This window comes from Manacus candei, unplaced genomic scaffold (genome assembly GCF_025592945.1).
Source record: "Manacus candei isolate 608988 ecotype Guabito, Panama unplaced genomic scaffold, ASM2559294v1 h1tg000007l, whole genome shotgun sequence".
In the NCBI taxonomy this organism is placed as follows: Eukaryota; Metazoa; Chordata; class Aves; order Passeriformes; family Pipridae; genus Manacus; species Manacus candei.
The window spans coordinates 7,818,561-7,923,362 of record NW_026138055.1 but is presented as its reverse complement, the minus strand read 5'-3'; the positions used below and the strand labels follow the sequence as shown (position 1 = coordinate 7,923,362).

The window sequence follows — 104,802 nt, the reverse complement described above, 5'->3', positions numbered from 1 at the left end:
CCAAGAGAACAGAATGAGCATAGACCTCCCTGTCTCAGTTATCAGTTTCTCTCTCCCAAAATAATTCCCAGAACTAATGATGCTCATCAACCCCAGTGTGTTTGGTGATATGTCAATACTGTACAATTTTAGCCAGACTGTACTTAAGGATGGTTTACTCTGATGAGTCCAACAGTGGATGACCAACTTCTAGGACGACTATGAAGCCTGGGTGTTGTCAAGACTATCCTGAGCTGGGTGAAGACATCCCTACTCATTGCAGGGGTTGGTCTAGATGACCTTTAAAGGTCCCTTCCAACTCAAATCATTCCATGATCCTATTCTATATATTCTATATATTCTATATATTCTATATATTCTATATATTCTATATATTCTATATATTCTATATATAAGACTATATAAGGAGAGTCTAGAAACTTAGGAAATACAGGTGCAGGCAGATGTCTGTCCTAGGTACAGTATTGAGACTGAATTTATTTCTTGGCCAAATCTCCCTTCCTCACTGAAAACATATCCCACATCAGCATTGCAGGATCACTTGAGAAAGCTCTCTATTTGCTCTGGAGTTTTGTAAAAGTAGAAACACCTGAAAACCAAACAAACCCAAAAACCCTGTCCTGTCCTGAAATTCAGCTGTAAAAATAAATGCATTAAAATATAAGGATAGTAAAAAAAGGGTGGTTGGGCACAGGCTCCCCAGGGAAGTTGTCACAGCCTCAGGGCTGCCAGAGCTCAAGGAGTGTTTGGACAATGCTCTCTGGCACATGGTGGGATTGTTGGGGTGTTCTGGGCAGGGCCAGGGGTTGGACTGGATGATCCTTGTGAGTCCCTTCCAACTCTGGGTGTTCTATGATTCTATAAAGTTACTCAGTTGGTCTCTGCTCATTTTCCTACAAAGGCTCTGGGTTCACACTGCTGGGGGTTGTGGAGGACAACCTGAAGGGATTGTCACTTTATCAATCCAGGACAGGCAGAGAAAAAAAAAATTAAACTGTTAAAAAGGCAGAGGTGAAGTCAAGCACATTGGATGAAGTTTATTACGATGGTGTTGTTACTCCTAAGGCGGGAAACACCTTTCTGAAGTCAGGTCACAGGCAGTGGCTATGCTGCCCAACAAGCACCAGAAAGACCAGACCCATCAAGGTGGAGAGTGGTGAGGCCAAAACAACAGGTCTCAAAACACCAACTGCCTTGGGGGTGTTTGACTGACAGGATGGTGAGATCCCCTTCCTTTGGTCCCTTACAGAGGTCAGAGGTGGCTGTGGGAGGCTCGAGCATCTCCCCAGACCTCACCTTCTGCCTCGGCCCCTCTTTAAGACCAACCCTGTGACCACAGCGGGAGGTCTGAGCAGGACCCTCCAGCAGCAGCAGCAGCTCTTCTGGGTGAACCAAAAAGAGAGCTGGAGCTCTGCCAGGCTTTGCTGTGCTTATCTCAGCTGGAAAGCAGCCTCTGACGTACCTTCTGAGGTTCATCTCGTGGTGCTGAGACACGACCAGCAGATGCACAGGGTGATAGCCAGCCCCCCTGCCCTCACCACGCTCTCTGGGAGGTGGGCTCTGAGATTAGGATCTCATGTTGCTGTTGGGAGGCAGCTGAAGTACCACAAGCCTTGCTGGGCTGAAGGGAAGCTCTCTGGCCTTACAACAGTCGCACCTGCCGTGGTCAGGGTTTTCAGGACTGGGTTTTTTCACCTCTCCAGGATGCAGAAAGCAATGGGTGTGGTGCAGAACAAAAGTATAAGAGATGAGAGACCTTTTGGACTAATCCCCTTGTACCCAAAATCAGTATAAGAGAGAACTAAATGCCTTAGATGCCAAGGCATTATTGTATTAGCACTAAGAGCATTAGGGACTTGATTAGTTCTGCAACCTCACCACCCACCACGTCACCATGGCTTTAAAGGGCTCCATCCTGGCCAGGTCCTGATGCCTTCCAGCAGTCATTCCTCACCTTGTAGAATCATAGAATCATGGAATGGTTTTGTTTGGAAGGGACCTTACAGATCATCTAGTTCCAAACCCCTGCCAGAGGCAGGGACACCTGCCACTATCCCAGGTTGCTCCAAGCCCTGTCCAACCTGGCCTTGGACACTTGCAGGGCTGGGGCAGCCACAACTTCTCCTGGCAACCTGTGCCAGGGCCTCACCACCCTCCCAGGGAAGAATTTCTTCCCAATATCCCATCTAACCCTACCCTCTGGCAGTGGGAAGCCATTCCTCCTTGTCTTGTCCCTCCATCCCTTGTCCCAAGTCCTTCTCCATTTTTCCTGTAGGCTCCCTTCAAGTACTGGAAGGCCTCAATTAGGTCACCCCTAACCTGCAGATATACTAAAGTACAGCCATGTGCCAGGAACAGGCTTGATGTCCCCTCTTCTCCTCAGGTGATACAATCTCTCAGCAGGAAACTTGCTTTGCAAGCAGTTTTGGCTCATTCCTGTAGTCATACCACAATACTTCTACTCTTGAGATCTTGCCTTTAGCCCAGAAGTAGTTTCTGCAAAGCAGAGCTTTCCATGGCTATTTTTTCCCCACATATTCAGCTGCACTGGCTTGAATTCACTCAGCCAAGCTGAGGGTATTTGCAGAGTAAATGCAGATCTTCCTTAGGAAAGATATTTACTGGGAAGAATTCAGGCCATGCAGACTGGGGGAAACTGAGGGGAAAACATCCCCTATGGAAATCTCTGTATTCTTATGAGTGATGAATCTTCCCTAAATCTGAACCTGAAGAGTTGGCCCATCATATCAGTACCCCAGGAAATCTCTCCCCTTCATCCCAGGAGCTGTTTGTTACTTTGAACACTTTAAACTCCAAAACATGGTGAGGGAATTGATGATGCTGAGTAGGACACCAAAACCTCCAGTGCTCTCCTGGCTGTGCCACAGACTCGGGAAGCTCTGGCACATCCTCTGCAACTGGGAGATGGACTTTTATTCCACCTCACCTGGTTGGCAGCTGTGGTTAAATCAGAGGATGTAGGAACTGAACACCAGGCAGCCTTTGGGTGGTTGCTGGAGCATGTCTTGTCACATGAAAGGGATTGTCACACAAAAGACCACAGGAGGAGCTGTCCTGATGAACACAGGGGCTGGGAAGGGAGAGGCACAGAAAGGTGTGTGATAAGCTCAGACTTCAGATAAAACCACCACAGGTTGTTTGGTTTAGAGAGGAGGGGTGATGATAACCAGGATTTGCTCACTCCAACACTTTCATGCATCACTTTTTGGGAAGCAATGCAGGACTGGAAGGTGACAGCTTTACCAGGAAACCAATGCTTCTAGTGATTTTCTGGTCCTGAGGACAATTGTCAGGAAATGTCCACAGTATTAAAGTTCCTCTACAACAAGGTCAGTGCTTCCTAATTGTGTGTGGGACCAGGGATGGCCTTTGGTACCTGTTATCCCCCAGTCTGGGCCAGAATGGGACCATGCTCTCTGGGTAACAGAGTGTACAGACCAGTTACCCCAGTGCCCGTGTCCCACTGCTCATTAATTTGTTCTTCTCAGCATAAACACTTTGTTGGATTCAGAGAGAAGAAAAAGCTGGAGACTTAAAGGGTGGAGAGGGCTGAACCTTGAGGAAGAGGAAATCTGGTTATGGCCAGGATCTCAAGTGCCAGAGGGGATGTGAATCAGGGCAGAGACGCTTCCCCAGGGAAATGACACTGCCTGTAAACTGGAGGTTCCTTGCCTACCCACCACCCAAGTTTGGTCTTCTCGGAAAAACTCTCAGGGGATGAGATTTAATCACAATTCTGAGACTTGGGACACTCGACACCTCCAGGGAAAGTGGTCTGGATTGTTCCTGGCCTTGCTGAAAAGGGAAACGCCCTAAAACTCCCCAACATTGCAGTGTGCACCATATGTCCTTCTGGGATTCAAAATCCACCCTCTCAACTGTTTCACTGAACTTCTGCTCTTCTCAGACCCTCTTTCCTCTTTTTCTTGCATCCATTGTGCTTTCACCTTCAGGGATGAGTTTAATTTCTTTCTCCCTGGAAGTAGCCAACAGTGGGATCCAACAGTTTTCTAATGGGGCACCAGATCTTGGCTCTGGCTTCCCAAAAGCCTCTTGCAGAGCCTAAAGACCCCTCACAACCACAAAAGTAGCTATTGTAGAGGGTTGGGGTGCCAGGTCTTCTGGGATATCCCAGGATGGAAGCCCTGCAAACAAATTTGAGATCTTTAGTGCTGTGCCCACCTGGATGACCTGGAAAACAGTGGTGAGGAAGATGGAGAAGTTTCTCGAGGAAAGGGAGGACTGAGCTTGTGTGGTCCAGAATGAGCTGTTTGGCCACTGTGTCTCCCAAGGTGGGGGGAAGCAGGGAGAGGAGACCAACATCCCAAGACCAGTAGGAGAAAAAATAACCCAGATGGTGGACTTTTGATGCACAGTTTTCATCTGAGCACTCATCTGAGATGTTACACCTACAGCATGATGGCTAATGGAGCACATCCAGACTGTGGGATGGTCTCAGCTCAGATCCCTTTTGGGCCCAGCACCAGCAGTTTCCTCTAGCCCATCATGAGCCCCAGACTTGGGCTCCCTACAACAGCACCATCTGATCTCTGCAGCCTGATCATCCCCAGGTTCATCCCACATATACTTAAGACCTTCCCAAGGGCTCTAAGTAAGGCCTTTCACGACCTCTGGGTCTTCCCTGCAAATTCATTTAATTAAAAATTATACATCACATTGTCCTCTCTGCATCTCCTCCAACAGTTGTTTCTTCACCTTGTGAAAATCAAGCCACCATAAAAAAAAAAATCTGAATTTTAAAAATTAAGTTTCCTCATCGTGATAGAAACTGACAATCAAAACAATTTGAGCAGTACACAGATATTTGTATGTAATTATCTTCTTGTCTTTGTAATAAATATGATCAGAGAAAATAAAGATTCAAAGTCTGGCATTTCTAGGTGGTTTCTGAGCAGCTGGTACTGAGAATTTGGAAGCTGAGCAAAGTTGCTTTAAGTTGATAAACCAGAAAAATCTGGGTCCTACTACTTCCAGAGCAAGGTAACTGTCCCAAAGAGATGAAGTTTAACCTGTATATTTTGAAAGTTGTCATTCTTTTATTTTCTTTTATTTGGAGTTTCATCTTATTCTGCTTGTTTAGATTGAAATTAATCTACTTCAACTGAGATCAAGCCCTTGTGCACAGAAAGGGAATGAGTCTGTACTTACCTGTCAACCTGACACAACCAATTAAACAGGTGCATGCAAAATAAAGGAAAAGATGCCTCCAGAGGGGGTTTATATTAAGAGTGTGGGATGGTTGGCTCAAAATCCAGGCCATGTTAGGTGGATGTCCATGGCAGGGGGGTTGGACTAGATGGTCTTCAAGGTTCCTTCCAACCCATACCATTCTGTGTTGTTTTAGAGAGGGAGTTCAATTTAAATCATGTGTAAACACAGTCAGAAGAGTCCATGGTGTGCTGAGAGTTGCCCCAGGCTGGGAGAAGCCCAGGAGGGAAGGGTTTGTTGGAGCTGTGGTTGCTGGGGACACCGGGAGCAGTCATGCTCTGCTGTGCTCTGGGAGCCCAGCCTGGCAGAACGAGTCTGGTGGGGCTGCTGGTGTGACTGGTATGAAATCATGCCTTCACCCTGCCTCCCAGTGAGCTGCTGAAGAGCTTCCCTGTTTTGTAACAGAGATGACAACATCCTTCTGTCCCCTGCCAAGCAGGGATCCGAGTGCTGCAGGTAAACATACCTGTGGTCCCGAGGCCGGCAGGGAGGAGGGATCTGCCCACAGCTCCTGCTGACGTGGGGTGAGGTGCTGCTCACCCCTGTGGACCTGTGGTTTGCTCTAAGTGGCTCTACTGAACACATACACACTCAGGACATGCAGGTGTGTGAGGATTTGCTCCTGTGTAAGCCTGGCCCAAGGGGCGACTGTTTAGCTCTGGCAACACGGCTTAGACCTCAGGTCCTGGGTTCTGCCCAGACCTTTTCCTTGTGCTGCCTTTGTCCCAACCTTTCCAAGGTATATTTACACCACATCAGAAGCAAAAAGTTAAATAAAAAACTGAGACTTTGGTTCTTTGTATGGCAGCAAAAAAATACTAGTACTGATTTTACTTGTATCTCATATTGCTTTGGGCTTATATATGTTCTTGGGCATCAGGTCTAGATAGAGATTCCTCACCAAAGTGGTAATAATCTAATCAGATTAAACTTGAGAGAGCTACTATGGCTTTACACCATTGGAATGAATTCAAAATTCAACCCCTCACTTGACTCTGATTATTCTATTCATGCTGGGCATGAAAATCTGGTCAGGAGTGAGAAATTGGCTCCACTGAATGGAGTTTGCAGAAACCTGGCTATGCCACTGCTGGAAACACCAATGCAGATGGATTCCTCCCAGTGAACAAGGGGAGCCTTTACATTTTTCCTCTTCTCCATTTGCTAAGCCTCCCCCAGCTGCAGTAGACATGTCAGCTCCTTGTCCAGCTCTGAGTCTTCACTGAAGTGACCCCAATTCTTTAATGAGAAGATTCTTAATGGAGCATTTCCCACCCACTTCCAGTAGTGGAGTCCCCTGAGGATCATCAGGAACACACTGGTAAACGTAAGGAATGAACCAAAGTGTGTCTGAGCCTGTGTATGGATAACCAGAGCACTCCCCTGAGCCACTGGGAACTTTGGCTACTGCAAAACCCAGTGTCAAATCCCTGGCACGGTTTCAGCACGATCTTGCACCACTCTCAGGAACAAACCCCAGGTGTGGATCAGGAGCCAGGACAGGTCTGAATTTGAAGGCTGAATTTGACACTAGGGACACGTCCCAACCTCATCAGGTGAATGAAGCCGCAGAGAACGGACAAGGAAATGTTTAATTTACAGATACAGCAATAAACTTCTTTTATGTTGCCTCTGCTGGTTGTGGCTTTGTTGAATAATAATATCTTAGATACAGACAGACATGAGTACCTCGAGGGCTTCACCCTGCAAGATCCCCAATTTGCATTGTGTTAGTGGTTTCAGAGCAGGTAAAACCCATTCAGTCGTTCGGTACTTTGAAGTATCTGCATTGTTATGGCCATTTATAAACAACATCTTCAGCTGGTTTCTTTCTCTCCTGCACTTACTGCCAAGGCATAAATCAGAGTTAATACTTCCCTTGTTTGCCTATGAGATAACTGTGGCTTCACACTGCTGGGTGTGCCCCTTGTGTACCCAGCAGAGCTCTCCAGGGTGATGGGCAGCCTCCTCTGCCTGGGGAGCTTGGTGGGAACTTCCTTAAAGCTTCCCTTACCTCCAGTGTTGCCTCCAGAACACCAGAAGCTCGAGGCTTGTCCAGGTTCCTCACAGAATCAGGAAGTGAGGCAGCTCAGGAGGGACCTCAGGAGGTCTCTGATCCAACCTCCCCATTCAAAGTTAGATCCAAGTTCAAAGTTATATTGCTCTGGGTCATACTCAGCAATGTTTTGAGTATCTCCAAGGAAAGACCCCAACATCTCTGGGTACCCTCTCCAGATTTTTATTCTCTTCATGGTGGATTTCCCCTGTCCCCGGTCCCCTGATGTCTGACTGGGATTTCTATTCTTCCAATTAAAGTCAATTGTCCCTTTATTTTTCACTTGGAGCACCCAGGGAGATTCTGACTCCACCTTCTCTATACCCTCCCATTAGCCAAAGGCAGCAATAAGATACCCCTTAGGCATCCCAGATCCCTCACCCTCTGCTTCTAAATCCTGAACTTTATCTCCCCAAACACATTGGTGACTTTCTGCCCAACTCCCTCCAGTTTCTCAACCTTCTCCTTGTGGAAAAGCTTAAAACTGAGAAGCCCCAAACCAGATACAGTATTCTGGATGTGTCTCACATGTAGCAAAGGTTTCCATAAAAAGAAAGAAAAGTTTTTTATTACACTACTGCGCTGTTCCATTACACTCTATTGCACTCCAGAAGGTATAATAAGGATTCTTCTCCTCTTGGAGTATTTTACATCCGTCTCCTTGGGATTCTGAAATTCTTTCTTACTTCAATTGATGCATATAAGGCAGGAATCAGATCTAAGCTAAGAGGGAGGTGAGGATGATCCCTTTCTCCTTCGTGTTTTCATTGGAGAATGAGAAGAACAAAGCAAGTGATGAGAGAAACCAGCAGCAAAGCCCCATCAACCCAGTTCAGCAGGAGATGTCCACAAAACAGCTGGGTGAAAAAACATCTCCTGCACTGGATGGAGAGGGAAGGGGGAATTGTATTACAACACCAGGATATTTTGCACGATATGCTTTTGGCTTCACATCTCACTCAACTTTTGGAGGTGGGAGATAAAGGTTTGGGCTGATGCTGGAGTAAACTTGTGCCCACCGTGATTTTTAGGATACCTCTGAAACAAAGTTAAGATGCCACTAATTTATAACTTGAGACAACTGGTGCTTGTATCTAAAAAAGTACTTGGATCCTCTCCCCATCAAACCATCAGACTGAAGGTGCAGAGCAGAGCTGAAGAGAATGTCCCAGACTGGATCATCCCCTGCACAGGGAAACCAGAGAGATTAGATATTTTGGTGCTTACAAAGCTGTTTAATCATGAGATAACACACAGCCTATTCACACAGATTAGGGTGGGTCCCGTTTGCATAATGTTGATTTCAGAGTTGAATTAATCTCACAGACAACTTGTTTCTGCTGCAGGTTTTATCCATTCAGCACATTCGATACGGGATCAGGTCTCAGGCTGATGAAACTGTCACAGGGTGAATTTTGAGAGGGAGGAAAGAGGAAAAGGGAAGAACAACCAGAAAGGTAGATGGGCTTTACCATCATAATTGCTCCTGGATTGCTGGGTTAAGGTAGAATTTAACCAAGGCTTTGTAACTTTATGGGGATCTTTGCTTCTTGCTGACCTTCCTAATCAGATGATGTTTAATAATCATTCATCCCTTATTTGTTTTACAAATAATACCACCTCAGTCATGGATCAAACATCCCCCCCCTCCAACCCTCCTGTGCTTCTTGCCCCCTTGATCTTACAATCCATACAAAAATGTGCCCATTCAGTACTTTCCCAACACTACACTGGAGCAGGGCACCGACTTTCAAGCATTCCCTTTGAAATAAAAATCTATTCAGGACATCCACTGCTTCTTGACAAATTAATTAAATTTTAATTAAACATCACTAAGAAGCTAAATTTCCCTTTGCAGTCAGCTGGGTCAGGAAGGGCCATGGGGCATTCTGACGGAGTTGCAGCTTTTCTCAGCTTTCCAAGGGGAGGGATCTGTGCTGATTCATTCACAATCAGCCCACTGAATAATGCATGACATGCTAATGACAGTCCAAAGTCCTGAGAAGGAGGCAGAATGTACTTCTAAAACTCCTTTCTTCTTGAGAGGAGGTGGGGAGAGGGGAATAATAATAAAAAAAAAAATCATTCAGTTTAGGAAGACAGGATGGAAAGCATGGAAAACACAGCCTTGAGGACTTTGTGATTTCCTGACAAATATCTGGAGGCACTTTTTTTTTTTGGATGTTTCAGAAAGTGCCTTCTGGGCTCTCACTCTGTTACTACATTTTCTCCCATGTCTCCCTGTGGCAGAAGTCCTAACACTTGAAAATAAATCCTGAGGCAGCTTTTGCTGTCATACATTCCCCAAAAAACACAGGGACCAGTCAGGGATGCAATTGGAGATGCGGGTTACTGAGAGAGAGAGAGAGAGAGAGAGAGAGAGAGAGAGAGAGAGAGAACAGAACCTCTGGGGGGTCAGGAGCAAGGAAAATTGGGGTCGGAGGGTTCTGACAGGACTTGTTCTTATATTACCTTTACAAGCCTAGAAATTGTCCCTGATCAGAAAGGTTTTTTAACAGAAACCCTGAGGTTAGTGGCTGTAGCCACAGTGTATGGCTTTGGAATTTTAAGCCATACTAAATTATTTCATATTCAGAGAGCAGGAAGGCTCCTCCTGCCCTGTCCCAGTGCAGGACATCTCCAGTGAGGAGATGGAGAAGCAAAGTCAGGTGAAGCACAAGAAGCACTGAGCTTTCCAGCAGCCAATGTCTGAACTGGGATGAAAAAGCAAATGACTGAGTAGTGGAAACACAATTTTCTGGTTCCTTCCCTGATCTGTATTGTCTTTCTGGAAAGAAAAGGCAGAATGAATTGTCTCTGGGATGGAGCTCATTGAGCTGTGTCTAGTTCTGGGGTCTTCAGCACAGGAAAGACATGGAGCTGTTGGAGTGAGTCCAGAGGAGGCCACGGAGATGCTCCCAGGGCTGGAGCCCCTCTGCTCTGGAGCCAGGCTGGGAGAGCTGGGAGTGTTCACCTGGAGAAGAGAAGGCTCCAGGGAGACCTGAGAGCCCCTTCCAGTGCCTAAAGGGGCTCCAAGAGAGCTGGAGAGGGATTTTGAACAAGGGATGGAGGGACAGGATAAGGGGAAATGGCTTCCCACTGGCAGAGGGCAGGGTTAGATGGGATATTGGGAAGGAATTCCTGGCTGGGAGGGTGGTGAGGTCCTGGCACAGGTTTCCCAGAAAAGCCGTAGCTGCCCCATCCCTGGGAGTGTCCAAGGCCAGATTGGACAGGGCTTGGAGCAACCTGGGCTAGTGGAAGGTGTCCCTGCCCATGGCAGGGGGTGGGGAGAGATAATCTTTACTGTCCGTTCCAACCCAAACCATTCTGGGATTCCGTGATTCTGTGATAGGGCCTCACTCCAACCACATCCTGCTTTCATTGAGTGCAGTTGTTAACTGGGTATTCCAGCTTCCCAGATCCCCTCTTTTTGAAGCGCTTGGGGTGAAGGACTTTTGAGAACAGTCTGATGGGGAGTGGCTGAGGGAGCTGGGGGGGCTCAGCCTGGAGAAAAGGAGGCTCGGGGGGGACCTTCTCACTTTCCACAACTCCCTGAGAGGAGGGTGGAGCCAGGTGGGGATCAATCTCTGCTCCCAGGGAACAAGGGACAGGACAAGAAGAAACAGCCTCAAGTTGCACCAGGGGAGATTTGGTTGGATATTGGGAAAAATGTCTTCACAGAAAGGGTTGTCCGGCCCTGGCTCAGGCTGCCATGCTCTTCATGTATTGTTGGGATTCACTGAACTGTAGGGAACACTCTGGAGCCAGCTAAACCCAAACTCACTGTTCTTGCTTCCCTTTATACCTCCTGGAGAATACAATTCAAGAATGGAAATACAATTCCAGAATGGATTAGAAATGAAAGAAAACTCTTACAAAGGACAAGTTCTCTTATTTTAAAATGCAGGAATAAATGACTCTGACCACATCTGGAGGTTCTCAGTCCTCCTCTTTGTCTAGAGGAAACTTAAATTAACTCAGTCTTGGATTTTTAGGCTATGCTTTTTCTAGCAACTATGGAATTCCAAGGTACCAGTGTTAGGGCATTGTTGTCCACTCTGACAGACAGCAAAGGCACTGGAATGGGTTTTTCTTGGCCAACCAGCATTGACCCAGGTGATCCCTGTGCACATTTTGAGAGTTTGCACTGATTAGGGCGATTCCCAATAAGCATTGTAGGCGTACCATGCTAAAAAGATTAATATTATGGTTATTTGGGCAGGGAATGAACATAGTAATATCATAGAATCATAGACTCATAGACTCATAAAATCATAGAATGCTTTGGGTTGGAAGGGCCTTATAGATCATGCAATTGCAACTCCCCTGCTATGGACAGGGATATACGAGAATATTTAGATAACTAATGGAGATAAAACTCAGAGTGCTTTAATTTAGTTGGGATAAACAGCACCCTACATTTTAGTGCGTGATCACAGAATCCATGGAATATGAAGGTTGGAAAAGACCTCTAAGATCGAGTTCAACCATGATCCTAAGATGGATGCTGAGGTTTATCCTGCCATTTTCACTGCAAGGGCATTCACCAATGCTGCACATAAATTAGAAGCAGTGAGTGGATCTCTGGCCTTCAAACACTCATGAATAATATCACTCCTTGTCTACTGAGGAATGTGTGCAAAGCTGCAGGATTTGAGGACTTACATATTGCCAGTTTTTCCCTGTATAATTGCACAAAGGCTGCAAACTCCACTTTCACATATGAACCTATAATTGCAAAAGGCTGGAGAGTGGTAGTCAGGCACTTTGCACAATAATAACCTGTTCCTCTTCATCTCACAGGATCCCTGGAAGATTTTTCATGCCTAGGCAGGATGAGGCGTACACAGTCAGCTCCTGGTCTCACCCCCTATCCCCATTCCCAAGCCATGACTCATTTTTGGACATCCAGCCTGAAGAAAGTCCGGGAGATGTGGCTCCAAGTGAAATCAGTGGGCATCAGGCTCCACATCCTCATGTAATTAAGCTCTGTCAGATATTCCCCATCAAAAAGTCATCAAGGGAATGTTGTGCTTAATCACCACATCAGTTTATCCAACACTGTTTCTCCTCAGTTCCCCAACGGGCTTGGCTGTGCTTTTGCCATGTGTTTGCATGGATCTTCCCTGCTAGCCAGATAATTCCATGCTAACAGTTTTGTGTCCCAAGGCTCAGCCTATTGCTACAGGCACTTCTCCCTGAAAGACACCAAGCTCTCTCCAACTCATTAATGTCACCTTGGAGGAAACTAAAACCAGCGTGTGATCACCAGCTCTTTAGGAATTTGCAGAGAATAAGGATATTTCTAGATCCCTTAAGAGAGGAATTATCATCCTGGTACTGCTGACAGGTTACACAGAGCTCACTGAGGCAAAGAGACGCCCACACCTGATTTTTAGGAATATTCCCTAATTCTGTAGATGTCATTTTGCAGCTTGGCTGAAAGGGACAGGTAAAACCAGCATCTGAATTGAGAATCTGAATTGTTCTCTCGGTTTAGGGTTTCATCATTCTTTCCTCAACAAAACATTGCCTTTCTGAAAACAAATAATTTCTTATAAAAATCCTAATTCTTTAGAGGGAAAATTTGTTTTCTTTGTTTAGGTTTATCTTTGTTTAACTGAGAATAGTAATCTATCAATCTTAAATATTTTACTTTTAGCCAATAAATATTAAATATTTATTTGTATTTATATTAATAAATTTACTTTCATTTACTTATATTAATAAATATTAAATATTTTACTTTTAGTCAATTAAAGGCATTCACCTGAATATAATTAATGTTGAAGTCAAGGGGGTTTAAATTACAAAATCACAGAATCATTTGAGTGGAAAAGGATCTTCAAAGATCATCCAGTCCAACCACTAAAATTAGTAGGTTTTCAAACTGTTAGAATTTGATGATGATGGTGAAGCTTAACTTGACTAAAAAGCTGTTAACAGAAAAGGAAATGGAATAAATACAAAGTACAGCAAATGGAAAGAAAGAAATACAGAACATGAAAAAAAATCTTGAATCTCCTATTTTCTATGGATGTTTTGGGGGAATCTGGGTATTGCTATGAAAAACACTATTTAAAAAAGAATATGTGTTGTCATTTAAATAAATCAAACAATCTCACTCTTACTGGTCAGTCCTCACTTTTATTTTTCCTTCATTGAATGAAGGGCCATTAAAGAGGAGAGAAAGTTAAAAAGTTGCATAAAATGCCTTTTCTTTTTAAGGGAAACGAAGCTAAACCCAGAGTTCTCTTTGAGTTAATTTTTTTTTTCCCTTAGAAGGATGTTTTCTGCAAGGAAATCATCAATGGAAAATGTTTGACCAGCTGTACTCTTATCTTTCCATCTGGAAACACAGGCAATACATGGAAATCCCCACCTCACTCGAAGTTTCAAGGGGGTGACTGGTTTTTGTGCTCGTGCTTCTTTCGATATGAGTAAGTGCTTCAGCATTTGCTTTTGTTTGCCATCCATCCACTCCAAGTCCAAGGAAAAATACAGGGAAGTTTCACCTTGTGCCATTCCAGGGCAACGATCACGGCACAGGGACCTGTGGAGTCGGTGCCGGGTCAGTTTTGTGCAGTGCCCCGAGCAAGGCTTTGGTCTTGGCTCCTTCTGGAGCCTTCAGGGAATTTTAATCTGGAGATTGACTTCCAGCTTGCAGGAAATAACAGAGACAACCTGGATATATCTCAATATGGGTTGGACATGGGTCATTTGCACTGTTGGCTTGGATTTGGCTGGAGTTTGCTGGCGTGAACCCAAATGATCCCCAGCCGCGGGTCAGGAGTCAGCAGAGTCCACGGGCCACACTTGGTGGGTTGTTTAGATGCAGCCACCTTGTTCTGGAGAGAGTTTAAGTGGATGGACTTTACCAGACCAAGCCCACAGAGATGGGCACAGGTTCTGGTTCATCTAAGAAGCTGTGTCTGTCCCATCCCTGGAAGTGTTCAAGACCAGGAAGGGATGGGACTTGGAGCAACCTGGGATAGTGGAAGGTGTCCCTGCCCATGGCAGGGGGTTGGAATTGAATGATCTTTAAGGTCCTTTCCAACCCAAACCATTCTATGATTCTATGATTCTAAGACTTGTCTTTGATATAAAGAGATCTAATTTTGTCTGCCATCCAGTCCTATCGAGTTTGGAATTCCTTTGTCCCTCTGTTTTGTTTTTTTTTTTTTTTGCCAAGTTTTGAATGTGGGAACTGATCTATCACTGTTTCTCCTGCCTGTGTTTTACAGGGTGACTGTAGATCAAAATCCTGCTAGTCTTCCAGGAGAACAGCAGAGAGAGTTAAAGTTGTTCAGCCTGGAGAAGAGAAGGGTCTGGAGAGTCTCATTCCAGGAGAACAGCAGGGATAGTTAAACTTGTTCAGCCTGGGGAACAGAAGGCACTGGAGAGTCTTATTGCAGGAGAGCAACGCTGTTAGCAGGAGTGGTGGGTGCAGAAAGGCTGTAAAATTTGGCTTTTCTTCCTGCAGTCTGGACTGATTTGCCACCTCTGGTTTTACTTTGTATCCCAGCCATGAAGTGTTGATAACACTTGAGAAAAAAAAAAGAAACCCCAAAAGGACAGACATACACACACACACAGACACACACACGAAGACCTGCCCCAGCTTGCCTTACAGGTTCTCCGCCCGGGAGCAAATCGCTTGGGAAATTTAATTAAACTTTAATGAGGCACTTTGATTGCTGGGCCGTGCGCCGAGTGGAATTAATGTACAGTGAAGGGGCGTCTCGTCATGCTGCTGGCAATGGCTGGCAGGTTCATGTAGAGCAGAGCATGTCATCCTAAATCACCTTTTGAACTCGGGAAAGCAGCAGGGAAGAGCAACCGGGAAGCTCTAATGGGTCATTTAGTACGGCAGGTCCTTTCCCTGTGAATCCCACATCTCGGAGAAATTCCCTCTGAGTCACTTCTGGGACTTCTCAGGAGGTTGGGGGGTGGGTGGCAGGCAGGGTGGTGGTGATGGTGGTTTGGGTCGCCGGGTTTCCTTCTCTTTCCCGTGAGTAGGCAGGGCTGGAGGGAGCGATGGTATGGGAGATCCTGGGAGAGCTGGGTGATGAGCAGGGACTTCCAGGGATCCCCCATGGGACTGGGGTACAGAGAAAGGTACTCTTTTGTTGCCAGTGGAGATGTGGGTTCTGTTTCAAGTGAAGGGCCTTCAGGCCACCAAGGAAAGGCATTTTGTAATGCAATCCTTGTTTGGAGAGGGACATCCAACCTCAGGAGAATCCCACCTCCTTCTGCCTCAAAGCTGGGCCTCCATCTAGGAAAAGATCTGTCATAGATCCCATACAGGATCTCCAGACATCCCTTAGAACATTTCTATGAGAAGCTGCTGCACCAGGCCAGGTTTGACTGTCATCCACATTTGGCTTAGGGGATCCCAAAGGAATTGGGACACTGTGCATTCATCCAAGTAGGTCCCTAATGGAAAGGATCCCTTTATTTTCAGGGACACCCCTCTCCAGGCATCCAGGAAGGTGAGTGCTACATATTGGGAGTGAAGAGAGGACAAATATCAGGAAGGCACTGCCACCCAGATCCTCTGCTTTTTCAGCAGGACACGCAGAGCAAACAGAAAATGAGGCCCAGAGCTGGGCATGGTGTGGAGAAGGAATGAATCCAGCAATTTCTCATTACCAAGGGGCTGTGCTGGAGGTTCAGCCAGTTAAATGATGCCTCTGCTGTGGTGTTCCAGCTGGGAGTTCTGCTACCCTGGGATCAGAGTGGAGACAGCTGGGCACGCCTGGGAAGCAAATCCCACTTTAAATCACTGATCAGACTTGCCCAGTGCAGTCACTGAAAGGGACCTGGCAGGCCCTGCTAAAATTAAATGTTGAGTGGATGCGTCCAAATCTGTCTGTGAGCTGAGAGACCGTGGTCCAAGGGGGGGAAAAGTTCATCTATAATCCTGTAATCACACAATCAGTGCCTTCCAAAGCGCTGTCACATCACAGGATCCCCTGTAACTCCAGCTCTCCTGCACACTCTGGCATCTGGAAGGAGGTTGCACAAACATGCTCCAGCCTGGCATTTCCTAATCCTGAAGTATTTGACTCTGCAACTGCAACATGTCCTCTGTGCACAGGGGAGGGAAGTGGGAATGTCTTCTAAGCTTGTAAAAGCCCAACAGGCAAATCCATGCTCCAGAATTACCCAGAAGCCTCGGTCTGCATTTATATTTATCAAGGAATAAGACCAGGATCAGGGGCACAGACACCTGTGCAATGACCTTGCAGCTACTTGGTGTGATTGTGGCCCAGGTCAAGTGGCAAGGATGCAACCAATGCCCAGGGTAAGGGGCAAGGTGAGCAAAGGCCAGGGGTCATTTACAGGAGGCTGTTTGGGTTCTGTCATATCCTCTTTTGGAAGGCTGGGAGGGATTAGTAGGATGGATGGACCACTTGGGCCCAGAGCTAATCTCTTCATTTTTTTCTGTATAGAGGCATCCATGAGAGCCATCAGAGCCTCTGGAAGCATCAGACCACCAAGGCATAGTAGGAGGCTGTCACCACTCCCAGACCAGCACTGAAGAGAATCAGAACCACAAAATCATGGAATCATGGAATCACAGAATATCCTGAGTTGGAAGGGACCCACAAGGATCATCCAGTCCAACTCCTGGCCCTGCACAGGACAGCCCAACAATGCCACAATGTCCCTGAGAGCGTTGTCCAAACATTCCTTGAGCTCTGGCAGCCCTGGTGCTGTGACCACTGCCCTGGGGAGCCTGTTCAGTGCCCTTCCTCCCTCTGGGAGAAGAACCTTTTCCTGATATCTAACCTAAAAGGACACCTGGGACACGCATTCTGCTGAGACTTTCACCAGTCAGTGCTGACAGTTGTGGAATAGGAGACCACGGGATGTATGTGTGCATATATATATATATATATAATATCACAAAATCATGGAATGGTTTGGATTTGAAGAGACCATAAAGCTCATCTTATTCCAACCCCCTGCCATGAGCAGGGACATCTTCCTCTATCCCAAGTTGCTCCAAGCCCCCTCCAACCTGGCCTTGGACACTTCCAGGGATGGGGCAGCCACAGCTTCTCTGGGCAACCTGTGCCAGGGCCTCAACACCCTCATCACAAAAAGTTTCATCCTGATATCAAGTCTAAATCTACCCTGGTTTAGTTTAAAACCATCACCTTTTTCCTATTGTGACAGGCTCTGCTAAAAAGTTTGAACCCATATTTCACACACACACACACATATATTTACACACACACATATATATACATATATATATACATGTATGTGTCATATCTCCTGTATGTGTGCATATATACTACAGATATCTATCTATCTATCTATATCTACCTATCTATCTATCTAGCTGTCTATCTATATGTATATTTTGTATCTCCAGTAAATAAAAGTGGTAGATTTGGGAATACCAACTACTTCAGAGCAGAGCTCATGGTGTTCCTGGGTTTAGAGACAAATTAAACCTCAGGCCTTTTCTACTCTGGGGGCTCAGAGTGGTGACAATCACAACCTTGTGATGCTCAGGACAAGAAGTGTGGCCCTGACAGGACAAAATCAAACAGCTGGTTCCAGGTCAGGGGTGCTGAGTTTTAAACTAAGGTTTTTGGCATCCTCCCTGAATTTTGGCTGAGGCCCAAAAGGGCAGTGTGGAGACTCTTCACTCGCCAGGGAAGCAGATCCAGCCTTTTCCACTCAAAACTTCATGAAAAAAACCCCACCTGAAAGCAGTGTTTTCTTTATCAAAACAAGAAGATAGGGTGGTGGTTGTGGACGAGGATTTTTGGTGCCCCAGCTGGTCAGGGATCAGTGGGACCTGCCATCCCTTGACAGCCGATCCCTGCTCCCTGGGATGCCAGGAGGGAGCAGCAGGGATTGTGACTCAGCCCCCACGTGAGCTGGTTTCCTTCCTGCACCGCCAGCCTGGCCTTCTGATGTTTTGTTTGCCACTGAAGCTCTGGGGGCCAAGTGGGAGCTCCTGGAAATCAAAGGGAAAGAACAACATCTTGGGCTTGGCAAGGCGGGTCCCGCCTGGCTGGGGCAGGGGGGGGCACTCGGGGTGCTGAGGAAAAGGGCTGGGAGAGACTGGCAGGAGGGCACAGGTCAGGCCTCCAGCATGAACCTTGTTATCCCTAAACTCTCCCTGCATTCAGCAGTGCTCCTTGGATGTCCTTCAGCTGCTGGTGGAACCCTCATGGGCTCCTCAAGCTCTGAGGAGGAGGAAGGAAAGGGGTTCCCCATCTCTCCTTTCTTCTCTGAGTGTCTTCCAGTCCTCTCTCTGACCCACCGGGTGGGAAATGGGACCCTCAGCAGTTCCTTCTGGATTGAAATGGGAGTGGGAGGCAGCTCAAAGATAAACCTAAATAGCTCTTTAGTTAATCACCCTGGGCAGGAGATTCCCAGATTTTCTCTGTTTTCAGACTTCACTCTGTTGACGCCAAAGTCAAAACCCTCAATCAAAAGTTGGTCGATGTTTGGCTCTGATGCCCCTTGGGTTGGTTTGGCCACATTCAAAACAGGTGGACAAATCCAAATCTTCACCTGGAATGTTTTCACTACCCCTGTGCCGGGGTTGGGGCAGGACTTGCTGGCCTGAGCACTGCTGTGCTGGGCACTGGAGGAATTTCAGTGTGGATGGCAGTACTTGAGGGCTGGGGATCTTCTCTGTCCTGGTTTCTTGAGCAGTCTGAGTTTAGTGCAGGTCTCTCCATGTCCCTTCCAGCATCCAAAGATGACCCTGAACATGCACCAGCCCTCAGACAGCTCAGAGGTTTTGGCTTGAGCCTTGTGGATCATCCCAGAAGAGTGTCAGGAGCGCACAAACGGCATTTGAAAGAGGAGGGTCTGGCCAGCACTGGATTCTACTTATTTATTCCAAAAATATGGAGAAAATCCATTTTATCTCATTCCCTCCAAACCCACTGCACAATCCCTCTGTCCTCCCCAGCCAGCTGGGCGCTGCTGGGCTGTTGGACCCAATTCCCCCCCATCCACCCATTTTTAACATCTTTTTTTCCCTGGATAACACAGATGGGCAGGAGCTCACCCTGGACCTGCAGCTGGTGGGGGTGGTCTTGGCTCCTGCCTTGAAGGGGCTCATCTGAGCAAACCCTAACCGGGGGCTGGATCTCCTCCAGGTGGGACATGCTGGGTTTGGCCAAGGTGACTCTGGATTGATGCTGAGCCTGATCCCACAGTGTTGATCCTGCACTGTCCAGCCCCAGGCTCTTCTCCCTGTTTCCCCCTGCCTTTTGCCTTGGCTCCCTCCTGCCCCATCCCAGCGGGCAGGGAGAGACCCCAACCTGCCCATATCCCTCCACCTCCATCCCCTCGCCTCTGTTTTCCCATTCCCAGCATTTACCCTCCCGCACGTAGCCCTGGGGGAGCCAGAAGACTGTACACAGAGAAGTTATTTTTCCTTGACATAAACATCCAAGCCTTTCCTCGGCCCCTTCTCTTGAAACGTGGAGGTAGGACCTGGACTCATAACATCCGGCAGGAGGGGCTGGCCTTATCTGCCAGGAAACACTCAGCTCCGGATACATCCTCCCCTGCTCCCGGCACCCCGAGCAGCTCCCATTGGCAGTGCCGGGCAGGAAACCACTCAGCAGCTTGTCTCATTCCCTCCTCTGGAGAGACGGGAGGGAGGGCCCGGTCCAGCCCTCCCTGCGTGGCTCCCTGCGGGATTTGGAGTTAGGGTGGGATGGGGGGAAAAAAAGGGTTGGAGGGGGGAAGGTGTTTACTCGTGAGCAGAGAGGGGTTGATGGGGGCAAAAGGGGATTTGGGGATTTGCTACTCAGCCAAGTCGCCTCATCCCCCTCTCAGCCTCTGCTTCCCTCCCCTGGTTCCACTTTGAAAAGCAGGGAAAAACATCGTCTTTCAGCTGATTTTGTTGTAGGATTCGTGTCCCTCGCATGGGGTAGGGACCCCTCTGCTAAGGGCAGCACAAGCATTTGGATCTGTTCGAACTCTTGGGAAGAGACAGGTCATGTCCCGACACTGGTCAGAGAAAGATGGAAGGGAAGGATGTTTTATCTCTGTTTGTTTTACAAACAGGGAAACTGAGGCATGGAGCAGCCACGTGGCTGCTTGTCCTCGGGGTCCACCCCTGCCCAGTGGTCGTGGGACAAGACGTGGCAAGGGAGGACAGAGAGGAGCCACCACCTGCTCAAGGAATGCAAAGGAAATCACCCAGGGCATGACACACACCAGAGCTCCAAGCCAGCCCAAATCCCAGTGCTATCCGGGAAGGTGACCTCATCCCTGCTCCTAGTGCCCGGCACCGTGACCTGCACAGCCACAGGGGCCAAGGACTGGCCAGGGCCACCGGACACCAGGGACAGAGGGCTCCCACCCTGGTCACCTCCCGGCAAGGAGACACCCTTGTCCTGGCCCAACCCAACACCCCCAAGCAGGAGCCCAAATGTGGTGTGAGGCCGTTTTATCCCTTCCTGCAGCCCTGATTTGATTTTCCTGCTGGTTCCCAGCCCATCCCAGCCTGGAGAAAGCAGGCCACAAACCACAAGGCTCCTCGGCATGCGTGGAGACAGCCTTGGGCTCCTGGGTTTGGAATGGGGACAGAGGAGAAACATGCCCAGGACTGATGCAGAACGCATCCTGCTTGGGGTGGAGACCCCCACGACATCCATAAACCACCATGGCCATCAGTCTTCTGCTCAGAAGTCCTCTTTCCAAGAAAAACGGCTCCTTCTCACCTCTGTCAGCTGCTTATTTTCCGGCTGGTCCCTGCAGCAATGCCCTGCATCCCAAAAAGCTGCTGTGGGGAGTGGGTTGACCTGTAGCATTGCATTTTCCATCCCACCAGAGAAGGGGTGGATGGTTTTACTCCTGAATTCCATCCCGGTTGCCAGTGTCCTGGAGGTGGGAGCCGGCTGCTCCCGGCGCTGGGCGTGTGCCCGGATCCGGCCTCGGAGCCCTGGCTCCCAGGGAGCCGCACCTCGCCTTGGCTGCAGCTCCCAACGCCCTCGGGGGGCCCCGGCTCCCAGTTGGGGCCTGTAGCTGTTCCTGGCGTGCCGAGAGCACAGGGACACGCTCCCACCTCTCCTCACGTGGCTCCAGGTTGAGCAAGTGGGGACAGGCTCAGCTGGAGGGACTCTCCGTTTATCCCAGGCTCCTCGGGGCTGGGATGCATGGAGAAACTCCTTTTCCTGGGGAAATCAGGCTCTGGGCGCTGCTGGGAGGTCTTGGTGGGGGCTTTACCTCTGCCAACCAGGAATGTGGTGAAGGGAAGGAAGGAGAGGGCTCATGGGGTATTGCAGTTGATCCCATTGTTACTGGGGGAATGGGAATAAAGGGAAGGACAAGTGGGACCAGCCAATGTCCCAGAAGAGGGTCCCACTGGGGGGATGATGCAACAACCTAAATCAAGCTGGTGGCAATGCCCAGAGCTGTTTTTCTTGGGGGGCCAGGATGGCTGAGCCTCCTCCCCCAGGCCGTTTAAAACTCATTGCACTGTTCTCAGCTGCCTCTTGAGGCTGGGACACCTCAGGGATCACAGGTAGAGGTGGAGGAGGGAGAAACAGGACTTCTCCAGCCCCTCTCCTGCTCCTGGCACGGTCCCATGTGAGTCAGTGCTGCTGGGCAGAGAGGCCAGACAGACTCACGGCACCTCCCTCCTTCCAGCCCCATCAGGCTGGCTTACAAATCCTCTTGGAAAAGTCACATTTGGGGTGAGCCACCCCAGCCAGGGAGCCACCACAGTGCCTGGGGCCAGCAGGACACCCAAAGGTATCCACTTCGTTCCCCCTGAAAGGGAAACCAAGTGGCCAAGGGTGAGTTTGGATGCCTGAGTGATGGACGAAGGAAGAGGCTGCGTGTGATGGGAGAGCTGGATCCAGGGGACACTAGTGGGGGACAAAGGAGCACCATAAGCACAGGACAGGGACATATTGGTGTCACCCCAAATACACAGACTCCCACCTTCTGGGATCACGGGCTCCCTGGGGCAGAGATAAGTCATTTATGGGAGGCAAACCAGCCCAGGTGGTTGGGTTGGGTTGGGGTGGGTGAGTGAGCTCTGGAGATCCTTTCCAGCCAACACAGAGATGGGCATCACAAAGTGTGTCAGAAAATTTGCTCCTCCACTTTTTGGGGCCAAGCAGGAGGACACAGCCTGGGAGGACACTGCTTTGGGAGGTGTTTCCCCAGCCTTGGAAGGGAGGTTGGAATAGATGATATCCAGAGGTCCCTTCCAGCCCTAACAATTCTGTGCACATGCTTTCATCTCAAGGTCTGGCAGGAGTAGGCTGGGATGTTTGTCCATAGACAACAAAACAGATGAAGCTTTTCTCTTTGCTTGGCCAGGCCTGAAGGCCATCAATCAACATCCACCTTGACACAGATCCCCAAATTTGACCCACACATTTCTCAGGTCTCATCGCCTTGATCAGCATCTGCACCAAGGACCCTTTATGTGACCCCTCACACCGTGGAGCACCTTAAATGGTGCATCAGCACAAACTGTGCAAGACAGACTTAAATGGGAATAAAAGCCACGTTCCAGGCACCAGCACTTGCTCCATAAATTGGCAATTTTGCTCACCAAGACACCAAAGGCAAAACTCTGCCTTCACTGTAATATTGACATAGGACCTGGTGTTAAAGGGTCATATTTGAGAGATGGCAAAAGCAGGATCAAGACCACCCCAAAACACACCAAAACACACTCATGAAAAGTGAAGGTAGGAACTCTTTGTTCCTCGAGTCATTTTCTTAGAAAGCAATCCACAATTTGTAAAGATAACCACAGATCTTTGTTTTATTTAAAAAAAAAAATGGAAGTAGAAAAACTTGGCTGAAAATATCAACAACAACAACAACAACATAATAATAAAAAAATAGCACTCGCATGGGAAATGTTTCTGTTTTGAAAACTTTTGTCAATAGCGACAGCAATTTAAATCATCGAACAATCATCGTATAAAAACATATTTATTTAAATTAAATATTTTATGCAAACTCGTATCTACACTCATTCAAAATGCATAGAGTCACACAAAAGAGATGGAATGTATTAGCTTAAAAACTGGTGGAGTTGTTTTTTTTTTTTAAGTATTATTTGCAATTATTATTAATACATTTTGGGGACTGAAACCAGGAAATCATAACCACGCTACTAACTAATCATTACCAAGTGCCATACAGTAAACACTAAGATTAATCATGTCATATAACTGATTTAAAATAAAGCTTCGTCTTTATGAAAAGGAAGAGAACTCGAGCAATACAAAAATCCGAGGGAGGGGGAATAATGGAAGGAATAAATCAATGTACAGCTTTATTACAAGCAATAATATGCCGGAGTTAGGACAGGAATTGGGCACTGCGGCTCCAAACGTGGAGCCTGAGCCTTCAAAGGATCTTTGCTAAAAAAAAAGTGTCTGCTACATCATCACCTCTTGGCCAAAATGTTTATCCCAGGACCCGTTCTCAGGGGTGGATGCTGGATGGATCCTGCCTTTCCAAGCCCTGATCTTACCCTTCTCCAGAATGTGCTGAGCACCCTCAGGGCTGGCTGCCCCCTTCCTGGCTGGTGTCCCATCCCCTCTGGGGTTTCCTGAGGGATGAAGCCCCCAGTCCATGATCTGGGGGCAGTGGGAAGGGGGGTTTAATCCCCGCTAATGTGGTTGGGCAGGTCAGGGCGGCTGCAGCAACGCCGACGCTGGAACCCAGGAACAGCTCACAGACCGTGCACCCCTTCCCTAAAACCTTCCCTTTTCCTCCCATCCCTGCCTTCTCCCCTTCCAAGAGGACTTCAAACCTGACATTTCTGGGATGCTGCCACACTGCTGGCTCCAAAACAGAGCTGGGGACGCCTCGAAACGAGGGGCAGCCTTCCTGTGCTCCCGTGAGCATCTCTGCTTTGGAAGAGGGACTTGGCCAAAGGGCTTTGGCTTTGGAAGTGCCCCCCGGCCCCATTCAGAGGCTTTGCACCGGTGGTGACCCAACAACCAAAATCCTTTACCTACGGCACCGAGGAGCCTCCATGGCCCTGGCGGTTCGGACTCGGTCACCCTGAGGGATGGTGAGCGACGGCCCTGGGGGACAATGCCCCGTAACTCTGTGTGGGTCCTTCCAGGTGGCCCCAGCCCGGGCTCTTAGGACACGCTGTAGTTGTTGTAGTAGGTGGCCGTGGCGTCGGCCAGGACGGAGATGAGGCTGTTCTCGGAGGTGTGGGAGCTGCCGGACGCTGGGACTTGCCCATTGACCAAGACCCCGCTGTGGTGGTCGCCGTGGTGGCCGGGGTTGTTGAGATACTGGTCGAACTCGTTGCGGTCCATCTCCCCCAGCAGCTCCGCCTGGCTCAGCTGGTCCAAGGTGTCAAAGCCGTGGTGGTCGGGCGGTGGGGAGAGCTGGCCCAGGTGGGCATGGAGGCTGGGGGCGGGCAGGGAGGGGAAGGCGGGCGTGTAGTAGCTGGGAGGAGGAGGAGGAGGAGGAGGAAGGGCAGGGCAGCTGGAGGCCGGGGAGATCATGCAGGTGGCCGGCTGAGACATGGGGCTGAGCGGGTGGTGGTTGCACGGGAGGGAGTTCCCGTACTCCGGGGAGTAGGTGGCTCCGGCAAGGTGGGAGCGGTGGTGCTCGTCGGGGCAGGGCGAGGAGAAGAAGCTCTGCTCGGGGTCTATGGCATCCAGCGGGGACATCTCCGGGGGGGTGGGCAGCCCGTAGGGATAGGTGTCCACGCTGGCGCTGCTCCCGCTGCCCGGAGCCTCCCGGTAGCCCCGGACCGCCGGGAGCCCTGGGCGAGGCGGGTACTCACTCGGCCCCTCTTTGTCCCCCCCAGCCCTGCTGCAGGTCCTCTTCTCCGGCACCGTGTTCTGGTCCCGTGCCAGGCTGCCCAGCAAAAACCCCGGGTCCACCCTCTTGCCGATGCGCTTGACCTGCTTCTTCCTCCGGGGCCGGTATTTGTAGTTGGGGTAGTCTTGCATGTGCTTCACCCGCAGCCGCTCGGCCTCCTCCACGTAGGGACGCTTCTGAGAGAGGCTCAGTGCCTTCCAGGACTTCCCTGAAATGGAGAACACATTCCCTTAGCACCCAGAGCTGCTCCTCAAAGCTTGCAGGTGCTCAATCCAAGGGCAAGGCGTGGGGTCCCAATATCCGAGCTGGCACACGTGGAGGACACATCCCACAAACCCCACGGGAGGATAAAACAGCAATGGAGAAGGGGGGATTGAAGCCAGTGTAGGTTCTCCAACTCCCTCCATCCCAAGTCCTGAGCCAAGTGGGCTCAGGGTTAGTAAACAGTAAATAGTAAATAAATCCAGGCAGTTAAACTCTCCCAGTTCCATGGCCTGTGGAGCAGGGACAGCCAAAGCCATGCCTGGCTGAGCAGGGGGGTCAGGACATGATGTCCTTTAATGTGCCCCAGCCTGTGCCCTGCCAGGACTTGCACCAGGGCGTAAGAAAACCTGGGCACTATGACACCTGGTCTGAACAACCTGGTCTAGTGGAAGGTGTCCTTGCCTGTGGCAGGGGGGTTGGAATGAGCTGATCTTTAAGGTCTCTTCCCACCCAAACCATTCCATGACTCTGTAATTCTGTGACCTCGCTGCTCCCTGTTTGAGATACACAAAACGTCACCAAAACACAGGAGAGAGAAGCAGCGCTGGGATGGGGGGGTCGTATTCCAAGAAGAGGCTGTCCCAGGCTGCTCCTCAGGGTAAGGGGGAGAAATGAGGATACAGATCAAAGCCTTTGATGCCTTCCCATGGCCTGAGACAGCAGAAATTACACTAACAAGCTGAGATGCTGCCTGGCAAAGCAGCGAGGAGAAAACCCAAACCACCAAAGAAAACACCACAGAACTGTCCAGGGAAACACAAACTTTGGATAAGAGGTTGGGCAGTAAAAAGCTGTGTTGCAATTCGGGCAGCACTTTCTCAGGCTGTCTGGGCTGGTTATTTTGGTTTGCCCTCTTGGTTTCACATCAAAATTGGGGATTGGGAGAAGGGAAAAATGGAGGATGGGGAGTGGGAAACAAATGTGTGCTCAAAATGGGATTTGATCCCCCAGTAAACCAGCAGAAATTCAAAATACACACACACAGCCCGGCTGTGCAACACTGGGTGGGTGAGTGAGGTGGGGACAAAGTGGGACAGCAGAGACAGGTCAGGAAAATTTGGGGGTCCCTCCTGGCACAGCAAGGCAGCACCTGCAGGGTTTGTACCCGAGGGGTGGCAGGGTGTGCACAGGGGTGTCTGTCCCCTGGGGTGCAGGACGCCATCAGGTTTTACTCTCTCCAAGCATCCCAGAGGATATTGTCCCAGGATGCTGGACCTGGGCTGGCTTTGCACCCACAGCAGGGCCAGGTGGGTACAGGGGTGCCCACCTGCTGTGTGCCACACCAGGTCCCCGTCTGGGCAGGGTTTGGACACCCAGGGATGGCCGATGGAGCACAGGGTTCCCAATCCAGGGTACTGGATCTGAATAGGATTTGCACCCCTGAGAATGAGCAGGTGGGTGCCTGGGTTCCTACCCCAGGGCACTGGATTTGGATGGGATTTGCACCCCAGGGATAGCGGGTGGGTGCCTGTGTGCCCACCCCAAGGTACCGAATCTGGACGGGGCTTTCATTCCAGGGAAGGCTGGGTGGGTGCCCGAGTGTCCACCTGGGATACTGAATCCAGACAGGGTTTTCACTCCAGGGCTGGCCGGTGAGTGCCTAAGTGCCCATCCCGGGGCACTGGATCCGGGCAGGATTTGTAGCCTGGGAATGCCCTGGTGGGCGCACGGGTGCCCACTGTAAGGTGCTGAATCCAGGCAGGATTTGCACCCCAGGGATCGCCGGTGGGTGCCTGGAGGCGCCCCGGGGCACTGGGTCCCGAGAGGGTTTGCACCTCGGTGGGCGCCTGAGTGCCCACCCCGGGGTAGTGAATCCGAACGGGATTTGGACTCCATGGGATGCCTGGGAGGGTGCCCACCCCCGGCCACAGGATCCGGGCAGGGTGTGCACCCCATGGAATGCCTGGGAGGGTGCCCACCCCCGGCCACAGGATCCAGGCAGGGTTTGTATCCCATGGGATGACTGGGTGGGTGCCCACCCCGGGACACTGGATCCGGAAGGGATTTGCACCCCATGGGATGCCTGGGTGGGTGCCTAACCCGGCGCACTGAATCCAAACGGGATTTGCACCCCATGGAATGCCTGGGTGGATGCCCACCCCGGGGCACCGGATCCGGGCAGCGTTTGCCCCCCGGGGGATGCCCGAGTGGGTACCCACCCTCCCACTCCCTCCTCTCCCCCAGCCCCCCCCAAAAAACCCGCGCAACCCCCCCCTGCTCACCGAGCATCTTGCTGAGCTCCGCGTTGTGCAGGTCGGGGTTCTGCACCGCCAGCCGCTTCCTCTCGTCCTTCGCCCACACCATGAAGGCGTTCATGGGCCGGCGGATGCGGCTCTCGGAGCCCTTCTCGCCCTGCGGGGCCCGGGGGGGCGGCCCCGGGGACAGCCCCTCGCCCGCGTCCCCCTCCAGCCGCTCCGGCCAGGGGTACGTGCTGAGCAGCGCAGCCATGGCCCCCCCCCGGGCCCCCCCAGCCCCCGCTGCGCTGCCCTCGGGGTCCCCGCGCAGTCCCAGCCTCCCGCCCGGCCTCTCCCGTATTTATGAGCTCCTTGGAAAAAGCCTCCTCCAATGACACCGAAGGGACTCCGCTGCTCCTCCTTGTTTGCAAACTCCTCAGCCCCGGCCGGGATGGTGCGGGGAGGAAAAACTTCTCCCCACCCCTCCGCCCGGCACCCCCCGGGGGAGGGGAGCACAACCCCAAGACCCCCCCCCTTCTCCTTCCCGTCCCCCCTCCCCCCTTTATTATTGTTATTTTTCCTTATTTTGCCCTCTGAAAGGAGTAAGGAGGGAGCTGGAAATGTCCCTGCTGTCCCCCCCGCCCCAACAGCCTCGCTGCCCGCGACACCTCAGAGACCCTCAAACTTTAAAGGCTCGAGGGTAACACAAGAGACAGCAGATGAGGGCACTGAAAACTTGGGAATGAAAGGAAAATGGCCCCAAAAGAAGGTTCCCACAGGGGTGAAAAATGTCCCCCCCAGAGCCCTCCCCAGGATTTGGGAGCTGCAGGGTCCCTCTTTGCCTGGGGAAATCCCACAGTCCCACAGGCAGGGACGCTTTTCCCCGCTCCAGCTTTAACCATCAGTCCAGGCTGTGCTTTGCCACCCCATGTGGGTTTCCCCCCGAATTTCCAAGTCCCCTCCTGCAGGATGGAAACTGGGATGCAGTGAACCTGCTGGTGGGCGCTCGTTCAGCCTGGTTGGGCTCCTGAGAGAGCTTTTCAGGGGCGAACCAGGCAGGAATGGGGCTGGATACAGCCCAGAAGGGCTCCAGCATATCCCAGTCAGTCTCACTTGCCCACCCCTGGACACTGGGAGACAAAGGATCTTTTCCTTTCTGCTGCGTTTTATGGAGTGCTGCCCCATCCTGCAAAGCTGCACCAGCCTGGATGGGATGGAAGCCCCAAAGCCACGCAGTGGCATTTCCCACTGACCCCAGTTTGGTGCTCATGAGGGTGGGAAAGTCATCCAAGCAGCTTTCCCCTCACTAGGACAAAGGATCTCCAGGAAGGCGATGGGACCGAAAATCCCCAGCTGGCTGCCCTTTCCCGGCTCATCCCTGCAAACCTGCCCTGAGGAATATATTTAGTCGCTGGATTCCTTTATGATTCTGACCCCCTGACATGGGCTGCAGGGCTGCAGCGGCTCCACTGTGACTGATGGTGGATTTCCTCTCCCTGCTGCCAGAAAACCAGTGGGACGGGGGTGCGGGATGGGAAGGCGTTTCCTCGGGCTGGGCGCCGCTGCCCCATCCAACCCCAAAGAGGGGGGAAAACCCCGACGCTGATCCCATCCCGGGGTGTTTGTGCAGCTTTCCCACGTGCCTGGGTGTTCCTATTGACTCTTGTGAGATTAGGAATGATGGAGAGAGCGGAGTGTAAATGTGAGCAGGATCCGCCTGGGCTTCCTGGTCTCTCCCTTCCCTTTGCACAGGAGCGGGATGGCTCCGGTTTCTCATGGATTACAGTGATTTTGGGGTCAGGAGAGCTGGGATCTGCCAACTTCTCTTGAAGCAGAAGCAGCAACTGCCCTTTCTGAGCTTTTCCCCGGGACCCAATCAAAACCCTGCAGAAGCAACAACATTTTCCAGAGGAACTGATTAAATCTATTAAGCTATTTACAAGTGGGCTCCATCAGAGCTGCGTTATCTGGGAATACAACAGGAAGGCAACTTCTCTTAAATCTAAAAGGCGCAGGAGATTTCCTGGTCTTGGGACAGATTTATAAACCCTTTACACACACACACACAAGGCCTGCACAGAGCAACTGCCTTTTATCTGGGATTTGGAGCTGGGCACGCTCCTGGGGACAGCTTGTCCTGTCCCAGCAGCTCCAGTTCTCTCCTAAAGTCCTGTCTCACGCCTGGAAGTGCTGGGATGGGGCAGGGAGGGAGGATGCCAAAGCCTCCATCCTGCCCTGAACAGGTCTCCTGGGTGTATTTTGCAACTGGGATTTGCTGCAAAGCTTGGCAATGAGAAGTGGGGAAAAAACCCCTGTAACATCCCTAATCCTTTTGACTTCCCTTAGCTGGAGTTGAAGTGCCCTGAAAAAGAGGCTGTCTGGGGTTGCAAGGTTTTATTATGAATAGGGTGGTATTTTGGATATGGTGAATATGGTGCATGGCTCAGCCCTATTTATGAACCCTCAGGATGCTCCGGGCCTGGATATCATTAATATAAAACCAGCACCTCTGTCGAGGCCCCAGAGGCCAGAAATTTTTAGTAGAACACCTCCCCTCTAGGGAAAAGGATAGGAATGGATGAATTCCACTCAATCTCTTTTACAGGACTGCCTCCACCCTGCCCCCTGTTTCCACATTTTAGAGGATGGGAGGAAAGGTTTAGGGGGGAGGATAAAACCCTGAGCAAGGACAGGACCTGCCTCCACCTCCTGCCTCTGCTGCCCAAGCCTGGAGGCTCTCGGAGCACCTCACTGGGTGTTCCTGGTCCTCACCATTCCCTCCACATCCCAGGGGTGACATTTGATCTCCCACAGGTATTATAAGGGTTAACTTAAGGCTTTTCAAACTTCCCTGAGACACAAACTGGGACTTCTGTGGGGTCAGAGCACAAGGAAATCCAGCAAAATATTTATTGTTTGGATTTTCTCCTTTCCCAGGGCCCCCCTCCAAAATTTTAAGTGCAAACACTACTACTACTACTACTACTACAACTACTACTAATCACCTTTTTTTCCCCTTCTCCCCCTCTCCCACAGCACCTGGCATTCTGATTGCATTAGTAAGAAGGGTTTCATTCTGCACCCTGCCTAAAATGCTGGTTAAACCTGTCCTGGAGGAAGCTCCTGTGTTACATAAAGGGGTGAAAATGCCACCTCTTCATTGCCACCGTATCTGGGTAATTACCACCAGGCTGGAAAAACTCAGCATTACCTTTTCCACGCTCACCTTCCCTGCTCTGGTGAGAGGCTTCACCTGTATCTGGGGCACAGGAAGCAGCAGAGCTCTCCCAGGGCTTTGGGAACAGGGAAATTACGGCTAAAAGCTAAAATAGACGGAGCAGACAAAGGGGGGAAGAAAGCTTTGTTCTCCCCATTTTCACGGCGGGGGAACAGTGGCAGCAACTCCCCTGGGTCAGGCAGAGAATTAGTGGCTGAACCCAGTATGGAACGAGCATCCTCACCCTTTAAAAATATCCCCCTTTTTTTTGGGTGGATCCCACATCTGGCTTTTTACTTGGCTTGCAAAGTGCAGGTTTATTTTCACCACTTCCCCTCCCACCCCCCCCAAAATTCAGGGACATTAAAATGTGTGAGAAAGTGCAAATCCTAAATTAGCTCAATATTCACATGTTCCTTAATTATTGATGAAACTCTCAGGCTCCCAAGGGGAGTTTTTGCACAGACAGCTGGGGGTTCCCAGCAGAAGAGCTGCAGTTCCCAACCCTGCCCACTGCCCATCCTCCCTGATTCCACCAGGTTTTCCCCAGGGATCGCTACCTGCACCATTTATTTTCTAGGAAAAAGAACCAGAGCTTTCCCATTATACAAAAAAATGCAGACAAAAACCTCAAAGATGCTAAAATTTTCAGGAAGCACACATGGTGCTGAATATTTCTATTTTTAAAATGCAGCTTTAAGTTTAAAAAATATGTTAGTGCCTTTAGGTCAAAAGGAACCGTCAGGAGTTTCCCTCTTACAGTTTAAAATTTATAAAAATGGATTAAGATATGAATAAAAAAAACCAAACTCTGAGTGACTCAGAAGCGAATTTTAAGTTCTGACTTGCTGAGAAATGGAGCTTCAATTTGTTTTTGTAACAATATTCCCGCTTCTGCCACCACAAAAATGTATATTTTTCCTCTATTTCCCAGTCTCACATCACTAAAAATTTGCTGATCCAAGAAAAAGTTGGTTTATCCCTGGATGGGACAGGTACAGAGACAAAAGCCTTGGTTGCTGTCCCAAGTTCTCTGAGCTCTGATCCTTCCTGGAGGTTCCTGCCCAGGAATGAGGAATTAAGCAAAGGATGGCTTTGGATGTCCACCTTATGCTGCTCGAGGATACACAATTCCAAGATCTTTTTTTCCAGCTAGGCGTGATGCTGGGCAGTGCTTCCAAGAGACTTTGTGTGGTTTTCCTCTCTTCTTGGAGCTTCCTTCCTCCTCTTAGTGTTGGCAGGTTTGGAGGTTTCGTGACGTAAATGGTGCCTTTTGAAGGTGGATCCTGCAAGAACTCCAGTCCCGTGTGTTTAAACAGGACAAACTCGGTTCATTCCATCGGAGCAAGAGGCTCATTTTTGTTGCTGAGCTGATGATGCGAAGGCAGTGAGAACCAGGGCTGCTTAAAGGGGAATTGCACCAAGGAACGTGATGCTGAGCTGTTCCCAAATGCATTTCAGTCACAGAATCATTTAAGTCGGAAAAGCCCTCAAAGATCACCGAGTACAACCATTCCCCAGCACTGCCAAGGCCACCACTGACTCATGTCCCCAAGTGCCACATCCACACGGCTTTCAAATCCCTCCAGGGATGGGGACTCCACCCCTGCCCTGGGCAGCTGTGCCAGGGCTGGAAAACCCTTTTGGTGAAGAAACTGTTCCCAATATCCAACCTGACCCTCCCCTGGCACAGCTTGATGCCATTTCCTCTCGTCCTGTCCCTTGTTCCCTGGGAGCAGAGCATGACATTCCCCCGACTCTCCTCTCCTGTCAGGGAGTTGCAGAGAGTGAGAAGGTCCCCCCTGAGCCTCCTTTTCTCCAGGTTGAGCCTCCCAGCTGCTCCTGGTGCCCCATCCCCAGCTCCATGCCCTTCCCTGGACACGCTCCAGCCCCTTCAATTCACAACTTCCAGCAGCATCTTGAATACCATCAAATGGACTCAAATTCACTTAAACTCAAGGGTAAGTGGCTCTGAAATATTTAAAAGTGTCTTGCTTTTATGTTTTAAACTCACCCTGGTTGCTACTACAGGGCACCTGGGGACATGGCCCAGTGGTGGCCTTGGCAGTGCTGGGGGAACAGTTGGACTCGATGATCTCAGAGGGCTTTTCCAACCTTAAGGATTCCATGATTCTGATTTACACTGGCTGTGTGTAAAGCACTGGAGCTAGAATATCTTGGAAGGAAATTCCAGGAGTGGTGCCTGTTCCACAGATGGGGGTTGTCACAAGAGTGCACCAGTGTGGAATCCCATCCTTGGCTCCAAGGGAAGCTCCACACTCAGACACACCAAGATCAAAACTCCTAAAGCCCATAAAATTCACGCAGACTTTGGTCTAATGCAGGTACCAGGACTACTTTTCCATGGCCTCTGCTTCCCAGGATAGTTCACTGCTTGCAGGATTTCCAAGCACCTTTGCTACTGCTGCTCTAACATTTCACTTGCAAACCACGTCAGCGGCCGGGGAGCCCACAAGGAATTCCGAGGATCAAAGCAAAGAACAACCCCTAAACCTGCAAAGAATGGAATAACTCACGAGAATCCATCATGTTGGAATGTTGCCAGTGCAAAAAGGAAAATCTTCTTCTCTGTCACTGGTGGCCTGGGGTTACCAAAACTGAACACGTTTCAATATCTGTGCTGCGTGTGCGTCGTCCTCCGCTTGGGCGTGAAAGCAGAGCCCCATTTTGCTCAGTTTCTAGGTAATTCCACTTGGAGGAACATCATTTTGTGCTGCAATGTGGGAGTACAACGGATAAATTAGGGACAATGGAGAAATGTGCAACAAAAGACCCTGTAGTTTAAAAGTACGATTTTCGCGGAAATGAAACCAAGTCGTTCCTTTTGTGCTCACATTCTGCTAATTCCACCACTTGGGCAGTGATGTCATTCTTTTTCTTATGCTTTCTAAAAAAGACCTTCTTGCCAAAACCAGGGTTTGGTTAAAACTGAACTCACAACCCACTACAGACAAAAAAATTAAATATAATTTATTACTTTGAAAAGTGTTCCTGTTGTTCCAATTTCACTGGGCAGTATCTTGTAAGAAGAGCCTTTCATTTGAATAACACAGTGAGGGCTGACCACTAACACAGAGCAGGGCACTTAAACGAATTGCTTGTGTCAAATACAAGCAATTTATGATTTACGATTATTTATTTATTTATTAGGATATTTCCCCCCTACAACCACACGCAGAGCTTGAGGCACATTACAATCCCACATTTCCTGGGATAAAGTGCCATGTATTTCTTGTAGAAAGAGAGAATCTTCCATTTGTAGCTGATACTTCCATCTGAGCCAGATTTAAATTCCTGGGTATACTGCACTTAACTGCAGTGACACCATAAATTTAAAGATTTATTCCTGGTTTTACTCTTTCTGTAACTGGTACTGGAATGTGGCCAAACACCCATAAGAATTAGCACACAGAAACTGGAAGATTAATAGAGGGAACAAACAAACAAGCCCAGCAGGATTTGGAGAAGGAAACCTTATTCCTTGACTAGCACCTTTTGCAATTGAAATCCCAGAGAGGATGTGAAGTTCAGCTGCATAAGAGTTAAAAAAAAAAAAAATTAATTAGACTTTTGGATTCTAATAAACAAAAATTCAAACTGTGAAGTTCAGCTGCTTAAGAGTTAAAAAAAATTGAAAACACTCAGACTTTTGCATTCTACTAATAAATAAAAATTCAAAGAGGTAACATAAAGATTATTTTTTCACCTCAATCATGGAGTTTACTCCCAACTTCAATGCAACCTGATGGCATTAAGTGGTAGTTCATTTAAGGAAGCCAGGAACAAGCAGGATTATATTGGATATTAATTGTATTTCTCCTGAAAAGGAGATGCTTTAAGGGTTAAAAACCACTGGCATGTGACATGAAACACAAAGAAAGGCATCTTGTTCTCCCATACAATAAGTAAAACTACAGTAATTTTGCAGCAGTGAATGAGCATGTCCTGAGGGTAAAAAAAAAAAAGGTGCACTGGAAACCAAGAGATCTTAAAAAAAGGAAGAGTTCAGCTGCAACTCAAACACCCAAAGCCATGTGGTCTGTGCTGCAGATGAAGTTCCTTCCACTGGACAATAAAGGCAGCTGAAGGAAATTTTTTTCATATTAACATCTGCATCTTGACAATGTTTCTCAAACCCTGTTAAGCAACTCCACTGAGCTAAGACAATATAAAAATGTACCCATTTTATTCAGCAGAGCAGCCAATGGGGTGTTTTAGATTTACACTGATGAGACACTGCCAGGCCTTAATGAAACGAGCAGCTAATGGATTTGAATTCTGGATTAGGCCAGGACAACTGGCTGGTTTTCAGGGATGTGCTGTCCATTTGCTGTGGCTGAAGGAATATCAGAGCAGGACACCAGGATGGTGAATCCTTCTTCCCATTCCACCTCTTCCAAGCTCACCCATCTCTCCTGACAGCTCTTAACTAAGAGATATTAACACATCAAAATTCATGCTGACCGTTCAAGATCTCACACAAAACTTCTCCTGGCAGTGCTAAGTTCCAGCATTACTTATTTCCAGGCTCACAATTAGGAACAAGCTCTAATTTGGTTATAAATCTAAACTGCAAGTTTTCAACGTGGAAGTGGCAATACTAATGCATCTGACTGCTTTGAAAATCTACTGGTCTCCTAATTTCAGAAAAAAACCTTGCTCTATCCAACTTTCTGAATGCCAGATGCATCACTGAAGAGACCATGAATATTGCCTGAGAATGACAGATTTAGATATGGTTAATAAATGATATGGTTAATGCACATCTAAATAAGAATATATGGTTAATACACAGTTCCTTTAGCTTTGGTGCAAAGTTACAGCTGTTTCACAACAGTAAAACAACTGGTCTGAAAACACAGGGAGGCATTTTTATTTCATCCTCTAGTACTGAAACTCAGCTGTATACCTTTAATCAGGGTAAATATTTTGTGAAGAAACAACATTCATTTTAGTTGTAAAAGGAGATCAATGAAAAAATTAGACACCACTTTGCAAAAATCAGTGAAAAAACACAAACAGCTTTGCAAACCCCCTCCTGTTTCCAGAAGCAGAGCTGGGCTCTCACAAGTGAAAACAACTTTAATAAAAAAGGCAGTAGTTTGGTGACTTTTTTTTGTTATTTTTTCCTAGATTGGGAAAAACACAGTCAGTGTGAAGCAGCAGAAAGTAGTTCCCTGCCTTTCACAGTCTGAACCATGTGCTGGATCCCTTCTTAATGTGGTACTGAAGCTCATGTTGGCCCATCACCATGTTCTCCTTTGGAAGAGACACTTGAACCCAGGCCGTGGTCCCAGCTGGAGGTGGAGCACCGTGTTCTATCCTGGGACACGACGTGTTTGCTGCTGAGCTTACACAGAGTCCTCCTCTAATTCACCTCAGAGCCCCAGCATGACTCTGAAATGGTCAAATGTGCTTGCAGTGCTTCTTTTTCTTCCTGGGGGCTCCTTCCACACACTCCTCCACCTCCTCCTTTTGCCTTTTGTGTTTCTTCTTATGGCGTTTCTTCTGCTTTTCCTCCTGGTCCCTTACACCGAGATCCTCCTCATCAGCTATTCCCACATAAATTTCTCCACAGCCCATATTTTCATCACAACTGGTGTTTTCTCCTTCACGCTGCTCTTTATGTTTCCTCTTCTTTTTCCCTCTGTGACATTCATTTAATGGAGTATCCAGTTCCTCTCCATCCAAACCACCAGTTTCAGGCTGTTTCTCGCAATGCTCTGTCCTTTCTGCCTCCTCATCTCTCTTCTGCTTCTTCTTTTTCTTCTTCACTTTGGTTTCCAGCTCTTCCACAAAATCCAAAGCTTCATCAGCCGTTCGGCTGGAATTATCCACCTTTGTTTCTGGTTCCTTCTGAGATCCCTTCAGCTTTGCCATGCGCTTGGCAAAATATTCCTGCACAGTGAGAACGCTCTTCACTGTATTGGAACCATCTGCAGGGTCAGAGAGCCAGTCCTTCTCCCTGTCTTCCTGAGACTCAGGATCAGTAATATCCTCCTGCAAATGAACAAAGAGAAGCAGGAGTGAGAGTCAGGAATAATGGCTTTAAATATAAAGCTGATTTTTGCACACTAAGAAGAAAAATACTGAAATGTGGTGCTTTGAAAATTAACTGTAAAAGTTTAGACTTGGGTGGAAGTTAAGCAGCCCTTATGTAAAAGATGCTGTAGGTTTAGAGGTGGAAGGATGAAAGGCAGCAAGAGAATACAAAACAAGACAATTTTCAGTTGACTTGAATTCCTTATTTAACCTACTCCTGTGCAACTCACTGCAGATTGAGTTTACTACCTCCATACTCAGTGCATTACAAAAGCACGTCTCTACAAGACATAAACCAACATAAAAAATAATCCAGCACAATCCCTTGGCCCGTGGCACAAAGGAAATCCCATGCCTGGAATCCCTCTCCAGCATAGGGTTCATGATCCAGGGAGCAATCCAGCACTGAGGCATCTCTTCCATCTTATCTGATCTTCAGAAGTGTTTGTTTCGTAGCTGCTTCACTGTCATTGTGTCCCAGATGTTGTTATTTAAACAGGCTCCATTTGATCACAAGTTATCAGATGGCAAAAACAACATCACAGGTTACATCTTACAAGGCTTCTGCAGACATGAAATGAAGAGCTGCTCAGCGCTGGTTGCAGGTGAGGAGTTATTAAGAGTCTTGTATCTAGAAAGTAAATATACAACGAAAAGCAAAGTATAGCTATGGAGTGGATGTTTTGTATGGCACAAAGAGAAGTGACTCTGAAAAAGCAACAAATGCAACAAGTTGAAAATATATAATTTGCTAAATTGTCTGTGATTTGCAAAATAAACAAGCCAAACAGGCAGCTGAAATTAAGGCATGTTCACATACATAGCAAGGCACCCAAAAAAAAGCCTGTGTGGCTTTTGCTTGGCAAAAGTAATAAATGACTCTTGGAAATGTCCCAGATTTTCAAAGAATCACAGGATCATTAAGGTTGGAAATGACCTCCAAGATCACCAGGTTCAACCTGTGACTGATCCCCACCTTGTCCCCCAGCCCAGAGCACTGAGTGCCACATCCAGTCATTCCTTGGACACCTCCAGGGATGGGGACTCCACCACCTCCCTGGGCAGCCCCTTCCAATGCCTGACAACCCTTTCCACGAAGAAATTCTTCCTGATGTCCAACCTGAACCTCTCCTGGCACAGCTTGAGGCTGTTTGCTCTTGTCCTGTCCCTTGTTCTCTGGGAGCAGAGCCTGACCCCCTCTGGCTCCCCCCTCCTGTCAGGGAGTTGTGGAGAGCAAAAAGCTCCCTCCTGAGCCTCCTTTTCTCAAGGCTGAACCCCCCCAGCTCCCTCAGGTCATTAATTTATTTTAAAACCTTGTTCACACCGCAGGTAACCAAACACCCCCCTCTGGATGGGAAAAGCTGAGCCGGTCAGGATGGAGTACAATCCTCACCAACATCTGGCCTACAACCTGTTCTTGAAAGAGAGCTAAACCACAGCTATTGCAGCCAAATATGGTGAGTATGACTGAGATAATTCCCTGTTTTTCCATTCATAAATGCACTGAGAGATAAGAGCATCCACTCTGTCCATGCAGCCTGAATGTGAACTGAAGGGACTATAAAACACCACCAAATCAGGGCAGTAATATTTCACAGCCACTTTTACTGCCATAAACTGATACCCAGGGAAGGCCAGCAGAGAACTGGGAGATATAAACCCACTTATCTCCACACTTTACAGTTATTGCACGATGGTGGAGATAAGTGATCTGGTTCTCTTCCGAGCATCATTAAACTTGCTGCCTGAAGTTTATCAGGGGTTTATCAGGGTTTGTGAGAAAGGTTTTCCAGGTCTGACTCCTTCTGCATCCATAACCTTTGCTCACATGAGCAGGAATGCAAAAATTGGTGTCATTAGTGATGCATTACGAGTGGATTTCCTCATATATCTGCTTTCAGGAGAGCTGTTCCAGTGGAACGAAAGTAAGGCTGCACTTGAGATTCCAGGAATGTTTGTGTGGGCACTTACCAAAATCAGGTACTTTTCTTGTAGGAATATGTTGTAGTGTTCCTGCAGGTATATGGAGTAACTGAAACTATTTGACTTCTGGCAGAGAAGCCTGCAAAAAGGTTGTTGAACATGGGGAAAAACAGGATGTGTCCACACACATCCACATACAGGTGACATTTGAAAGGGGAGTTGCAGCAGAAGTTTGACAAGGCAAAATTTCCAGGATAAATGGATTGAGCTATGTTTACAGTAACACTGTTTTTAATAAGACCTACCTCCTAAGCCAGCAAGCACAGAATCCCAGTGCATAACTGAATCACTTAGGATGGAAAAGACCTCCAAGATCCTCTAGTCCAACCTGTGATTGATCCCCACCTTGTCCCCCAGCCCAGAGCACTGAGTGCCAAGTCCAGTTATTCCTTGGACACCTCCAGGGGTGGGGACTCCACCACCTCCCTGGGCAGCCCTTTCCAAAGCCTGACAACCCTTTACACGAAGAAATTCTTCCTGATGTCCAACCTGAACCTCCCCTGGCACAGCTTGAGGCTGTTTGCTCTTGTCCTGTCCCTTGTTCTCTTGGAGCAGAGCCTGACCCCCCCCCAACTCCCCCCTCTTGTCAGGGGGTTGCAGAGCCAGAAGGTCCCCCCTGAGCCTCCTTTTCTCCAGGTTGAGCCCCCCCCAGCTCCCTCAGCCTCTCCTGCTGCTCCAGCCTCTTCCCCAGCTCCATTCCCTTCCCTGGACATGCCCCAGCCCCTCAATGTCTCTCTTGTCTGAGGGGCCCAGAGCTGCCCCCAGCACTGGAGGTGCCCCAGCAGTGCCAACAGAGGGACAGGCACTGCCCTGATCCTGTGGCCACACCAGGGCTGCTCCAAGCCAGGTGCCATTGGCCTCCTTGGCCAGCTGGGCACACCCTGTCTTGTGTTCAGCTGCTGTCAACCAGGACCCCAAGGTCCTTTTCCAGCTTTCCATCCACTCTGCCCCAACCTGGAGCTGCAGGGGGTTGTTGTGACCAAGTGCAGGACCTGGCACTTGGCCCTGTTGACCCTCCCACCGTTGGCCTCAGCCCATGGATCCAGCAGATCCAAACCTGCTGCCCTGCAGCAGCACAGTGAAACAGGGCATTTTCCCTCTACCCACAGCAGGATTTTGACACCCTGGATTGCAAAAGGACAAACAGTCTCCCAGGTTTTCAGCCAGAACAGTTTCCCTCCCCACCCCAAGATGTAAAATGCACTTGGGACCAGAACACCAGTTACCCCCTGGCCAACCAGGAAAGGATTTTCTTATTCCCTTGGTGACTTCAAGTCCTGACAACTTAATTACTGTAATTGAAGGCAAATATTACTTGAACTCTACATGTTTCTTTTTATAAAATACATTAGGCATAAAAACAAATGTTCCTTTGGTTAAGCAGAGGAGTTCAGAAGGTTTGCACGAGCCCAGAAAATAAGAACCTTGCTCAGAAACTCCTTTATTGATAAGAATTTTAATAACCACGGGCCACTGAGCACAGAACTAACAGGGCATGGAGACAAGCAAAAAGGTGCCAACCCTAGAAAACCTCTGGGTTTAGGAAAAGCTTATGTAAAACCATAAATCACCTGGAAGGGCTGTTAAATGCCAAAGTGTTCCCGCTTCCGTGATGTACCTGTCCTAGTAGCCATGGGAACACTGTTGAACTCCAAACTCTCTCAGTTTATTCAATTCCTCCCCTCCTTGACCCAACAAACACATAGAAAAAATTCAAATAAAAATAAGAAATGCATCCTTAAATGTGTATTGTGTTGCTGCAACTTCTGAAAAGCAATTTTTCACCAGATTAAAGACACTCCTACTCCTAAAAAATGATGATCATGTAAAAGGGAAAGAGCAATTGTGCTGTAAGTGGTGGAAAACCTGAATATTGGGCTTTGGAGTTCCATGAGTTCCAAAATTGCCAATGAAATCATTCTGGGAAGATGAATTAAAAGGAACTGGGAATCCTGGTCTCCGGGGAATTGGTAGGATGGTCCCGAGCAAGAGAAAACAACTGCTTGAAACACAGTGTTAAATGTGGAATGATTAAGAGGAAACAATAGGAAAATTCAAGGAGAGGTTGGGAAGGGCACAGGAAAAGATGAAGGTCAATCACAGTCAGAAGTCCCCTGTAAATATCATCTGTTTATGCAATTAAATGTATGGAAAATAATCTGAAGGACATAAAGCACTTTATGTACTGCCGTGTTTTCTTCACTTGCTGATTAAATCATCACTAAACTTATAGAGGGAAATCCTGGTTGCCTTGAATCCTGCAGGATCAGGATTGCATCTCTAAGGCATCACACTCTGAAACTACCTTCCAGCCACAGTTACTTAGTGAAAGAAAAAACAGAGGCTTATGGCTAATTATCAAAGCAATTCACATCACATCATGAAAACAGTCTGGCAAGAGCAGAAGCCTGAAGTGGAAAGGATTTACACATCCATGAAACCCAAACTGGTCTAGTGGAAGGTTCCCTGCTCATGGCAGTGGGTTGAAATTAGATGATCTTTAAGGTCCCTTCCAACCCAAAGCATTCTGTGATTCAACGATAATTAATATTCAAAAAGTAAAACTGCACCTGCACGTTACTCTGTGAGGAAAAGTGAGATATAACCAACCAGCAAAGCAAAGGGTGTCGGTACATGAGCAACAGAAGCAGCTTGGATTAATTCAGAGGCTCTTCAGAATGCAAGTATGTCTTCTTTAGCACTTAAAAGCTTAGAATAGGGGAATAAAAAATCTCCTATACAGTCTCAGATCTGCCACATATGAACTACTGTTATTTAAGCTTTTGCTTCCTCATTTGGAAAGGAGGGGGTACTAATTCACACCAGTTTTGTGAGCTCCAATTCACAAAAACGACACGAAAGGCAAAGGCAGAATAAATCTAAACTCTAATTTCAGTAGATTCTCACTTAAGTGGTTTGGATGAAGAACATGGAGCCTGAGTTACATGGAAAACACATCATCATTCACAGCTTTAAAATGCAACCACCCCTTCCTGGCTGAACCACGGCCATCACCTACTTTCTGGTTGAGAAACTGTAACAATAAGATTAAGATAATCCAGTTCTGTTCCTGCTGCTTCAGATCCTCACCCAGAGGTGCTTTGGGATGACCCCCATGCAGTGCAAAAGACCAAACAGAACTGAGGGCATCCCTATATCCTTCTAACCCAGAATGGCTGCAGATTATTCCTGGAGAGCCACTCTGGAGCTTTGCAGACATCAGCGAGGACAGAGCCTTGCTTGAAGGAGCTGACAACTTCAAGTTAAGTATGAGCATAAACATTTGGATTGGGATCAAACAGGCAAGAGAGTGAACAAAGACTTGTAGCACGATGAATTTAAGCAGGATTAAAATAAATACATGCATAAATAAGGCCACATACCATCAGTTCTGAACTCAATGCTGGCTCCAGAGCAGGTACTCAGGAGGCTCTGATGTTTTTCACTTAGCTGCAGACAGCATTTTATGAAGAACTAATGATAACAGGCTTCCAGTATAGGAAGAGCTGATGCAAAGGGAAAATGGGACAATCTTCCTGGTGCTCATGAGGAAAAGGACAAACAGCAGCAGGTGTAAATCACCCACATGGAACTTCAGTAGGAGAGATCAGCACATATGTGAAGCCTCAACAACCACTGGGAGTCTCAACCTTTGAAAACAACTAGAAACAACTCTCAGGAAAGCTTTAGGTGGAGTTAATCCTTGCTTGGAATGGAAAATGGAGGATCCCCAGAAGCATCTCCCAGCCCTGTAATGCTTTAAAAACTTAAACAGGGATCCAATTTGACCTCCAGCTAATCACAGAATTGTTGAGGTTGGAAAAGTCCTCTAGCTGAAACATTCCCCTGAACTGCCAAGGCCACCACTAACCCATGTCCTCAAGTGCCACACCTTTTAAACCCCTCTTAGATGGGGACTCGACCACTTCCATGGGCAGCCTGTTATAATAAATGAGGGTTTAATGAAAGAGATGAGAAGCAGGAATACTCAACCTGGGGAAAAAAAAAAAAGGTAAAAATTCAGTCCACTTGCAATTTCTGCTTTTTGTTGACTGGTATTTTAACCACCAGGGCACCTCACAGAGCCATAGCAAGGTGTCCTTTCACTGCTATTTATCCTGAGTGCCAATAAAGCAATGAATCCACGCAGGGGAAATGGAATGAAAATCCTGAGTGTCTAATGCCTGTATGACATGAGACACTTTTAAAAAGGACAAGTTCCAATTACTACAGAGATGCACTTTCCTGACTCCATTACAGTAAGATCTGTGTGAGAATACACTGAAAAATCAGCTGCTGTCTTGCAGTTGATAGCAACTGCTACACTCCACAGGAACTATCAGCTCTGTCTCCAACCCAGCAAGGACAAGGAGAGAGGTTAGGAAGTAATTAATGGAAAAGGGACAAGGAAAAACTTCTTTAAAAAATCCAACTGTTCTTCAATGGAATTAAGAAGATCCATTTTTGCTACACCTGCAGCTCCAAAAGATAGAAAAATTAGGTTTTTCCTCTTGCAATTAAAAAGCAAAGGAATTTTATTATAGCACATCTTTGCATAGAATAATTTTGGGGTTATTAATAGAATCCTTGACCTCTGGAGGTCTCCAGGCTGGAGCAGGACTATTGTCAGCACTAGACCAGGTCAGGTTTTGTAGTGGAATCATGGAAATCTCCAAAGACAGAGGTCCCACCATCCTTCAGGACACCCAAATTCTGATCATGGAACTGCAGAATGGTTTGGATTGGAAGGGACCCTAAAGTTTATCTCATTCCAACCCCCTGCCATGGGCAGGGACACCTTCCACTATCCCAGGTTGTTCCAACCTGGCCTTGGATGTGGCACTATATCCTAGTGAGGAGGTTTTATTTCCACATAACAGCACCCATTTCATTCCACTGTATAAATCTATAGGTGCTTGGTTTCTAAGTACATTTACATTGTACTTGCTGATTCCATTTTTAATTTCAGTTTTAAATTCTGTGGTGAGGAGTTTCTTTTACAACTACATTCAAATTCTCCCCAGGTTGTCTTGTAATTCTATTTCACATTTTTGCCAAAAGCTCATCCTGTACCTCAGAAAGTGGCCAATTTTAGCATTTTCCTTCATTCTTATAATTCACCCAATAGAAAGCCAGCATCTTTCTTGCTGAATGCAATCTCTTGATATCCAAAATGCCATTTGTTTGTCATCTAAACAACACATTTTTAGTGTTTTAGGATGTGTTGGATCCCAGCCTGTTCCCATCAATGAAACAGGAGCTGTAACACTCAGCCAGGTTTTGCCTTCAGCCTGCAAACAACAGGGGAACAGGAAACAACAGGGTTGCAAAAGTGCAAGGGATTAAATTTTGGCCAGAGCCTTGATTACAACGACAGCCATGGGGATTCATTCCAGCTGTCATTAGCAGATCCTGGGCAGTCCACAGCACCTGTACTTCCAGTGGCAGCTTGGGAACCCTGTGTTGCACAGACTTCCTTCTACTGTTCTTCCACTTTTCAGGAAAAAAAAAAAGCATTTATTGAAGTTTTAGCACAACAAAGTGCAGGAGCTGAGGAGAAGGGGGAACACACACCGTGAGGCACCAAGAGGTGCAGAAGGCTGAAGGAACGTGGGGAGAGAGTCAAAAGCTCAGCACAGGGCAGAGAAAACCCTTTTCATATCTTGAGAGCCCCTTAAATATCCTTGTGTGCCATCTCATGTCCCTGCACCACACTGCTGAGCCCAGCAAAACCTCCGTTCCTCCGCATTTCCTCGCAAATTGCATCTGTGCCTTCCACTGAGCATAAACAAACCTAAAGGAAGAGATTTCCCCAAGGATCTCTCTATTGGCACAGCACAGAGATCCAAACACAGTGACTTCATCTTCCCAGAAGCACCTAAATCAGTTCTAACCGTCCTGTTCTCACCTTGAATAACAGAGGAAGTAAGTCCAGCAAAGCGAGCACGGGACTGGGAAGGTCACGTTTCCCAAGTTCTCTTCCCGGCTGGTGGGAAAGCCTGGAGAAGTTATTCCCTCCAGCTCTGGCACAGGTTATCAAAGCACAGAACATGCCTGATCAACTGGATGAAACTTGCAGCAGAGCTCAAGAGTTTCATTAAGTGTTTGGGAAGTGCTTTGAGATCCTTCAGAGAGGGATCCCAGATGGATTCCAAAGGCACCGGGCAAGGATGGAATAACCCTGTTGTTCCTCTCATATGGCCCTGCCACGGGGCTGGGACACCCAACAGAGAACACACACAGCACCACTCTTCTGTTCTGTGATCTACCTGTATGGTATCAAATCATCAAGAGACTCTCAAATATAGTATTTCAAAGGGTTGGGCAGGAGTCTAATCATGGAATCAAAGAATGGTTTGGGTTGGAAGGGATCTTCAGGATCGTCTTGTTCCAACCTCCTGCCATGGATAGGGACACCTTCCACTAGCCCAGGTTGATCCAAGCCCCATCCAACCTGGCCTTGGACACTTCCAGGGATCCAGGGGCAGCCACAGCTTTTCTGGGCAACCTGTGCCAGGGCCTCCCCACCCTCACAGCCAACAATTCCTTCCCAATCTCCCATCTAACCCTGCCCTCTGGCAGTGGGAAGCCATTCCCCCTTGTGCTGTCCCTCCATCCCTTGTCCAAAGTCCTTCTTAAGCTCTCCTGGAGCTCCTTTATCACTAGAAGGGGCTTTAAGGTCTCCCCGAATCCTTCTCTTCTCCAGGTGAACCCCCCCAGCTCTCCCAGCCTGGCTCCAGAGCAGAGGGGCTCCAGCCCTGGGAGCATCTCCGTGGCCTCCTCTGGACTCTCTCCAGCAGCTCCACGTCCTTGTGCTGTTGTTCCCCAGTGCTGGAGGCAGCTCTGCAGGTGGGGTCTCACCTGAGGGGGCAGAGGGGCAGAATGCCCCCCTCCCCTGCTGCCCACGCTGTGGGATGAGCCCACAGCTGTGGGATGAATCCAGGATGTAAATCAGTGCAGAGGGGTCTTTTTATTCGGTAGGCAGCTGCTAATCAGGATTTGGAAGACAAAACCCTCCTTGATTCTTGAGTTCAGGATTTTTAACTGCTCCACAGATACAGATAAACTGAATGAACCACAAGAGAACTTGGGCAGCCAAACTGTGAATACAAGCAAAGGGCTCTGAAGATTTCAGATGCCAAGATAAGCCAAGAGAAAGGATGCAATAAAAACCACTGGAAGTAACCAGAGGAGAGAAAGGAGTTCTGGTATCAATTCCAAGAGCAAGCACAGGAGAATCCCAGCCTGGCTTCTGGCAGAGGAAACCACAAGTGATTTGAAATCTGAAAATAACACCTGCCCATGCAAAACTCCTCTTCCAGCTCTTTTCTAATAATAAATGTAGAAAAGCAGATTTGTGTATAAATAAAGTACTTCTAGGAGCATTCAAGCAGATAATTTAAACCAAACCTTCCCCTTCCCCTTAGAAAATGCTTCTCAAAAGGAAAATACACACTTGAAACTCTTTTGTTTCTCTGCTCTGAGAGGGTGAAATGCTGCAGAGCTGATCCAAGTATCAAAACCAACTCAGAGCTCTGGGCAAGGGGACAGACATTTCCTGTTTTTCAGCCCCAGCAGTGGCTGAGGAGCTGCTGAGAAACACCTTGTGTCACTTTTTATCCCTTTTTAGTGTGCCTTGGTTCCTTTTCTCTGAGCAGGTGTGAAGGGGCATTCACAGCACAGGAAAATGAATCAGAACATCACAATTTGGAGCAGCACAGACCACAAATACCAGCAGGCCCCTCCTGTGCAGACTAAAGGACAGATGCAGAAACACAAGACAAACAGCAAGAGGGAGAATTAGATTTGAAATACAACAGCATGGATGTGTATACACATTTTTTTACTTCTCTCCCATCTATAAGGGTATGAAAATAGCAGTTTGTGTGAGGAAAGGGTTTTATTTTTCAAGGAATATCGCTCCTGCAGTGCACCTGCAGTTCATATGGATCTCATCCTTGTTTTCAAGGATTCACACAGTACAGCCCCTATGTGACTATAACCCAGCCAAGTACAATCTCCCTGCAGCCTTTTTTTCATAAATTCTTGCATTTCTTCTTCATTTCTGCCTTTAGTTTTGGTGCTTCCTTAAACAACTACTCTGACAGGTCAGATCCTCAGATCAACTCCAATCAGGACTCATCCTCTCCCCCAAAACCAGCCCAGCTCTTCTCCTCCAAGCTTCCTAATGCTGCTCCTGTGTTTCACTAACCACGTTCCCCGTGTCCTACCTTACCCTCTTCCCATCTGAGATGTGTAACATCCTGCCCTTGTTCTGTCCATCATTCCATTGGAAGCTCTCTGGGGAAGCAATTAGCCCACTTGTGAGCACTCTATAACATAATTAACAAATAATAACCACTGAGAAATGTAGGCCAAAAAAGCAAAGCTATCACAGCACCATTTCTGCAGAGACTTGTATTGTTCTGTGCTCACTTGCAGCTTCCAAGTTCCTGGAGGCAAATTTTAAACTCCCAAGCAGCACAAAAGCAAAAGGTGAACACTGTGCTTTAAAGAAGACATAAAATGTTCTGACTTTATTTGGATTTACAGGCTTTGCTGCTTTTCCACACTCATTAACACCACCAGCTCCAAGTATTTACACAGAACACTACAATAAATTTCAGAACTGGAGGTGAAAGGCTCATAATTTGGGTCTAAATTAACTTTGGCAAGGAGAGTATCAAAGGAAGGAAAGACAGGATGACTGCAACCATGAGCAAGATGCAACACAAACGTTGTAATGACATCATTTAGAGTGAAAAAACTACTCAAGGAGGCATAGACAGAACCTCCCTGTTGGGTATTCATCCACACACTCCACAACAGCCAGTAAGGAATGGCAACAGTTGTCAGGGAAAGCCTAAAAACTCCCTCTTATTTCAGCAGGAAAAAAATATTTCCAATTCCTGATGTTTCCTACTGCAAAACAGCTCTTCCAGCCTTGCACACTTGCTAGAAAGAGTAACAAGTCCTGGGTATCCCTTTACTGCTGCCTCTGTCCCCTTGATACTGAAAAACAAGTCTGGTTGTTAAGGTGCCAAAGCAATTAGATAAAGGTTTCTAATACAGCTGAAGTAGAATTCTCACTTCATGGGGAGCTGGGGAGCTAAGGAAGAATAAAGGAGGATGAAAAAAGAGGAGAAAAGGATAGACTGGCGTGGTTACTGGATGAAGAAAGGTGGCACTTGGAATGTACAGAGGAAGAATAATGTGATTACATCTCCACATTTCTCATCCTTGAGTATGTCAGCAACAGTGACCTTACTCTGAAACACTGATTTTAGATCCAGCCATCACTGATCCTCTCCTGAAACTCAACATTAAGGTGATCCCTGCTGAGAGCAGGATAATGAACAGAACATTTGGGCCACAGAGCAGGTGGAAAATCTGCCAGGGAGCAGTTGGCACTAATTTTTGGGCAATCCTTGGAGACTACAAGTGCCAGCACAACTCTGTAGCCTGAGCAAGATGGGGCACGTTTGCTGTGACTTGTGACAAGGACTTTTGATGGTCAGTTTGTGAAATCTGCAATTTCTGGCAGAACTTTGGCTCTGTCAACCTGTGGAACAACTCACCTGGTTTAACCCAAGCAAGCAGGTCATTTGAGGAGAGAACAGCTCAGATCAGCATGTGCAGTGCCTACATTTCCAAGCCTGTTTTGATTGCAAAGAATGTCTTAATTATCCAAGAGAAGACAGGTCTTGTCCTTCAAAACTGATGGCAGAGGGGTGGTAACTAGACAATCTTTAAGGTCCCTTCCAACCCAAACTATTCTGTGATTTGATGATCCATTAACACTGAGACAGTTTGTAGCCTCACAGTCCATTTCTTAGCTCAGCTTTTCTGCTCATGGGTAATCCAGCCTGATCTCCCAAGCACTAGAGGTGGAAACATTTGGTTTATTTGTCTTTCACATCCATATCTGTCCAGACTGCTCTGGAGTTTACATCAATTTCCTCTCCTGGGAGTAAAGAGCCTGATTTTCCACCTTCAAACCCATCCTTGGACTGTATTTCCTTTGGCTTTCTTTTCAAGCCCAACCTTTGTGTTTCTGCTCTGCTTTTAACAGAATCATGGAATGGTTTAGGTTAGAAGGGACCTTAAAGCTCAGCTCATTCTAACCCCCTGCCATGGGAAGGGACACCTCTCACTATCCCAGGTTGCTCCAAGCCCTGTCCAACCTGGCCTTGGACACTTCCAGGGATGGGGCAGGGATGCTTCCCTTCTTTCTTCCCTTCCTTTCCTTTTTTTTCTTTTTTAATTTTGGTGATGACTGCTTCTATAATTTTGACCTGGGTGAGTTTTAAAGACACACATCTTTCATTACACTAAGTATTATCTTTGTGCTACTGCATAAAGATTTAGCAGCAACTCAAAAAAAAATGGCAATGAGAAAATCCCCGTGCCTGTAATTCCAAATAGATTTCCTAGGATTTTATTATTAACACTTTCCTTAATGCCTTAAGGGGAGAGAAATGCTCTGTGGTTGCCCAGTGAACCACACAAAGCACACAACCTGTGCTCCAAGGGACTTACAGGTTAAAGCCCTGAGTGGGTACAAAACAACACAAATAACTGCCAGGAAGACAATCCCACAGGCAGCCTGGGTGTTCCAAGCTGGAACGTCTCCTGGCACAGGAGCTTTGAAAAAAGAGTGGGAATGGGATGCTTATCCCAGCTTAACAGCAAAGTGCTCCAGGAATAGGCAGGAAAATAAAGAGTCAAGAGGAAGTGTCAGATTAAAGGAAAGACCAATTTGTTCCCAATGTCTCGCTTGCTCCTGTTGCTCTGTGGTTTACAGGGAAGCAAAGGCAGAGAAACACAGATTGATTAAGGTTGGAAAAGCCCTCTAGGATCATCAAATCCAACCATTCCCCCAGCACTGCCAAGGCCACCACTAACTCATGTCCCCAAGTGCCACATCCACACGGCTTTCAAATCCCTCCAGGGATGGGGACTCCACCCCTGCCCTGGGCAGCTGTGCCAGGGCTGGACAACCCTTTTGGTGAAGAAATTGTTCCCAATATCCAACCTAAACCTTCTCTGCAACTTGAGGCCATTTCCTCTGGTCCTGTCACTTTTTAGATGGGAGAAGAGTCTGACCCCCACCTGACTCCAGTCTCCTGTCAGGGACTGTAACAGCCTCACACAGCTGCCATCTCCAGTCCTTCAGCCATGTCATGGGAAGCTGTTCTGTGGAGAGGGATGTGGTGTTGGCTGGGATCTCAAATCCTTAGTGGAAAGGCTTGGAGTAGTTCACTGAGATGTCCTAAGTCTACTGAAGCAGAGAGGAAACACAGCAAAGAAATTCTTGCTTAAAGCTGAACATTAAAAGGGTGTAGAGAAAAGAGGAGAAAAGAACCACAGAACGGTTAAAGGACCTTAAAAACCACCCAGTTCCAACCCTCTACCATGGGTGGAGACACCTTCCTCTAGACCAGGTTGCTCAGAGCCCCAGCCAAGCTGGTCTTGGACACCTCCAGGGATGGGGATTGTCTCCTCATTCAACAGGCCCAGCTTTTAGCAAGAGCACAGAAGCTTTAAGAGATGATGTTTAGCCCAAATTAGACTCCACAATCCACCTTAAAATCTGCTTTCCACCTTTGCTTCACCTCCTTTCAGTTAATCTTCCTCTACCCTGCTCTTTCATGAGGTGAGCCCTCTGCTAATCCCCCCTGCTGCCACCAGAGCTGGGTGGTCCCTCCACCTGGAGCTGAGCTCCACCACCAAGTCAAATCCCTGCAGTGACTCAGCAGTGCCAGCTCAGGTTTAGTTCTTCCCTTCATTACCCCACACTTAATGCCCTAAGAAAAGCAGGAGGGTGGAGCCAGGGAAGTTCTTAAAAGATGTCATTCCAAGGACACGTGAAGGTCGTGGATCTCCAAGGTGTGAGCTGTGATTTTCATTCAAAAAAGGACAGTTGTAGTAACTCCAAGCAAAGGAACTTCACTTCCTGTGGCTTTGCATCTCGTGGCTGGATGACCCCGTACCTGTTTGGTGCAAGTTCTGACAGAAGCTGTTCCTGTGGTCACAGGGTTTGTAACGACTTTGCTCTGTGTGGACTCTCTGATGTCTAATTATACAGTTGGGCCCAGCTGGGAAAACAATTTGTCTTTCCTTTTCATGACACCATTTATTTTCACAAAGAGTAGGAACTCCATATCTGTAAGGCTTCTGTCTGCCTGTGTAATGTGGTGGAAATCAGTGAGAGGGGATGGAATAGATAAAATGAAATAGTGGAATCGTTAAGGTTGGAAAAGACCTTTAAGATCATCAAGTCCAGCACCACCACGTTCACCACTAAACAACGTGCTCAAGTGCCACAACCACGTGTCTTCTGAACACCTTCAGGGATAGTGAGTGCTCAGAAATAAAAAATAATCATTAATGCTTTAATTGACCTGGAAACCAGGCTAAAAATGAAACAATCCTTTACGTAGTTGAAGTACTAACAAAATTAATTCAGTGTTGACAAATACAAAGAAATTCACTTGAAGAATAGAACCTAACATTAAATAGAATAAAAATTACGAAGTCAGGACATACTTCAGCAGTTCATCCTGTTACTGGATGCCAGTGATGGTTCTGCATGTCTAAAATATCAAATACATTAGTAGTTGGACAACTTACAAAGCAGCATAACACACAGATAGAGGTTAAGAAGAAATTCAGGTAATAATAATTACTCCAAAGTCAAGTGTGCCAGAACTAGTCACTGTTAATCCATATTGCCCTTAATGTGCTTTCTCAGATACATCTCATCCCCTCCATGAGAACATGATTTGTGCTAAAAGTAGGTGTTGATTTAAGGTGGAAATGAGGCTCAATGAGAAATAGGCAAACAATGACAGTAAAAATGACCACTAAAGACCACTTGGAGTAATATTTTGTGCTGAAGCAGAGGAGAAGCAGCCACAGAGCCCATTCCAGAGAGCAAATCACCTCTGGAAAAGCGGCAATAACATAAAAGTGGAAGCAGTGAGGGGAAGGTGCAGATGGCAACCATTAACACGACTATTTTTGCAGCAATCAACACCTCTTGAAGGAAGGAGAAAGAATCCATGCTAAGTCACAGGTGGGAAGAAGCCAACACATCAGTGAAGAGGAGGAATTCTCCAATTATTATTCTGCAAAAGGCACTGACATCCATGTTACAACCTGTTATCAACCGCAGCATGTCGAAGGGATTAAAAGCTAATGACAAACCACAATTCCTCCTGAAATCCTGCGCCAGGCCAGGGTCTCCCACTTTCTCAGCCTAAATACCCACAGTTGCAACATCAGAGCAATGTTGTTTTGTTCCCAAGGAAGGAGGTGATTCACGTTCTTCCACCTTAAAATGTTGATTAAAGCGTGAACCGCCCCCAAAATTTAAAGCAGAGGGAAAAAGAATACAAAGTGAGGCGTAAAAGGAGATGGGAGTCGAGGGGAAAATCAAAGCAGGGAATTCACCAGGAGGTAGAGATTTTATCAAAGTGATTGGTTCATTAGGCAGAAGATTTGACTGTGCATTAACACGGTACAATTGTGTTTTTTGTTAGCGAGCTCTTCAGGGCAGACACCTTTGTCTTTCTTCTAGTAAAACACCAATTAGTACCTTGGGCAGACTACAAACAAATCAACATTAAAACAAAGCAGAGAAATAGAACCATTTGTATCTCCTGTTCTGCCTGGAGTCACTAGGACAGACTCAACTCTCTGGAGAGAGACCACATTCTTTATTCTCTAATAGTCTGTAGGAGTTAAAAAGCACAAACTTGGATTTCTCTCTCTGCTTTGGTTCAGAGGGAATTCACCACAGGATGCTGCTCTGGGAATTCTTCTTACACATTCCATATATATGTACTGAAGGTGGTTTTAAATTAATAATGGTATAATTGTTGCAAAGCCCACCCAATGTTGCACAAGCCAGGTTTTCCCAGCATGGAAGTACCTGTTACACATCCTCTGAAGGGCCATTTTTGGGAATTAAAAGACTGCTGAAATGGTACTGGAAGACTACACAGGGTGGAAGGAGCCAGACTTGGTTCAGTCTTGTCCATGTGGCTGGACTGGGAAGGGTTCCTGGCACCATCTCCAGAAGTTCAAAGGGGGTTTGTCTTGGAGAGAAGCAGCTCATTCACCTCGAAGCAGAGTTTGGGAGGGAATTTACTTCCAGTATCCAGGAGGGAAAAGGAGGACCATGTTCTATAAGCAAAGGTATACACAGTAAACCAAGAGAACTTAATCCAAAGCCACCACCAGCTTCCTTTCATGGAATCACAGAATTGTTAAGGTCGGAAAAGACTTTTAAGATCAAGTCTGACCATCAACTCAGCACTGCCACTGTGTTCAACACTAAACCATGTCCTCAAGTGCCACATCCACACATTTTTGAACACTTCCACGGATGGTGATTCCACCACTGCCCTGGGCAGCTTGTTCCAGGGCTGGACAACCCTTTCAGTGAAGGAATTGTTCTCAATATCCAACCTAAACTTCTCCTGGTGCAATTTGAGGCCGTTTCCCCTCATCCTGTTCCTTGTTCCCTGGGAGCAGAGCCCGACACCCCCTCGACTCCCCCCTCCTGTCAGGGAGTTGTGGAGAGTGAGAAGGTCCCCTCTGAGCCTCCTTTTCCCCAGGCTGAGCCCCCCCAGCTCCCTCAGCTGCTCCTGGTGCTCCAGACTCTTCACCTTTCAACCTGCCCTACTCAACCAGCATCATCCCCCATTTCCCACGCACACTCTTTAAACAATATTAAATGTCTTTTCTGGTTTATCTCCCTAAGATATGTTCAGAGGAAAGGTCAGACACAGCAGAAATCTGTTGGTTTGGGGTCACAGTAATGGTTAAGATGTCAAACCACAGATCTAGAGTCTGAGCCTTCCATGACTCACACCAAGGGCTGATCAGGTTGTTCTTGCTCTAAGTAGAAAAATAATAATTTATCCTTGATTGAAAAAACCTGAAAATCTGCCAGTCACATCTCTGCCTAACATATCAGAAAGCACTAAAACCCTAACCAAGGCTACAGTAAGGAATGAATAATTTGAAGTTTATGATTCCTAGAGCAACACTGATGTCAAAGGTTGGGAGAGAACAAGGGTCTTCTGCTCTCTATGGAAAAGAAATAATGATCTTAAACAGCAGTGACAGACATCCATTTTTTAAGAGCTGGAAAAGCCTTTCCATGTTTAGTCAAGCCCACAACAGGCTGTGCAGACTTTGTGGGGTTCATGTAAGAGAGAACTCAGTGTTTTTTAAACACGTCTGTCAAGACTCACGTGAGCAGAGCAAAGGTGATGGATTTGATGAGCACTTCAGTTCCTTTATTAACTTACCTCCTATGAAAAGAGACCTGGAGAGCAGCTTGGAAACAGAAAAGGGTGAGATTTAGAGATCTTGTGAAAGGGTTAAACATTCAAACAGGTAATATCTGAATTTTGAAAGAATTTGGCCACCAGAGCTCCTTCCCTGCAACAGTTCCGAGAAGCCGCTGCCAACGTTAACATCGGGAGGCAGATACCAACAGGACTTTTTTGCCCAGTCAGATGCTGGTATTGACACTCATTCAGACAAGCCAGTACAAACAGGAATAAAAGGCCACCTTTCTATGGCAACGCTCCTCAAGGAACTGAGGAATTCACCGAGAGCCATGAAATCTCTGGCAGGCGCTGGGGTTCACTTCCCAAATGTCCCGGGGCACGGAAAAGCTGACGCGCCTCACGTAACAACGGTTCCTACCACACTGAGATCTAGAGATGAGTGACAGCCCCTGCAATATCCAGCAGGAATTCAGACAGTGGCCAAGGATGGGGGATAAATTCCAGCTGCAGGTCAGGCTCCTCCTGGGAGGGCAGAAATTCTTGCAGAACCAAGAGCTACCTGAAGTTTTCTTCAGGCTCGAAAGCAAATGGCAAGTTTCTTACACAAATGTCACTGGCCAGGTTGGACAGGGCTTGGAGCAACCTGGGATAGTGGAAGGTGTCCTTGCCCATGGCAGGGGGTTGGGATTAGATCATCTTTAAGGTTCCTTCCAACCCAAACCACCTATAATTCTAATTACCATCCAAATTTCTGCCTCTGCATTTTATACCCCGGTTCACACTAACTAGACAACTCGGTGCTGGTGCTGAAGGTAGAACTGATTCAGAGGGAGGAAGCTGAGCTCATGTTCCCAAGTCCAGGGGAAGGGTGAGCTGTGCTCGAGGCACAGAATGTTCCCTCACAGCCTGGGATCTTCACATCCAGTGCTCAGACCAGATTCCAGTTTTCCTGCCTTGAAGACAAGGGGATGTGGGTGTAAGCCTGGCACTCCCAGATCCAGCTGCTCTGCTTCTCAGAAAAACTGCCATCAGCATCCCTATACTTGGGTTTTGAATCCAAAATTTAGGCCTTTAGTCCATCACTAGTTTTAAGGCTGCAGAAAAACCTTGATCTCAACAAATTTAATCTGGTCTCAGCAGCACTTTAGGAGAAGGTTTGGCACCTTTTCCCAGCAGTTGTGCTTTGTTTTTAAAGCCAAGCTGACAACAATATGGATGGATCTTGGAGAGTTGAGAGCCATGGACAAACAATGTAAAGGTTTCAAGGTGATTTTTGGAATACCAGAAGGCCTGGATAGGTAGCTGAGAGCCTGCTATTGATGACAGATCAGCCAATTTGCATCTGATTCACAGAGACTGGAAGAGAACTGGGAAGTTGAGATTACAATGGGATTAATCACTCCAGGGATCCCATTCATCCCACTCCTGATGGGTCCTAGAGCTGCTCTGTGCTGTCTGAGATGCATTTAGGAAGTTATTTGGGGTTTGCTGGGACAGGGGTATCAGATTAGAAGGAGGGAAGAGATAAAGATTTGCTGGTTTTCCACTCAAAGCTGTATCAAAGTTACGTGACCACGAGCCAAGATTAAGGACTGTATTAAACCTCAAGTTCCAGGCTGGAGCTGAAAACCTTTTGAGATTTAATGCTGCTAATTCCTACAGCTCTCACATGTACTAGGAGTGACTGTTAAAAAAAAATAAAACAAATCAATCATTGTGGAGGAACTGCTCTGCATCCTGAAACAAAGGGAAAGGATGAGATCATACCTATTTCTTCAGCCCTGCCGAGGTCTCAAAGTTAACACATGAAGCAGATGAGGAGACTTGCCTCAGCAAGGCCTGCCAATGTCAGAGCAATAAATAAATGCTCAAATAATAAGGCTGCACCTTCAGCTGATGTGGCAGCACTGCTGTCAAATCCAGGCAACCTGTGGAATCCCGGGATCTCTGGGTAATCGGAGATCCGGCGCCTCGTTTACCTGAAGCGAGACTCCGGAGCACAGCCACCATGGAAAGGATTGGGCTGCCAGGCAGGCAGGTAATTAGGTGGGAAACACTTCCAAAGTCTCTTTCCCACTGTGATCTTGTGTGTTGAACTTGGCATTCCCATGGAGTTCTTGGGCTGTGCTACCAACAGGGACACCAAGGCCCAGGGAGCAGTGAAGCAGTTTGTCCCCAACTGTTCAGCATCAATGTTTGATGTGGGGCTCCTGGTTTTGCTCCTGGATTTCTCTTCCTGAGCTTTGGCCACTGAGATATATTTCCAGAAAAGCTGCAAGCTGGAGCTTCTTGTGGCAGAAATCAGGAATAAACTCTAAATATTATCAAATGCAACAAATGAGCTGGTCAAACCAATTCATCACTGTGTTTACATTTTTCCAAGAATTGGTTCCTAACTCAGAGTCACAGCCCAGACCCTGGCACAGCTCCTGAGGTCCAGGCATTCCTGGTGAAAGGTTCTCTTTGCTCCCATTCCCTTTGCCTTAGACCCTTCATTTCTAGGTCACAAGAAGACAATACATAAAAGAAAACCTCTGATGTTTGTCTGTAACGACACTCACTGTCCAAATAACCCCTTCTTTGAGGCCAGTTTTTGTCTGACCTTTGTTCTGAATCCGATAGCAAAACTCTGATTTTTATAAAACTCTCTTCGAAAAAAACAGTTAAATCTTTTTTTTTTTCCTTTCTGTTTTTAAACTTAATTCACCTTCTGGGAAAAGTCTAAACAATTTGGAGTCATGATGAATTTATGTCCTTTTGGGAAAAAACCCTCCAGAAAACACTCCAATATCTACAGAGATGCCTACTGACCCAGCAGTTATCAGCAATGTGGTGAGGTTTTTTTTTTTGCTTTCTGGCACAAAAACAGCTTTCTAAATACCAGTGACCCACTTTCACCTAGCTGGCCTCTGAAGTTGAGAGAAGATTCATACCCTGTAGACGTTGGAGGGTCTGTTTGAAGTCACTGCTGTCAGGAGATGGTCAGTTTACGTCTCCTGTCCTAGGACAGGAAAAGGATGCACTCTCAGCTCCATGTGTTGCAGGGAGATAAGCACAAAGATTTCTGTCCTATGCCCTTATCAGCTTTTCCTGCTACTCTCCAGAACAGACACCACCAAGACTGGCAGTAAAAATTAAACTTAAGCAAAAGGGAAAAAAAAAAAAAGTCAAAAAAAGAGACCCAAGTATTTCCCATAAGTGTAATTCAAAAGGTTGAAGTTTTGGGGAAAAAAAAATTTGTGCTGGGATTTTTAATACTGAAAACGACCTAAAATCTTGTGTAAACTCAGTGTGAACTGATCTCCTTCTCTGACAGAGCCAGGGTGATTTAGGGTTCAAAATATTGAAACAGTCACCTTGCAAATAAAACCAATTAGCTGGTAAAAGGACATTCCCTGTATATGGAAAATCATCAGAATCACAGCATGAATTGGGTTGGAAGGGACCTTAAAGATCAGCTTGTTCCAACCCCCTGCCATGGGCAGGGACACCTTCCACTAGACCAGTTGCTCATTCTAGATATTAATATTTTTATTTCATGGTTTCCTTTGCTTTTGATTCTCTCTTTGCTGCTCCCTCCTTCTCTTTATGTTACTTCAGCCCTTCCACCTCACTGTCTTAGTGTGCAGAGGACAGGCCAGACAGAGCAGAGTCTCCAAGGGTTTTGGTTTATCTCCCATCTTTCCCTCTCCTGCCCACACAGGATTTAATTTATGGGTTCTTCAGCCTCCACCCTCTATAAAACTGGTGTTACTTCTTGTTAAAACATTGTCATCCACAAGTGAGATGGACTCAACATCATTTCAGGAGGCATCTTCAAGTAAGACTTGAACACAGAGGTGATAAATAAACATTCCAGATGGAAACCAATGTATAAAAACCCAAAAACCACTTAGCATAACCCCCCATATATTAGAAACCTCAGCAATTGCTCTTCTGCTCCTCCTCAGCCCTCAATATATTAAAATTACAGCTCCTGACCATCTCCTACTGCCTTTCTGAAGCACCAAAACATACAGAAAAGAAATAAATCAGTGCGAATAATTTATATATGGAAACAATTTTAGAAAGTACCCCCCATACAATTGCAGCAGCTATTAAATACATCATAGAAGTCACAGGGTGCCAAAAAATGGGGGGAGAACTTTATGGATCCTTAAGGTATCACTGAAGGGCCACAGGAAAGTTCTTGAGTAGGTCAAGACTCCTGACTTTGAGACTCACTTCTGCTTCTATTTTCTTCCAGGACAAGGTATTTTGGGTAAAATTTAAAAGAACAGTCCAATGTCATTTTTAAAAGCACACAAAATCCTGAAATATATTAACTTTCCAGGTGACTGAAAGACCTACCTACGTATCTACACAGAAGAACATCTGTAGACCCAAAATGAACCTATAATCCATGCACTTGTTTTTTAGGCAAAGCAGAACTTCCCTTTTAGAAGTTCCTGTTCTTCCTCCTCCTTAAAAGAAGCTTCTAAAATTTTGCTTTTAAAATTAATGTGTTCCTGATATGTTTTACCCTTAAACCTGACTAACCTCATTAAAGCAAAAAACCACTTCCCTGCATCCATGGAATACCAAAACTTTAGTTTGACATTCTTACTGTTATTGAGTATTCAAAAGGAAAACCATGATATATCAGCATTTCTCCAAGTCATTCTGCCATTTCTCTTCAAGTTCTACTACAAGAAAGAAAAATTTACTCCCTCAAATCCCCTGCAATAATAAGAAAACATGGAAATGATGATGAAATGCTGCTTGGGCAAGACAAGAACTATGGTGATGGCATCAAAAACGTCAAATCTTCCTTCAAATTGGAATAAAACAAGTATTTTAAGACCAAGATCACATGAAAGAACAAGAGCATTAAGCCCAGCATTCGGGATAAAACAGCCTGTGTGTGGATGTGTCCGGGTGTGTTTATCCCTAGATATCAGACAGGACAGGAAAGGAAGAGTTGAAACACTTGTCCAGAAAATGCTCAAAAAGAAAACACAGCCAGGACAAATTTAGAAGCTGCACCGAGCTGGGATATCAAAGGCAGAGCTGACTGGAAAAGCAACCACCTCTCAAGAATGGCAAAATAAACTTCCACGAGTCTCGGGAGGAAAACGCGGATCAGAGGCTGGATATTGTTCCCTGCTCGTGTTTTGGTTAAGCGAGGTCCTTTTTGACACAGCTCAGATAGTCTTGTCAAAGAACAACAAAAATGAAAAGCAAAAAAAAAAATAAAAAAAAAAGGAGAGAAAAAGACACCAGGCAGTTCAGGGGGAATCTGTTTGGCAAAGGGGCTTTGAGGTGGTGTCTGAAGGAACAAAACGCAGAATGAACTTCCTAAAATATTTCCTTTTTTTTTTTTTTTTCTTTTGGTCTCCTTTGGAAAAGCAAATTTCAATGGGCTGATTGGCAACTCGTTTCCTGATCAAAGCTAAAGTCTGAAACACATCTGAAATAGATTTTCTGTAAAAAAAGCAGGAAAAAAAAAGCATTTCAAGCTCAATTCAGAAGAAAGTTTCCCAAGTAGAAAGTAGGCTATTTGAATTTGATTTTTTTTTTTAGAAAAAGGAGGTTTCCACCAACTAAAATGAGTCAAAAGTGACATATTTTAATACTTTCTGTCTTAAAGACACACAGACCTATTACCTGGATATGACACCAGTGGATATGACACCATCAGGGTTTGAAACTGTGACTTCCTATACAGTGTTGATTAATTTGCTGATATTACACAGAAGAGGATTTACTTCAGGCTTAGAAAAACATCTGGATTCTTCTCTTTATAATCACCATTTTATGCTCAGAGATTTTTTAGTCACCATAATTTTTTATTCACCGTAATCACAATGTTATGCTCAGAAATAGTGTGTTTTTAGATGGGAGGGTGGCTTCACTGCTAAAAAAAAAAAGAAGGAAAAGGTAAAAAAAAAAAAAAAAGAAAAACCTGAACTTTTCCAACTGCTGCCTCTTCACTTTTCCAACTGCTGCCTCTTCATCTGGGGAAGTCTTGCTGGAGGATTCAGTGAAGCAAATGTGTCAACATGATCTATACCATCCAATGGATAAAACTGGCTGCAGAATTCACCTTCCAAGTGCCAAACTCCTTGATATTCCCAAATTGAAGTGATGTCAAGCAATTTCCCTTGGCTTTAAGTCCTGCCAGCAGACAGACACTCTGACGCCGGGAGAGGATGATGGGGAGATAGGGAGTCCCTCTCATTTGCACAAGAACTCCAGGGAACTGCTCCCATATCTTGTGAAGAATTAATCAAGATAAGTTAATGTGTGATAACATGTATCTGAGGAGCTCAGAAAGGGAGAAAACCTGGGCAGCTTCTGGCTCTCCAGGATTAACTTGAACAGCTCTCCAAGAAACACAAAGCTTTCCTTTTCGGCCCCGATCCAGTCCAAAAGCAGAGTTCAGGCTGGAGAGTGGGAAATGAGGATGAGAAGATAAGGGATTTCACAGGAATGTGACATGATGGAGAAGAATCTCATAATATTGACATATTATCGATGATTTTACACCCTGGCACAAGAAGCTTTTACCTGACCTGCAAATACTCCTCCTGTTGCTATTCTTAAAATGCTCCACAGTAATAAAACATAAATGATTTCTCCATCCACAAACACGGACATTTTGAGGTATTTCAGTGAGGTCCAAGCTCTATTTTGTTGCTACATTACCATTGTGACAAGTTTTATATGAAATGAAAACATCAGAAACTATTGGGATATTTGAATTGTGGGGAAGGTGGGAAACTGGAAAAAGGTTTGGGTTTGACAACCATGTAAACTGGAGTGTAAAGGGATCATTGTGCAAACACTCACATGCATTTTTCTCTCTGTAACCCAAGTGCACCAGTCAAGCTGCTTGTTGTCTTCTCAGCCAGTCCTGCCTTTCAAATCATACAATCATGGAATCATGGAATGCTTTGGGTTAGAAAGGACCTTAAAGCTCATCTAGTTCCAACCCTCTGCCATGGCCAGGGACACCTTCCACTAGCCCAGGTTGCTCCAAGCCCTGTCCAGCCTGGCCTTGGACACTTCCAGGGATCCAGGGGCAGCCAAGTTTCTCTGGGCAATCTGTGCCAAGGCCTCACCACCCTCACAGTCAAGAATTTTTTCCTAATATCCAATCTAAACCTACTCTCTGTCAGCTCCAAGTCATTCCCCCTTGTCCTGTCACTCCAGGCCCTTGTAAATAGTTTCTCTCCACCTTTCTTGTAGGTCCCTTCAGGTCCTGGAAGGCCACAATTAGGTTACTCTGAAGCTTCCCTTCTCCAGGCTGAACAATCCCATTTCTCTCAGCCTTTTCTCACAGCAGAGCTGCTCCATCCCTCTGGTCATCTTGGTGTCTCCTCTGGACTCTCTCCAACAGCTCCATGTTCTTCCTGTGCTGGGGACCCCAGAGCTGGAGGCAGTGCTGGAGGTGAAGTCTCACCAGAGCAGAGCAGAGCAGAGAGGCAGAATCCCCCCTTCAATGTGCTGTCCACAATATGATATTCCTTTTGATTCTTCAAAGAGCTCTTCTCATGAAAACAGAATGAGCTTGACTTCTGCAAGTGTCCAAGGCCAGGTTGGACAGGGCTTGGAGCAAACTGGTCTAAGGGAAGGTGTCCCTGCCCATGGCAGGGGCTTGGAATGACATGGTTTTTAAGACCCCTCCCAACCTAAACCATTCTGTGATGCTGATTTGTGGGCCATGGGATGATTGCAAACCCCTCCATAAAATCAGTTCCCCCTCAGCTGATGGGGATGAGCCACCCTGTACAGGCAGACACAGACAAGAACCAATTCCCCACCGTATCCAATTAAAAAGCCAACAGAAACATTAAAATGAGGGTTTTGTAGGATAATACATTTTTGCTTATTTCAATATAAACTACTTTGGTCCCTCTCTCCCCCCCAGCTGCCAAACCTTTGGAGGTGGGACAGCGTGCAGGATGCTGCTCTCCGAGGGGCCGTGGGCCTTTGATGAAGAGCTGGAGCTGCTCCGTCCTCCCCAGTGGAACACAGCAATTAACACAGTTCTCCACCAGCTCTCAGGGTCTAAACACTCTCTGAGTACCTTGATCCATCCCAAATGAGGTATTTTGCAGACTCAAAGTCTTCCAGCCACATGACAGCAAGGAACGCACCAGGAATCACACGCCAGCAAGCAAATCTCTGCATGGAGTGCTTTGAAGTGTTCACAGGGAATTCCCAATGAGTGCAATCAATTAGGTCTAATTAATAAACCATGCCAGCAAGACAGGGGCTGCCTATTTGTGCTCACTGTCACTTCCAGGCACATCCAGGCACACAGACATGTGTACGTTATACACATGGACAGCACATATAGAGCCAGGCAGCCAAAGGATATAAAAATATCTAAAAATATCACGTGGGATTTTTACAGAAAACACTGTTTGAATGGAAAGCTCTTGTGCTCCATTTTCTCACCTGCACTGCTCACAAGGTGACATATATAAGCACATCCCTGATGGCATGGATTAATAGAGCAACTCCAGAGGCTCAGTTCCCAGTCAGGTATTTATATCCCCTCCCATTGTGAGCTGACTCTACTTATATAGGAAACTGTAACCCAAAAAAAAGAGGCAGAAGTGTCAATACATCAAAAAAATTAAATTCAACAGGAAAAAAAAGTTCCAAATTTGTCTGGTTTGTTTGCTGACATGTTGGATATGGAATAGCCTTTTAAATGAAAGGTGATGTGACCTGCATATTTCCCTGAGGCATAATTTGCCTCTCTAATAAAGCAATAACTTCCCACTGTGCTGTCATGAATAATATCACCTAAAATAATGCTTATTTCTTTAATCCAGGAGTATATGGAAGAATGAGAAAAGCACTCCCATGTATAACAAATGAACACCAAAGCAGCAGGGTTGACATCAAAAACTGTCTCTTCTTCAGTACTTCTGAGTTATCTAATAGTGAAGAACCAAAATCTTCCAGCTCCAGGTGTGTGAACCTGAGTTCAAACTCAATCATCTGAAGCAAAATAAAAACAAAAAGAGCTGAGGTCTTGGGTAACTCAACCTGCAAACCCCAAATCAGCAGATATCTATAGCCTTGTACAAAATGGGGCAGCTGCACCCAAATTAATTCCTAAGAAGAGATCCTGGTATGTGCTGATTTCCTGAAACAGGGCAGGGTATTGTATGGAACCATCATTTGGCCAGGGACTGTGTTTCTAGTGTAACAGCATGGAGAATCATAAGCCAGTCAACTTCTAAGTTTACTATTAAAAAATACAGCTTTTGAGCCTTGTTGTCCATCAGAAGGTTGGGATTGTGTCCTCTCCATCTCATAGCAACTTTATGAGGACTGGAATAGGCAAGGGAGGAACTCTCCTTGCTTAGAAGACTCCAGATTTTAACTTGCTATTGAGGACCCAACAAACTGTCCCCCACAAGTACCTGATCCCTTCCCCAGACCATACAGGAAACACAGAAAAGAAGGGATGTGAATACCACTGCAGCAAACAACACAGAAAGCCAGCAAGAAAATTCACATTTCTGTCTTCAGAGCAGCATTTGAATTGTATGTAGTAAATAAAGACTAAAGACCAAGGACACACCCTAAATAAAAACAAAATACTGAATAGCTGTTCATTATGTGAGTGCCATTTCCAGAGAAATGAGCAGTACATAATTATGCAATTAACAATTATGATTGTCTAAATAATCTCATTGTAGGACTGGAGCGAGTTGAGTTACATGATCAATCTCAGATTCTGCATTTCTAGTTTTTGCAGCCCTTACACAAATTGGTATTTGAATTGGGTTCAGTATAATATACTCTGTATTGACAAATGTTATTATATAGTGTAGGAAAAGGAGGAAATAAACTCCTGACTGTACAAGAAGTGCATTATATAAAGGTCTGTAGGAGACACTGCCTGAACCACTTCAACCAACTACAGCCCCATCCACACTCAGCAGCCAACCCCAAATCTCTGTTAGAACATGCAATCCCAATGTAAGTACAAGCCTTAAATTCTCATGACAGCTTAAACATTCCTTGTGTGAAATCCTCATGAGTCCTATGGAGAGAAACCCCCCCTAAAATTCATAGATTTTTTTTTATTGGTGTTCAAGGCCTGGTGGATGAGGCCCTGAGCAACCTGGGCCAGTGGAAGGTGTCCCAGCCCATGGCAGGGGGTGGAATGAGATGAGCTTTAAGGTCCCTTCCAACCCAAACCATTCCATGATTCTATGATTCTATTTATTCAGGTATTTTCAAGACAGCCTAAAGGACTAGATGTAAACTTTTTTAGGAGTAGATGTAAACTTTTTTAAGACATGAGAGAAAACTCTTTCAAAACCTTGCATTAAAAACCCAAGGGCAACATCCTCTCCCTCAAACAAATAATTTTCAAATACAGTGCTTATGACACCAGGCAGTAACTGTGAAACATTTGAGAATTTTGAGTTCCACCATAACTCAAACATACATTTTACTAAAGACTAATGGGAAAAAAGTTACATTGGAATGTTTGACTCTTTCCACTGTGAAGCTCACTTACTTCAAATACACAGAGGGTAAGAGAAGTTGAAATACAGAGAAGGTAAGATGGTAAATACCCACAATATTTCAGCCTGCACTGAAATTTAGGAAGCCATCCTATATATGCTGTGGTTTAGATTAGATATTAGGTTTAGGCTAGCCATTAGGAAGGAATTCTTCCCTGTGAGGGTGGGGAGGCCCTGGCACAGGTTGCCCAGAGAAGCTGTGGCTGCCCCATCCCTGGAGGTGTCCAAGAACAGGTTGGATGGGACTTGGAGCAACCTGGGCTAGTGGAAGGTGTCCCTGCCCATGGCAGGAGGGTGGAACTGGATGATCTTTAAGTTCCCTTCCAACCCAAACCATTCTGTGATTCTAATATTTTATGTTAAAGCAATAGTGATTTTTACAAGGAACTATTTCACTGTTTGCCTCACAAATGGATTCATCAAATGCCCCTTCAAGAATTTTCTGAAGGCAATAAAATTTTTATTCTCGTGGTTTCCACTGTGGAGTGGACGACCCCCAACTTTTCCTTTGGTTAAAGCTCCAGCTATTCCTCCAGGTGCTGACATTCCCTCTGAACCAACCAGCCAGGAGCTGAAATCAGTGTTGCAGGGCTTGCAAAACAGAAAGTCACTTCCCACTCAGACGGTTCAAACCTGTCTGTGGCCTGTTGGACTCCTGGGAGCAACTGGATGCTCCAATAGTTTTGGCAATGCATGTTCCCATTTTCTCTGGGGTTGGCCAGAACAAGACCAGACCACATTCCTGTTGGCCAGCAGGTAAGCTGTGCTTGTGTAAGCTCAGGTACAAAGGCAGAAGTTTATCTCCGTGTCTGAGTGCAGCCAGCTCGCTCTGCAAAACCCCCTGCAGTGAAAACAACAGCTCAAGGACAGATCTCCAGAAAATAGCAGCTCCCTGAGACAAGGTCTTTATTACAATAAGATCCTGGGAGTGGAATCCATCCATCCAGGAAAACACAACCACATGCAGTTCCCAGAAAAACCACTTGCACCTTCCAACAGCTCAGTGGTCTGTTTGCCCATCACCAGGTGAATCAGGTACAGCAAGAGAATAAGTTATTCCTTCTCATTTAATGAGGAAGAAGAATTAAAACTGTATTTAAAAGCTTTTAAAGTGTTTAAGAATGGTTTTAACAAGAATTAGGGGGGCCCTCCAGCTTTTGGAAGTTGATTGTCCTCCATCCAGCAAACAGGTGCTGGGAGGTATCAATCCAACCCCAGTAATCTTGGGGATAGAAAGTTAACCAATAATAAAATCAATGGCTTGGGTTGGAAGGGACCTTCAAGACCACCTTGTCCCACCCCCTGCCATGGGCAGGGACATCTTCCACTATCCCAGGTTGCTCCAAGCCCCATCCAACCTGGCCTTGGACACTTCCAGGGATGTGGATGCCACAGCTTCTCTGGGCCTCACCATCCTCTGAGTGATATTATTAGGTAATATTGAATAAGATAATAATATTAGAATAAGATGTAGTAAATCCTATTAGTGCTTTTTAATGTGCCTTTTTGTTCATGTATATGAAAGCTGACTGAACAGCCTGGGTCCTTCCCAGCTGGCTACAGGGGAGGGGTACAGAGCAATATTCAACATCAAACTTTCTCCCCAGCAATTACAAAAACAATAAGGATATTTTTGTTCTAATTAAAGCCAGAATGTCCATCTTTCTGAACAATTACTTTAGAGATGTTGTTCTTGGTTTAGAAGCCACAATCTCATGTTATGAGCTTTGAATCACTCTCACATCTCTTCTCTCAAACACCTGCCATTCAGATCAGCCTTGGGAATCCCATGGGAATTAAACCAGTGTGTCTCAGCTTCCCAGAATAGAGAACCAGCAAGTGTACTACAGGGCTATAAAGAGTTAATTAGGTAGTGCTTTGTGCATCACAGCTTCACTGTTTCAGCAAGTCTCTGGTAACACCTAATTAACAAATCTCTGATGAGCTGTTTCTTAGAGAGCTCAGCATTGGTGTTCCATGGAAATCTACCAGGCCAGCCCTGCTGCCACTCTGCCCCTCAGTGAGGGTATATCCTGATCCTTCTGGCTGGATTTAAGCTGTCACTCATGCCCCCCTCTCAATAAAAGTTTATTTACTAAACTTTGGAGCATTTCATACAAAGCAAAAAACAGCCAGCTACATCAAAGCCTCCCTATTATCACTCCCTAGTGAACTGTGAAAATATAAATTCAAAGCTGACAAGCTAGTTAGACTTTTAACTAAAATCTGAGGGCAATTAACTTTAACCATGCCACTCTCTACTGTACTGCTGGCACCAACTTTGAGAAGTGGCCCAAATTCTTCTGAGGAACAGAAAGACCATTTATCTCCTGTATTTATTCAGGGCAAACCTCCTCCTCTGTGTCAAGCTGGGAATGCAGCATTGCTGACTGTGACTGGCAGTGATAAAGGAGCTGGTATGATTTTCAAATGAGTAGCATGTCCTGCTTTCCCAAATGTTGGAGAAAAGTGAATAATATGCCCACCTAAATAAGAGCCAGGTACTGATTCCAAGTTGCTCACCGGGGAAAAAGTGCCTATATATTCCTGAGCATATAAAGCCACTGCCTTAGGAAGGATTTCTGCTTGGATCTCCTATATAAAGGTGTTTTTATTTGCAGAAGTTGATACAGGAAAGTGATCAGAAGGGATAGAGGGCATATTTATCTATGGAAAAGTTAGGAAGTGGCATTAATTTGCAGAATGAATTGTATTCATGTGGTCCCTTCCAAGATTCTTGCGGTCCTTTCTGTGTACCAAATGAACCCTTTTAGTAGCACCAAAAATGGGTGTCCCTGCCCATGGCAGGAGGGTAGGAACTAGAGGATATTTAAGGTCCCTTCCAACCCAAACCATTCTGTGATTCTATCCTATGAAAAATATAAGGCAGAAACTGTCAAACCCATAATGCCTTATTTAAGCATCCATATGGAAAGAAAAATAATATAAAGCTTTCATACATCTGCAATACATGCATGTAGACCAAGAGCTTTGTACCTAAAGCTCAAACCAAATATTTATATTTAGTGGAAGCTTTAAATTTGCAGTCCCAAACCATCATATTCAATGGAGAGAGGTAACTCTGAAATGCACAGGTCACACCTTAAGCAGGTTAAATGGCCCTTCACTTGGGCTTTTCTCTTCCTCTGCTTCTGAGATGTTACATCACTATATTTAACCTTTCAGCCAGGATTAATCTCCCTCTGTTTTAGGCATTAAGCTTAACTCTGAAACAACTGGAGAATATTGCCTTGAATCCATCAGAATCAGCAGATCTCCACAGCAACAAGATATCCCAAAGGATAGAACAAGAAAGACAAGTGGGCACCTCTTGGATGACACTCTGAAGATGATTGAGTGTCAGGGCCCCAAAATGGTGTTAAACCCCATGACTGTCCCCTGAGTGCAATCTCAAGTTTTCTTTCAAGGACTTCAGACCCAGGAAAACAGGGAATTCTCCTACCAGCCCGACAGTTACAGGTACCACAGAAATTGGTCACTAATTAGGACAAAAGAGTTTTGCAGCTTTCCGTTTAAAACTTTTAACCATAAAAGCTTCTTGGAAAAATAGGAACAAAACGTCATGGCAAAATTCTAATGTTCTGTGGCCTGATATCAACTTGAGATACCTTTTCCTAGTTCCCAACCTTGCAGGTTTCCTCTGAGAGTGTGATCAGCTCCCACCCTTCAGCCATTCCGTGCTCAGGTGAAGAGCACTTTGCTCTGCTAATACAGGGAAGAAAGAAGCTTCAAGACTAAATGACCTTTAATTCTGTGACTGGAACAGTATCTGCCACAGCCCTGCAAGGCTTTAGGTGTGATCACACCTGTGGAGGCCCAGAAGGAGCAGAAGGACCCTACGAACCACGCTGTGAGTGGGTTAAAGCTGAGGGGCAGCATCTCCACTCCACTGGAAGATTCCCAGAAAGCAAGCACAAGGACTGGGCACGGAGCCCTTTATTGTTATCAGTGTTTTTGTAAAGCCAGTTGCCAGGAGTGACAAACCTCTGTGTTCTAGTAGCAAGTGTTAAAATCAGAACAGCCAGGCTCCTGTTGCTGAAGAGCGAGGGCTCTGCCGACGGGCGTCTCTTGGAGACGCCCATTTCCCTACGACAACGCAGGAAAAAGGAACAGGCCACATTTCGTGCCTTTGGATGGGATCCATCCCAGTTGCTACACAGAGCATTCCTTTGCCATTTGGTAACCGACAAACACTGGGCTTATTAAAAAAAAAACCAACAAAACCCGACCAACCCCAAAGTGCTCCGGTTGGTAAGGCCTGGACAGGGAGGTCTGGAATGAAGGGATGTCATGGAATCAGCAGCCCAAGTGATACATTAAGTCCTGGCTGTCAAAACAAGGGCTGCTGCTCCACTTGACCACTTATACAAACACTCCTGCAGGTAAAGACACTTCTTCACTTCTTGCTTGACCTCTCCTTCCCAAGATCCACAAATCTTCAGGGTTCCCCATCCCCACCCTCGGCTGTGCCCTCAGGTGATGCTCTGGAGCACATCCCCCCCATCCAGATTTTATGTAAACAGCTTTGCTTTTCCAGGGATTTCAGGAAAGCTGGAGACAGTCACGCTCCAGGAATCTCTGAAAGTTTAATTAAGTTACAATGTCTTAAAACCACAATATAGGCACCACGGCTGAGAAGTTCAAAAGGTAAAAGAGGGAAGCACATATAGAACATTTCGAGCAGCTTTTCCAGCTCTCCAGAAATAACAATCAGGAGAAACTAAACCAGTGTGAGGCACTTTGCACTTCAAAATTCTCAATTATCACCTAAATATTTCAGTGCACTTCAGGAATGACTACATATTTAACATAAATTAGGCTGATACCACTTACAGGGGGTGAATCATACCCATCAATCCCCAGATTTAATGACTGGGAAATTGGGATGCAGGGAAGTAACTTGACTCAAGGCTGCTCAGTACGTGGTGAAAGGGAACCGAAGAGCCTTGACTCCAGACTGGCTGTGCCTCACCTGAGCCACATTCCTGGGATTCACTGCAGGGTGATGTCCTCCACAAATAAATCACATGCTCAAATCCAGAGTTTGAGTTTAAAAGCAGTGATTAATTGAAGGCTTAACAAGGCAGAAGTTAAAATAGGGACATTGTGCCCTCTCAGTGTGCAAGTTCCAACAAAAAACTTCCTCTTCCAGTCGCTTGCTGACGTGTAGGATTACACAATCCTCTCTCATCACCTCCAAGGCTGGCCCAGCATTCTCACTGCTCTTAAGATGAAATGTAAATGAATGCCTAAGCTCCCATCCAGCACAGTCACAGGTATCAAAAGGCTGAATTCAGGTCACTTTGGCCAACACTGAATCGCTCCCCACAGAACGTTCATCCTTCAATTCATGAGGAAAAACCTTTTTTAGGTAGAAGCAAATTTGAGAACTGGGTAACCCCAGAGTCACGTGTTTCATTATATCACTGCTCCAGATTCAGGTTGAGTGGCCCCAAAAGGTTTATATAAGCAACTGTTCTGGTGGTCTTCGTGGAACAATCTGAGTTTTGAGCTGGTGCCATCACTGGACAGATTCGAGTCCATGGAAAAGGAAGATATTTAGAGAACTTAATGACCCACTGGGCAAAATGTGTTGTTTACAAACTGATTAAGGACCTGACACTGGGATAGCTGAGCCAGGCAAGTGAATAAAGATTTGGAGCTCTAAAATAATTTGGGAGTTGTTGGGAGGAAGCAGCTTTTGTTTGGATGCAGGGACACAGAGAATCAGTAGCCCCTGAAATGCTGTGCACCAAACCAGAATTCAGGACACTGATATCTTTCACACCAAATTTCTTAGTGTCTTAACACATTAGTAGCTGCAGAGAAATTCCACATCCACTGATACCCAGGGGACTTTACAGCCATTTTCCTAAGCCTAGGAAGTGTTCCAGGCACTTTGGAGTGCTTTGTAGAGACTAAGGTGTTCCTTTAATATAGTTAAGAGTTACAGGAATAAACAAAAACCTTCTGCATAATTACTTAACATTGTTCCCCTTTTTCTCTACTAAATATAAAAGCCATATTGATATTGTGAGGCATTAAACAAATATATTATCTGAAATAATAAATAAAATTGCTTGATTTTTTTCCTCATCTAAGACTTTTTACTCCATTATGAGACATAGTGGTTAACTGAATAATAATAATAAAACAGCACCTGCAAGCTTGCACTTGACCAGAGCAAGATGTTTGTAGCAATTACTATTTTTCTAACAGCAAACATTCACTGCAAAATATAAGGTTGAGTATTTGAAATGAAAATTTAATTTTTTTAGAAATTAAAGAAAAATTGATGGTATTTTCTGTGAACTAGAAAACATTTCCTAATTAGCATTAGCCTTTGACTACCTTGTACTCCAGTAACTTTCTTCTACTCCCAAGATCAGATATTTCTTTGTAAAAAAAAAGTATTGAGAATAAATAATTTTCTTTCAAGTATTGAAGCATTGAGTGACATTTAAATTCTTCAATATTCTGGAAAACAGGATTTTAGGGCAGACAATATTTTTGATCTTCTCTTCATTTGTTAAAAAAACAGCCTGTAACACACAGGTGATCAAGTCAGCCTAAGCTGGGTTGGATTCTGCTGTCAAAAACACATCCCAGCACTTGGAAAAAGTTGGCTCTTGGTGAGAACATCTAAAATAAATCCCAGTAAACCTGAAATAATAAGAAAGAATTAAATCAGGACTGTTGAATGCTGTGGACAGACACACTTCTCGTCCTCTGTCCACTCCACTGTCCATGGTCAAATCATTCCTGGTCCTGCCCTTTTCATGGGAGCTTAAAGTTCATCCAACAAAGTGTTAGTGCTTAACTTCAGCTGAGGTAGCTCCAGGCTGGTCACCAAATAGCCCTGGTCATTCTGGATCCTGAGGGGCAAACTCATCAAGGTAGAACCTCCTGGAGGTCCATCAGAGACTGCAACAAACTTCCACAGGAATTAATTATCTTAGCATCAACTTCTGCTCCAAAGCCAGACCACACTTCAGGTTGGGTTCACTGACACCCCCTGGGTTTGTGTCACTGAGACTCTGCCAAAGCCAAACACCTGAAAGCAAAACCAATTTCCCCTGAGGAGAGAAAGAACAAACTGAGCACCACAGACAGAGGTGACATTCTTCATTTCAATGCAGGGAAGAGCTCAGACACTGTCACATGCATGGAAATTTGGGAATCTGCTCAGTTCAATCTGAATCAGTTCAATCTGTTCAAATCAGACTCTTTCCCACGCAGCAAAACTCAGATTTGCTTGACCTCCCCTTCACTGCCATTTCTGTTGCTTATTTCAGCTGCTGTCATAGAATGGTTTGGGTTGGAAGGAACCTTGAAGATTATCGTGTTCCACTATCCCAGGTTGCTCCAAGCCCCATCCAACTTGGCCTTGGACAATTCCAGAGATGGGGCAGCCACAGCTTCTCTGGGAAACCTGTGCCAGGGCCTCCTCACCCTCACAGGGAAGAATTCCTTCCCAATATTCCATCTAACCCTGTCCTCCGGCAGTGGGAAGCCATTCCCTTCTCAAGCCTGTCACTCGAGGCCCTTGTCCCTCTCCAGCTCTCCTGGAGCACTGGAAGGGCTGTAAGCTGTACCTGGATCTTTCTCTTCTCCAGGTGAACACCTCCAGCTCTCCCAGCCTGTCTCCAGAGCAGAGGGGTTCCAGCCCTTGGAGCATCTTCATGGTCCTCCTCTGGTCCCATTCTAACAAGTCCGCAGGTCCTTGCTTCCTTGCTCTCTCCTCTCAACAAATCTAAACTGGCCAATATTCATCCTTAACACTAAATCTTTCCAGAAAGTATTCCGTGAGGGGGAACAATAAACCATCATCGTCAAGATAATTTAAACTGACACATCATTTTAAAGATGATGCTAAAGCCAAGAGAGCACAGAAGGTACCAACTATCCCACTGCATGATCATCTTCCCCATCATACTCTTCCTCTTTTCTCAGCTGAGGGACTACCTTGGACACTGATGGGGCAGTTCACCACTAAGTCACACTCCAGCCCTGATTTCTCCTGCTTGGAGAGGACAAGCAGCAAACGGTCCCAGCTGAAGAATGATCGAGTAGAGAAGCTGAAAGACTGGAATGGGAGTGGAAAAGCTCGTTTCTTTGATTTTAAGCACTTTCTCAGGCTGAATCATTTCTTTTGCTCCAGCTTCTGGTTTGCTTCACCCACCTGAACCAACCAGCAGTTTCATAACCAGTGGGATGAGCCAGAAATCCGAAATCACCCTTGGAGAGAGGTTAGACACTGTTTAATAACACCAAGTCAGCAAAAATCCAACTGTGCTGTGAACACCCAGTGCTTCTGCAGGGAGTGGATCCAGCAGCCACCTCAGAGGGCAATAACATATATTCTGTTCCCTGATTTCTGAGAGACAACACATGGTGCTATTTCCCTCCTATTCCCACAGCAGTATTATCCCTACAAGATGCCAATCCCAAATAGCACCTTATCCAGACAGAGGAATAAGCTCCTCTGGGCACAGGACCATCCCCTTGGCTCTGAGGTCCGGCAGCAGAAGCACATTCCTGCAGCAGGGAAATCAGGGCAGGTACAAGCCTGAGACATCAACTCCTCATCAAGAACTTGCCCACCTGGCTTTCAAATCAACAGGAAACCACCTGCTCAGTTCACACTTCCATATACAAATCCTGTTATGATAGGATCAAAAAAAAAAAAGCACTTTTCCTTGTTTTGAACTGCTGCTGCACTGGAATTTTTTTTTATTATTTTAAATTTAAAAAAAAAAAAAAAAGCTCTTTGATCAGACAAATATTTTTAAAAGGAGAAACAAATCATGGCTGGTCTCTAAAGCACAGACCCAGGGCAAGGGATGCTTGGGAGGAAGGGATTCCACATGACAAAAATAAGGTGCAGTTTATTCCCCAGTAGCCAAACCCACATTCTTAGGTACTGGTGTGTTATTTTCTCACAGTATACACAGTTAAAAAAAGACCAAAAAAAAGAAAAAAGCAAGAAAATGAAAAAAGGAAAAAAGTTAGAAAAAAAGCAAGAAAATGAAAAAAGGAAAAAAGTTAGAAAAAAGTAAGAAAAAAACAACAAAAAAAGGCAAGAAAAAAGTAAAAAAAGGCAAGAAAACAATTAAGAAAAAGCAAGAAATAAGCAGGAAAAAAGCAAGAAAAAGCAAAAAAAAAAAAAGAGACAAGAAAAAAGCAAGAAAAAGAGCAAGGAAGAAGCAACAAAAAAGCAAGAAAAAAACCAGGAAAATAAAAAGAAAAAGTCAAGAAAAAAGGCAAGGAAAAAGCAAGAAAAAAGCAGGGGAAAAGCAAGAAAAAGAGCAAAGAAAAAGCACAATTGGGATTTGAGTTGAGCACCCAGTTAAGCTGCTATGCCAAACATCATTGTTTTATGGTTCCTTCCATGATTATTCTGCTTTAGCCTCATTTACCCCATGTTTAAGAGTGTTTCTAGATCAAATTTTTATGTAATTTAATTTAGAGTGGGATTTCCTCCCTTTTTAATTTTATTTAATTTTATTTATTTTTATTTAATTTTATTTTTTCCCCTCTTTTTTTCTTTGCCTCTCAGTGAAGATCCCACAGTGGAACCATCTGTGCTGGATAAGGTGTTATAAAATATCCAGCTGAAGAGGTCCAGCATCTGGATGCCAAAAGCTACTAAGTCAGGTGAGTTAAAGCCTTTTACCACACAAACCTGCATCTTCCTCCATACATTTTCCCCAATTATTTCATTTATGGATGTCAGCTTTGTCCATGCAGTGCCTGACGACTGGATATGACCCACTGAGCAGCCTCAGGATATTTAAAGGACAAAAAGCTGATTATAGACTCACTCCATCTCAACACAAAACCATCGTTTCCCTCTCTTTGTGAGGAACAAAAATCCTTGAGGGTTTTTTTCCACTTCTGAAAACAGAATTGGAATTGTAACAAAGTTCTGATTGGCCTCTTCCTCTTGAAAACTTTAAAAGCTCCCACAACGCAAAAAAAAGCAAAGGCAGCAAAAATCCACCTCCAAAAACGCAGCACAGCTTTCACACCAAGTGGAGTTAAAAAATGACTAAGTTTTCTTGATATATGAATTTGTGGGTGAACCATTTATCAATGACCTGTTTACCTGTGCAGCAGAGTCCCTCAAGCCGAGGGCCATGTCATTCCCCTTTGACTGATTAATTAGCCAATCAAGGGGTATTTTTCACTGTGAGGAATGATGGTTTATTCCAGCTAATTCCTGGTCTCTAATGGTAACACATTAAAGCCAACTCGGCTCTTTAAGCCTCTGGAAGTGACCAAAAGGGAAGGAGAGAAGATAAATCAAAAGAGCTCCCCCCAGTTTTGTTTCTGTTCCTAACAACCCCCCCAAGGAACAAGACTCTTCTCCAATGAAGAGAGAAGAAAAAAGCAGCATTTCTTCCAAACTGGGAGATGTCTCCTCCTCTCCCTCTCTGCTGATACCCGAGCAGCAATAATTTATCCTCCAGTTGATTAACAAGGTGCTTATAGAACAGGCAACAGAACATCAATACCTGGCTCTTCCTCCTTTTATCAAAAGGACACCATGCTGGGGAAAGGAATTTTCCCAGTGTTCCTGAAACAACCTCATCTGCATGGAGAAATATTAGAAATATGGTCCAAATTAACACCTTGAGCCTAATTAATTTTCTGACTCGCTATATATGGCTTTAGATCTACTTGACACTGGTCTGTGCTGCCAGGTTTCCTCTACCTGTACCACTTGTGCACACTGAAGATGCAGGGGGTTGGAACCAGATGAGCTTTAAGGTCCCTTCCGGCCCAAACTGTTCTGTGATTCCATGATTTATTTAGCCCTTCAGTTGCCTTGTCATGTTGTCCTCCTTGTGAGTTTGTGCCACCAGCCTGTCCTGGTTGCTCCTCAGGCAAAGGCCTTGTCCTGTTAATTGCTGGCAGAATCTGGTCTTGAGGGTTTTTTTTCCCTCCTTTTTCTTCTGGGAATCATCCTTCTAGTTGTTCACAGCCCATGGCTGCAGAGCAAAACTGGAGAGGAAAAAGTGCCTGCAGTATTAAGAGATGTTGTAAAAAGCCTTTGCTAATTAATATAGAATTATGGAATTGTTTGGGTTGGAAGGGACCTTAAAGCTCATCCAGTACCACCCCCCTGCCATTGGCAGGGACACCTTCCACTAGCCCAGGCTGCTCCAAGCCCTGTCCAACCTGGCCTTGAACACTTCCAGGGATGGGGCAGCCACAGCTTCTCTGGGCAAACTGTGCCAGGGCCTCACCACCCTCACAGGGAAGAATTTCTTCCCAGTATCCAATCTAAACCCACAGTCCCTACTCTCAAGATCATTCTCCCTTGTCCTATCACTCCATGCCCTTGTGAAAAGTCTCTCTCCAATAATAATTCCCCCAAGGGGAACTAAGCCACTGTAACCTGAGTGTTATAACTTCCACAAGTCTAAAAATCCATACTGAGTATGACACTCAGGTCAAAGTTGTAGTGAACCAGAGGCTGAGAGAAATCTCTCTACTCAGGAGCAAGTTGGGAATACAAAATGCATAAATGCACCATTAGATTGTCTTGCAGACTCTGCCTTAGGTCACCAGCCTCTTCCCACTAAGCAAAAGTAAGAACAATTTTAAAAATGCAGCTTTCACAGGAACAGAATAGGCCAAGAGAGCTGAGGATAATCAAGTGCTTACAAGACCATGGTAAGCTTTTGCACTGTAACAGAATATGTTCAGAATAGAACTTCTTGGATAGGATTCACCTGACTGTTGGATGTCCTCTGTGATCAGTGAAGAGGCACCAATCTCTAGGAAGGGTTTGGTTTCATGTGGAATCACAGAATCATTAAGGGTGGAAAAGACCTCCAAGATCAAGTCCAACCTGTGCCCGATCCCCACCTTGTCCCCCAGCCCAGAGCAGTGAGTGCCACGTCCAGTCAGGGATGGGGACTCCACCACCTCCCTGGGCAGCCCCTTGCAATGCCTGACCACCCTTTCCATGAAGAAATTCTTCCTGATGTCTAATTTGAGCCTCCCCTTTCCCATCTCTGGAGACAGCTGATGGACCTCTTTGGGCACCTGTGTCTCATCACTATGAGGGGAGCTTGGAGAAGATTTCTATTTAGATCTTCTATTAAATCCCACCTTTTTGACACCTGTGTTCTCCTTTGCCTTGATTCTTGGAAAACACTATATTCCCTCTTCCAATGAAACGTGCTAAAATGGTCAAGTCACATATAGGAATGAGCAGCTCTCAATTTTAACCCCAAATCTGACAAACTTTGAGCCTGGGGATAATTATAAAACCCAGCATAAGATAATTCCTCTAAAAAGGCAATTATTCTCTTTCTGACGTTAAGTGTATAATTTAAAAAGAAGGGCTATGTTAAAGGACTATCTCAGTGTTTCCCTACTGTCTTCCTCTGGAACACACTGACAGTAGTCACATTTTTACTTAGATTTCTTAAGGAAGCAAATTTTCCATGTCTGCCCTGACATTTGTTTACATCACACACCCCTTTCTCTCCAGCAGCTTTTTAATCCAACCCAGCAGAAGTTTAAGATATTAATATTCTAAAATATTCCATGGAAACAGGCAGCTGGATGGGGAAGGCCAACAGATCCATGTGCATATGGACAGGGATCCACCTCCTGCAGCCACAGAGAATCCAAGCACAACATAACCACAGGGAAGCAACCTGCAGTAGTGGAGCCCTCACGGAATGACTTGGTGGGAGACCTTTTATTAACCCAATTTATCTCTGCCTTCTCCAACGGGGCTAAAAGTGTTAAATTCATGGTTTTTTCTTGGCATCACTTACTGAGGAGCTGGGATTTCCCTCAGGAGACTCCTCCAGTGCCCTGCTGACATCACTGCGAGGAAGCCTGCGAGGAGTGAGTTTGTGTCTTCCTCTTTCTAATTGAAGTTCTCACCCCCTAGAACCATTCCTGGCTTTTGCCTGCTCTGATTACTGTCCCTTCCCTTCCTCTGCTCCTCCCTCCCTGCGACCCCCAGATATTTATAGGCAGAGAGGTCACCTTTTTCTGCCTCTTTTCTGAGATCAACGTATCCAGTTCCTCCACTCTCTCCTTCTAGGACATGCCCTCTAACCCTGTCACCCATTTTACTAAATCCTTTTGGACTCTCTCCAGGTTTTTGATGTCCTTTTTTTTCTGTTCTGCCTCTCAGTCCCAAATACCTTATGCTGGCTGTGGTTTCCAAAGCAGAACAGTGAAAAATCTATGTTAATTTGTAACTAATTTTTATTCTTCTGCAGTTTTTTTTCTTCCCTGAAAAAAAAGGACAGCAAAATAATTTATGTGTGACTCCTGCAACAGAAACTTTGGTCTCAGGTACAAAAACCCCTAAGATTAAAGTTGTAACTTGCCTAAAAATCATAACTGCAATCAATCTAGATATCAATATAAAAACTGGCATTTTGCAAAGAGAAAGTCAAGGTGTCAGGAACGTTTAGTTCACCTGTAACTTCAGGGAGCCCATGGCAGAGCCAGATTTTAATGGATTTTCAGTCGTTCCTTAAGGTTTGCCAACATGCTTTTCTGATAAGTGCTGGGAAATCTAAGTCAGTTGAGGAAGTTCTGCAAAATGTGTCAGAAGACAATTTCCTGATTAAAAAAAGAAAAGTGAAAAAGCAAAGGGGTGTATCACTCCATTTTTTAATGACTAACAAGGAAGAGATCACTGGAAACTCGAGACTCTCAGGCTACTTGGATTCGGTGGTTTAAGGGAATTTACGCAGGTTTTACATCCAAGTTACACAAATTTGGAGGAAGCAGATTACTCATGGAATGGCCTGAGACATGGATGTGAGGTGGATGCAAAACATTCAGGTTTTTATGCACCTTAAACAGAGTTGGAGCAAATCAGAGCTACTCCCCCAGCCCCCAGAGCGAAATCAGTGCCAGAATCATGTTGTTCAGCAACCAAGTTGGGATTGTCTGTAACTCATTCCCAAATCCTCAGTCTCACTCAGGAGCATTTTCTCCAGTGATAAGGCTTCATCAGGAAACACAGCTGGATGGAGGAAGGAAATTCTGAGAAGCAAAAAAAAAAAAAATAGTGGGGGTTCCAGGAAGTTCAACCAGATAGGAACTAATGGAATTTGTTTTTCTGTCTCCCCAGCTCCCAGTGTTCCTGAGCGAGTGAGAAAATCAGAGGGAAAGTGGGGGGCAAAAAACAGTGTGGCAAGATCCTACCCTGCAAAACAGGTCCTCTCTGCAGGTCTCCAGAGAGCATCATAATTACAATTCAATATTTTTGATCACTTGCTGCTCTCCCTGGGAAAAACTGCAGATGTTTTCAATTTAGGTCCACTCTGAAGCCCAGCCATTGTTTTCTTCCCCTCTCGTTTTTTTGACTTGTATTTTTTTTCTTTTTAAACAAAGGTCCCTGTATAGTTTATTAAGGAGGTTTGAGTTGGGCACATGATTTATCAAAAATAATTAAAAAAAAAGACTGCTGTGTTTGACATTCAGAATTAAGGGTTGCAAGTGCCTCTGATTAGTAACACATATCCCAGAACCATCAAAACAACAGCTTCAACTTGTATCTTGGTTTTATTACTTCTAGAGAAACTCCTTTTGACCCTCAGGGGCAAACAGCATTTCCTTCCATACCCTCTGCAATTCCACTCTTTTGCAATCTTTACAATCCTCCAGCCAACTCCCTCTTCCTTTGATAAGGTAGATAATCCAAGTTTCAACATTCCCCACTTACTGCAGCGGTGCTGGTGTGAAACAAGAGAAAGGATCCATCACTCAGATCACTCCTTGGCCACTGAGTGAAAAACTGAGTCCGAGATCAGCTCTACAGTTAAGGCAGCTCAGATTAAACTCATACAAAACATCTCCTGCCAAAGGCTACTCCACAGGTCAAGATCATAAAATGCCTGCTAATGACCACACTGGAAAAGCCTGGGCAGGGCTAATTGGAACAGTGGCCTTGTGACACATCTGATGTGCTGGGACACTTTATCACAGCACCAGTTCAGAGGTGACTATTTTTGACAAGCACTTCAGAAGAGTCAGATTATCTTGCTTGTCCAGAGATCGTGTCACTGAGCCTTGAGTCCTTCCACTAATTTCCCTTTGACCACAGATGGAATTCCCTGGGTTTTGCTTTTTTCCTCCTTTTTCCTAATCTTCAAGTCTGGTGTGATCCAATCAACCAGCCAGACTTAGGACGACACTGGGGAGGTTTAGACTGGATATTGGGAACAATTTCTTCATGGAAGGTGTTGTCAAGCACTGTCACAGGCTGCTCAGGGAAGCAGTGGAGTCACCATCCCTGGAAGTGTTCACAAAAGTGTGGATATGGACATGGTTTAGTGATGAACATGGTGGTGGTGCTGGTTGACGTTTGGATTTCATGATCTTAAAGGCCTTTTCCAACCTTAATGATTCTATGATCTTCTGCTCCTTAAGGGATCTCTTCCATCCATCCACTGAATTTTGTCACAGGCTTAAACTGGAGGCTTTAAGGAAGGCTGACAATCAAAACTCAGCTGGACAAACTCCTGAAGATCTTGCCAGAGCTGACCCTGCTTTGAGCAGTGACTGATCCAGAAACCTTCAAGACTCCTCCAGTCTCAGCAATTTTGTCACTGTGAAAAGCAGTTCCTGCATCTTTCCATGAAGTTACACCCAAGATTGTTCTGATCCTGGATTGAAACAACTAGAAATATGGGAAAAAGAATTCTGCTGAATGTCTTTGTCAAAAGATCAAGAGTGGAATGACAACTGTTGTGAGCTGAGGACTGGTCACTCAGTCCAAATCAAATCTGTGCTGGAGGCTTCTCAAAGTGCACCTCTGAACAAAGAGGAGGGATCTGATATCTTGGAAAGAGCCTTAAAGACAGGACTTCAAGCTATAGAATCATGGAATGGTTTGGGATGGAAGGGACCTTAAAAGCCATCCAGTTCTACCCCCTGCCATGAGCAGGGACACCTTCCATTATCCCAGGTTGCTCCAAGCCCTGTCCAACCTGGCCTTCAACACTTCCAGGGATGGGGCAGCCACAGCTGGGAATTCTTTCCCAGTGTCCCATCTCACCCTGCCCTCTGTCAGTGGGAAGCCATTCCCACTTGTCCTGTCCCTCCAAGCCCTTGCAAATTGTCTCCATCTTTCCTGTAGGCCCTACCCAGGGCTCTGCTGGACACCAGGACTCTTCCTACATTATCTGCACACAGGAACAGGCAGGAACAACTCACTTCCAGGAGAATGACAACATTTTCCTGCTCCTGTAGTGAGCTCTCTGCCACGCCAGGGAAGTGCCCAGAGCTCAGGGATTTCAAACCAGAAAGCAAACAGAGAACTCCTGCAAGTCCTCACAGTTCCATTTGTGCCACCTTAAGGACCAGGCTCTGGAACATGATGGAAAGGGATCATGAGAGTTCATGGGTGCAGTGAAATGAAATTGCTCAGAGCTGGAGGGCCTGAGCAGTGCATTTTTTGTTGTGTGCAAACTCCACAGATCTCTGACCCATGAAGAAAAGGAGAAGGGGAGGCTGGGGGAAGCAATTGTGCTGCCTCTGGCTCTTCCTCCCTGTGGCTGCTCAGCAGCAGACAGTAGCCAGAGGATGACAATGCAGCTCCAAATGACATTATCTCCTGCCTGGATTTGCATGTGGAAATCTGGGTGCTTAAGAGGGAACAGCCTGTGACTTTTTTTGCCAGAAGCTTGAACCCTTTCAGCGAGGGGAAAAAGGAAATCTGCACAGGAGCCACCAGTCAACCACTGGGATTAGCAAAAACATGCACAGAGTTATACACCCTTCCTAAGCAGCCTCAAATCCACGTGATATGCAGTGTCTATCCATGAAAAAGTAACTGTTCTCCAGGATAAAGCCCCAGAAGCAGCACTTTCCAAACCTGAGTTCCAACAGATATGGAACATGTGGAGAAAACAAGACCAGCTATTTGGGACGACTCATGGGTGGGCAAAACCCCCTCCCTTAACCACAGCACTGCTGAGTTGCTTTGAATCCCAGATTGCCCTGCTTCATCTTGCTCTGACAGCAAGGGAGCCAAGCAGCAGATCCATGGCATATTTAGGGGATCAGAAGTGTTAACCAACAGGGCTCCAGGGGAAAAAGAAAATGGAAGAGAATCCAAAGATGGATCTACCTGGAGCTGGGCCAGCCCAGGGTGAGGTGGGGAGCACAGCAGAGCATCCTGTGCCCCAAGAGCCCGCTCAGAAAACAGTTGAGCACCAAGTGACAAGCAGGCCTGAGACCTCCTGCATACCAGAGGAGGATTCTTGTGTGTGTGAATCAACTCCCTTAACCACAGCCCTGTGGAGTTGCTTCAAATCCCACATTGTCCTGCTTCATCTTGCTCTGACAGCAAGGGAGCCAAGCAGTGGATCCATGGCATATTCAGAAGTGTTAACCAACAGGGCTCCCCTTAGTGCAAGTTCACTCACAGCATTTGAGAGCTCCAGCAGCTCTCAGGGATTTGAAGTCCCCAAATTCTTATTTCAAGACAGTAATAAGCTAAGATGGGTTCTGTGGTGGCTGATGGCCTGGTCCCAAGCTCTTACCTTTCAAAACCATGTGACTTGTAACAAAGGTTCCCACTGTTTTTTGCAGTGGCAGACAAGACAGGGCAGTTCTTAGTTTGTTTAACTTTCTTCCAGCCTCCTGGTTTAATTAGCTGTCAGTGTATTTTACAGAGAACTCAGGAACAGACTTGACATCTTTCTCTGTCACCAATAAATTTACCAACCACTTCAAAATCTACAGCAGATTCACTGGAAATATAACACTATATGTGATAATGGCACAAATCCTTCAAACTGTTCAAGTGAAGATACACCACTGAAGTATTCTTTATTTTACAGAGGTTTTTCAAGGGAACAATCCCCAGTGGATCACTATTCCTTCTTCACTAGCTCCCCTGTCATTCTACAGGTAAAAAACCTTGTATTATTTCCACTACTATCCCAGACCTCTCAGCACATTCTCCCCTTATTCCTCTCCTCCCAAAGCTCCCAGAGGCCTGATGTGAAGTTCCAGAACAATTTCCAAGAGTACTGCACGAGAAGCAAGGTGTCAAACACATACAGGGGATTCCAGAAACTGCCACTTAATTTCAAGCCCCTTCTTTCCCTCTAAACAAGAGATTTCAGACAACTTGGAACCAATTCTTGCAACATATTCATTTGTGCTTTTCCAGGTGTTGTTTTTTCCACAGGATTTTTCATGTTACAGTGTCTGTTATTTTATACACTGATACAGCAGGTCTGTTCTCTGCAAGTGCAAAATGCTAATGAGCACATAAATAAAATAAAAACCAGTCCAAACCTTGCTCTCATTACACAAAGTCAGGGGAAAGGTCTTCTCATTAAATATTTATCAGTGTTCAAGCCACCTTTGAGTCCTTTGCAGCTGCTCAGCCTTTCCCAATTTTTGTGAGAATAAGGGCAGTTTGTTGAGATTGCCCAGTTGCTACTGAATATCCAATTTTATTTTGGATATTTATGGATCTTTCACGGAATCATTTAGGTTGGAAAAGACCTCTTAGATCATTGAGTCCAACCTTTGACCTTTCAGATGAAGCAAAATTCTCCTTGGTGATGTGCATTTCCTAACAACTGTAAAATAAAAATACTGGAGTTTCCTAACTCCAAAGAAGTTACATCACAATAATTCACAAAATATGGATTAAATTCACTCTTATTTCCTCACAGTTCAAGCACAGCCTTTCTAGTAGAAACAACACATTAGCAGCAAAACATTGAAATACTGTTTTGTTATGATGAATAATAAGCAAGGAGACAAGAGAAAGGTGAAGCTTCTTGTTTACCTGTGTCTTCCCACTCTTCTGTCTCTTCCCAAATATGCAGGACAGATCATGTTCACTGCAGGATGAGAGGTCCTTACCTGGAAGGGGTAAAGAGAGGGAAAAAAATCCCAAACCTTCACATCTGGTGATGACAGGGACATTTTGGTAACACAAACTGACCCACAGAGATAGAGGAATTACTTTTGGAGGTGAACAACAATCAGGAGGTGAATAAAAATCAGGAACTCCAGGCTGGATAGGGCTTGGAGCAACCTGGTCTAGTGGAAGGTATCCCTGCCCATGGTAGGGGGTTGGAACTAATGATCATTAAGGTCCTTCCAACCCACACCATTCTGTGATTCTGTGATGAAGACACTAAATGAAGGACTCATGAGGAAATGTGTGTATGTGTAGGATCTTTGGATTCTCAGGAGGATTCCCTGTCTCTGACAGAATTAGGGAGTTGTAGGTCCTCCATACAATGAAAAAAAAAATCCATCTTTACTTCCTGGGGACTTTCCTTTGATTCCTGATGTTGCTTCTGAAAAGCAAAACCCCCATCTCTGCAACACACTGGATTATTCCAACTCAAAACAATTTTGAAGGTGAAGCAAAGATTCCCAGCAGGACCATTATTCCCATCTGGTTGTTGTGTGGCTAACTGGACATCAGACATGGAGCAGGGAGGGGGAAGCAGAAGGGTGTGATGTGATGTGATATGCAGAGTTTCAAGCAAAAGTTTTGCCAATTCCACAGTGCAGGAACCTTTATATTGGGTTTTCCACAGCTTCTCTCAGAAAAACCTCTTTAAAAAGCTTGGCAAAAGTTAAAGATTTAAACAAAATTCGTCCAGACAGCTCAACTAATTAGGAGTCTGTTGGGGTCTTAATCACTTGATTTTCTGATTCCAAAATCAGTGACCTCAAAATGAATCTTGTAGTGGACAAAAAACCCCAAACAACCCAAAATCTGACTATTGAACCTGTTTCTTTTCCTCGGGATCCTGAACTGCCTACAGAGGGCAAACACACACATCAGCCTAGAGGAGAAAGTGTGACCCAGCTTCCTGGTGCCTCACTACACAGCCTCTAAATGTCCTTACCCAAGCAAGCTGGGTGAGACTGGTGGTTGTTTTCAGCTTTATCTTGGCTAAGGCTTGGAAAACGACACCCAAAATCCTCCTGCTCCTCCTCTTACCCTACACTGTCTGCCCGTGCCTTCCCCTGCTCCTCTCTCTCTAACAGAAAACCAACTCAGCTGACATTCATGACCTCCAGCAGCATCCCAGTGGAACAGCTGCTAGAAAAGCAGCTGCAGTCAGTGTTTTAATCTCAGATTGGTGTGTATTCCCAGACCCAAGGGCTGTGTGTGCTCCCTGTGTCTCTCCAGCCCAGCAAACGGAAGCTGCATTTTGTGCCGTCGCTGTTCCCTTCTCCAGCTTTTGTGTGAGCTTGTCTTGTTTAGTCTGAAAGGAAGCAGGATCAGGCTTGAACAACAAGGGCCACAACAACACCAGCCCTTCTCAAATAACTTTTCCTCTTTCCCTGAAAAAGGACAATTTCCCTGGTTTAGACCACAGAGGGTGCAAGCAAACAAGGGGCTGCCTTGTGGAAACACGACCAAACAAATAAGAGGTATTGTGAATATGAAAGCCTTGATCTGTATTTTACATGCTCAAAAGACACTTCTTTTTTCCTCTATATTTAGCAAAAGGTTAAATCCAAATCAAAATAAATCCTCTTTGCCACTCCCTCAAACAGGCCATGGCCTCTGCACTTGCAAGCCCTGAACCAATTTAATTGTTTAATGTCATAAAGTGGCAGGGTCGAGTTAACAGGTTTGACTTCAAGGCCAATTTATTTAATCAAAAATCCCAAACCCCAACATAAAAAATTTGGCCTCCATTCAGACATCAATTAGCTCTGTTTTAGCAGGGGCATTTGCTGTCCAAAAACACTGCACAGAGCTTTCAGTTTAATAAATCAGCCATTAGTGGAACTGATCCTATCCATACCCTGAAACAGGTACACACACCATGTGCATGTGGGTGTGTGAAAGGGGAGCAGAGGAACAGAGAAAGGATTCCAGAATTGTCAGGAGCCAAACCCAGGGATGACTGAAATAATGTAATTGCTCTAAGGAAATTACTCAACTCCATGAGTTTTTGACAGTTTTTCTGGCCACCAACCACTGTCCTAATTTATCCCATAAAGCATCTGGTGGATGTAAGAGGGCTTTCCTGCCTTCCTTCAGGTTTAATCTGATCCCTGATCCCATCCTCATGATCTCTGAACAGGGTTACTGGAGATCTCAGGGGATAGTGCCACGCAGATCCTAAGTCAGAAGTCACTCCATCATCATCTTTCCCCCCTCCCATCCCCTGCTCACGCACCCACAACTTGGAATATTCGCTGTTCCTTTACCCAGCTGGTGGCTCCTTCAGGTAGGAACTGTTTTATTCAACTAATCAGCCTAAAGCCATCCAAAATTACCCAAAATAAAGAGAGATAGCACATTATAGCTCTAAGCAAGTTGCTGCAGGGGGTATTCCTAAACCAAGATTTAACTTCAGAAGGCAACAGATCACCCTGAAAGGGTTTGTTCTAAGCTTGGCCAGAGCTTATGAAACAACAAAACCCCTCTTACCTTTGGCAAACTTCATATAATGGACACGTTTCTTGGAAGATTTGGATTTTTCTTCGAGGCTGAATGTCTTTTTCTGATTTTTCACTGAGGGCTCTAAAAAAAAAAAATCCAAGGAAACAGGTTCCAACCCTGTCAGAGGCACTTTAACCACCACATTCAAACACCAGTGTATTTAACTTTCTCTCTCAAAACCCAGTCTCAACAAAATATCACAATATATTACTGAAGGAAGCATGGCAAGTTTTGTCTGAGACATGTCACTGCTTGATTTTTTTTTTGCCACATCCCTTTCCCTTCCTGTTTCCAATCCAATGTAGTTTGAAAAGGCAGATACAGGCACTCCAGGTCTAAGGCAGATCCATCTCTGTGGTTAGAAAAGAGTAACAGGTCAGGGTTTATTGTGCTGTTTGTTACAAAACATCCCCAGTGCCAAAGTCTGAGAAAGATGTAAGAAATAGTGCAAAATAAAATACTTAACCTGCCTGGGTAGAGAAAGGGGGGGAAATTACAGGATTTCCACTTCTAACCCTACACAAAATACCTTTATTTGGACATAAGCTGATCCATCTGTGTAAGGAAACTGAATGGTGGCAAAGCTTTTCTGTCCCTCAGGCCAGCTAAAACAAACTGCCACATCCATATTATTTCATTTTCCTAGTTTCCAGGAGAGGGATTGCATCTAAACTGTCCAGTGGGAATGGCCTCTGGGCTTGGCTGAGTTCCAGATTCACTCAGAAGTTTGGGAGATTGGCAGCAGCTTAAAGCCACATGAAGGATTAGTCCCATTATTTAACAGTAGAGACATCACGTTCCTGAGCTGTGGCAGGTTATTTTAGAGGTACAAACCTTCTCTTTGCACCCACAGAGCCTGTTAATTCCCCCCCAGAAAAATCTCAGAAGGAGTGAATCAACCTGCTGTACAGTTAACAAGTACTTTATTAGTTTTGTCCTGAAAATAGGCACCACAGGATTCTCTGCTCTGTAACTCCACGAAAAGGTTACTCTGATGAGATGTTTTTTTCCTTCCAGTGGCAACTGGGAATGGGTAAGGAAATGAACCCATGCCCTGAGGGCCAAGTTGAGTCATCTTTTTTACATGATCCCACCCTGGAAAGCTTTTCAGCCCAAGCTTTTCTGACACTGGAATTCCAGCACTTCCCTGTTTGTTAGGTAGTGCCACCTGATGATGGAATCACTGACCTAAACCTGAAATCCTCAGCCTGCAGTGGAAGAGCTGAGTGCCAAAAAGCTGAGATCCACTCTCCCACACTAAGCCCTAATGGGAAGAGAGGACCAGCAAACCCAGTTTTTAACAGAAATACCCCAATAAAAACGTTCTGTGGGGAAAACAAGCATCACAACTTAAATATCCTGACCAGAGGCACGACACTTCAAGCCTATTCTCCAAGCTACTTGTACCAAAAGGAGTATTACACAGCAAAGGGTTCCCACAGCGCTTCCTTTTCCACATTATTCTTCCAGGGAAAGGCGCAGCAGCACCGCCTTGTGCCTGCAGGGAGGAATTTCACTCCCAAAACGTGCTGGCACTTGCAATGGGCAGGGAAGTGCATCCCTATTGCCAGGGATTGGAAAAAAAAAATCCTCTGACAAACTGAGTGAGCACTGCAGGAATATTATTGTGCTTTTTAAAGCCATTTAGTCCAAGCAAGAAAGTCAAATGTTATTTCTACAGATGGATATTCCAAGGCACATCACAGACACAGCCAGGATGATGTTTCTGCATCTTAAAATGGGAAAGGGACACAAGATTTCATCACTGAGTATCCCAGCAAAAGAGCCAGGAATCATGGGATGGTTTGGGTGGGAAAGACCATGTAGTTCCAACCCTGTTCCACTATCCCAGGTTGCTCCAAGCCCTGTCCAACCTGGCCTTGAACACTTCCAGGGAATAGGGCAGCCACAGCTTCTCTGGGCAACCTGTGCCAGGGCCTCATCACCCTCACAATAAATAATTTCTTCCTAACATCTAATCTAATTAAACCTGCCCTCACTGGGTGCTCACCTAGGAAAAAGGAAAAGAAAGGTAAAACTACACAGAGGGTATTTGAATGTTGGCAAATCAACCCCCACAGGGCCTTTCCCTTCTGACCTCTAATTGCAACCCAGCTCTGGCAACTCCAGCAGCTCTTTAAGAACAATGAAGTTTTTCAGCTGACTTTTAATGCAGTTTGAAACTGGCTGATGGCCAGTAATGTAACATTTGATCCTGCAGCACAGCTGCAGGCAGAGTTTGCTGGATGAGTTTTGCCAGCTTAAGCAAACTGCCAAAAAAACAAGTTTTAGAGCTTTGTGCTTTCTGTAAATCACCCAAGGGGATTGTGACCAGGAATTTTCAATGTGCACCCAAATTTGTTCTCAGTGATTGAAAACTTAAAATAACTGAGTAAAGCAGGGAGAAATACAGCTTTCATGGAGCATTTTGCATCAGTGACCCAGGTAACAGCTTTAGGAACAAGACAGCCTTGCTCAATGAACCTGCCTCTGTGCTGACTCACTGTGTCCCTGGGCAAGTCACTTCAACTCTCTGCCCAGCACTTTGCAGGTTTTCCCACCAGCTACACCTTCCTCATCTTCCCATGGCTCAAGTTGGAACTTGGGTAGGATTTAGTTACAAAGGCAGAAAGGAACTTTTGGAATTTCCCTGTGATATGCTCTTCTACCTCTTGAGGACTTGAAGGACAGCACCAAGTGCTGTGTGGCCTCAGACCATGATCAGGGCTCCAGGGCACAAGGAGAACTTACACAGCAGTTTAAAAAAGGTGTTTTTAAATATCAGGTTCAAAATTTTAACCCCAGTTGTCTAGGATTAGAGAACCTTCTTGCTAACTGATTTTCCTCCTCACCTTTCTGCATTTTCTCTCCTAGAAAACCTTCAGTGCTCAAAGGTTAAGAATAAATGAACGAAGAGTTGTTAAATTCACTAAGCTCCAGAGAGTTGTTCAGATGTATGATCTGACAAACCTGAGTCTAACTAAAGGAGAGGTGATAAACCATTGGATAAACCCATTCTTTCTGTAAGCTCACACCCACCACAACTTCATTTTTACAAACCAAGGTCAAGCTGTAAGAAGCTTTTCAAAAAGTAAAAAGACTTTATAAATAGCCCTTTTGGGAAAGTTGTGGTTTCCCCACTTGTGTGCTCAACACCAGGGCTACAAAAATCACATTACAGCACACTCAAAGCAGAGATGCATAACTCTGAGTCAAAAGCTATGGAGCAACTCTCCAAGGACAGGAAAAGGAGGTATTTAAGAAACCAGTGGAACATGGAAGCCAGGAGTGACAATTCACTACTAAAAGGAAGACAAAACGTTGCAACTGTGAGTGATTGTTGTGAGCCTTCAGACAGACTCTGGATAATGAAACAAGTGTTGCTGTAGTACAGCCCAGAAAAAGGTCCCAAATATTGTGATCCTGGATAAAATAAACAACAAAAAGCCTTTATTTGAGTCCTGAGAGCAAAACTGATCCACTGAGATATCTACATATCCAGGCAGAGAAACTTCAGCATGGTCGTGGACGGCAACACATCCTTTGGTTCTCACTGATTTTGGGGGAGAAGGAGGAGTTGTCAACCTCAGCAAGGAGCCCAAATTGGGCCTCAGCTCATCTTTTAAGACACAGAATGGAAACTCTGCTAAGTTTCCAGCATCTGATTGAGCAGAGCATGAACCTACCTGTTTCACCCTGTCCATGGCAACTATTCAGTTCAGCCAGGAGCTGGTTGAAGTCATCCTGATGAGCAATCCAGTTGTCCTGTAAACATCACCCACATGAATACAAGGCAAAAGTCTTCAGAACTAACACAAATTCTGCTAAAACAGATATTAAGTAATAACTTGATTGGGTATATTCAATCCTTGTTGGTGGGAGGGACCCTGGGAAGCTCCACAGGGGGATAACACGACCAACAGCTCGCACAGTCACTCCAAAGTGAGATAAAATTATAAGGGTTGAGTTTGTAAGTCATAAACAGTCCTGTTTGGTACATTCTACCACCAGATGTGACAACAGATTTCACTAATATTCTATTTAAAAATTTGTGTTTTAGCTGAAACAGGAGCCATTCCCTCACCTGGGCCTAGTTCTCACCTCGTTGTTGATGTTTGCTCCTAATCCCAGCGTGTTGTTTTTCACCTTCACCCTGATGTGTTCTGGATTTCCTTGTTCCTGAGCCCCAAGACCCTAAGGAGGATTTAAAGGTAAAAAGTAAGGATTTTACAGCAGTGACTGAGCAATCAGAGCTTTTGTACTTAAAGACTTTGCAATGAAATACAACAAGAAATCACAACTTACTATTTATTTTCCTGCCTGAACTGAATTCATTCACAGGCTTTAGCACATGAGATACTCAGTTTTCAAAATTTACTACTTAAGCCTCCAGCAAAGTATTATAAACACTAAAATAGCAACAACATTAAGCAGTTGGGTGATTAATCAGGAAGTCACCTGACATTCCTAAGCAAGCCCAGAGTGTTTACTGTTTTAAACCAAGACACTACATATACAGAAGATAATACCTCTGTCACTGGGAAGGCAGATCCACATGGACAGTATAATCCCAAACAAGTTTATAAGGGAGGGAAACAGAGGAGGGGTAGGGGAGAATCAGGACATTAACAACTTTTTCTACCTCGTTCACACTCATAATTTGATGGAAATATTGGAGCAAACAACTGTGGGAATTCTCTATCCTAAAACCCACAGTCATTCAAATCTGGGAAGCAATTCTCAGGTCCAGTGTTATCTTTCTTAACTGTATGATCAGGGTTAAAAAAATAAAAGACAAAGCATTTGGTTTATAACTTTATTCCTGGTATTCACCTACTTTTTGCCTAATTTGTCACCAGTAACAAATTACCAGCCAAGTGTGTTGGCTTTAATGAACATGGATGTGGAGCAGCAATGGGGAAAAGCCCTGTGGAGAGATCCTGGGATATCTAATATTTAAAGGAATGAGACATATTGAAAAAAAGGCTGTTGCTATTACAAATCCACTTGAGTTCATTTGGTCCCTGGGGTGGAAAATTTGCCTTGAAACTCCTGCTACCCAAAAAAAAAGTGTGGAAGCAAACAGGCCACTCAGCCACACATCCTGCCCTGACCCAATTCCAATACAACTGATGACAGGACTAGTGTAAGCAGCTTAATTGCACTGCAGAGATGGGCTTTTGTCCATTAATTTGGTCAAGGTGAGGTTGCATTTGTTTGAGTTTGTAGTGGAATGGAGAGAGAAATCCTTCTTGCTCAGCTGTAACCATTGGAAAGGAAGATCCAGCAGCTCAAGTGGGAAACCTGTTGTGAGGCAACTGAAGTAACAGCAGCTACACTAAGAAATGTGAGAACAGGCTTTAAAGCATTCACAGGATGGAGAATGATCCTAATTTTATTTCTGTTAAAGAAAGTCTGGGTGAGAAAATATAGGAGGAGAATTAAATAAAGGTAGTGGGGGTTTTGTGGGCATTCTTAGCACTAAACACGCTGATGTGCAGGCCCAAATCTCAGCTTTGCTGAGGCATCTCTGTGGAATTAAAAGTGGTTTTAAGGGGCAGCTGAGCAGTTTGCAGGATAACCCAGAGGTTATTCTTAGTGCCAGAAACCAGTGCCCTCACCCACAGGTACTGGCTGGAGCTGGGAAGGGATTCAGCTCCCAGAATGCTGCATTTTGGGGGTTCGAGGAACAGATCAGAACACTTAAAAAAAGTGAAAGATTAAAGCAGGTCCTGGAGTTGCTTTAAATCAAAAGTAGGGAGAAAACTGAGAGCATACCAGTAACTTAAAAGACTTTAACCATTGCCTAATTAAATGTGCCAACTCTTGCTCCTATTTGGGGACATTAACTTGCCAAAGAAGGAAGAAAAACTGTAAAGCAGGAGAGTCAAAAACAGGCCTTTGCAACAAAGCATAGAAATCCAACATTGCTGAAATTCTCTGTGCACTTAGGAGGACAAATCAGAGCTCCCTGGCAGTTTTAGACCCTTCAGATACAGAACTCTCCTTTGGATCCCACCTTTCCTTTGGACCAGCCCATCTTTTCCAGCATCTTCTGGCCGAATTTAGAGTCATCTTTACTCCAAGCGCTGTTTCGTGGATCCACGGACCACTTCTGCTTTCTCCGGGCTGGGACAGGGAGGAAAAGTTCAAACAGGCTCTAATGACATTTTCACAGTATTGAATCAGTTCAACTCCAGCTCTCCATTGCCAAAAAAATCCCCAGAACCTACAGCAGGACAAATATATTTGGGGGGTTAAGTTTACTTAACAGAAAACCCAACGATAACAAAAAAAGGGCGGTGAAAATATTAATTATTAATGTGAAGAATGCCAAAGGAAAATTGATATCACAGAACCACAGAATGGTTTGGGTTGGAAGGGGACCTTGAAGATCACTAGTTCCAAACACCAAAGTTGGAAGCTGTTGTCCCTAGGGATAAGCTGCAATTCAGGGAAGGCTTCAAGGATTACCATGTAAGTGTACAGGCCTAAAATCCATATTTGCTCCAATTCTGGAAATCTACGGGGGAGGTGATTACAGCTTTCCCAGTTCTGGACAAAATCCATTATCCAGTCTCCCTTTTAACCACAACACAGAAGTTTTAATGAGATTTCAGCTTCTGGATTTGCCAAGAATGGTTTACTAGGAAACTTATTGGGAAATTTATTGGGAAAAGCCACCAGAAACTATTGCAGGAGTTAAGAGATCCAAAGGAGAATCAAAGCTCCTTTGTCCTATGCAGATTCCTAAAGAAACTCCAGTCCCCCAGGCCCATGTGCGTGTTCTTGCCTCTCCCACCAGGAATAGCTTCCTGGAAATCAAGGAGGAAAAGCCAGCTCAGTTAACAAGGCACTTCAAGTGTGCACCTAAGCACAGGCAGGAAGAGAACCTAAATAAACAAGACAAACAAAGGATGGGAGACAGGAAGATCACAAACTTCATTAACCACCATGGGAAACGGGGGATCAAAAATGACCCGTTCACCCAAGGCCACACAAAGTCAGGGAGAAGCCAAACTCACTGAGGTGTTTTCAACGTAATCAGGAAGTCATCGTGCCCTAAAACACCAGATTTGGGATCTGGGCCAGAGGGACTGAATACTATGGGGATGTTTGACTCATTTCGTGCCCTGTTTAGTTTTGCTCTTAAAGAACCAGCACTGTCAGATGCACAGTGGGGGCTTTTTTTAACAAACTTCCAAAGCTTTGAAGCTCAAAAAGATCCATAAAAAGATTTTACAGCGGATTAAATGAACAAGAGCTGTGAGAGGAGTTAACAAGGCCTTTGCTTCGTTCACTTCTGCACAGGAAACAACTTATTAACCTTAAAGGCTGTGGCTGCCCCATCCCTGGAAGTGTCCAAGGCCAGGCTGGACAGGGCTTGGAGCAACCTGGGGTAGTGGAAGGTGTCCCTGCCCATGGCAGGGGGTTGGAACGAGATGATCTTTAAGGTCCTTTCAACCAAACCATTCTGGGATTCTATGATTATTCCCACCAGGCAGCCTTCAGAGCAGCATCTACTCCAAGTCCTGCCTGTGCTGCCAACAAAAGGTGGGGAAGCAACAAATGAAGCAACTCCACAGGCTTGGAGCAGCCCTGATGTGGCAGTAGGGCCAATGAAGTGCTTGTCCCTGTGCTGGCACTGCTGGGGCATCTCCAGTGCTGGGGGAAGCTCTGGGCCCCTCAGACAAGAGAGACATTGAGGGGCTGGAGCATGTCCAGGGAAGGGAACGGACCTGGGGAAGGGGCTGGAGCAGCAGGAGCAGCTGAGGGAGCTGGGGGGGCTCAGCCTGGAGAAAAGGAGGCTCAGGGGGGACTTTCTGGCTCTCTGCAACTCCCTGACAGGAGGGGGAAGCCAGGGGGGGTGGGTCGGGGTCTGCTCCCAGGGAACAAGGGGCAGGACCAGAGGAAACAGCCTCAAGTTGTGGCAGGGGAGGTTCAGGCTGGATATTAAGGAAAAACATCTTCATGGAAAGGATTGTCCAGCCCTGGCACAGCTGCCCAGGGTATTGGTGGAGTCCCCATCCCTGGAGGGATTTCAAAGCCATGTGGATATGGTACTTGGGGACTTGGGGACATTCTCCAGTGATGGAGAATGGCTGGACTCGATGATCTTAGAGCTCTTTTCCATTCTTAATGACTCTGATTCCAGGATTCTACCAGAGGTCATGCTGCCCAGCTGAGCAGCTGCCCTCCTTTCCAATCATATTTCTTCATCTCTACCTCTAAAATCTCTCAATTAACATCAACTTTCCCTCACTCAGCCATCAAAAACTATTCAATGCCTTTGTTTAATTTTTAACAACATTTTAAGGATGGCCATGCTCTCTTACACTCTCTGTTACCAGTTCCCTGGGTGGTGACTTTGCAGATCCCAACTCCTACAGTTGTCAAACCACTGCATCTTTCTAATGATTTGTCTGCACAGTGAAGTGACCCATGACAACTGAATGGTTGAATTTAAATTAACTTCCAAATTGAGTTGTTTGAGGTAGTCCAACTAACCCACCTTAAAATTCACTTTCTATTATTTTTCCTGAATATTTCCCTGTGCAGAAACCTCTGAGATGTTTCACTCCCAAAACATTTGTAACAAAAAACACAAGGGCACCTGTAATAAATATTCCTTAAGCTTGAAATTGAGACCTTCCCTTTCCCAGCACTTGCAATCCATGTATTTCAAACTTCTTAACTACCACTGTGGGATTAATTGTCACATTTCTACAAGGTTGACATACTCTTATTTTTACACAGGATAAGACAAATGCAGGAAAAAACCCCAAACAAACTTGCTTACACCTTTAGAGAATAATTTAAGGAAGTTGGAAATAGCTCCATGCCACCTACAGGAAGCATAAAATCATCCTCCCTTTCCAAGAAAACAACAAAAACCAATGTTTAGTCAATAATTTATCAGAAATGTTTGTTCACCGATGTCTTGAGAGCAAGAAAGGAAACAAGGCACTAACTTCCAGCTAAAAGATTCAGCTCATAATTTAACACCAACCTTCTGGGCTGCTTGTAAAGTGATGCAACCCTGGGCGAGCAGCACCATCCAGTGGAGAAAACTGCCATTTCTTTATAGAACCACAGAATCATTCAGGCTGGAAAAACCCTCTGAGATCATCGAGTCCAACCATTCCCTACCACTGCCAAGGCCACCACTAACCCACACCCCCAAGTGCCACATCGACACGGCTTTTAAATCCCTCCAGGGATGGGGACTCCACCCCTGCCCTGGGCAGCTGTGCCAGGGCTGGACAACTCAACCCCTTCACTGATATCCTACAGTTTGAAAAAGATACATTATTAAACCCTTTTACCATGACTAATTCTGGGCCTGGAGCGTGTTTTTAACTATTATTTCTGAAAGTTCCCATCCAAACCCCTGCTGTGTGCCCATGGATGGTTGGGGCTCACAGGAAAGACAAGGCTCTGGAGACAGGCTGGGAGAGCTGGGGGTGTTCACCTGGAGAAGGATCCCAGGAGACCTCAGAGCCCCTTCCAGAGCCTAAAGAGGCTCCAAGAGAGCTGGAGAGGGACTTGGGATAAGGGTCTGGAGGGACAGGACAAGGAGAATGGCTTCCCACTGAGAGAGGGCAGGGTTAGATGGGATACAGGGAAGGAGTTCTTCCCTGTGAGGGTGGTGAGGCCCTGGCACAGGTTGCCCAGAGCAGCTGTGGCTGCCCCATCCCTGAAGTGTCCAAGACTGGGTTGGACAGGGCTTGGAGCAACCTGGGATAGTGGAAGGTGTCCCTGCACATGGCATGGGGGTGGACTGAGATGAGCTTTAAATGTCCCTTTCACCCCACATTACTCTACGATTACTGACATGTGCAGTGTCCAATTAAAATAATGAACAAATCCTGAAAAAATGGTACCAAAGTTTACACCTAAAATAACCAGAAAATCACATATGCAAACGTAATTTTGTTTTCCTCACTTCACACCCGTATTTTCCAGTGGAAACCATAATTTTTAACTCCTCATTATAGTCCCTATTTCCTGCAGTCAAGCAAACAAATTCACTAGACTCTGTGCTCTCATTTTAAGGGTGTTTTGACAGCAGTAAGTTTACTGAAAGCACCTAAGAATCTTAACAATACTCAGGGATGAGAATATTAGTCCTGTTACATAAAAATACAGTTGAGTCGTGTTTTTACTCATACAGAGTTTTACATTTAACAGAAAAGACTACTTGGAATGCACTTTTAACTTGGCAGCAAACGTTTGTAGTTCCTACTCTGGACAGCCCTGAGAGATTCTGTTTCCTGAACTTCAGAGACAAGAGTTATCTTTATATTCTTTCTCTTTCTCTCTATACCTGGGAGCTACCAGACAGGATATTCATCCAATATTTCCTTTACCCTGGGACCCCCTGGACCCTATTCCTGGCTTTTGCAGCCCCTTGACCTGCTGTTCTTCAACACGGGAGACCCCCTGAACCCTGTCCTGGCCATGCCAGGTCTCCCAGACCCCAGACTCTCCTTTCCCTGACACTGGGAATGCCTGGACCCCCATTCCTGCCTTTCCCAGACCCTAGACCCCCTGAACCCCATTCCCAGCCACTTTGGGTCTCCCAGACCCCAACCATCCATTTACTTGATCCTGGGACCCCTACATCCTCATTCCTGCCTTTCCCAGACCCCAGATCTCCTTTTTCCTTAAGACTGGGACCACCTGGACCCTCGTTCCCGCCTTTCCCAAACCCCAGACAACAGGTTTTTCAACACCAGGGACCCCCTGAACCCCCTTCTCGTCCAGCCCGGGCTCTCCCCACCCCACGACCCTCCTTTCCCCAACACAGGGACCCTCTGTACTCCCATTCCCGCCTTTCCCAGCCTCCAGACCCCCGTTCTTCAATACCGAAGGCCTCCTGAATCCCCTTCCCAGCCATCCCGAGTCTCCCAGACCCGAACCCTACATTTCCTTGATTCCAAGACTCCCTGGACCCCCATTCCTGCCTTTTCCACCCTCCAGGCTCCCCGTTCTTCAACACCCGAACCCCTTTCCCCACCATCCCGGACCTCTCCGCCGCATAACCCGCCTTTCCCCAACACTGCGGACCCCCAGACCCCATTTCCCGGGCACAGGTGTTGCAGAATAATTCAAATTTAGTAGTAGAATGGCTAAGGCTTAGTAGGAGAGTAGGCCTAGAAAGCAACACTTTAAAGTAGTAAGTTAGCAACTTTGTTTGTGAGCATGGAATGTGCTGAAGAGATGGCAACAACAATCAAAGGAGTTAGTCAAGCATGTATATAATGATTTGTTACCTGGGATGTGGTAAGGGTCTGTTAATCAGTTTCTAGGGGTAAGACAGCTTAAGTAAGATTTATGATTAGAATAGATGATTATTAATTGTTATCAGTATGAAGTATGAGCTTGCTTGTAACTGTTTTGTTGTAGAAACTGCTATGAGCTTGTTTGTAACTGAATGTAACTGTTTTGCCGTGGAAACAGCATGTAAACTTGTTTGCGTATAAAAGCTGAACTGAGAATAGAGGTCTTCGGAATCCTGACTTGGGACGCTAGTCCTCAGGTTCCCGGGGCCCCGAATAAAGCACCGCATAAACCGGCACTCTGTTGGTTTGTGTTTTCATTTGTTACGGGCAACACAGGGACCCCCCCATCCCGCCTCTCCCAGCCCCTGCACCCCCTTCCCTTGACTCTGGGACCCCCAGACCCCATTTCCCGGCCACAGGGACCTCCCCATCCCGCCTCTCCCAGCCCCTGCACCCCCTTCCCTTGACCCTGGGACCCCCAGACCCCATTTCCCGGGCACAGGGACCCCCCCATCCCGCCTCTCCCAGCCCCTGCACCCCCTTCCCTTGACTCTGGGAGCCCCCTGAGCCCCCTTATCCGGCACCGCGACCCCCCCCCGCACCCCCCGGGAGGGGCAGCGCGGCCCGGGCCCCTCAGCGAGGGCTGTGGGGCGGGTCTGGAACCGCTCCCCGTCCCCACTCCCGGGACATTCCCGGGGCATTCCCGCCGGGATCGCCACTCACGCTCCGCCAGCATCGCCATCTTGGGGGCCTTCCTCCCTCCACAGGGGCTTTTGTCATCTCCGGCGCGCAAAAAGGGCGTCTCGTTAGAGAGTTTTTGAAACAGGCGAGCGCAGCGGGCACCAAAATGAAAACAAGAAGGTGTAAACTTGCTAAAATTTTAATAAATGCGTTAGAACACGGCTCAGGTTGCGTGTGGGGTGTTCCCGCGCGGCCAGGGGGAAGGGATGAGCAGCGCTCGGTGCGTGGTCGAAAATATGGGACACGGACAGTCTGAATATTCCAGGGAATTGAGGGTGTGAATGTCCCTGAATTTCCCCAAATCTTCCTGTCGTGGGAGGGAATGCGAAAAGGGACATGTACACCGAGGGCGCCCTGTGCAGCATCCTCTGCCCGCCCTGCTGTGATAAAGCTCAACTTGCCATCGGTGAACTCCTTAAAGTTGTCAAAGAGCATCAACTTCACAAAGTCATGGAATGGTTTGGGTTGGAAGGGACATTAAAGATCACCCAGATCCTCCCCCTGCCATGGGCAAGAACACCTTCCACTATCTCAGCTTGCTCCAAGTCCCATCCAACCTGGCCTTGGACACTTCCAGGGATGGGACAGCCACAGCTTCTCTGGGAATTCCATCCCAGCCCCTCACCACCCTCACAGGGAACAATTTCTCACCAATATCCCATCTAACCCTGCCCTCTGGCAGTTTTAAGCTATTCCCCCTTGTCCTGTCACTCCAGGCCCTTGTAAAAGTCCCTCTCCAAACTGAAGTATCCTCAGGCAAATTACATCTTTAGTCTCATTTTCAAAGTGTTTAAAGATCCTGTTATGAACACAGATATTCCCTCCTACAATATCACCTCAGTGCTTCTTGTCTTACCCACCTCTGATGTGGAAGAAGAGGATTTTTTCCTTTCTGCAACAAATTGTATTTGAAGACTGAACCAACCCCTCTTTGATTACTCACTAAACCAAACCACTGCTATTCAGCAATCTTTTCATGCAGATCTTATTTTTGAGCCCTTTGTCATTCATATTTTCTGTTTTTTTAGCTACTCCTCAGTTTGTTTTATTAGAAGAACAGCACCCAAAACCTGCCACGCACTGCTGAGTTCTCCAGAGCACTTAACTGGAGTTGCAGGCAGATTCCTGTGTTTTCTCTTTGGCTACATTTTGTATCCGAGTGTAATATTTTGTTCTTTAATATCCCTTTCAGAGAAGGGGTAGTTTATATTCCGTTCCTATTAAACTGGCTGCTCTGGCTGCCCCACTCCCTTCTTTAAAGTAAGGTATCAATCTGGTGCTTTCATGCTCTTCTAAGGCCATATCCAGCTGTCAGGAATCCTCACAGTGTTTGTTCTCCCCACTGTTTATTGCCAGTTCTCTGCACTTTCAGGTCAGATTCATCAGGCTTGACTGATGTGAAAACAAATAAATACCTCCCGGTCCTTCATGACCTGAGAGACAAGTCTTTTCCCTTTCAAAAGTTTCACTTAATGTTTTCCACCAGGAGGAAATCCCTGGAGATCAGAATCAACCATGGAAGAGCCTTCTTTGGTTTCTTTTTGTCCTGTCCTGAAAAAATTCATATCCAGCAGAGACCTGCTTAGGCACTCTAGGACAGGGTTCACTCTACCTCCCTTACCTGCTCTGTAACCTGAATTCCCGGTGCCCATCTTCTAGCCCAGAGGGGGTTTTGGAGCCCAGCTGATTCTCTGGATAACCCTAGTGGAATCCCATCAGCTCTGCTGCCTTCCTAAGGGATGAACTGTCATCTCACCACCAGCTCTGTGTCACCTTGTCCTCTTTCTAGTGCTCACAGGTCACCCACAGGGATCTTCACAGACTTATTAAGGTTGGAAAACCCCTCTGAGATCATCCCTCAGCACTGCCAAGGCCATCACTGACCCACACCCCCAAGTGCCACACGTGGCTTTTGAATCTCTCCAGGGATGGGGACTCCACCCCTGCCCTGGGCAGCTGTGCCAGGGCTGGACAATCCTTTCAGTGAAGAAATTTTCCCTAATATCCAATCTAACTCTCCCTTGGCCCAACTTGAGGCAGTTTCCTTGTGCCCTATCACTTGTTCCCTGGGAGCAAATCCTGACCCCCACCTGGTTCCAAACTCCTATCAGGGAGTTATAGGGAGTCTCCTCCTCCCCTTCCATCACCACCCAGGGATTCTCAGCAGTGGCCATTCTTTGCTGTCATCTGTATCTGAAACAGGAGGTGATGGATCCTCCCCTCCCTCATCCTTCTACCTGTATTCCCCGATCAAATTGCCCCTCCTGGCATTAACATCCATTTCCATTAATTTCATTTCCATTTTTCCTCCAAGGTATCTTTTACATCGACTAAATTGTATTGTCACCCGTCCATTGAGTGTTTGAATGGTCATTTGTGTGAGCCATTTCACATCAGCCAAATTCTGCTCCATTTTTTTATTTTGGAGAGGTTTAAATCTTCTAGCTGAGAGTTGAGTGTTATATTTGATCATTCCAATAGGTAGCAGCATTCCACACGTTTGGATCAGCTTTGCTGTTCTATAAAGACATCACTGGAGGTGGAAAATCTGAAGTAATTTCTGTTAAAGGATGCCCTGAGGTTCAGATTCATGTCTTGTTTGGTTTTGAAACTTAATATTCAACTGCATCAGAGCATTTCTAGTTCCAAAGCTCTTACTCCTGTCTTGCAAAGAACCACAACTCAAAACACAAAGGAGATTGTACCTGCTTTAATTATAATTTAATATTTGCTTAACAGGAGGCTTGAGGTCAAGGTCCAAATTGTTTTACACAGAGGTAAACACAGTTCTTGCAAATTAATAGTTTAAAACACATTTAAGTCCATGAATATGCACAGGGGCGGTGAAATTAGGCAATGTGTGTAAAGGGAAAGGTTCCATCCAGGGGCAAGTGTTGTGTTTCCTAATTACACTCCTGAGTAAAAGCTGGTGTCACAGGAAAGAAAAATATATGGATGAATATATATATGTTTGTTTATGTATTTTCTTCCAAGAGAAATAACAGCTGCTATGGGTGAGTACAGCCATCTGAGAAAATGGCCTGAAATCCTGTTTCCAGTGCACTTGGAGAGGTTGAAATGTAGCTCCTCTCTGAAAAAAATAAAGGGATAAAGATGCCTGGTAGGCATTTCATTCAGAACTCTCCAGAGATTCCTCCCAAGGGTCTTACTTGAAAAGAAGTGTTTCCCGACAGCCAGCCCTGCAAAGATCACTCAGGGCTCAGGGCATTTTCCTCCTGGCACGTCACTATCGATCCCTGCTCTGTCAGCATCAGCTCCAGAGTCCCCACAGGCTTTGGGGAATTCCTTTGATGCCACTCGCAGGTTGAAGTGTTGGGATCTCAGGGAAAGATCCAGCTGGGATGAACAGAGCCAACAACACAGGGGAATTGAAACAGCAGGTAATTGAAGGAGGGTTGGAAGCTCATCTGAGCCTGATACTCACCTTAACAACCCCATTCCACCTGGTGGAGACCCGTGGAAGGAAGGCAGAAGGGACAGAACTGTTTCCCAGCTGACAGGCAGCTCCTGTGCCACCAGCAGTGGGCCAGTGCCACTAAAAGCTCTACACCAGTCTCTGGCTACCTGAGGACACTGGTGTGGGATCCATGGACGTGCTATAATTCCTTTGGAGTTGTTGGGAAGACAGACACTGACAGGTGGGGCTCAGGTCTGCTAAGACTAGAGCCTGCAAGAGGTGTCTGGACCAGAGTGCACCGCCCCGAGTTCAAATGAGGAGCAAACAGCACCAATCAAAACGCATTTTCTTCTCTCTGTGCCCCATTCAAATGCCCCATCAACCAGGGGGATGTGAGGATGTCACATCCTCAGGCATGGGACAGGCAGGAGGCAGAGGAGGGGCGACCGGGAAAAGAGAAGTGGGGGGAAAAAGGAGGAGAAAAACAAGTAAAGAAATAAGATGTGAATCTTGGCCGTGCAACAAGTCATTTGTGAGGCAAATCAGCCTCTGTTGTGTGATAAATGGCCTGAGGCCAGGCTAAAAATTCTTATTGAGGGAGTCCTGGGAGAGGTGTGATGGAAGCACTAGGGACAAGGACTGCCTGGAGAACTTAAAAGGAAAAGACAGGTTTGATTTAGGACGCTGATTCGAGGGAGCACTCGGATTAGAGGTGAGCTCTGGTATGAGGCTGTGAGAGCCGAGCAGAGGAGCCGCCCATCAAGTGCCAGGCAGGGAGTGAGAGATTAACAACGTCTGACCCACGGAGCAAAGGATGTCAGAACGAGAGCCCGCAGCCAGGAGACGAGGGGTTCAGAGAACAGCCACTGGGGCAGGCGAGGAGCACAACCAGGCTCCAGGCGAGGGGCTGCTGCTCCTGGAAATGCTGCCAGCGAAGGGCTCGGCGGTGCTGTGCAGTGGCTGGCAGGCAACGCTGGAGGGAGCGTGGGCAAAGGAGGCAGCAGATGGAAATTCAGATAATTTTCCTTCCATTCCATGAGTGCAGTGTGTTTTCATTATTACTGTTGCTCTTGTTGTCGTTATTTCATCAGCCTGGGCTCTGTGGGATCAGAGAGCCACAGAATCATAGAATGGTTTGAGGTGGAAGGACCTTAAAGACCATCTCATTCCAACCCCCTACCATGGGCAGGGACACGTTCCCTGTCCAGTCCTGCCTTGAACACCTCCAGGGATGTGACACTGAAGTCCTGTTGTAAGCAGTTTGTTATCCAAACAGAGAAAGGAGGTAGGAAGAGGATGGAAGAGCAGCAATGGTTTATAGAATTATGGAATTCCAGAATGGTTTGGATTGGAAGGGACCTTAAAGCTCATCTCATTCCACCCCCTGCCATGGGCAGGGACACCTTCCACTATCCTAAGTTGCTCCAAGCCCCGTCCAACCTGGCCTTGAACGTTTCCAGGGATGGGGCAGCCTCAGTTTCTCTGGTCACCAAGAGAGGCAAAATGAGGCACAGACATGATGTGAAAGTCAAGGTACTAACAGCTTGTGTTTCTCATGGAGATATTTTCAGATATTAAGGAGTGCTGAAGAGTTGAGTGCTACTGAGAGGCTCGACATCAGTGGGCACAGTGTGGATGTTTTCTTTGCTGTGACTGGTGTGTTGGTGATCAGATTTCCTGACTGGGCTATGTGGAAACTGTGTTGGAATCATTGCTCTGAGCTTTTGTCATGGCCGGGCACCAGTGGATCCCAGACAGACCAGTACAAAGGTCAGGAAGCCAAAGAGTGGGAGCCAGCAGGCGTGAAAGGTAAGCCAGGGTGTAATTCTCAGGTGGGGTGAAGATGAGGATCCCAAGGACATGGACAGCAGCTCAGGGCTTGGCAACAGCCTTGGGTAGGTTCATTTAAGAGACAGTGGAGGCAGGCTTAGAAATCCTTAAGGATCAGTCTATCCTGAGAGGAGATGAGATTGGGGAAGGGACTGGAAAACAAGACATAGAGCAGAACTGCAAAATCTATAAACTGGCCAAGAGTCTTCACAGATGAGGATGAAATCCATCAAAGAGTGCAACTGCCAGCAAACAGAGGTTCTGTAAATACTTTGCAGGAGAGCTAAGAGGAAAGTGGGACAGTCTTGGCCAGTTCCGAATCATAGAATTACTGAACGGTTTAGGTTGGAAGATCATCTCATTCCACTCCCTGCCATGGGCAGGGACACCTTCCACTATCCCAGGTTGCTCCAAGCCCCATCCAGCCTGGCCTTGATCTCACCTTGATGTAGGTGAGGTGGTAACAAGCCCATAAGAAGCACTGTCAGGACACCAAAGGATTTGCATGTTTCTTCAATCTTACCCCAAATCCTGATCGAATATGCAGCTCCATTTAACGGTGCAGGCTTGGGGGTAGGAAGAGGGGGCTGACGTGTCCACTTTGTAACTTGGGAAAAGCTCAGCCTGGAAATTTTGTGAAATGTCATGAAACAGCCCTTGAATCACTAATGAATATTGTGGGAGAGAGAGGAGAGTGGTGGAGTCAGGGAATCATGGATGAGTTACCTTGCCTCCAGTCCCTGAGAAAACCCTGCAGAAGTTTTTACATAACTGGTTCAATATTTGGCCACTGGAGGACAACAGAGTGATGAAAACCCACCTAAATGGCTCACTGGGAGCAATTCTCCACAAACCAACCCAATTTTTGTCTCTGCTCATGAAGCTGGCTTTGGTGACTAAGGGAGCAAGACTTTTCATCCAGCCAACAGCTGTGAGGGGAAAGTGGGAATGACCAGAAGGCACCAACACTGAGGAGTAAATAAAACAGGAAGAAGGAATAAAGCTAGAAAATAACAATTGAAATGAGAACCTATAGTAAAAATACGGTTCAAAAGGACAAATTTCTTTCTGGACCACATTACCTGAGATGGAAGAGGATAATTTCTTCCAACCTGGAGATGGAAAAGCCATGTGTGTAATTCCATGTCCATATCTGGCACTGCACTTAAGGAAATCAGAGATGAACCAGATATGGAGCAGAGTGGAAAGGAAGGGACACAGCCAGATGATTAGGAGACAGTCTGAGGAAGAGTTTGGAGGAACTGGACTTGTTTGGTCCAGAAACGAAAAGCCTACAGGAACTCCAGTGCAGGCTCCTAGGGATGGGGGCAAGCAATTGGTTTCCTTGTCCACTGCCAGAGGGAAAAGCAGAAATCAACATAATTTCCTGGA

The 104,802-nt window shown here is 46.1% G+C and overlaps 2 protein-coding genes across 2 annotated transcripts; both read right to left on the bottom strand.

The window, feature by feature from the left end:
* Window positions 1-23,072: 23,072 nt before the first annotated feature.
* Window positions 23,073-27,945, bottom strand: SOX7 (SRY-box transcription factor 7). The gene is made up of 2 exons (XM_051812234.1): window positions 27,610-27,945; window positions 23,073-25,331 (listed from the first exon to the last, which is right to left on the bottom strand). The coding sequence occupies exons 1-2, from the start codon at window positions 27,833-27,835 to the stop codon at window positions 24,427-24,429; spliced, it is 1,131 nt and encodes a 376-aa protein (XP_051668194.1). The 5' UTR covers window positions 27,836-27,945; the 3' UTR covers window positions 23,073-24,426.
* Window positions 27,946-31,497: 3,552 nt separating this feature from the next.
* On the bottom strand, window positions 31,498-98,171 carry PINX1 (PIN2 (TERF1) interacting telomerase inhibitor 1). Its single transcript, XM_051812287.1, has 7 exons — window positions 98,145-98,171; window positions 92,156-92,265; window positions 90,238-90,330; window positions 89,823-89,901; window positions 86,125-86,217; window positions 83,500-83,576; window positions 31,498-36,799 (listed from the first exon to the last, which is right to left on the bottom strand). Exons 1-7 carry the CDS (start codon window positions 98,161-98,163, stop codon window positions 36,206-36,208), a joined length of 1,065 nt encoding a protein of 354 aa, XP_051668247.1. The 5' UTR covers window positions 98,164-98,171; the 3' UTR covers window positions 31,498-36,205.
* Window positions 98,172-104,802: the final 6,631 nt, after the last annotated feature.

Bases quoted from the DNA above. Each gene is read 5' to 3' on its own strand.
- SOX7 (XM_051812234.1), bottom strand. From the start codon at position 27,835: ATGGCTGCGCTGCTCAGCACGTACCCCTGGCCGGAGCGGCTGGAGGGG. The intron at 25,332-27,609 runs GTGAGCAGGGGG...TCTCCATTTCAG, and splicing joins GGAGCTCAGCAAGATGCTCG to GGAAGTCCTGGAAGGCACTG.
- PINX1 (XM_051812287.1), bottom strand. The intron at 83,577-86,124 runs GTAAGAGGGGTT...TACCCCTTCCAG, and splicing joins TTATATGAAGTTTGCCAAAG to GTAAGGACCTCTCATCCTGC. The intron at 36,800-83,499 runs GTAAACAAGAAG...GTTCATTTGCAG, and splicing joins AGAAGAGTGGGAAGACACAG to GAGGATATTACTGATCCTGA.